This window comes from Cnephaeus nilssonii, assembly GCF_951640355.1.
Source record: "Cnephaeus nilssonii genome assembly, chromosome: 6".
Taxonomy (NCBI): Eukaryota; Metazoa; Chordata; class Mammalia; order Chiroptera; family Vespertilionidae; genus Cnephaeus; species Cnephaeus nilssonii.
In genome coordinates this window covers 6,322,362-6,459,587 of record NC_137077.1, presented here as the reverse complement: position 1 = coordinate 6,459,587, position 137,226 = coordinate 6,322,362, and the positions used below count along the sequence as shown (strand labels likewise).

Here is a 137,226-nt window from a genome sequence, read left to right as displayed (position 1 = left end):
CATGGCCAGACGCCCATTTGAAGCTGGCGTTGTGGGTGTATCCCTGCGGTCTCAAGGCTCCCTCTGCCCCCTCCAAGTGAACATGGGTGATCCTGTGGGGTTTTAGGATTCTCCACGCTCGGAGGGGCCTCCCCATGATAAGGTTACCTTATCCTTTGATGGACATCACTGTATAATGAAGAAGGGAGAGGCGTGATGACCGGCCTGAAATCTGGAGCCAGAGGGACTAGGGTTCAAACCCAGCCTCCACCCGTCGCCAGGGCTGGGACTGGGCCAGCGTGTAATTTTCCTGTGCTTCCATTTTCTCGTTTTTAAAACGGGGATAACAATACTATCTCGTAGGAATGTCACCAAGATGGAAACCCCTGCCCCCCCTCCCCCGCCCCCAACCCCAAGGAATAGTAAGTACTTCGCACAGTGCCTGGGACAAAAGGCAGACGTAGTAATTGCCTTCTCTCAGCCATTCCAACTGCAGGCCGATGCCCAACGTTTTCCAGGCCGGTGGGCTCCATGTCGGCATAATAATGTCTCGGCTGTAACAGCACCGGGGAAAGCGCTTCCTTTCCAGGGGGAAGAGGTGTACTGATTTTGACAGGCCTGGGTGTGCTCACGCGTCCGGGCGCTTGGGTGCGAACAGGATGTGTGATATACCCGTGTGCTGCCAGGCTGGGCATTGTCTGGCCGCCTGAGCAGGTGGCAAGTTGGGAAGTCAGAGTTTGAATGCCTCCTGTTTGGGGCTCGAACCTGGAGGGGAAGTCCTGGCTTTGGCAGGTGCAGTGGGAAGAGCTACTCCTGACTCTGCCAAGTTCTTGCTGTGTGACCTCGGGGACGTCAGCCACCCTCTCTGGGCTCGCTCAGTCCTTCATCTGTGAGGGAGTTGGCCTCTGAGACCTCTAGGGGTTCTTTATTTTTATTTATTTATATTTATCATTGAAAGTATTACAGATGTCTCTCCCCCCCCCCCCCCCCCCGCCATTGACCTCCTCAGCCCCACTCCTGACCTCTCCCCAGATGGGGTTCTTTGTTTTTGAATTTTATTTTTCAGTTATAGTTGACATTCAATATGATTTTGTATTTGTTTCAGGTGTACAGCATAGTAGTTAGACAATCATATGCTTTACAGAGTGACCCCCCCCCCCCATAGTTCCAGTACTGAGTACTCACCTGGCACCATGCACAGTTAGTACAATATCATTGGCTGTGTTCCCTAGTCTGGACCTTACCCTGTGACTGTTTTGTAACTACCAATTTGTACTTCTTAATCCTTCGCCCTTTGCACCCAGCCCCTGCAGGGGTCTTTACTCTCGGGGCTTAGGGGGTGTAGGAAAGGCCCACATCTGGCTTTGTCTCAGAGGCAGCTCCTCAGTGCTGGACGTGGGAGCACACAGCAGGTGCCTCGTAAGTGCTTGTTGAACCCCACTGACCAGGGGGAGAACCCACTGAAAGCCCTGCCCACGTCCCTCCGCAGAGAGCCTGTCCCTGGCCTGGACCGGCTCTTCGGGGTCAGGACCTGCATGTTCACTCCCCGCAGTCGGCCCTCACCATTTGTTCTAGGGGCACAGAGGCGCAGACACGCGCACGTGGGGAAGGAAACTTCCCATCACAGGTGATCCAGTGCAAGCTTCCTTCTCACGGCTGTCCCCAGCCCTCAGAGGGCTTGGCGTGGCCGGCCCGCTCCCCGGGACTCCAGCCAGTGTCCGCCTTCCAGCTCCTTCCACCCAGGCAGCGCCTTCCGGCCTCCGAGCCTCCACAATGCTCCCACCCCTGCTCTCCTCCAACATCGGCTCCTTGGCTCCTCTTCTGGGCTCAGCCTAAAGGTCACGGATGCAGACACCTCCCAGGCCTCCAGAATTAGTTATTCTCAGAAGCACCCTGGCCTGTGCTTCACTGCCATTTATGATTACAGATTTATTGTCAGATTATTCATTATACTATACTGTGCTGTATTATACGAGAAACACACATTATATATTACAGTTATACATTTACATATAGTTATGCTATAGTATACAATTATGCATTATGTAATATACCATATATAATACATGTTACATGTTTTATATACACGGTGTATTACATATACATACAGTATATCACTGTGAAATTCATTGTCTTCCCACAAGGATGTCACATCCATGAGTCTTGGGTGACTGAGTGCCTGGCACAGCAGAGCTGGCCGAGGAATGAATGCGTGAGTAAGGGCCGCAGGTGGGAGGCTGGGTGGGAGGGCAGTGGGTGGAGAGGGATGAGAGCCGGCAGGGAGGCTGCCCTGAGAGAGGGCACTTGTCCAGGTCTCATGCGATGGAGGCAGCATCTTGACTCCCGTGCTCTTCCTTCCTTTGGAACTGGGGGCCCTGGGGGGACAGGCTGGTTTAGCAGGACACCAGGCACCTGAGGACCTGGGCGGGGGAGGAGGGGTTGGGGGCTCTGAGCCAGCTCCACCTCTTCCTCCAGCAGGCAGGAAGGACGGGCAGATCTGTCAGCTTCAGATACCACTGCACCCCTCCCCCCACCCCCCGGGGGGGGGGGCCCAGCCCTGAGCCCCAGGAGGCTGCAGGGAAAGGGCAGGGTGGGATGGAGGGGGGGCGGACAGGAAGCGCCCGGGTCTTCCCCTCCTCCCTCCGGCCCCACCCTCCACCCCCATCTCTGGCTAGAGCTTGCAGCCCCAGGCCTTGGCACTAGGGGGACGGGGGCGGGGACCGGGGACAGAAATCCCATCCTGGCTCCATGCCTTCTTCTCCCTGGTTTGATTTGTTGGCCTCGGGATGGCGATGGCCTGGCAGCCCCTGAGAGCTGGCCCGAGGCTGAGGATGGAGAGAGAGGGCGAGGGTGCCGCCACCGAGGCCCTTCCTGTGTGCCTGGCACTGGGCTGCCGACTGCCCCGGGCTGGGCCTGGAGGCCTCACTGGGAGCCCAGCTCTGCAGGGATTGTCCTGTGACCTCAGGTGGCCGCCCGCGTGCTCCTCACATGCCAGTGTGACCCCCACCCGGTGTGGCTGCTGCTCGCTGTAAACACTGACCCCCAGTCCCTTTCCTCGGCTTCCATTCGGGTGGGAATCTGTTTTTAAAAGCTCGCTGCGATGATGATGATGCAGCTGGCCCAGGAACTATTGAAATAGATAGAGGGTCTCTAGGCCCTCTCCCCAAATCAAACCCCACCTCTGGGGCGGGCATCCCTCTGTGCCCCTCTGTGCCCCGTGGCGGGCATCCCTCCGTGCCCCATGGTGCCCTCCTTACGGCTGTGTCCTGAGCAGGGAGCTGTGTGGGGAGCGGGGAGCTGTGAGCTGTGTGGGGGCCGCAGGAACTGCCAGCACCCAGAGGAGCTCGGAGGGGCCCTGAGAGTGCGGCCACGGCTGCCCCTTCCTCCCCCTCCTCCTCCTCCTCCTCCTCCTCCTTCTCCTCCTCCTCCTCCTCCCCCTCTTCCTCCCCCCTCCTCCTCCTCCTCCTCCCCCTCCTCTTCCTCCTCCCCCCCTCCTCCCCCCTCCTCCTCCTCCTCCTCCTCCTCCTCCCCCTCCTCCTCCTCCTCTTTCTCCTCCTCCTCCTCCCCCTCCCCCTCCTCCTCCTCTCCCTTTGGCCTCTGCTTTCTCCCTTTTCCACGTCTGTCGATGCCTCCTGCCCTGGGCCTCGTTTCACGCTCTGCTTTGATTGCCTCTCTCACCATGGCTTCCCCTCCTCTCCTTCTGTCCTCAGCCCCCTCTCCCCGGAGGCTTCGCGGTTTTCACCCCACAGTTGGTTGTCCTTCCCTTTCTGGCCCTCTCTCCCTCCTGCTCTCCCTTCTTCTCTAGCCCCTGACCCTGCGCTCCCACCCTGCATTTCTGTGTCTCTGTGCCCCCCACCCCTCATCTGCCCTGTCCCTGTCAACCTGGAAATGTGGGCGGGCTGCGGGGCGGGGGCGGGCATCCTGGGACCATGAGAGTGATGGGGATGGGGAGAGGCGACAATGTGGGCTCCCAGGGCGGAGGGCGCTGGGCCTCCCGCCCACTGGCTCCAGCCCAGGCTCCAGCTTGCTTCTCCCCAGGCCACCTGGTCTGGGCCCCAGCCAGGCCCGGTCACCCTGCTGCTGTCTCGGGCCTGTGCCCTGCACCCCATCCTATCCCCAGCTTAACTGCCCCTGCTTCTCAGGCCCCTTTCCCTGGGTTCCATGGCTCTGGGTCGGGTGGGGCCCGCAGTGGGGACGGGGCGAAGGAGGCCAGCAGACCAGCGCCTCCTCTGTCCTCCGGGATCAGAGAATCACCTCTTGTCTTTCCTCGGTGACCAGCCAGGACAGGTGGTGTGGGGCCTTCAGTCCTATTAACCCTTTAGGGCCAGGGCGGGGTCAGGGGCTCCCCTTGGAAGGAGCCTCCCTGGGGTCCAGAGATGTCATGCCGGCCCCGGGCCTCCCGCTCTCAGGCGGACAGGCCTCTGGCCACAGGGCCCGGCGAGAGCCTCAGGTGAGGAGCCGGCCCGGCTCCCCAGGGAGGTCAGGTGGTCCTGCTCGCCCACCGGGGGGCGTTATCCAGGAAGCTCCGGGCGGGAAGAGCCTGTTTCTTCCAGGCCCCTCTCTGCGCCCCACGCACTGCGGCCCGGGGGCCCTGGCGTGGGACATGCAGGGAGCCGCCAGGAGAAGGGTTAAGTCAGGAACTCTTGGGATGGCTTTGGCCACGGCTATCCCTCCGGGAGAGGAGAACAAGGGCCCCATTCTGTGTGTGGGAATTAATAGCAAAGAGTCATCTGGGGTGTCATTCAAGCCCTGATCAGCTCCCAGAGGAATGCAGGAGAGAGGGAGAGAGAGGGAGCGTGGGGGGGGGGGGGGCAGGGAGAGGCCTGGGGCAGAGATGTCAAAGGAAGGGCACGGGGTCCTGCGGGTAACAGGAGCCTGCCCGGCGGGTGGGCCCATGGCCCGGGGACGGGAGTCCTGCTTTTCATCACCAGTGTGTCCCTGTCCCCACTCAGGACGGAGACCCCGCTCCGGTCACTCCCTCACCAAGGTCTCCTCCCTGTCTTCCCTCTTCCCCAGGATGTCTGCGACTGCCACCCCGTGGACCTGTCTCCCCTGAGGCCTGGAGCCCGGCCCAGGCTGTGGACCTGTCAGGGCGGGCCCCTGGGCCTGCTCTCCCGGGCACCCCCCGTCTGCCCCATCTTTGCCTGGGGTCCTTAGTGTTCCCTGTGGGAACGGCCCCGAGGCTGGCGGTACCCTCTGTCCCCGGTCCAGTGGCCTGGTTCCAGGTGAGCGGAGACATTCCTGCCAGAGGACACAGGCCCTGTGGTGCCTGCACGCGGCGGGCGCTGGGGCACTCAGCCGCCGCGAGCTCAGCCAGGCCGCGGTGTGGGCACGGGGTCCCGCGGCTTCTGGAGACGTCGTGAACGTCACAGCCTCAGGAAGGGCCTCGGAGAAACTCGAGGTCACATTCCTGGTTTTCGGGACGTGCAGGCTGAGGTCCCAGAGGGACCCACCTCCCCATCAGCCATGTGCCTCTCAGCCCACTGCCAGGACTCTGCCCGCTGGGGGCCTCCCAGGCGTCGGCTTGGCCTCTCAGCTAAAATGGAAGGTTCTGGACCGTGCGGGGGGAGAGCCCTGGATGCAGAGGGTGGAGGCTCCACGGCCTGTGTGGCCAGGGCAGGGCTCCCGGTGTCTCTGAGCCCCTGGGGCCTTGTCTGTAAGATCCAGCCCCCCTGCAGCTGGTTGTGAGGTAACAGGTGTAAGTCCCGACACACTAGCTAACCTCCGGGGCTGTTGTTATTTTCATTGTGATTATTAGTGTGATTGGAGGTCTGGGTGGCTTCCAGGCCTTTGACTGTCGGATGGCGTCTGTGCCTGGCAGCTCGCCCTCCGGCGTCGGAGGAATCCCGTCACTGCTCCTCCTGGGCCGGCTTGGTTTCGGCGGGGGTGTGTCCTGGCCCCAGACCTCCCTGGTGCCGGCTTCACCTCCATGCCTGGCGACTCCTCCTGCTGGCCCTGTCGCGGGGACAGAGGGTGGCCGCTGGGGCGCTCTGCAAAGCTCCGGCCTCAGTTTCCTCGGTGGCCCAGCCAGCCCTCCTCACCAGGGTCGTCGTGGGCGTGCTGAAGCCCGACGGGACCTTTTGGCCCAGACAGGGAGCTGAGGCTTCGAAAGGGGCTCATCTGAGGCCGTGAGAGGCGGACCGAGCCTGCAGGCCCCTCTGCGTGGCTGGAGTCTGGACTCCTGGGTGCTGGCCCGGGTCCTGGCCCCAACTCCACCTCCAGGAGCAGAGTGGACAGGGGAATTCCTTGTCCTGAGCGGGGATGGGGAGGATCTACTGAAAGAAAGGAGATGGAGCCTTTTGCAAACCATAGAGTTGCTCTACAAATATGGGGGTTTAGTAGGCGGGTCACCTTGGGACCTCACCTCCCATGAGCGTGTTGACCCTCTGACCTTGAGACCCTGGGAGGAGGAAGGCAGGTGGGACAGGCCTGTCCCATGCTCTTCTCCAAACCCCGTGTAGGGGTCTGGGTGGCTGGTGCCCTGAGCTCAGAGGGACAGACTCACTGTGGGTAAGAGGAAGGGCAGCCCAGGGTGTCCCTGCCGGGCTTGGGAGGGGTGGTGGGTGTGTGCATGTGACATTCTCCAACATCTCCAAAGTGAAGGGTGAGTGGCGAGCTCTCACTGTCTCTCTACTCTGAGCTGGGTCTCTGATCTTGAGGAGCTCATAGCCTGGCAACCTTGGCATTCATTATCTCAGCTCTGGTTCTTAGCCTAGTGCTCCTGCCTTCCTCCTCCCAGGGTCTCAAGGTCAGAGGGTCAACACGCTCATGGGAGGTGAGATCCCAAGGTGACCTGCCTACTAAACCCCCATATTTGTAGAGCAACTCTATGGTTTGCAAAAGGCTCCATCTCCTTTCTTTCAGCACATAGTAGGTGCTCTGGAAACATGTCTGGGACTGAATGGGGTGATGGTGTTGAGACCATCCCGCTGTTGATGGATGAACTGTGTGGGTGGAGGTGAGGTCTGTGTCTTGCCTGGAAGCAGAGGAGTGGACAAGCAGAGGGAGGCTGACAGGGGCCTCTGGCCAGCGGGGAGGGCTGCGAGGGAGGCCGGAGGACTGGGAGTCGGACAGTTCTGAGTTCACCCCTCCCTTTGCAACCTCTTATTTGCCAGCTAGTTCCCTGCTCTGAGCCTCAGTTGCCTTCTCTGTCCACGGGGACAATAGGATCCATGTCATGGAGTCGTCATGAGGCTCAGGACAAGTAACACATGAGCGCATAGTGGGCTTTCAACGGCACACACGCCGGCCACTCCAACGATGAGGCATGACACAGAGCTCTTTGTAGAGAACAGATATAAATTACAGAAATGTTTTCTAGAGACACGGCGACACACACAGAAGTAAGTACGCGTCGTGTTGCCTTTGAATCATAGAGGCGAAAGATAGATTTTAGCGGAATTTATGAATGTATTCGTTCCATGGTCGGCGCCCGCGTGTCTACTCCATGCTGGCGTCTGCTGACCACCAGAGACATAGAGAGGACCAGGCGCTTCCCCTTGACCTTGAGGTCCATGGTCCTGAGGAGGAGACAGGTAGATAAACGCCTAGTTCTCTGCACCCAGCGTGGTCAGCGCTGGGGCAACAGCACCAGGCGGGTCTTCTTAACCTCTGGCAGGGGAGCCTCAGGGCCTAGAGGCTTTTTATTGGCCACAAAGTAATTTGAGAACTAAAGAAAAAAGCACCAGTTTCAGAGTATGTGAAGAAAACAGCAGAATAGAAATTAATCAAAATCTCCAAATGAAAAATCACAAAAACCCTTTAAAATTTGTTTTTAGCCAAATGAGTATATTTAGTATGTGACGAGCGTGCATTGTCATATGCTCAGTATGAAGGGGGGCCTGTCTGAGACCTACAGGGTCTTCTGAAATGATTCTGTGAGCCGGCGGCTGAGGGTGCTCAGTAACGGGAGCTGTGCCTGGGGCAATCAAGGAAGGCTTCCCAGTGGAGGTGACGTTTGGGCCAAACCTTAAAGAGAAAGAAGGGTTTGAACAGAGAGAAAAGCAGCCTAATGGTAATTAAAGTAAAAGGAGACGCATGAGCGAAGGCACAGAGAAAGGACAGCATAGGGAGGATTTGGGAGACGTGCACAATATTTTGGACTTGGGGTCCGTAGAACAGGGGAGGGAGGGTGGCAGGGGATTTTATCCTGAGGACAATGGGGAGCCTTGGAGACATTTTAAGAAGGAGAGTGGGGTGGTGACATGGACAGACTTTTTTAAAATTAAAAAGTATTGGGGTGACATTGGTTAATAGGACCATATAGGTTTCAGGTGTAGATTCTGTGTTACAAGATCTGTATATGGCACTGTGTGCCCACCCCCCAAAGTCAAATCATCTTCTTTTTTTAAAGTTCACTCTCAAAGCATCAGGGGAGAGGAATTCTTGGGGGGCAGGGAGGCGCTGGAAGAGACAGGCTGGGAGGCGGGTTAGGAGGCCAGGCCGAGGTGTTAATCCTGGGGCAAGAGGAGGGGGACCTGTGCTGGGCCAGGGCCAGGAGGGGAGCGAAGAGGGGGAGAGATCTGGGAACTAATCGGGCAGTGGCTGGAGTGAGAGATGCCGGAAGCGGGTGGCAATGCCAACACCTACGTGCCCAGGGCTCCCGGGCGCCTGGAGCTGTCTGTGATGTGTCTTCTCACCGTGTCCTCCCAACTTCCCCCTGGAGAGAGGCGGGAGGCAGGGCTCACTGGGATCTGTGTCACATATGCCTTCAGCTAACCAGAGCCCTCCGTGCCCTGCACTTACAAAACAATTCAAAAAAAGACCAAAAAAATATATACGTGAGACACTTTCAGTTTCGTAGACAAGTTAGAAAATACAGAGAAACAAAAGGGAGAAAGTAAAACTCCCAACCGAATTGTCCAGAAAGCGGTAATGGTTTGGTGTCATCATCTTCACACTTTGACCCCTAAATGTGTGCGGCTGGCTCCCTGTGCACCTGGACGTCTGTGTGTACATCTGCAGTGCCATGCGCAGCGGGTGAGCTCGTCTCTAGATGGAGGAGGGCAGATGTTTGGGGGCCATCTGAGCACGTGCATACGTGAGTACTGGGGTTTACACCCAATCAGCAAACTTCTCGGTTCTCACTGTGCTCACTGTAGCTCGTTATGACAGAGAAGCAGGCTGGTTTCCGATGTGCTCCGGGTTCTCCTCGGGCCTCCTGTGGGGTCTGCTTTAAGGGACTTGGTGCTGTTATTCGGGGCATAAGTAGTTATATTTTTATACTTTTGTTATGTTTAACTTTTAGCTTTACAATTCCACGTCGTCGCCACCTTTACTGCTTTTGTTAGAGACTTCACCTTGTCAGGTCACGATCGCCTGCTTGGTAGGCCGTCGCCATCAGCAAGCAAGTGATCCGCTCCAGAGGCCGGCAGACCTGACCGGAACCCCGGTTCTGACGCTCACTGGATGCGTGACCTTGGGCGAGTCCCTTCATGTTTTAAATCTCCATGTTTGACAGATGAGGCTGACAGCGGCTTCACAGGTGGTTGTGGTGAAGGGAGAGAAGTCTTGCATTAAAAATAAAAGGTCTCACCCTAACCGGTTTGGCTCAGTGGCTAGAGCGTCGGCCTGCGGACTCAAGGGTCCCAGGTTCGATTCCAGTCAAGGGCATGTACCTTGGTTGCAGGCACATCCCCAGTAGGAGGTGTGCAGGAGGCAGCTGATCAATGTTTCTCTCTCATCGATGTTTCTAACTCTCTCTCCCCCTCTCCCTTCCTCTCTGTAAAAATCAATAAAATAGATTTAAAAATATATTTTAAAAATAAATAAATAAAAGGTCTCTAGGAGCGAGAACCGCTGTCCGCAGGACAGAATGGAAGGGTTTCTGAGCCGCTTGCTGTGAGAGTCCGTCCATTCATATGCGGAGCTGATGGCAGGGCCGACAGGACACCTGCTTCTGCTCGTGGTTGGCAGAGGGGAGCCCAGCGGAGGGGGTCCCATCCAGGAGACACTGGGATGGAATGGGTGACCGCTTGGTCGGTGTAGGTGGCAGGTGAGGGTTGTCCGGCAAAGTGGGGATGGGCGGTGTCTGCAGAGGGGTGCCTTCCCTGAAGGAACGCGTACAGGCGAGAGCCACGTGCAGAGCTTAGAAACTGGGTAACAGTTCGGCATCGCTGCAGTTTCCCTGAGCGTGGCCAGCTTTTAGGAATTAGTTTTTACTGTATTTACAACAGTATTGGTCCCCAAAGGGTGGGCTTTCAGGAAAGTGCCTCCTGCCCTGACACCAGCGGGCTGAGAAGTGCTGGTCTAGATCAGGGGTCCTCAAACTTTTTATTTTATTTATTTATTTTTTTAAAAATATATTTTATTTATTTTTTTAAAAATATATTTTATTTATTTTTTAAAAAATATATTTTATTGATTTTTTACAGAGAGGAAGAGAGAGGGATAGAGAGTTAGAAACATCGATGATAGAGAGACATCGATCAGCTGCCTCCTGCGCACCTCCCACTGGGGATGTGCCTGCAACCAAGGTACATGCCCTTGACCGGAATCGAACCTGGGACCCTTGAGTCCGCAGGCCGACGCTCTATCCACTGAGCCAAACCGGTTTCGGCAAGTCCTCAAACTTTTTAAACAGGGGGCCAGTTCACTGTCCCTCAGACCGTTGGAGGGCCGGACTATAGTTTAAAAAAAACTATGAACAAATTCCTATGCACACTGCACATATCTTATTTTGAAGTAAAAAAACAAAACGGCAAAAACACCTGCATGTGGCCCGCGGGCCGTAGTTTGAGGACGCCTGGTCTAGATGGACAGCTGCTGGGAGAGAAGGCGGGGGCTGGGCGCCATGCACCCACCCAGGGGACCTGGGGTCACAGGGTCAGAGTGACAACGGGACGCTGACCAGAGCCACCCTCCCCCCGCCGTTCTCTCAGCACCGAGTATGCAGCACAGGGTCTGGACGGGCACCCCAGCCCGTGTGAGGCTGCAGACGACAGCGAGGCAGGGATGGCCTTGTCCCCCCAGAGCAGATACCCTCTCACTCCAGGCCAAATTTGGGGGGTCAGCTAGGCTCTGGGGAGGGCCGGGGGAGGGGGGCGAGGAGCAGCTTCTCCATCCTGCGGGCCCATTGCCCGCCGCACCCAGAGCCCAGAAAGGGCCTGGCTCAGGGCAGGGGTGAGGCAGGCAGGGACGGAGCCCAGGAGGGTGTGGTGTGGTCCCAGCGCTGTCACGTCCCTTCATGCCGTGGTCCCCGGGAGGCCCTCGCCTCCCTGACCTCCAGCGCCCTCTTCTGCGTGAGGGGGCTCCTGGGGCCTCTGTCCGCCCTGGCACCACCGAAGGGGAAGGAGACACCGATTATAAAGCGCTCTGGAGAGGGCAGCGGGCCCACTTGGGGTCCCTGTCCCAGTTCCCGGGGCGCGCCCTGCTCCTTCTCCAGTTGTTCTGGGGAACCACAGCTGGCGACCTTGGGCAGGAATTGGATTTTACCGGTTACAAGAGCTCCGTGTCTCCAGTGAACAGAGCCGAGAGGCCCAGAGAGGGCCAGGATGTGCCCAAGGTCACGGGGGGAGCCACAGAGTGAGAACGTGCGCCTGACTCCAGCCTTGAGGTCCAACGCACGGACACAGCACTGGGCACTGGCCCCGGGCACCTGCCGGGAGCATGCGAGCACCTGGGCGGCAGGGACGTCTCTGCACCCCCCCCCTTCCTCACTGGGTCTCCTGACAGCACCGCCCAGGATGCACCTGGGGGCACCTCCTGGAGGGCAGCAGGCAGAGGGCGAGCGGGCTGGTGGCAGTGCCGCCCCCAGGGCTGGAAGGGAGTAGTGGGGTGGCTGGTGGGCGGGAGGGGGCACCAGCTGCAGGGGAGAGTCCTGACTTGTGAGGATGAGCAGAGAGAGGAAGGCCCTGCTCATAGGAGGTGGGGGCCGTGGAGCCACGGCAGCCGGCAGCTCTGGAGCACAGAAGGGAGGGGGGCCCAAGGGGAGCAGCCCCATGCCACCCCAAGACCCCTGCCCCTTCCAGGTCTGCAAGACGGGGGCGGGGAGGGGGGCAGGAAGTCCCTCCCGGTGGTCCTAATGGAGGACGAATGGCAGAGCCAGCGCCAGGGGCATCTGGTCTCAGGAAGGCCAAGGCGCCCGTTCCCTACCAGCCTGGCATGGGGGCGCATGCAGCAGGCGCCCCGTAAGTGCTTGCTGAATAATGAATGAATGAATGCCTGAGTGACAGAGAGGGGATGTCTCTCCTGAGGACATGGTGGATTACAGGCGCCCTCGGGCTGCCCGCGGCCTGTCAGCGGGATGTGAGGGCCACACGGTCCCCTTTAGAGTCCTGTGCACAGCGCCCCCTGACTCCCCACCCCCTGTTTAAGGAAGCCATTTGCATTTCACCAGCTCTTCTACTCCCCTCACATCCCTTTTAGACCAAGGCAGAGGGGGCACCGGAGGAAACCCGGAGGGTCGTCATTGCTGTTGTTATAAGATACGGTTCAGTAGGCAAGTACCTGGAAGTGGAATAGCTGGATTGTATGGTGGGTGGACATGCATTTAACTTTCGAAAAAACTGTCAGACTGATTTCCGAAGTGGGTGCACCACGTGCCCCCCGCACCAGCAGTGTCTGCGAGTTCCACTTCCCCCACAAACTGGGCAGCTCCGGACGGTCAGTCTTGAACTTGAGCTAGGACAGCGGTGGCCAACCTTCCGGACCTCAGGGACCACCAGGAGGCGCAGGGCCTCAGGTGCAGTGGTTTCAGTCTGCATCTCCCGGATGACGAGTCCCCCTGAGCATCTCTGCGTGTGCGTATTGCCATCTGTGTGCCTTCTTTGGTGACTGGTCTCTTCCAATCTTATGCCCATTTAGGAAGTTGGGTTGTTTGTTTTCTGATTGACTTCTGAGAACTCTTCACATATTCTGATTACAGCCCTTTACTTAGATACGCAATTTTTTAGTATTTTTCTCTCAGTCTTTGGCTTGCTTTTTGGTTTTTTTTTTCATTCTCTTTAATGATGTTTTTTGAAGAGCAAAATTGGAAAAATTTGATGAAGTCCAATTTATCATTTTTTTTATTTTATAGGTTGTGCATTTAGTGTTATAGCTAGGAAATCTTTACCCCAATGTCCCAAAGATTTTATCCTATATTTTCTTCTAAAAGTTTTATATTGTACATTCAGGTCTTTGATCTGCTTTGGAGCTTTTTTGTTGTTGTTTGTATATTGTGTGAGATAAGGGTCAACGGTTTTTGCATGTGATTATTCAATTGTTTGAGTACCATTTGTTGAAAAGACTCTTCTTTCTCTGTTGACATGTCTTTTGCACCTTTGTTGAAAATCAGTTGACCATATGTGTGGGTCTATCCTTGGCCTCTCTATATTTCCATTGATCAATATGTCTTTCTTTATGCTAACACCATACTGTCTTTTTTTTATTTTTGGTTAAGCCTCACCTGAGGATATTTTTCCATTGATTTTTAGAGAGAGTGGAAGGGAGACAGGAGAGAGAGAGAGAGAGAGAGAGAGAGAGAGAGAGAGAGAGAGAGAGAAACATCGATGTGAGAGAAATTCATTGATTGGTTGCCTTCGAACACACCCTGACCAAGACCTGGAATCGAGCCTGCAACCGAGGTACATGCCTTTGACTGGAATTGAACCTGGGACCCTTCAGTCTGCAGACCAACACTCTATCCACTGATCCAAACTGACTAGGGCTACACCATGCTGTCTTGGTTATTGTATCCTGATAGTAAGTCTTGAGATCAGGCAATATCATCCCTCCAGCTTTGTTCCTTTTTAAAATTGTTGTGACTGTTTGAGATCCTTTGCATTTCCACATACGTTTTAGAATCAGCTTGTCAGTTTCTCCAAAAGAGCTTTCTGTGATTTTTATTGGGGTTGGATTAAATCCATAGAACAATTTGGGGAGAACTGATATCTTAATAATATTGAGTCTTTCAATCCATGAACGTGGTATGTCTCTCCATGTATTTATATTGTTACTTTCTCTCAGTAATGTTTTATCTTTTGTCCAATTTATTCCAAAGTATTTGCTATATTAATTGATAGGCTTTCTTTTTTACTTTTTTGTTTGAAATAACTTTGGACCTACAGAAGAGTTGTAAAGACAGTACAAAGAGTCCCTGTATATCCTTCACCCGGCTTCCTTTGCTTTTTCCAGGATCCAAGCCAGATACCACATTGCATTTAGTTGTCCTGTCTCCGTCTCCTCTCCGCTGTGACAGTTCCTCAGGTAATCTTTCCTGGTGTTTCATGACCTTGACATTTTTGAAGAGTACTTGTCAGGCATTTTGTAGAATGTCCCTCAATGTGGGTTTTTCTCAGTATTAGACTGAAGGTATGGGTTTTGGGGGGGGGTGTCCTACTCTTTGCATCATGTTAGGGGATACATAATAGTGATATTGGTGATGTCAGTGGGTTATTGGTGATGTCAAGAGTGATCAATGGTGATGTCAGCCTTGATCACTGGGTTAAGGTGGTGTTGGCCACATCCTCCACCGTCAAGATTCTGTTTTCCTTTTTCCTTCTCTGTCAGAAGTGAGTCACTAAGTCTAGCAAATTAAGCTCCTCCTCCAGCACCACAGGGTTTATGCTAGACGTCCCCCATTGCATATTGGTAATTTCTTTCTCTGACAGTGAGAAGCCTGGCTCTTGTTATCAATAGTATATTTACCTATTTGTTCAAACTGAGCGTACATGTAAAATAGTCTCGAAATTGCTAAGCCATGCCTTGTGAGAAACCAGCTTACCACCAGCACACAGTATTTGTGCGGTTATTTTTGTCTTTAGCATGATAGTATCTGGTAAAAACACCATGTGCAAAGTTATTTGGGTCAGGTCATTTCTTCTCTACCCATTTTAGTGTCTTTAAAACTTTTTTTAAAAAAACTGATTTTAGGGAGAAAAAGGGAGAGAGAGAGAGAAAAAAAAACACAACACATCAATTGGCTGCCTCCTGCATGCATCCCAACTGGGGATCAAATCTAAAACCTGGGTATGTACCCTACTGGGAATCGAACCCACTTTTTGGTGTACGGGCCAATGCTCCAACCAACTGAGCCACACTGGGCAGGGATTTAGTGTCTTTATGTCATACATTTGTTATTTACATTTACCCTATTTTATATTTTATTTTAAATGATATGTAAAATTAAAAATTTTTTCTGGTTGTTTTTGATAGCATATAGAAATATACTTACAACCTTCTAAACTCACTTATTTTTTTTAGTAGATTTTTTAGGATTTTCTATATAGATGATTATGTTGCCTATGAATAAAGATAGTGTGTTTTTCTTCCTTTCCAATTTGTATACCTTTTATTTTATTTTCTTGCCTTATTACAATGTTGAATAGAAGTGAGATTGCACATTCTGGATGTCTTTTGAAGATAAAGCTAATAGGATTTCCTAAAGAATTGGAGTTTAGTGATGATTATTATGTCTCTCTGTTGGAGAAATAGTTGTTGCCCACAGAAGGGACCTCACCCCAGTGGGGTTGGTGGGATGGGTTACAGGAATCAGGAGTGGTAGGGTGCTGTCAAGAGGTCCCTGCTCAGCAGAGGTGAGAGCGAGGTGAACTGGAGACTTTCTATGCGTTTTTCTCCTGCTAGTCTGGGCTTAACCGTGAAAGGACTAAAGACGATTCCGTGCGATTTATTGATTTTTGGATTAGGCCATTTAGCACTCCTCTGCCCCTCCATCCCAGATTGCTTATTTTGGGTGTCCATCCCAAAGCAATTGAGGAGGCAGGAAATATTCCTGGATTTGGGGTACGGAGCCCTGGGTGGGCATCCTGGCTGTGTGACCCGGGGGAGACCCAGCCCAGCCGCCCTCTGTGGAGGCTGTGGTCTCCCACCTCAGGGTGGTTGTGAGCATCCACAACAACAACAATAATGATGGGCACAGGCTCTGTACTAAGTACCTTATTTGTATCATTTAATCTTCCCAAGTCCCCTGCGAGACAGGAACTTTTATTTATTTTATTATTGTTATTTTTTAAAATATTTTTATTGATTTCAGAGAGGAAGGGAGAGGGAGAGAGAGATAGAAACATCAATGTTGAGAGAGAATCATCGATGGGCTGCCTCCTGCACGCCCCCTACTGGGGATCGAGCCCACCACCCGGGCATGTGCCTGAGTGAGTCGAACCTGGGACCCTTCAGTCCGCAGGCCGATGCTCTCTCCACTGAGCCAAACCGGGGAGGGCGAGGGGAGACAGGTACTTTATTATCTCATTTTACTGCAGGAGAAGCTGCAGGGAAGTGGGGAGGCGTCTGCTTTCGGACCTCTGCTGGGAACTGTCCTGCTTTTGCTGGTGCTGCTTCCTCAGCCCAAGTATCACCTCCTCCCAGAACCTCCCTGGGCAGCCCCCCCTCTACCTGCCCAGCACCAGCAGTGTCAGGCCCACTTCCGGGGCTCCCACACACCCGTCGCCTGTGCTCCCCCAAATTCAGGACCATGTCTCGCGCATCCTCACACCCAGCACCCAGCCAGGGACTCAGCACCCCCCAGGGCACCAGCGCATCCCTTTGGCCGGAATGCACAGCTTGGGAGCAGCCTGCGTCGACCCAACCGTGGGCTCCGGCCACACCTGTGGGAGTCTTTAAGGAGGTGCCACCTGCAAGGGGGCCACCGATCCAGAGGCAGCCCCTGGCCTGAGGCATCTGGGAGAGCCCACTCCTCCCTCTGCGCCCCCATCAGCGACCCCAGGATGCTCCAGGAAGTGCCGTGCAGGACACCCGCCCCCACCCGCCAGAGAAGGGACCATTGTGTCCGAAGGGTTAAGGAGGGATGCAAGGAAGGGGCCCTTAAGCCATGATGCCCTCTGACCTTTCATAAATCAGAGGGGCTGGGGGCGAGGGGGCTGCTTGGCAGGACTTGGTGGGGTGGGGGCTTAGAAGCAGCTGCGCGCGACGTTGACATTGTTCCCACCATTCTAAGTGCAACAAATCCCTCTATTGTGTTCCTGGTTTATCTGGTTCCTCTTGTTTATTAGCACGGCTCCTTTGGCAGCGGTTCCAGCCCTGGGCGGGTGGAAAGAGTGCTGGCACGCACCGCGGGGGGAGGGGGCCGGGAGGGGGCTGCCATCAATGCCCGCATTGTCCCCGCGCTTTTTGTTTCTACTGTAATGACATGTTGGAAGAGAGAGAGGAGAAAAGAAAAAAAAAAAGACTCGAGTTGGGGAGGGAAGAGGAGGGCAGAAAAGAAAGAGGGAGCAAGGGCCCTGGTGTGGATTGATGTCTGGGCCTGGGCGGATGTGCCGGCAGCTGGGCAGTCCGGTGGATGGAGCCAGGCTGGGGAGCCTCGGGGGGGGGGGGCGGTGGTGCAAGGGGCCATCCAGTCTCCCACCCCAGCCTCTGCCGCCTGGCACCAGGTCCCCCCACCATCCTCCAGCCCTCCTGGGGCAGATGTGGGGCTGTGCCAGAGCGGGGCAGGTGCCAGGGCCTGGGGTCTGCATCTTGATGCGCCCCAGCCTGGCTGTGCCACCCAAGGCAGGCGTCTTAGCCTCTCTGGGTCTTGGTGCCCAAGGTCTGAAAAAAGGGGGTGCTGGGGGAGGAAGGCATTTGGGAAATGGTGGTGAGTCCTCCCCCTGGGACAGCGAGCCCAGCACCGCCCCAGAGAGACAGCTGAATGCCAGCTTGGCAAGGTGGCTTCCTCTCCCATCTGGGCCTGGTCCCCACAGTGCGGAACGGGGAGAGGAGCGCGGGCATGTGGGTGGAGCTCTGGCCCCACCTGGCTGGGCTGGGCGCAGGTCTGGCTGCTGGGCTGGGGGAAGAGCTCAGGGCACCTGAATGAGGCACAAAGGCCCTGGGCATCTGGGGGCTGGCCGGCCCACTAAGGCCCGGGGCCCTCCCGCCACTTCCTGTGGGCCTCTCTGCAGCACCGGGCAAGCGCCCGCCTCTGCCGGCTCACCTCCAGCCACACGAGCGCCTACTCTGCACCAGGCCTGTTCCGTCCTTGCCCAGCCCTGCTTGGGGGAAATTTTCCCGAAAACTGTCTCCCTATGGCTTCTGCTTTTTTGGTTCAGTTCTGTTTATTGCAACCACGGGAAACGAGTTACGCCTCCCTGAGAATCGGTTTCCTCACCTGTGAAATGGGCACGCTAGTCCCTGCTCTTCTGCCACGTGGCAGAGGCTGTCCTGTGGATCCAGCTCTTCCTAGGGCCAGCTGGGGCCTGTCCGTGGGTGAGGACCAGTCCTTTGAATAAAGGCACCGTTTTCTGAGAGGGTTGGCTTCGGGTCAGGGCCGTGACTGGGGTCGAGATCAGGCCTCAAGCTTGGGCCAGGATCAGGGTTCCGTCTGGGGTCAGGGTCAAGGCTGTCTAGGATCTGGGGTAGGGCTCAGCGTATAGACAGGGTCAGAGATGGTTTATTCTGGGGTTAGGATGATGGCTTAGTCTGGGGTCAGGATTTAGGCTGTGACCCGGGGAAGCGTTCATTTTTTGGAGTCAGGATCAGTGTCCAATGTGTGGCCAAGATCAAGGCTTATAAGTATTCATTTGGGTTCAGGGCTAGCCCCAGGCTGGGGTCAGGGTCAGGGCCAGGCCTTAGGGCCAAGTTGGGGTCAGCGCCAGGCCTTAGGTCCAGGCTGGGGTCAGGGCCAGGGCCAGGCCTTAGGTCCAGGCTGGGGTCAGGGTCAGGGCCAGGCCTTAGGTCCAGGCTGGGGTCAGGGTCAGGCCATCACCCAGGTTGATGGACAATGTCTCAGTGGAGTCAAGCCTCCATCTGTGGCTGGGCTGCCGTCAGGGCTCAGAGTGACGTGGGTCAGGACTGGGTTTGAGGTCCTGTCTGATTATTAGGGGGCTTAGGTTGGGGCTGAACTGAATGTGTTTTTTTGTTTTTTTGTTGTTTTTGCGTCTCGCTCCCTAATGGCCCAGCTCACCAGGGTTCTCCATGGCAAACCCCAGTCCCCAGAAGTGGTCCCCACAGCCAGCAGCAGGAGGGTGTGTGGGGAGATGAAGCAGGAGGAGGGGAAGCAGGAGGGTGGCCTGGGGAGGAGGCCGGGTGTAAGATGATGAGACGGGAGGTGGGAGTCAGACACGGGGGAGGGTTAGCATGTGGAGGGCCAGCAGGGCCTGGGCAGGGAGTCCTGCCTCTCTAGGGCGTGAGAACAGATTCTTGGGGTGGTTGGGGTACAGGGGCAGGGCAGGATGAGGCTAAGATGACACCATCCTCCACCCTCTCCCTCCTTTCATCCCCAGGCAGCTGGTGCCTCTTCTCCAGCCCCGAGGTCCTGCCATCCCCACATGACTGGCATCTGAACCCTGGATGACCCATCAGCTGAGAGCTCGTGACCCACTGCCTGGCAGAGGAGACACCCAGGAGCACCCTCTCGGGAGCGGCCCGTGGTCTCGCCGAGGGTGCCCTCAGGAGGCAGGGGGGACGCCAGACTCTCAGGTTAGGGGTCATGGTCACAACCCCCAAGCTACACACACCTTTCCTCGCAGATTGCCCAGGCGCAGCCTAAACATGGCAGCTTCCACCGAACCTGCCTGCGGAGGTACACGGGCCCAAGCGAAGACCCTGGTCCCAGGGGGGGCGATGGAGGGTGCAGATGGCACAGCGGAGGTCAGGCCATGGTCGGGGGGAAGGTGCCATCCTTTTCAAACATGGGGGTGCGGCACTGCAGCCCAGGTCTTCTGTGGCCTTTAAAAATATAGATATTTTTATTGATTTCAGAGAGGAAGGGAGAGGGAGAGAGATAGAAACCTCAGCAATGAGAATCATTGATCGGCTGCCTCCTGCACGCCCCCACCGGGGATCGAGCCTGCAACTCCAGGCATGTACCCTGACCGGGAATCGAACCTTGACCTCCTGGTTCCTAGGTGGACACTCAACCACTGAGCCACAGGTGGGCCATGTGGGATCTGAAGGTCGCCTCCCCCAGCCCCATTGCCTCTGTTTTCTCGGTTCTTTCCTGCGGTCACCATCCAGGGCTCGGGGCGTGGAAGACGCCCCTTGTCCTCTGTGTTTTCCTGTCTCCTTTCTCAGTTCCCTCCCCTCCCTCCAGACCTGTGGTTTCTTTGCGGTCTGAGGGTCGGTGCGCGTTCACTTACCTTGGGGTCAGGGTCATTGCAGGGTGTCAGCGCCAGAAGGGACCCAAGTCCCACACCTGGAGGTGAGGCTGAGTGTGAGGGTCCTCTGTGCCTGTCACTCTGCCCCTCACTCCCAACCACCCCCTGAGCGCTGCAGCGCCAGGCCCGGCGGCACCCAGGCCCAGAGGAGGGTCGTCAGGGGCCCTGCTGCAGGAAGGGAAGGACGGCCAGGCCAGCGGGGAAGGACAGACCAGGGGCACCGGCTGGGGAAGGCGACCTGGGCCTGAGTTGTTGCATGAGGAGGAGCTGGCCAGCCGGTGTGCATGGACGTGTGCTGGGGGAGAGGCCCAGGACTGGCTGATCAGGAGGGAACCCGGCCCCTGGACTGCCTTGGCCAGACTCTTTCTCTTGGTTTGGCAAGAGGAAGTCCGGGTAGAAACGGTGCCATTGCGGGGTTAGGCCCAGGAGGGTTGAGGCTCGGCTCTGAGGCTTTCTAGCCCTGGAACCTCGGAGAAGCGAATGAGCCGCTCTGAGCCTCAGTTACATCATCTATAAAAGTGGGGGTGGATTCTGTCTCCAGGGGGAACGTGAACACGACAGTCTCACTTCTCCCATCTCTTCAGTGGGAAGAACGTCCCCCTCAAATGGTCTCTGCAGCTGCCTCTGACTTTTTTGATCGGGCACCCTTCTCAGTAAAACGGGGGGTAGGGCTCAGCGTAAACACAGTGTCAGAGGTGCTAGGATGATGGCTTAGTCTGGGTCAGGATTTAGGCTGTGGCCTGGGAAAGTGTTCATTTTTAGAGTCAGGATCAGTGTCCGGTCTGTGGCCAAGGTCAAGGACATGCGCAGAGTCCCAGCGTGTGTACAGCTGTTCCTCACTCTCAGAACGGTTTGGCTCTCGAGTTTGCACGGCAAGAATCAGATGCCAGGGTCTCTCCCTGAGGCCATTAGTAAAATGTGCCTGGTGCCTGCGCTGGGCGAAGGGAAAGATATAAAAAAGAATTCCCCAGATCTAGTCCGTCCCCAAGTCAGATCTCCAGGCATATGTCTGTTTATGAATTTACAAATGCTGTACGTGTACTGCTGTGTTAAACACACACAACGCAGACGTTTCAGAATAACGAGAGTGAAAATAAAAGTGGAAAGAAAGCTAACATTTTTTTCTGCACCCCACTGGGTCATTTTTGTTTCCCTTGGGGTGCCCTGCCCCCCTCAGAAGATTCCTGGGCTGAGGTGGGGGAGCTGAGGGGAAGGGGTACCAGAGGTCACCCTGAGGACTGAGGGATCCTAGTCCTAGAAGCCACTGTCACCCGGGTACTTCACTGTGCATCTGTTCCCCCCACCACCACCCCCATGCAGGGCCTGGGGCTCCCAGGAGGAGGAGACAGGGTGTCGCCCCGAGGGAGGGAGTCAGTGCCCTGTCCTGCCTTTTTTATTGTCACAACAGGTTGCACAGAAAGAAAACTGTTCCTTCCCATCTAACAAGAACTTCCTTGAAAAACTGTGTTTGGTGCCCCCCCCCCCTGCCCCGCCCTAGTGGTAAGCTATACATAACATAAAATTTACCATTCTAACCATCCTTCATGTACAGTTTAGTGCCATTACGGCCATTCACATTTTTGCAACCATCACCACCATCCATCTCCAGAACTTTTCCATCTTCCCAAATGGGAACTCTGTCCCCATTCACCACTAACTCCCCAGTCCCCCCCTCTTTCCCTGGCCCCCACTGTCCTACTCTCTGTCTCTGTGATTTGACTCCTCCAGGGACCTCACGTAGGTGGAGCCAGACACTGTTTTTCCTTCTGTTCTGGCTTCGTTCACTCAGCATAATGTCTCCCGGGATCACCCATGTAGCGTGTCAGGATGCTCTCCCTCTTAAGGCAGACTCATGTTTCAGTGCATGTATGCACCACATTTTGGTCATCTGTCGACGGACGCCGGGCTGCTTCCACCTCTGGGCTGTTGTGAATCGTGCTGCTGTGAGCACTGGTGTGCCGACGCCCGTCTGAGTCCCTGCTCTCCATTCCTGGTGGCTTTTATGGAGAGAATTCTTTGACAGGTTTTCCCATCGCCTCGGGTCTAGTGATCACAGTTTTGTAAATGACAGCACCGCGTAAGGACTGTCATAGATGAATGTGGGAGCACAAGCCGTTATGGGGATGCAGGAAAGCAGGGGAAGGGACACATGGGGGAGACCAGCTCCCCGTGGCTGCCCCGGTGGGAAGGCACAGGCGGAGGGTGGTGGGAGGTGGGGTGTCTGAGAGGGTGGTTGGAGGTGGCTGGCGAGTAGGGTGCGGAGGAGACCGGCAGGGAGAGGAGCAGGGAGAGCGGGCAGACACCAGACCATGGAGAGTGTGGCTCACCCTGCGGAGTAACCTGCAGAGAGGAAGCCATGCGGAGTCCTGGGTAATGTGGGCGGGGCCTCCGTCCCGTGCTCCTCGCAGGGTCTGGCTCAGCTGCTGGTGCCACCTTGACCCAGAGGAGGCTGGGTGAGGAGGCTTCCCGCCGAAGCAGGTGTCTCCCTCTTTCTCGGGGCCTCCAGGGGCCTGGTCCCCTTCCTGGTCCCTCTGGCCACCTTGAGGGGCCACCCTCCCGGCCGCCTGGCCCCTTCGTATGTTTGACCTTTCAAGGCTTAGCTCAGTCATCTCTCCCGAGAAGCAGGCCACAGGTGACCCCGTCACCGCAGACACACGGGCTCGCACACTCACGTGCTCACACATTCACTTAGTTATTCACAGTCACACACACACACTCATATGCATCACACACGTGTGCACAGCCACAACACATACTCATACACGTGCACAACTCAACCCACTCATGCATGCCAGCACACACATCTAGTCTGTCACATACACATGTACGTGCATACAATCACACTCACTCTCTTTCTCACACACAGTCTCCCCGCCCCCACCTTCTCCCATGTCTCTCATTTCCAGACTTCACCAGGAGACCAGAACTAACATTTCCTAAGAACCTATGTGCTGACAGCCAATGGGTTTGGCTCTTTCCATGTCTTCTCCTGACCGTCTTCCTGGGTAGATATCATCAGCCCATTGTACAGATGCACGCACTGAGCCTGGGGAGCTGATGGTCTCACAAGAGCTGGTGGGGCCAGGACTAACGCAGGGTGCCAGGGCCCTAACCCTGCGCCGTCCTTTGGGCACAGTTTGCGGCCAGTTCAGTGTTGTTTCTGTCATAAACTCGCTTCGTCAAGTTGCCAAGACCCCCCAGGTCAGGACCAGGCTTGCTCCTTCTCTTCTGTCTCGGGCCTGGGCCGGAATCCGGAGATGCTCAGTAGATTCTCGATGCTGAAGAGGTGGTCTCAGACACCTCGGTGGTGCCCTCTGCCTGGAATGTCCCCCGTCCGCTCTGAGACTCCCCCTTCAGGGCCCGGCCCTGGGCTGTGGTCAGGAACCCCCGGAGGACCCTGACCTCTCCGTGGGAACTTCCATGGGCATTGCTTGTGTACTCATCTGCCTTCCTGTGGGACCGGGCCCTCCTCGGGGCCTGGGCTGCCTCTGGTTCACCTTCGGGAGCCCAGAGGTGCTCCCGGGCCCGCACAGCGGGCTCCTGGGAAGTGCGAAAGGAAGCGGCATGGGGCACCCCGACTCCCCTCCACATGTGCACTTGGCTCCACTCTCCAGGAGGTGCTGCCCGGCCTGCTCCCCGCCTCTCCCTGTCCCCCGCAGGCTGGCCTTCGGCTGCCCAGGTCAGGGAGCAGGGGAGGCCCGGTGGGTGCTCTTGTCCATCCTCCTGGGCTCAGACCCCTGCGTGGGCACTGTGACTCCTGTCACCGTCATGTCTAGGGCAGCTGGCTCGGCGGGCCTTGGGGACTCAGGGTCCCTCCCCCCCAGCAGGGACAAGGCAGTGGGCACGGAGGAGAGTCCAGAACACAGGAACCAGCCGTTTCTCTGCTGCCAGCCAGCACCCATCCTGCCGTGGTCACACCCCCTCTCTGGGCCTCAGTTTCCCCCTCTGTAACACCGAGTCGTCGGTCTCCCTGACCCGAGGGCCCTCCCCAGCTGTGCCCTCCTGTGACTGCGAGTCGCCGAGAGCAGAGGCGGGAAGGCGAGATGGCCCCTCTTCCCCCGCTGCCTCTCCCTGTCCCCCAGGGTCACCCCAAAGCCGCCCCCTCCCCGGCTCCTTGGAACTTCCCTGCAGCTGCAGGCCTGGTGAGACAATTGGGTGTTTTAGAGAAATACATTTTTGGGCTAATTTGCCATGCATAAGTGTTTCTCTTACCCTTTAAAGGCAGAGAACAAAGAGGCCTTTCTGCACCCAGGCGGGCTGCTGGGGAGGGGCCCGCAGCTGTACCGCCCGACGACCCTCCTCCCTCTCTCATCCCTGCTATCGCCCCCGACACACACGGCCCCCCACCCCCCGGGAGAGACAGCCTGGACTTTCCCAGCCTCCCCCAGCCCCTGCCCGCTGCTGCCTCTGAGGCCCCTCTGGCCTTGCCCCACCCCAGCCCCCACCCTCCCACCAGCTGCCCCAGGCAGAGGGAAAGTGTGCGTGGGTGGGAGGTGGAAGGGGAGGGGGCGGGCAGGGAGGGAGAGCAGCCTTCCACGTGGTGGTGGCCCGGCCGGGTGTGTGTCAGAGTTCCTGCGGGCTGCACAGTGTGGTCACGGGTACGGATGGTGTCAGTCATCAGGTGAATCACCAGTGTCCGGGGGCGGGGGGCCGGGGGCAGAGGGCGGGAATGAGGCAGTCACTCCATTCATTCATTCACTCATTCATTCATTCCACTAGTCTCTACTGAGTTCCCACCATGTGCAGGTCTCAGGCACTTATCCCGGTGGGACAGGGCCGTGATCCTAGTAAAGCACGCTGCGTTCATGTCCTTGGAGTTGGTGAGCCCATGGCCACCTGTGGGCGGGGCTGCGTGAGCAAAGGTGCGGAGGCAGGAGAAGCAGGGGAGTGGCCCTCAGCCTGTGTGGTGGTGGGGGGGGGGACCTTGAGCATAGAGGGGGCGGGGCTGAGAGCAGCTTCCCTCCCTGGCTGCTGGGGTGATGGTGTCCTCTGCAGGGGCGCTCCCTGGCCTCGGTTCGCCACCCGCACCTTCGCTGACCTGCTCCTTCCTTCGGCCTGGGACGCTCTCCTCTGTTCTGAGGCCATACCTCCCTCTTTGGGGGGCCTCTCCAGGCTCCCCATCTTCCCTCATCAGGCTTGGTCCCTCACTGTCCCTCGCCTGTCTCCCCCGGCAACCCAGAGACAGACGCACGTGGGCACTGCGGGCTGCGAGCTGCTCTGCCCCTTCGCACCCTCCCCGCCTTCAGGAGGGCGTGGAGGGCAGGGACCTGGGGTTCTTTCCAGCACCGAGGATGGGGTGAATACACAGACTCCGAGCTCAGGCAAGGAGGCAGGAGGGCTGGACTCCCTCCTCTGTACTCACAACAGCATCGCTAACGGTTGCTGAGCACTGCCCGCTGGCCAGACGCCGTGGGGACCCCGGGAACTCCCTCAGGCGGCACAGCTCACTAAGGTGGGCGCTATTGCCTGCCGCTGTTCTGCAGGGGAACTGAGACGAGAGGTTAGGTTTTGCTGAAGATCATCCAGCTTCCAGGGGAGGAGGCACCGAGCCTGGGCTCGAAGCCATTCCGTCTGCATCGCCCAGAGCCCCTGCGCCCCGGAGCCTCCTGGGACGGCAGGCCCACACTGGCTTCTTGCGCCCTCAATTTGCTCTGTCCCTCCCGCCCCTGGGCCCTGGCTCTGCCCCGTGTGCGTGTGAGATGCTGAGGTTGAGGTGCAGGAGGTCAGGGCCCTCTAACAATCCCGCACGGCCCCCCTGCGGTCAGCGTACCCGCTGGCATGACACTCCCGGTGCTCCCAATGTCAGCGCAGGGGGACTGAGGTGGGGTGTCAGCGTCCTCCGTGCACGTGTGTGTGCGCTCCTGCATCCGTGTGCGGGTGCTGCGTGTGGCGTCCTGTGCACGTGTGCTTGGGAGAAGGAAGAGGAGGCAGAGGTTGAGGGCGGACGTGGCCCCACAGCCCCTGCCTCCTCTGTGTGTAACGGGCAGCGTCTACCCTGCTCTCTGCACAGACACAGCCTCCCTCTGAGGGCTGGGATAAGCAGGCCGAGCCTGGATGCGGCTGTTTGCCCTGGGGCCCAAGGGGGAGCCCCACCGTGATGGGCAGGCAGCTCGGGCCTGTCTGAACAGGGACTCCCCCGGGCCCTGCAAGCCCCGTGGCCCCCTCACAGCCCCTGGATGGGCATTAATGGGGGTGACTGTGTGCCCGGCTTGTGGGCAGGGCCAGGGGTGCATGGGCCAGGCCTCTGCCCTTTCAGAGGAACCGACAGTCTGGGAGGAAAGTGCACCCAGAGAAAGGGAGTTTGGGGGTCCGGGGCATGGCCGTGAGGTTGGCTGTGTGTGTGTGGGGGGGGAGGAGGAGGGGGGTAAAGGCAGCTGAGGAAGGGGTGTGGCTCGGGGGGGGGCTGGGAGATTAGGGAAGGAGGCTTGAAGGTTAGAGACTGCGGGGGGAGAGGGAGGGGTGCATATTCACAGAATCCTAGAATGTGAGAGGTAGAAGGGAAACTGAGGCCTAGGGAGAGGGGATGATATGCCCACAACAGTGATGGCGTCCATTCAGGTCAATGCAACCAGCAGTGCCTCAGCCTTAAACAAGCGGCTGCCCTGCCTCGCGGGCCGTGGTCTGTGCGGCAATGGGCACACAGACAGATACGCCCTACCCAGGGCCACGGGTATGGCCATCACAGCATGCACCAGGCAGAGGGGCAGGGCATGATCTGGGCAAGGCCTCTTGTCAGACGTAGCATCTGGGTTGGGCTTTGAAGGATGAAGAGGAGTTCAAAAGGCTGAACCGGGAATGAAGGGATTTGTTTCCCAGGCCCCGGGTGGTTTGAGTTGGTTCCTGTTGTTGCCATCCCTGGGGGCAGCCCCCAGCCTGTCCTCCACGAAGGCCCGTTCCTCGGAGACGTCAGCAGGCTGGGATGGCAGGACGGTTTGGTGTCTTTCTGTCCTGAGTCAGGGGGATGGATTCAGGTTTTCTCGGGCCCCCAGCCTTGACCAAGACCCCAGTTTAGTCCTGGCTGCAGGGCCTCGACTCAACCCCCTTCCATCAGTCAAAGAACATTTACTGGGCACGAATTATGGATAAACCTTACAGGTGGGGAGGGCTGCAAGACGTGGGGCTGAGGGAAGGGCATTGGGGAGGAGGGAACAGCATGAGCGAAGGTGTGACTGCGGGACAGCAGGCCTGCGCACAGGCATCATCTATTGTCCTGCGCTGGCGGCGGGCATGGGGGCAGCAGTTCGAGGTGCAGGGGGGGCTGACTGGGGCTGGGGCTGGACAGCCCAGAGGGAAGGGCTGGCTTTAATCTGTGGCGAGCAGGAGAGATGCTAATGGATTTTGAGCAAGAGCAACTCCCCCGAGAACCCAAGACTTGAACCCAGAAGCCTCCAGGGGAGCCAGGAGAGGGGACGGAGGTGTGCTCTGTGCTGGAGGGAGGGGAGGGTTGGGGGTTGGGGGGGAGGGGGCGCAGGTGGGTGGCGGGCAATGTTCACAGTGTAAAAACTCCTACCAGGGCCAGTCTCACGCTTCCAAGGTGACATCAACAAGCTTGGAAAATTCCAGAGAATTGAACAATGGGCTCTGAGAGCTGGTCTGAGCTGACTCCAGACTGTGGGTTCCAAACGGAATGTCGTCCCCAGCGCTCCACCCTCCTTCCCTCCTGGTTCGCTCCCGAGGTGACCCGAACTCGGGGCCCAGGGATGGAGAAGGATGTGGAAGGCCCACTCTGGGGTTGTCCGAGCTCGGCTCTGCCTGTCTGAGACCCCCGGCCCCGTGGGTGTGAGCCTTGGCCCAGCTGCGCATGGGCTGGGGCGTGCAGGCCAACCCCTCACTCCTCTGGGCTCACTCCGCTTTCAGGCCCACTGCTGGCGTGGGAGGATGACACAGTGGGGAAGACAGGGGTGGGGACAGGATTGGCTGGGAAGGCCTGGGGGTAGGGGACAGACCTCACTCCACCACACCCAGCTCATTTGTCTGAAAACCCATCAGGTCACCAGTAGGGGGTGGCGCAGGCAGGGTCCTGGGAAGTAAGGGGTCTGGGGACAGGGTAGGGGGCAGGGAATGCCACATGGGAGGCCTGGGCAGCAGATCGCCCATGCCTCAGCCCGGCCGACGGTGGATTTCTGGGCCTTGACACCTGTGGGTCCCTCTGCCTGGTGCCACCTCCCTGTCACTTGGAAAACTCCGAGTCACCTCTCCCACGATGCAGGGGGTAGGAGCACGAGTTTGGGCATCATCAGGCCTGTGAGGCCCCCCACAATCCACTCAGTCTTTCTCACCCCCATCTGTAAAATGGGCACAGTGGTTGCCAGGATCCCATGAAATGCACTTGGCACAGAGGGCCCGCTCCTGAGAACTTGGATGTCATTATTCCTCGGTCACTCCTCCCGTCTCCCCAAGGTCGGCTTGGCCCTCCGAGTGCCCGCCATGCCTGTGGGAACCCCTCCATCAGGTTGCAGTTATGGCCGATGTCTGTCTCCCGCAGGTCAGTGAGCCCCTGAGGGTGGGGGCTGGGCCTGATTTGCCTCTGGGACCCCAGCGCCGACCCAGCCCAAGCCTCGCGGCCAGCTTTAGGAGCGGGACTGGCCCTGGCCAGGACTCCAGTCCCAGCCCTGACTCTGGCCCCCGTGGCATCCCGGCCACGTGGCTGCTCCTCGTGGCGCCCTGTTTCTTCATGTGTGACCCAGATGAGCTCTGGGGTCACTTGTAGCCGAAAACGCTGTGAGTCTGTGCCCCAAACCCGCGTCGCCGTCCTGCCCGCCGAGCAGCCCCACCGGCGTCTCTGCCCCGTCAATGGCCCCACTGTTCCCCCTCGACCCAGGCGCGAAGCCTCGGAGTCATTTTTGAGTCATCCGCCCCTTAACCCCCCACGGCTCATCATCGGCAGCGACAGTTTGTCCTTTAAAACGTTGCTCACATCCGCTGCCCCTCCCTGGGGTTCTAGGCCCCTCTGCCTGGAGTCGGGTCCCCTCCCCTCCATCCCGGCCATCTCCCAGCAGCCACTGAAATGCACCGTCATGTTCCTCCTAGGCACGCCCCGCTGCTGCCTGGCACTCGCTGCCCTTGAACCTGTGAGCAAGGAGCCAGGTGCCCCATCAGGCTGAGGGGGCCCAGGAGAGAGGGGGTCCTGGGCTTGGGGAGGAAGGGACCCTGAGAGGAGTATGGGGGGGCACCACCATAAACTTTGACTCTGCCCACGTTGCTGCGGGCGTCTCCTAGGCCAGCTCCTCCAGTGCTCACACTCATGCTCACACTCATGCTCACACTGGCTCATTCATACATGTTCACGGAAGTTCCCACACCTCCGCTCAAGTGCACGGATCGAGCTCTGCCCGTGACATGGCAGGGACTCCGGGAGGATTCAGACAGGCCTGCCTGCGCGGAGCTCGCACACTCCCCGGGGACACGGGGACACGCGCTGGGTGCTGCTCCTCCTCCCGAATCGGGGCGAGGCCGTGGAGCTGGGCCTTGAAGGTTGAGGAGAGTTCTGTTGGGCACGTTTCGGGAGGGGAAGCAGCCTGTGTGTGGACGTGGCCAAGGGGCTGGGAAGGCTGGGGACGGGCCCCCCGCTGGCCAGAGGTGAGCAATCTTAGGGACCCCTTATTGCTGGCTGTAATTCCTGTCCCCTGAAGGGAGCTGGCTGCCCCAACCCGGAGGCTTCCTCTGTAAACGCACAGTGACCTGTGGGCCCAGCACCTCCGGCTGACTGGTGCTGCCCTCCCGTCCTTGTCTCTGCCGGCCCGGCGGGCGGGGGAGGGGGGGGAATAGAGTCCCATTTTACAGGTGCAGAAGCTGAGCCCACAGAGGGGGAAAGTGGGCGGCTGCTCTTGGGCGGAGCCTGGAATTTCCCTGGCCTGGACCCCAGAGTCTAGAGGTTGCAGGGGGAGGGCGGGAGGGAGGGGCTCCAGCTCTGGCACCCCGCGTCTTCTTGGGGAGGGGCTGGCCCTGTGGGACCGGATGGGGTGACAGGCCCAGCTGCCGGGAGCCCGGGACCTACGATCATGCCCACGGGGCCTGGCCAAGGCCCACCCTGCTGGGCTGGCGCCTCTGTGGCTGAGCCCTCTCCAGGGTGCGCTGGGTGGGGGCTCTGGCCTGAGGGAGCGGGGTGGGGGTGGGGTGGGGGGAGGACCGGGTGGCGGATTTGTGTTTCCACTTGGTTTCCTCAGTTGTTTTCCAAGAGCAGAGCAGGATCCCGCGGGGCGGGGCGGGGTGGGACCGGAAGGCGCTGCGGCCTGGCCGCCCGCCCTCCATGTGATCCCCTGCCTGACGACAGCGTCCCGTGGAAGGGCCTCGAGGCTTCCGTCCTACGCTCACCCGAGTGTGTGACGGGGGCCCGGGCACAGGGCCACGCTGGTGACTTCCCGCGTGACCCGCGCTGTGCCCAGGCCTTCCATCCGGCCCAACACCTGTGACCGCTGCCTGACCCCCACTTTCCACACAGTCCTAGGGGCAGCACCTGGGTGGCCTGAAACCCAGGGACCCCAGTTCTCCCAGTTCCCTGCCTGCCTCTCCAACTGCCCCCTCCCCCAGCTCCACGGCCTGTTCCCCTTGCTCCTCCTCCTCCCGCCACCATTTCGGGGTGCTGCCTCGCCACCCGCAGGCCATTCATCCCTGACCTCCCAGGCCTGCCATGCTGGGCTCCCGCCCCCACTGTTACGTCTCCTGCCTTCTAGGTCCCCGGCCTCAGTCCTGGCCTCTGTCCTTGGTGCCTTCTCAGACCAGCACGAGTGGGTGGGCCACTCCCGGCTTCAGAATCTGCCGGCCCCTCCTGGCTGTGTGGTGGCAGGTGACCCCGGCCTCCTCTGGGCTACAGCTTCCTCCTCCGTGAAGTGGGGGTGACAGTAATGGAATCAGCCACCTCCCAGCGCCGGGTCTAAGGAGACGGAGGCGGCTGGCACAGAGTGAGTGGGTGGTGGGGGGGGCGCTAAGGGAAGAGCTCCAACAAGCCAGGCCTCTCTCGGAGCCTCAGCTACGGCACCAGCTGTGCATACTGACATTGCTCTGAGCCTCGGTTTCTCCTCTGTAAAATGGGCACAATAACAGTGCCTCCTCTTGGGACAGAATGAACCACTCCGGGGAGGACTCCCAACCAGTCTGGGGTTCAGAGAGGGCTCCTGGAGGGGGTGAGGGGCACAGCTCAGACGGAATCAGCCAGCACAGACACTGGGAGGCTGCTGGAGGGTGTGTGTGTGTGGGGGGCGGCGCAGGGCTGGCAGAGGCTGGAGGTGGGAACTAGGAATTTACGCCTGAGGCTGGGGCGTGGAGGTGGGACTGGGGGCTCTGGCCTAGGAGGAGCCGGGGCTTTCCCGGCTCCCACTCCAGTCTCCCCACCGCCCCAGCCAGGGGCTGACGTCACCTTTCCTCCTCGCCACCTGGTTCCCTCCACTGTGCCTTTCCTTGTGCTGGGCCTGCCTACAAGCCCTCCTGCACCTGTGGCCCCTGCACACCCTGCCCATCCCCTAGCCCCGTGGTCGGCAAACCGCGGCTCGCGAGCCACATGCGGCTCTTTGGCCCCTTGAGTGTGGCTCTTCCACAAAATACCACGGCCTGGGCGAGTCTATTTTGCAGAAGTGGCGTTTGAAGAAGTTTAAAAAATTTGGCTCTCGCCCTGGCTGGTTTGGCTCAGTGGATAGAGCGTTGGCCTGCGGACTGAAGGGTCCCGGGTTCGAGTCCGGTCAAGGGCATGTACCTTGGTTGCGGGCACATCCCCAGTGGGGGGTGTGCAGGAGGCAGCTGATCGATGTTTCTCTCTCATTGATGTTTCTAACTCTCTATCCCTCTCCCTTCCTCTCTGTAAAAAAATTAATAAAATATAAAAAAATAAAAATAAATAAAAAATTTGGCTCTCAAAAGAAATTTCGATCGTTGTACTGTTGATATTTGGCTCTGCTGACTAATGAGTTTGCCGACCACGGCCCTAGTGCATGCACTAAAACCGCCGCCTCCAGGAAGCCCTCCCTGCCCAGCATGGCCAGCTCTCCCCACTTCCCTCCTCATCTCCCTTTCCTCTCCTGCTCTCATTTCCTCCTCTTTGCAGCGCTGTCTGCTGCCCGAATCCGCTCCATTGGATCACGGTGTACACAGATCACGGTGTACACGGTGTACAGGCCTGGAACCCAGCAGGAGCCCCATGACCACACATCACCACTGCCAAGAACAGCCCCTGCAGGCTTCCCACCCACCCGGGGCCGCACCCCTTTCCCCTCCCTGGGGCTCACACCACCCTGTGGAGCCAGAAGGGATGGGGCCCTGTGACAGATGAGCATGCAGAGGCCCGAGAGGCCAGGGGCGGCCCGAGGGCCCACAGCAAGTCAGTGGGGGGCAGACAGGCACACAGGGGTCTCTCTCACCTGCCCAGGTGCCTGGCCCAGGTCTGGGGCCAGCCAGGGGCGCGTTTCCTTTCTGTTCAGTTGGAACCCCTGAGTCTGACTTGCTTGTATCCCTTGGGCCACGTGGCCTCCCTCTCCTCCCCCCTGGCCCGTAGGCCACCTGAGGCTCCCTGGTACCATCCCTGCCTTGCTCTCCTTAGGAACCTGCCTGTGCTAAGGGAACGGGGCCCCATTCTTAGCACACAGCAGGGGGTGCAGTCAACTGTATTCCAGGGAGGATTGGACTGTAGGGCTAGAGGCTGGGCATCCGGTGGGCAGTGGCTATGAGGGATGGGGCATGCCGTGTTCGGAGGTCCTGGTAGGTCTCCAGCTTTCACCTTTGACCTCCTACCGTTCATTCCCCCACGACAGCCAGAGTCCTTATTGAAATGGGGCTCAGACCTCACCCTCCCCTGCTCCAGGCTCCCGCGGCCCCTCACCCCAGGCTCCTCCAGCATTCCCACGAGGCCTGAGCCCCTTCCCCTTCGCTCCCCTCCCTCTCTCTGCTGCGGCCTCTCTGGCCCCCTCCCGGCACGTCCCTCTCAGGGCCTTGGCCTGAGCTGCCCCCACTGTCTGGAACATTCTTGCCCCGGGCAGTCTTCCTCTTCATCCACCTTTGTCAGATGCCGTGCCCTCCCCGATCTCCTGTACACCCTCCCTCACCCTCTCCCTGTACCCCGCACCCTCCCGCCACCCTCTCCCTGTACCCCACACCCTCCCTCACCCTCTCCCTGTACCCCGCCTTGCTGCCACCACGGAGCGTGGCCGCCTGCCATTCGTTTGTATATTTATGTGTCTGTGTCCCAGACAAGAACATCCGCTCCCTGAGGGCAGGAGTGGCCAGTGCTCAACACACATTTGTGCAAGGAAGGAAGGAAGGAAGGAAGGAGGGAGGGAGGGAAGGGAGGAGGGAGGGAGGGAAGGAAGGAGGGAGAGAGGGAGGGAGGAAGGAGGGAGAGAAGGAAGGAAGGAAGGGAAGGGAGGAAGGAAGGAAAGAAGGAGGGAGGGAAGGAAGGAAGGAGGGAGGGAGGGAGGGAGGGAAGGAAGGAGGGAGGGAGGGAAGGAAGGAGGGAGGGAGGGAAGGAAGGAGGGAGGGAGGGAAAGAAGGAAGAAAGGAAGGGAGGGGAGGGGAGGGGAGGGGCCTCTTCTGCTGCCCGGAGCAACCTGCCCTTTCATTTTCATTCCTGGAGAGGCTCCCCTGTGGCCCTGGGGGAGGTGGTTTTGGGACCAGCGGTGGGACAGGGGACAGGCGTGCACGTGGCCGGGCCCAGCAGGGAGGCGGGGGGACTGCCCGGTCACTGGCTGGTGACCACCTGTGCCTCCGGGGCGGACAGGGCTGCTGGCAGGGGCGGGGCGGGAGAAAGCAGGTGGGGAGGGAAGGGATTTAGCTAAATGTCAGGAAAGGCTTTGTAACAAAGGAAACTACAGGCCGGAAGGGGTTCCTCTGGAGGAAAGACCGTCAGCAGAGGAGGCCCCGGAGGGGTGGCCCTGGGACCCACTGAGGCCGGAGGCGGAAGGAGGGAGGGGCCGGAGGCTGGTGCCGCCCAGAGCCTGGAGCCCCGGCTCGCCCTCCGGCCAGGCCTGGGGGGGGGGGAGGCCACGCTCCATCCCGTCCACGGGCTGCCGGACCCGGCCACGGCCACGGCCACGGCCACGGCCACGCTGGGGCTCGGTCTGCCCGCGGGTCCGCCGGGAGCCACCGCTCCGGGCCCAGCCCCGCGCCCACCGCGGCCGCCCGCGCCCATGGGGTTAAGTCCCCTCCGCGCTCCACGCTGTTTTCCAAGCGCAGAGAATGGCTCTCTTGTTACCAACATGGCTCCCGGGCATTGGGTAACCTCCCCTTCCCCGGCCGCCACAAAGGGGCCTTTTGTTCCCCTCCCTGCCCCTCTCCGTCTTCCCAGCCCCCGCCCCCCACTCCCGCCTCCCCCCCCCCCCCCCCCGCTGCGCCCCGGGCTGCGGGAGTGACCGTGGCCGGGCCGTGGCGCCCTCACCCCGCAGGCCCCGGGCGCGGATGGGCCTTGTGGCCACGGCCATGTTGAGAGCGGCCACGCCCGAGTCCCCAGCTTCTGTGGGGACACATGGGGTGGCTGGGCTCAGCGTGACGCCCTGTCCCCTGGGAGAGGGCGCCCTCCCTGCCCCCAGCCCCCACCAGGCACCTCCCTGTCCTGGGACCAGCAGGTGCCTTCCCACCACCCTCTCCCTCTGTCCGCCGAGGTGGGAGGGACCCCATTTCCCTGAGGCTCAGGGGTAAGTGTCTGTCTGTCCCCGTGGCTCAGGGAGCCAAGCCGGGCTGCAGCTGGGCCGAGCCCTGTGCTTCTCCCCCAAACCCCTCCCAAAAATGAGCCCTCGGACTATGCCCAGGCCCGTGGGAAACGCCCAAATGGGCCTGAGTCTCCAGCGAAAGTCCCAAACCCAATTTACTGGAAGTTTTTTGTTTTTTTCAATATATTTCTTTTATTGATTTCAGAGCAGAAGGGAGAGGGAGAGAGAGAGAGAAACATCAATGATGAGAGAGAATCATTGGTTGGCTGCCTCCTGCAGGACCCCCACTGGGGATGGAGCCTGCAACCTGGGCATGTGCCCTTGGCCGGAATCGAACCTGGGACCCTTCAGTCTGCAGGCCGACGCTCTATCCACTGAGCCAAACCGAGTAGGGCTCCTGGAAGTTTTTGAAAACCAAAGCCTGGCGTGGGGGCAGGTGAGGAGCCCCAGCCGCTGGAGATGGTGTCAAATAATAATGACAGTGGGCATCACATTGCATTTAGTCTGTGCCAGACACCCTCCTACGCCCTGTGTGACCTTATCCTAACCCTCCAAGCAACCCCCTCGAGGCCACCGCATGGGCATCCCCATGTTATGGGTGAGGAAACTCGGGCGAGAGAAGTTGAGTCTGGAGTTCCAGGACAGGCCCATCGGTAGAGACAGGAAGTAGATGAGTGGTTGCCTAGGGGATGTTGGGGGTGGAGGGTAGAGGGGATGGCTAAAGCGCAGGGTTTCTTTCTGGGGTGATAACAATGTTCTAAAATGATCGGGGTGATGGTTGTACAGCTCTGTGAACATACTAAAGGACATTGCACTGTGGACTGTGCATGTGTGAATGTGTGGTAAGTGAATTCCATCTCAAGGAAGCTGTTGCTAGAGGGAGGGCAGGGCTTGGCCTCCAGGACTCTGGCTTGCTGGGGGGTGGGGGGAGGCAGGCAGGGGTGCAGGAAGCCTGGGCACGGGGAGTGTGCTGTCTGGGGAGACCTGGGCGTTCCTTGGGGTTTGTAGGTCCAGGGAAACAGTTGTTAAAACTTAAAAATTTGTGCCCAGCCGGCCTGGCTCAGTGGTTGAGTGTTGACCTATGAACCAGAAGGTCACGGTTTGATTCCCGGTCAGGGCACATGCCCAGGTTTCGGGCTCAATCCCCAGTGTGGGGCATGCAGGAGGCGGCTGATGGATGGTTCTCTCTCATCATTGATGTTCTCTCTCATCATTGATGTTTCTCTCTCTCTCTCCCTCTCCCTTCCTCTCTGAAATCAATACAAATATGTTTTTTAAAAAACTTAAACATTTGTAAGAGGTCATTCTTATGTTAAGTATTCTTATCACAAGACAAACACAAACCGAGTTGCTAGTGGTCTTGTTGCCGATGTTGCTGACAGCCTGCTTCACGGGAGGACACAGAGCCAGCACGTGACCACAGGACACCGCCGGGCGCCGCGGGGGCCGCTGAGCAAAGGGCCCGGACGCTCTCCTGGCTCAGCTGCTGCTGCAGTGACTCGGTACGGAGGGAGGCCACACTTGTCCGACTCTGTCACAGCACACCAGGTGCGCATACATGGTTGCGCGCAGACAGGTCTATTGCAACACGTCCAATAGTGAACAGCGGGCCACCTTACAGGGAATTGGACAAATGAATCATAGCACGTTCCTAGGGCAGAATACGGCATGGTGCTTATGAAGCTTCTTAATGACATAGGAAATGTGTTTGGTCTATTTATGCTTAAGTAAAATCCCCGACATAAGTGATATATGCATACATGCAACTTTAATAAAAGCTACATGCTGTGAGTTCCAGGTTATCTAAAAACTATAGGGGAAAAAACACACAAAGGAAACACAAAAATGCCAACCTTAGCTATATATTTAGGTGGTGGGACATTGAGTGATTTTAAAAAATTTTAGTACTTTGTATTTTATGGTATTTCCATATTTCTACAGTAAATGCATCTCAAAGCGATTTGAAACGAGGCATGGAGTGCGCCGTGTGTTTAAGAGAGTCCCATCCTCTGGAAAACCTCCAGCGGACCTTCCAGACCTTGGCGGCCATTGTGTTTGCTCAGCCTGAGACCAGGAGCTTGAATAGGAATGCATTTGGCTGCAAATAACAGGAAATCCAGCTGGGGGGCCGGCGATGCTTCCTCCCTGCAACAGGAAGTCCCCGTTAGGCCACTCCGGCCGATGGGCTCAGCCACGCTGTTGAAGACACTGCTGCTGCTGAAAGTGGCCTGTGATTCACCCTGGAAGCATCTCTTCAAGCCCCTGCCTCCCCTGTCAGTGTCAACATTGTGGGGCCCAGAACAGCCTCTCACACACCCCTGCCCGCCAGGTGACGGGGAGCGGCAGAGAGCCCGGTGGAGGTGTGTCTGCTCGTCCAGCCCGTCCTCCAGGTTCCACCGGGGGCTGGGACCGGGCAGCCCAGTGCAGGGCCTGCTTGCGAGGAAGGGACCTGCCGGAGGACCACGGAGGGATGAACGCATGGGTGGACGGAGGCAGGATTAGGACCTGGCTCTCGGCTCTCTTCCTCCCCGAGAGAGAAACTGCCTCGTCCACACATGGAACTTGGTGGCCTGTGAGCCCTGGGAGACCTGGCCCTGCCGGCCCCTGGGCCTCCTTTCCTGCCACGGACCTGCCGTGGCTCCCACAGGCTGCGCCGCTGTTACTCTGCGCCTTTGCTGGTGCTGTTCTCTCTTCCAGGAACGCCTTTCCTTGCTGCCCCACCTGCTTCGGTCTCACTTCCACTCACTTGTTTAGAAGGAGCCCCAGTGTCACCTCCCTCTGGAAGCCCCCCGGGCCTGCTGGCTGGTCTAGGGGATCCCCTTCTGACACCCTTTGCACTCGGTGCCTATGGCGCTTGGTCAGACTGTCCTGCTCACAGCCCGTGAGCCCCTCGAGGGAGGGCTGCATGCGATTCGCCTCAGCGTGGAGCTGGCCCCAGTGGGGACACTCGTGAGCAGGAAGTCCCGGGACCCGGCTGGCCCTGCTCCTGAGGAGAGCCGTGACCGAGTCATACCCTGTTTCCCGGCCGCAATGCGGGCGAGCTGGGCTCCGTCAGGCCATCTCTGAGGACCTAGTCGCCCAGGAGGCGGGCAGGGCTGGCATGGGGCGGCCAAGCCAGCCTGAGGCCCCTGTGGGAGGGAAGGGGGGGGGATGTGGAGCAGCGGGAGTGGGGGCTGCATCTGGGCCACAGCAGACCAGACCCCACCGAAGAGGCTGGCCTGGCGTCCCCACAGCAGGGAGGGCCCCCAGCCATCATCAAAGGCCAGGGGGCCCCTGCCGCAGACCATGACTGGGAGGGATGACTGGGAGGGGGAGGGGCGGGCCCTGGGGCAGCGAAAGCTCTGTGGTTGCCAGACAGGCAGGCCATCCGTCAGCCCCAGCACAATGGGGTCATTAACCCCTGACCCTGCCCCCTTTGAGCCACTTCCTTTGGAGGGCTACCCCCACTCCACCCCCACCCCCAAGGAGAAGGGGGGAAGATTTCTGTTAAGTCTCCCTCTTCAATGAGGGCCCAGCAGAGATGTCACAGCTCTGGGTCCCTTCCGAAGCTCAGGGTCCCTGTTCCCTGGCTCCCTCCTCTGAAGCTGCCTGGGGGCCCGTGGTGCCTGCCAGCCTCCGCCCCCACAGGAGCACCCCTCCAGCCAAAGCAGTGTGTACGGGAGCGGGAGGGCGACCCCGGGAGACAGAGACAGAGGCACTTCAGGTCAGAGATGGCGCCCTTTCCATTGTCACGGTGAATTCACATGGGCCGGTCCCACTTGTGAACCTCGATGCAAGAACCCCAAATAAAACATTAACAAAACAAGCCCAGCAATGAATAAAACGGATATAGACATCAGGGCAGAATTGGGTTTATCCTAGAAATGTATTTTTATACATTTGGAAGTCTATTAACGCTATTTATCATGTTCATAGGTTAAAGGAGAGAAGTCATATGATCATCTTGGCACTGGCCATTCATTTCAACACCTACTTATGATAAAAATGTCTGAGCAAACTTGGAATAGAAAGAAACTTCCTTGAACGGATCAAGATCATCTACAAAAAACCAGTACCAACATGGTTCTTAAAGGGGCAGCGGACACATTCCTTAAAATCAGGGACAAGGCGAGTTTGCCCTCATCCATGCATCTTTTTGGTATTGTCCTGGGATCCAGGCTGGCTGGGGCAGGAAGACGTGAAAAACAACAACAAGGTGTAAGGATTGGAACGGAAGAAGCAAACCGGGCATTATTTGCAGATGATACGATTGTCTACATAGAAAACCCCAAATAACGCACAGGCCAATTATTGGAGCAGTGAAAAAATTCAGCAGAGATAGAGATATAGGATAGTCCCATACCAAATCAACATAAAAAACGAAATGCAGCTACAACATATGCATGAACCTTGGGAATATTATGCTAAAGAAGTCAGACACAAAAGGCCACGTGTTATGCAACTCGGTTTATAGGAAAAGCCTAGAATAGGCAAATCCCCAGAGACAGAAAGCGAGCTAACAGTGGCCAGGCGCCACGGACGGGGACGGGGACTGACTGCTGATGGGAAAGGTTTCTTTTCAGCCGGATGAGAACGTTCTGGAATTAGGTTGTGGCGATGGTTGTATGGCCTTGTCACTGTGCTAAAACCTACTGAACTGTACTCTTAACCATGACGAGTTCTATGGTGTGTAAATTATATCTCAATAAAAATTGCATCTATATGCTCTGGCCAGGTGGCTCCGTTGGTTGGAGCGTCCTTCTGTACATCAAAAAGGTTGGGGGTTTGATTCCAAGTCAGGGCACACACCCAGGTTTCAAGTTCTATCCCACATCAGATCAACAAAGTATCATTTTAAAAAATCCTCCTTTACAAAAACAAAAGTTAAATCTAATGAAATAGTTACAGAGAAAAACATAAAATGTTACTGAGATACAGCCTCTCCGGAAGATAGTTTGACAGTTTCTTAGAAAAGGAAACATCTGCCCTGGCCAGTGTGGCTCAGTGGATAGAGTATCATCAGCCTACGGACCAAAGGGTACCAGGTTTGATTCCAGTCAAGGGCACGTACCTCGGTTGCAGGCTCCTCCCCGGCCCAGGCCCGGGTCAGGGCTCATGCAGGAGGCAACCAATCAATGTGTTTCTCTCACATCGATGTTTCTCTCCATCTTTCCCTCTCTCATCCACCCTCTCTAGAAAAAGCTATGGAAAAATATCCTCAAAAAATATCCTCGGGTGAGGATTTAAAAAAGCAAAGGAAACATCCACTTGCCACATGACCCAGCCACCACACTTCTGGGCATTTATTACAGAGAAACAACACTTCGTATTCGCATGGAAACGTGCACGATTGTGCACAGTCGCTTTATTTGTAATAGTCAAAAACTGGAAACCGCCTAGATGCCCTTCAAAGCATGACTAGTTAAAAACTTAGCACACCCAGGCCACCGAGAACCCCTTGACAATGACAAGGAACTAAGTTGCAGCGGGAAGAAGGAAAGGAGCCGGGTGTCACGGTCAGTGAGTAGCTGACAGTCAGGGGTCGTGGTGGGGGCAGGTCTGTGTCTTGATTGTGGGGAATCCACACAGCGGATGAAACTGCACGGAACACACACACACACACACACACACACACACACACACACACACACACGAATGCATGTAACACTCGTGCAGCCTGAACCAGGTCTGCAGAAGGTGCCAATGCCAACTTCCTGGTTTGGGGAAAGCACTGTGGTGCTGTGAGGCGTCACCACGGGAGGGCCTATTGTTGCAACTTCCTGTCAATCTATAATCATTTGGAAACAAAAAGTAAGACGAGAAACATGATTGGACGATATTGAAGAAGATCCCAAAGATTTGCTTGGAAGTAATGAGCGCCGGGACCCGAGGAGGGGCGGGGCTACGGCTGACCGTGGAGCAGCCACGGGTCAGTGGCGAGGCTGGGTGTTGGGTAGAAACCTCTTCTCTCTAATATTGTACACTCGAAAAGCTCCCTCATAAAACGCAAAGAGACAATAATGCAGAGGGTCAGCCATGAGCTTGCCTAGGGAGACTCAGTATCATAAAGAACTCAGTTCTTAATTAATGTCTAGATTCCATTCCGTCTTGATCCACTCTCACTCTGCCCCCCGCCACCCCCCCCCGTAGGTTTTTGGTGAAGTTTGTCAAGATGCTTCTAGAAGCAGTGAGGCAGGGCAGAGCACTAAGAGCAGTTGGAGCTCCTGAGGAAGAAGGGAGGGCATTGCCCCCCAATAGCAGGGCTTATCATCAAGCTCTGTGTGGTGGTTACGGTCCAAGGTGGACAGCCAGATGGGGGGCAAAACAGAGAACCCGACGCGGATGGATGTAGAGGGCGGGGCCGGGGCAGATCAGAGGCCAAGGAGGGAGAAGACGGTCCCATTTGCATCACGTGGCAGTTCCGGGGGGGGGGGGGGCTGGCTTGGCTCAGCATCCCAAGACCATCCCACAGCTGGGGGAGGCTCTGGGCCTGGCTCTTCCCGGCCCCGTGTCTGGCTCCTGCTCTCCGGTGCCCTGGCCTCTGCACGGTCACTGAGGTCCCACCTGAGGTGGAGAACTCCGGACCGACAAAGAGAAAGAGGGAGGATGACGGAGAGTGAGAGTAAGAGCAGAAAAGGGAGAGAAAGGACTGGAGAGCAGAGAGCCGGTTACTCTGCAGACAGCAGGCTGCTAGGACCGAACAATCGGGCCCTGTCCCTCTCCTCCACCCCCGCCCCCCTCCCCCCGCCCCAGGCTCCCACAGCTTTCATCACTGACCTCACCCAGGGGCAGAGAGCTAGGCGAGGGGGAGAGGAGGTCAAGGGTCAGCCCATTACATGCCAAGCAAAGCCAGGAATAGAGCTGCTTTGGGGGTGGTTAGCGGGGGGGGGACTCAGGGCCCCATGGATGCCCACATCCCACCTCTGGCCAGAGGCAGCCCGGAGGCGGTTGAGAAGAGCGGGAGAGCTGCCCGGTACCCCAAGGGCAGTGGGTCCATGGCTCCATCAAAGCTGGGAGGGGGCTTCTGGGAGTTTGCAGCTGCCTCTGAGCAATGCCCTTCCCCTCCTCAGCCCCTGCCGCCCAGTGAGTGGGAGAAGCGTCCCTGCCCCCAGGGAATCTGGCCCCACAGACTCATCATCCAGGGCTGGCCCTCCCAGCCAGGGCTCCCTTCCGCCCCCCAGTCCAGCTTCCCAGTCACTCAGCTCCTGTCCCTGCTCCCGACCCTGCTTCAGACTCAGGGAGGAGGAGATGAGGCCACCACCGCGCCTGCCCGTGGCTTCAGCCAGCACACGGGGCACACGGGTCCAACTGCTCCCGCCTCTGCTGGCGCCATAGTAATAGTGATAATGATGGGAAATGAGTAGAGAGTGTTACACTGTTATGGCAATAGAAAACAAAGAGTGTTATAGGAAATTAGAACAATTATTTTTTGTGAAATACTTGTGTATGGCCAAGCCCTAGCTGCACCATGTAGATAAGACCGTAGCTGAATGCTGCCCTGAGGTGAGGAATGATGTGTGTGAACCTGATAGACACCTTCTGAGCGACACTGTGGCTGATAACCAGTTTGTACTCTGGTTAGCACTTGTATGATGACGTATGCTACTGATAGCCACCTGGACTGCCCTGGGCCAGAACAGGCTTAAAAACGGTCCCCGGCTTCAGACATCAATCATCCTCCCGATCCACGCTCCACGTGGCCTTGCTCCACGCCGGTCGGCAGAAGAACGGCCGAACCTCTGATGGTGAGACTTCGGTCGCCCTCCTCCCGCTGACTTGCCCGAACCAGACGGCCAGCCACCCAAAGACGGATCTGCCGCTGCCCGCAGAGGACGCCACTCTCCCCGGGGACCCCGTTAAGCCTGAGCCCACGGCACCAGGAGGCTTGTGAGTAATAAAGTGCTGTGTGATTTGCAGCTGCATATTCATGTGTGGCTTAGCTCCTCCAGCAGTCTTAACTATGTTAATGTAGGTCAGGTGATGATGCCTACCCTCGGCCCTGATCGCTTAGAGTAGCCTCTTCCCTGGCAACTACTTAATGTCCGAACACCTGCCCAGTTAAGCTTATCTCAAGGGACGTCTTGGATAACGCCCCATATACTCTACTCGGACAAGCTCCCACGAGTCCACAATCCTGCCCTTTCCCACTGGGCTCCCGTTAGAATTGGGGCCTCTCCTGATGCTCTGAAGTGGGAGGTTGTTACCTGGGTTCACCTGCCGCTCCCACTCGCTCAGGGCCAGACCTTGTTTTCCTGTTCTCTGATTGGCACTATTTGCTGAATGAACGAATGCAGGCAGGGCCAGCCCCACCTCCAGGGGCTCTGGTGAGCTTTCCAGGAGACAATGAATGGAAGCCTCCGCTCCAGGCTTGGTGCATAGGGAAGGCCCAGGAAGTGCTGGCGGCTAGCAGTACTGTCATCATCTGTTTGATTTAAAAACCCGTGCTCTAGCTCTCTATGCTGATGATTAATTGAGCCAAATTCCACCCACCAACCCCTGATTTCTTGACCTTTAAAGGGGCTGCGAAGCCAGGGGTGAGTCAGGCCTGGGGCTACAGCCGCGCTAAAGGGCAGGCACGTCAGACACAGCACGGCACATGGATACCCAGCCTCATCCGTCGCCTACCGACTACGAAGACTCGTGGTCTCTCCCTGAGCTGGGCAGGGTGGTGGCAATGACAGGGGTGGGAAGGTGGGGGTGGTGTACAGCTCATGCAGCTCCAGTCCTCAGGGGTGTTTCTCTGAATGGCCACTTGGTGGCAGCACGTCCCCAGGAATATGGGGTTGAGGGGCCATCTTTTGCCATTGAATCTGAGGCTCAGGAACTGAGGGAGGAAGGATGGAGGGAACCCAGGCCCAGAGAGAGGTTGGGACTGGCCCAGGGTCACACAGCTTTCAGTGGCAGGCCGGGGCCAGGTGAGAGGTCACTGCCTGCCTGGAGCAGAGCCGGGGAGGAGGAGGAGGAGCAAGCTTGGAGAGTGAGGGCGTCCTGGAAGTGGGTGGATGTTCTCACCCCAATTTCAACCCCTGGAATCCTACCCATCCGGAAGAAGGTGCTCAAACCTCCCCTCTGAGACCCCTGTTGACCCCTCTCACCTGTGACTCTGGCAAAGGTGGCAGCTCTCCCCATGCACTTGGATGGTGACCTCATCCCCCTGTCACTGTGCCCTGTCACTGTCTGTCTTCACCCCCTCCCCTGCCACCGTGACCTCCTGAGAAAGGACTGTACCGTGCACCCCCTACTGCCTGCACCACTGTGCCCTCTGCCTGCCCCTCTGCCTGTCACCCTGCCCCTCTTTGTGGCCTGGGTACCACCAGCACCTCCTTCAGGACTCAGCTGAGATGTCACTTCCTCCAGGAAGCCTTCCCAGCCTTTGGCTCCTGCTGATGGGGAGGCCTCTGGGGCAGGGTTGTTGGTGGACCTGAACGGCCCCCCGAGTGTACACAGACACTGTGCACCCTGAGCCTCTGACAATGCTCCATCGCAGTTGGCCCTGAAGCCGCCCGTGGGGCTTTGTGAAAATGCAGCCTTCTAGTTCCCCAGAGACTCCGCCCAGGACGGTGACAGAGCCCAGGACTCTGCACAGGGACACCTCCCTGAGGAGCCTGAGGCAGGGCCCGGCCATCTGGAGGCCCTTTCAGTGTGCCATCGGCCCTGCCCTCTGGAGTAGCTGGGCAAAATGATTATAATGAGGGGACAATAAAGCCTGACACCTGTGCCAGGTGAGTCACTAACAAAACACACTCACACCCATTTCTCCCTTTAATCTCCATCCTTAGAACTGCTATCTCGGGAGGGATCACCATCCCCAGTTTACAGATACCCAAGGCACAGAGGCAATGGGCAATTTGCCCCAAATCCCCCAGCTACAAACTAGCAGACCTGGAGTTTGGTCTGTGATGTGCTGAGGAGGCAGAGTGCAAGCTGTGTTAAAGCTCCTAGGTTGGGAAGTTGCTGTTTGCTGAAGATCACAATTCCAAAACTCAGGACATATATACTCGGTCTTATGTCCCAGGGGTCTGGTGATCCCTGTGGAGGAAGCTCAAGCTGCTGACTGCCCCTGTCCCGGTTCAGGCCCTCGTCATCTCGTTCCCTCTCTGTCCATCCACGTCCTCTCCTCCCGGGCCCGGAGAACGTCCCATTTCATATAAGGTCACAGCTATTTTGATGCACTTCATCCTCAGCCAGATATTGTTCCAGGTTCTGTGGGAGATCAAAGGGCAAGACCTGCCGCCAGAGGCTCCCTGTCCAGCTGGGGAGACAAGAATGCTTACTTTGGTGATGGGACAAGGCACCCCAACTCTCTTTCCTCTCAAATAAATTCATGGCCCCAACCTCACCCTTTAATTGGCTGGAACATGTTCCAGGCTGTGTGGGCTGACCCTGGAGACCCCTCCACTGACAGCATAAAGTGGGTCAATATTTTCATTCTAACAGGCATTACAAAGCAACCTGATTTTCTTTTTTGTCACGGTGACCCCTGTTGATGGAGACCTAGCATCCCATGGAAGGGTATAAAGTCGGTGCCTAAGAGGAAGAGAGACAGGGTCATGGTGAACTTTAAAATCCTGTGGAGGTGACCTGGACTGCAGAGCAGTGGGTCCATGGGAAGGTTGTTGCTATTGTGGCATCTGCACATCTGATGAGGCTCAGATTAGCTCCCTAAGAGAGTGGGGTGGGGCTCCCATCAGGCTTTGGGATACTAGGATAATCATCTTTCTGCACCTCTCCTTCTCCCTACACCCCTGGCAGCTAGGGAAGGAAGCTGGGCAGGCCTGGGCCCATGCTTCTGGGGTGAGGTGGATGCCAGGGCTGTGGCTCTGGGAGCACCAGCCCCCTGGGGGGAACCCGCTATACACAACAGCAGTGGCAGCAGAGGCTGGCGGGGAGATGAGATTCGGACTCCTTGGCTGGGAAGCGCTGATGGCATTTCCTGGCCCTCAGTGGGACTCCAGGGGGCTGTTCCTCAGGGCTAACACAGGAGATGGGGTGTGAGGAACCGCTCACCAAATACCATAGCAAGCAGCTGCCTCGGCGCTTAGCTTGCATGTGGGGCAAAGAGGCCTATAAAGAGGAGGGAAGGTAACTTGTCCAGTCTGTCCATAGCAGATCTACTGAACACAGGTGTGCACGTGTTAAAAGGGCGCTGGAGGAGGCGGCAGTCTCAAACTCAAGATCTGAATCTTAGACCAGATCTTGGATGGGTGGCTCTGGATCAAATCCCTTCCCCTCTTCTTGCATTTAGGTTCCTGGTGTGCAAAACTGGGGGTAGGCTGCCTCGGACACTGTCATTGTAGTAGAGGAGTCACAGCATGATAGGGTTGGTAGGTCATCGGACTTCACCAAAAGTCTCCCCAGCCAAGGATGCTTCCGTTGCCACGGCAACCGCCCCGCCGGCGTGGTCCCTGGCGTCCCGCTGAGGACGCTGGGACGAGCCCTGCCCTTACCAAGATGGCGGCGGCCTCTGGGCAAGGGGCGGGGTCGAGCGCTGCCGGCCTGTCCAGACCTTCCCTCTGTTTCCGCTTTCTCAGGCTAACGGCGAACTTCCGTTCATACCGGTTCTCTTTCCTGGTTCCGGGAGCCCCGGGAGCCTGGGAGGGGAGGGTTGCCTGCAGGGATCGGGGCAAATACCCAGAGAGGGAAGGCATGACTTCCGCGTCCCTCCGGAAGTGACGCGACAGTCGCGGCCGCCGACAGGTGGAACGGCAGGTGGGTTCAGGTGCCAGCCTGGCCCGGACCGACTGTGGGGCCGGCGCTTCCGGTGAGCCACAGAGGCTGCTTCCAAGGGCCTGGAGACTCGGGGGCGGGCTCTGGGACCTGCGTCTATCGCCCTGGCCTGGAGTCCCCCCCTGTTCTTAGTAAGAATCACCTACCCACCCGCCGGGACTCCCCCCAGCCGGGACTCCCCCCGCCCCGCCGGCCCGAGGGGAGCGGGGCCAGGGTTGCCCGGGCTGGGGGAGGCATCTAGGCACTTCGGTTCCCTAAGCCCTACGCTCTTTTCTCTCCCGGATCCAGTTCTCTGTGCCCCTGCCGAGCTGGGCAGTTAGCCCGCCCACCTCAGCTCTCGGAACCATGTTTGCAGACTTGGATTATGAAATCGAAGAGGATAAACTGTGAGTACTTTGTTCCCCCAAGTCCCCAAAGTGCAGGCGCCCCAGGCCCCCCAGATCCCCTTACTTCCCAGGCCCACCCAACCGTGCTTCCCAGCGGACAAGGTCTTGTCCTGGAGCTGAATGGCCCCTTCCCTTCCAGGAGCTCACCGTCCCTGGGGGCGTGGACTCACTGACAGGCCATTACAGTTCGGGCCACGAGGGCCCTGCCGGAGAAAGGCCTGGCTGCACGGGGAGGAGAGCAGATGGAGCAGGGGGTCAGGGAGGCTTCGCAGAGGGGAGGGCAGTTGAGCCAGGTTTGAAGGACGAGTAGGAATATCAAGCATATTGCCTTCCCCAGTGTAGACAGTTAGTGGGACAGGTTTTCCAAAGTTCTGCTTGCCTCCTGGGGAGACGAATCCTCCCTCAGAGCAAGGACTGGGTCAGGTGCCTTTTTGTGCCCTCAGCACTTTGTAAGGTGCCCGGCGTCTGTAGTTGTTAGCAAACATTTGTTGAATGAATGAGTGAGTAAATGAGAATACTTACTGCAAAGCATAAGTAAGTGCTCACTTCTAGTGAACACTGAGCGGTAACGAGCAAAGCAGTTGAGAGATGGGTGCTGGGTAGTTAGAGGACGAGACCATCATGTCCCATTTGTCCCCGAGGAGGTGACAAGTCTGACTCAAACCTCAGGGGTGAATGAAGCACAGGGAAGGGGGGCCTGTTTTTAGGGAGTGCTTGCTATGGGCAGCGTTGGTGTTAAATGTCTTTTGGGCACTTTCTTACGGGAACTCTGCTAAAGTAGCCATTTAGTCCATGTTATTGTACGGATGCGGAAACTGAGACGCAGAGAGGGTAACTGACCCAGTCCCAAGCTGATCCATGGCACAGCTGGGATGTCACCCCGCATCTGTGTGACTCCAGGAGCTGTGCACGTCCCAGCACAGATGCTGTCCCTGTGGCCAAGGGTGAAAGCAAAGGCAGCGCAGCAGGTGGAGCCTCTGGGGGCTTTCGCAGGCCTGTCCCCTTCCCCGTCCCTCCAGTCCCCCTTCCTCCGGGAGACTCAGCCTCAGATGCTTGTCTTTCTAGCGGAATCCCTACTGTGCCTGGGAAGGTGACCCTGCAGAAGGATGCTCAGAACCTGATTGGGATCAGCATCGGAGGAGGGGCTCAGTACTGCCCCTGCCTCTATATCGTCCAGGTATTGGGTGCTCCGGGGGTGGGGGTGGGGTGAGGTCCTGGAGGGGGCGGGCCACCTCCTACTTGGGCATGACCAAGGCAGGTTCCTTTCTCTACTCTGCAGAGCTGGCTCCTTCTCATTCTGGAGGTCTGCCCTCCTAAGGGAGGCCTTCCTGGCCACCCCCTCTCCACAGGTCTGCCCTTGTCTTTCTCTGTGATTTCAGTCTCTCCTTTTCCTTCTTGGCACTTACCTCCATCTGTCACTGGGGGTTTGCTCTTTGGTGGTTCCGTATCTGGTTGCTTTTTCAGACTCTTTGCATTGTGAGGGCAGGGCCCAGGTTGCTTTTCACAGCAGTCAGCTCCTGGTGTAACACCTGACAAAGAGTGGACCCTCAATGCAATATCGTTAATGAATCAACACAGCTGTCAGCCTTTGGTGCTCGCACAAGTGAAGTGTAGTGGAAAGACTACAAGACTATGACATAACATTGGCCTGAGTTCAAATGCAAGCTTCTCTGCTTATTAGCAAGTTAATGAACCTCCTTGGGCCTCAGTTTCTTCACCTGGAAAGTGGGTATATAAAATATGTAAAGATGAGCATCTTCAGATTGCTGGGAAGATTAAATAAAATGACATAATGCAACGTCTGGCACGCAATAAGTAGTCATTAAATAGTAGCTACTGCTATTTTTACTTAAAAAAAACAGCAACATGTTTTGATTTTAGAAAGGAAGGGATAGGGAGAGGGAGGGGGGAGGGAGAGAGAGGAGAGAGAGGAGAGAGAGAGAGAGAGAGAGAGAGAGAGAGAGAGAGAGAGAAACATTGATGTCTGAGAGAAGTATCGATTGGGGACCAAACCTACAACCTGGGCATGTGCCCTGACTGGGAATCGAACCTGCCACCTTTTGGTGCACAGGACAATGCAGCCAAGTGAGCCACACTAGCCAGAGCACAGATGCTATATTTTTATGGCATTAGTTCACTCTCCAGCTGATCTGCCAGCGGTAATGAACAATTCTGTGGTCCCTGGTAGAGGAAGCTGCCTGGTGATACTCAGTCAGCTGTGACTCGGGAGTGGGGACAGGCAATGATCTCTCTCTAGCCCTGGAGGGAAGCTTGCCACCTTGGACATAAACTTGACCTGGATTCTAACCTGTTCTGACAGCTAAGTGGCCATTGGTGGCAGATGGGGAAGTACAGTCTCTGAGGACCTTGCAAAGGGTCACTTCTAGGTCTTGAAGACGGAGATTCCGGGGACCTGGTCTTGCCGGCTTAGGGTGTTGCCTTCACGAGAGATTTGGCCTCTCCTGGCCCAGGAGGTATTAGGGAGGCTCCCTGGGGCCTGGCCTCCTTGCCATGTGCCTGCTTAGCCTCTCTCTTCCAAAACCACTCGGCTGCCTCTCACCCTATCTCCACAGCATAGTTATTTTGTAATTTTGGCTAAATCAGTATCAGCTTGGAAGAGCATTGTTAGAGGAACCTTTTAAATAAATGACTGGAGGAGCAAACACTCAGAGGGCTGTGTCAGGTTGAGTGCTTTTGGCATTAGAAAAGGCAAGTCTCATCAGTTCGCATCTACCTTCCGTCCTCCTCCCCCTCCAAGAATGTGGGGTCCTGCGCTTCTGTCTGTTCAGGCATCTCTACCCTGCCCTTCTCCAGTACCTGAGAGACAGGAAGATGCCTGGCCGGCGTGGCTCAGCGGTTGAGCGTTGACTCATGAACCAGGAGGTCACTGTTTGATTCCCAGTCAGGGCACGTGCTTGGGTTTTGGCTCGATCCCAGTAAGAGGGTGTGCAGGAGGCAGCCGATCAGTGATTCTCTCTCATCACTGATGTTTCTCTCTCTCCCTCTCCCTCTCTCTGAAGTCAATTAAAACATATCTTTAAAAGAGAGAGAGAGAGAGAGAGACGGGAGGATAGAGGCCAGGACGGAGCCAGGCACTAGTTGGGGTGAAGGGAATGACTGTCTCCCGCTGGGTGTCTTCTTAGCACTCCCCTTCCCCCTTCTGCACCCCCAGGTATTTGACAACACGCCGGCAGCCCTGGACGGCACCGTGGCAGCTGGCGATGAGATCACCGGTGTCAACGGCAGGTCAATCAAAGGAAAGACTAAGGTGGAGGTAGCAAAGATGATTCAGGAAGTGAAGGTAAGGGCTGCCGGGAGCGGGGCCCTGTGCCAGGAAAGGCACTTCGGAGGCCCGGCAGGCCTGGCGCGGAGACCGGCCTATCGCTGCCCCCTCCTCAGAGCATCAGGGTCTGGGTCACCCCCTCGCTTTCTCCTCACTCGCTCAGTTGGCACTAATAGCGCTGCAGGACCTGGGCTGGGCCTTGGCACGAGGGGCACCAAGAACCGAAGGTGCCTGTCCTGGAGCTTCCAGGGCGCCAGCAGACTCAGGGCCCGGGGTTTCCCCAGTCAGAGCCGAAGCTAGAAGTCCACGGTGAACTCACCTGGGTTACAGACACCCCGGCATCCGATGCCGGCTAAGCCGTGGTGGGCCTGGGAGGGAGACAGGAGCCCCCTTGCCCGTCCCTGATGGAACTTTCATTCCAGTGGATCCTTCTGGGCTCGCAGACCCCCAGGGACCCCTCTTGGCTCTGGGGCAGCTGCTGGTCTTCTGTTCCTCGACCACAGTCCCACGCTGCCTGCTCCCTGCTCTCCCTCCACCCCCACCCCCACCCCTGCCCGCCAGCTGCTCCGGCCTCGGCCCCTCCTGAATGGCAGGCGGCCTCCCGCCCCTCGGAAGCAGGCGTGTAGCCCTTTGCCGCTTCCCAGAGACTGGCTGCTGGTAACTGGGAAACGAATACCGTGAAGAAATCGCAAAGCGGGGATGGTTTAGAAGTCAGAGTCAAGGGTTCCCTGTAAATGGGGCTTGGCTGAGTTCTAGCTCCCTCGGCCCCATCCAGACCTTCCCTCCCCTCCCTCCACGTCTTCAGGACCGGGCACCGCATCCCTTCCAGTCCCTCTTTCCCGCCTTAGCCAGTGCCTCCTCCCTTTGTCCTGTTCTACCTCGCCTCTCACTCCTCCCGCCTTCAGGGCAAGAGTCCAGTCCTTTCTCCCGCTCCAGCCCTTTAGCCCGGGCACAGGAGGGGTGGGCTCAGGCTCCAGCCCTTTAGCCCGGGCACAGGAGGGGTGGGCTCAGGCTCCAGCCCTTTAGCCCGGGCACAGGAGGGGTCGGGCTCAGGCTGCAGCCCTTTAGCCCGGGCACAGGAGGGGTCGGGCTCAGGCTCCAGCCCTTTAGCCCGGGCACAGGAGGGGTGGGCTCAGGCTCCAGCCCTTTAGCCCGGGCACAGGAGGGGTCGGGCTCAGGCTGCAGCCCTTTAGCCCGGGCACAGGAGGGGTCGGGCTCGGGCTCCAGCCCTTTAGCCCGGGCACAGGAGGGGTCGGGCTCGGGCTCCAGCCCTTTAGCCCGGGCACAGGAGGGGTCGGGCTCAGGCTCCGTTGTACAGAAGGGAGTGACAAGGTTCGTTGGAGCCCACGCGCTCCCCCTGGTCTGGGTTTCGTGGCCCGGCATTACCTGTGGGGCCGAGGTGCTCATTCTGGTTCAGGACTGGTGTGTGCGCCCTCGGGGTCCTCTCCTCACCCCTCACCACCGCTCCTCACCAGGACCTCCTGGTCCTGCCTCGCGCCAGCCCCTCAGTTTCCGTGGGGCTTGTGTGCGTGTGCAGCTCTGAGTCAGCGCCGGGATTTCCCAGCTCTGGTGGGTGCCCAGCCCAGGAAGAGATTTGCCTGCGGCCACTAGGCTGGCCCAGCACCCAGGGCTGGGTGCTCCCTCCCTTGCCCCCAGCACAGGCGCTGCACCCTGAGGGGGTCTGGCGCATCCACCCCGACACTGCCCACAGCCGGTCAGTGTGGTTTCCATTCCGGACGCGGTTTTGAAATCCCGTCTTATATTTGAACGGATTCAGCCCCAAGTTGCAGGGTCTTAAGAGTGCAAGGACGAGAGCGATGCGGCGGCCTCAGGTGGTCAGGGAGGGCTTCTTGGGAGAAGTTGGCACCTCTCTTCAGTCGCTAGGACTGTGTAACCCCGTGTTTGCACCGGCCCCGGGCGGGCCCCTGTGCGGCTCCTTGCCATTCCAGCACTGGCACAGAGAGGTGCTCAGACGCGCTGGTTGAGGATGGAGGGGCGGGAGGTGGGGACGATGTAGGGTGCAGGGGAAGACGTGCTGTGCAGGGCAGTTCTGCAGCAAAGGGTTGGAGTGTGGCGTGGGGGAGGGCAGGGCACCTGATCTGGCTGGAGCTCAGGGCGTCAGACTGCCAGGCTGTGGGCTCTGACAGCAGGGACCATGTCTGCCCCATCCCTGCTGATTCCCCAGGGCCTGGCACAGCCCTGGGCCTGGCAGGGCTGCCTTCAGGGTTCTCTCACGACCACAGGTTCCCGGGAGACAGGCCTCCCTGGGGAAGGGGCTTGGGGCCCAGGGGACTCCTTCTCAGCTCGGCCTGCCTTGCTTTTGCAGGGGGAGGTGACCATCCACTACAACAAGCTGCAGGCGGACCCCAAGCAGGGCATGTCCCTGGACATCGGTGAGCGGCCCCAGCCCCGGGTCTCCTCCTCATGGCGGTGCGCCGGCAGCTGCCTGGTCGTGCTCGATAGCTTTCTGACCAAGCCGCCCCCCAGGGCTGGCAGGCCACCTCCCCGGGGACCTTTGTAAGCCAACCCCTCAGCTTACCGCAGCCCAGGTACCCTGCCTTCCAACAGGGAGGGCGCCCAGCCCTGGCCTGCACCCCCCACTTCCCCTCGGCCTCCTCTCCCACCCAGCTTCTCCCAGGGGAGCTCACGGTCTGAACTGGGCCGCAGGCCGCTCCTCTGCCCAGCATGCCCAGGACCAGGTGCCCAGCATGCCCAGGACCAGGTGCCCAGCTGTGGGGCTGGGTCTGTGGAAAAGTCAAGACTCAAAGGTCCGGGCAGAGTGGAGGTCCTCTGGGCCAGCCACCTCATCAGACAGACCGGAGACCCCTCGAGGCTCCGTGCCCCCTGGGTGAACACCGCCCCCCCTCCCAGATCTCCAGGCTCCAGCACCCCTCCCCTGTACCCTAGGGCCAGAGTTGCCTCCTGGGTTTTAAGGGGAGAGGCCAAGGGCAGATTGAGCCTGTCCTGGGGTCCTTCCGCTGAAACCCTTTGTCCCCACCCTGATCCCCTTCCAAGGACCAAGTGTGCAACCGTGTTCCACCACGAGTCAGTAACAGTCTGGGGCCAAGGGCAGCTGGCGCCTCTGCTCCCCGGGACCCCCAGGTCAGGTGTGGAAGAGAGGAGCAGAGCCGCTCGGGGTCCAGCCTGTGGCACCAGGGCTCTCGGTGAAGGCCGGCAGCCACTCGGAGTGCCAGGCCTGGGGCTGAGCGCTTTACATAGTTCCTTCCTTCCAGGTGGCCTCACTCCTGAAGTGGAGAGTGAATAGGGCAGGGCCCAGTACCCCCTGGTACCTCCCCACTTCATAGTCACCCCACCCCCACCCCACTTCCGTCCTGGTGTAGTCCCCGCGAGTCGTGATGCGGGGGGCAGGGGTGGCCTGGGGCCAGCTGCAAACGCCACCTCCCTGAGCCCTCTTCTCGCTGTCCAGTGTTGAAGAAGGTGAAGCATCGGCTGGTGGAGAACATGAGTTCGGGGACCGCGGATGCGCTGGGCCTGAGCCGGGCCATCCTGTGCAATGGTGAGTCCCTCCCTCACACCAGCTCTAGCTCGGGTCTCGGGCCCAGGCTCCCAGGGGGAGGGCATCGTGGCTGCCCACCAAGCCATTGTGGGTCCCTCTGGCCTGGCCTCTACCCCTGGGGCTGATGGTCGCCTCTCTGTATCCCTGGAGGCCCTCCAGCTCCCAAAGAGGGACGCCGGGATTTCCCAGCTCTCGTGGGGGTGCCCAGGAAGAGATTTGCCTGTGGTCACTAGGCGTTGACTTTGCTGGGGTCTCTGGTGTGTCTGTAAAGAGCAGGGCTGGCCTTGGGGGGGCTCCAGAGCGGTGGTCAGGCGGGGAGACACAGGCGCAGCTCCCACCGGGAGACAGCACAGCAGGGAGGTGCCTCTTCCGGCTCCCGGGCTGGTACCTCCGCCACTGCCCAGCTGCTCTCCAGAACCAGGGCTCAGTGCCCCTTGTGCCTCCCTCACCCCCTTTCTAGCACGCCCACTGCTCCCGCACTGCCCTCCCGCCCCGCCTTCTCCAGGAGGTGGCGCTGCTGCCCTGTCTCAGCCGCCCTGCTGGCCCTGCCCGGGCTGGAGGCGGCTGCCTGGAGGGAGAACGCCGTGTACGCGCACATTCACACCCACACGCGTGTGCACACGCTCCCCCAGGGTGGCCAGCGAGGCACTTGGACCTGTTCCTCCCGTCATCCGCCTGAGTGTATAAACAGCAGCGGCTCTGCTGGCCGTGGGGGATATAAATACCTCCAGGCATGGTGGGCTCAGCTGGGCACACCGGCCTTCATTGGCTGGGCGTGGGGGTGGCGTCTGAGCCTGTTCCAAGTGGTGTTCAGAAGTGGAGGCTGCTATTTTCGGCCTCGGTGTCTAAAATCCCTGTTACTGTAGTTACCATGCGTCGGGATGGAATTAGAACTGATTGTTGTGTTTTTCCCTGAACCTGGCAATTTCCCGGCCTGAAATAGGGTTTCTAAAATTGAAGCTGTCATGATGTCCATGACCCAGCGAAAAGCAACAGCAGCGCTACGTGCTCCTTTCCCGCCAGGCTGGCCTGGCGCCAAGGCTCTGGGGAGCCAGGCCTGGAGGCCGCCAGGGGCCAACGCCTCGTGAAGACCTCCAGGTGCCCCCTCCTCCCCCTGAGCCAAGCCTTCCTCCCGACAGCCCGTCCCACAGCCGCCTTCCCTGCCCAGAGAAAGGCCCGGGCGGCCCCTGCTGCTCCCTTCCCTGCCCTCCAGGCCAGCAGGGGACGGGCAGAGCACACCAGCTGGGACAGCCCGCCGTGTGCCTTTGACCAGGTGGCTTCATCTCTCTGTCCCCCGTTGTTTTTCCTGATAAAACGAGAGGCCCAGTGCACGAATTCCTGCACGGGTAGGGTCTGGCCAGCCCACCCTGATTGGGGCCGATTGGACCAGGCCTGCCAAGGGGAGTGGCCATGGCTGGTTGGCTGGCCGGCCCGCTCCCTGGTCCAACTCCCGGTTGAACTCCCGGTCGAGGGGACAATTTGCATATTAGCCTTTTATTATATAGGATGAGGGAAGTAGTCCAGACCCTGCCTGGGCGGGGGCAGGGGGAAGTGGGGAGCAGCAAACTACCAACAGGGCCCTTGGGCTGCAGTTGCTGCTGGGGGCGCGGGGTGTGCAGGCCTCATCCTGTCGGAGTGGAGAGGTGGCACCCACTGCTAGAGGAAGCCCCACACGGTACCGCTCCTCACTGCCCTGCCCTGAGCTTGTCTGGGAGCTCCCTGCCCCGCCCCTCTCTAATCTGAAAGGCCTGCCTCAGCCCTGGCAATCCACGGGCCCTGCTCCAGCCCCTGAGGTGAGGCAGCTGCCCCCTCCCCTCCCCTCGCAGCCTGTCACTGCCAGGCAGCGGCTGGCCATTGTCTGGCTCCTCCTAGACTGGGAGCCTCGAGGGCGGGCACGACTCAGATCTCATGCACCCGGGCATTCCTGGAGCCTAGCCTGGTGTCTGCACACAGTAAGGTGGCCCTCAGGGCCCCATCTAACGCGAGCTCTCCCTCACAGCCTAGCCCTTCCAGAGTTCCGCCCGCTCCCCCCATCACCCCCCTCTGCGCCGGCCCTTTGCTCGGTGCTGGGAGCCACATGGAGCCTGTTACGCTGACCGCTGATCCACCGGTCTCTCCCATGTCCCTGACGGCCTTCCTCCTCGGCTGTGGGCAGCGCAGCCCGTGTTAGCGGGATGGGGGCCGGGGCTGCTAGGCTGGCCTTGGGGGGCTCCGACGGTCTTCACACATGCCTTTTGGAAGTACTGGTGTTATCACCCATCTGCCCCTTCCATGTGCCCTGGCCTTCTGGGTGGGGGCTCGTCTTAGGAGTGTTTGGGGGGCCAGCCCTCCTCTCATCTGGGTGTTCTGAGCTGTTTACAAAACACCTCTGAACCCAGCTGACCCTGAGGTGCCAAATCCCCCCGAAGGACTCCGTTCTGTGCCGATCCTGCTTGTCCTCGGGTTGCCTCTGCCCTCTCCCCGATTGCTTGCTGAGACCCTGACCCCCACCCCCTTCTCTCTGATCCCCACAGATGGGCTTGTCAAGAGACTGGAGGAGCTGGAGCGGACGGCTGAGCTCTATAAAGGTGGGCAGCGCCTGGCCGGAGTCCCAGAGGCCTGCTCCAAAGACGGTGGCGGGGTGGGGGTAGGAATGCCAGACGAAAAGTTCTAGGACCGTGGCCATTAAGAATTCTTTTTAAAAAGTCTTAAGACACTTTCTGGTTGTAAAAGTAATACGTACCCATAAGCATTCAAGTAAAAGTGCGTGTAAACGTAGCGAAGGCCCCAGAACGGCCCGCTCTCCAGAGAGAGAGCCCACAGGAGGTGCGTCCACTCCTGCCCTGCGGAGTCCCGTCTCCCGTCCCAGGGGCGCCTCCTGCTTGGTCTAGGGGGGCTGTGGGAAAAGTGGGTGCACTCAGGAGCAGTGCAGGCCTTGGTGGGGTGGACTGGAGGCCATGTCCTGGGCCAGGGTCGCCCCCGTCACATGCCCACCCCTCGGTGGCCTCTCCACAGGGATGACAGAGCACACCAAGAACCTCCTGCGGGCCTTCTATGAGCTGTCGCAGACGCACCGGGGTAAGGGCGCCCCAAACTTGCTGCATGACCGCAGGCAAACCCCTGCCCCTCTCCGGGCTCAGTGTCCCCCGTAAGTGAAGGTGTGGCTGCTGTCCCTGGTCCTCATGCCGTGCTCAGGTAGACATCACAGCACCGGCCAGGGCCAGCTCTAGCTGGCACGTAGCTGGCACGTCCAGGTGCTGGAAGGTAGCAGCGCGGAGGGCACCTTGACCAGCTGCTGGTCTCTGTGGGCCCAGTCTCTTGTCCGAGCCCCATCCAGTCCGTCTGTGCTGCCATGTAGCGTACGAGGCCCTTCCTCCTGCGTGGTCTCATTTGGGGAAGAGAAGCTCAGGCAGAGGAGATGGCCCCACAGCTCCTGGGGCAGAGCTGGCCTGAGGACCCAGGTGTCCGGATCCAGACATCGCCACCTCCAAGCCTGGCCCAGCCCTCTCCGTGGCCTGGTCACGTGGGGGACGAGGGCAAGCTCCCTTAGGGCACGGACCAAGCTCCCTCAGCAGGTTGGAGTCTCAGCTCCCTCCAGGTGTAGACCAGCTTCCTTGGGGCGGATGCCCAGCTCCCTCAGATCCCCGAGGGCAGGGCTGGGGAGCCTTTTTTCTGCCCAGGGCTATTGGAATATTTATAGCATCATTCGGGGCCATACAACATTATCCACTTAAAAGTTAGCTGCTCTGTTTGGTCAGATATGTAATTAACTCACCCCTAATGCTTTGGCAGGGCCAGACCGGGTGGTTTCATGGGCCTTATACGGCCCGCAGGCTGGACATTCCCCATCCCTACTTGAGGCGTATAGACCAGCTCCCTTGGGGTGTAGACACACCTTTCTTGGGGTGTAGGCCCCGTGCACACCTTGGCCCCAGCCTGCCATCGCCTCCTGGCCTCTCCCCACAAATCCCTGGCTTCTCCTTAAGGGCCAGGTCGGGGCCGCCTTCAGGGCAAACTTGTCGTGCAGCCTTTGGGGACGTGTTCTCTGTGATCGGAGTGCGGGAGCCCCAGCCGGCGGCCAGCGAGGCTTTTGTGAAGTTTGCGGACGCCCACCGCAGCATTGAGAAGTTTGGCATCCGGCTGCTGAAAACCATCAAGCCGGTAGGTCACGGGGCGCCTGTGTGGCCGTGCGTGAGGGCAGAGAAGGGGCGACGTGTCATGCAGTTGGAGTCGAGCACCTTGGCCTCGGCCAAGGGTGACCTCCAGGTGGTTTGTGTCCCTTGCTCCCCCACGGAGTCTCAGCTTGCCCTGGCCTGTCTTCTCATCCTTGAAATGGACAAGACCATCTAGCAGCGCCCGGTGGCTCTGACATTCTGAGTCCACTGTTCTCTGTCGCCCTGGCCCCTCTGACCCCTGCCTGTGGGGGCCTAAGCATCGGCCCACTCTCCCCTTCCTTGCAGATGCTGACGGATCTGAACACGTACCTCAACAAAGCCATCCCAGACACCCGCCTCACCATCAAGAAGTACCTGGACGTGAAGTTCGAGTACCTGGTCAGTGGTCTGCGGCCTCCGGGGATGGGGGGCTGGAACCTGTCGAGTCTGATGCAGGAGGTGGACCAGGGCCTGGGGAGGGGCTGGGGCATTGGCAGGGCCCTCACTCTGGACCTCTGACTCCTTGGTCACTTTGAGTAATGGGTTAGACTAGGGCCGTGGTTATGAAGTGCTGACCAAGGGGTGTTAATGAGTTTTATGTTTAAATGGTAATTCTGTGGTCCAGCGGAGTCGAGGGAAAAGGCGGCATTAAGCGAGCTGGGGTTCCTCGCGGCGGGAGCCTCTGGCAGGCCGTGTGCAGCGTGAGTCTGCGGGTCTTCCCAGCTGCGTAGCCACGGAACCTTCCCCAGAGCATCCTGTGGGACTGGAGTTTGGCAAATGGTGGGCTGCCTCTCAGGCCCTCCCCACCCTCCCACATGAGTGCCCTCCCCTGTGCTGCCACCAGGGACCACCCAGCAAGGGTCAGCCTGCGTGGGGGCTGCACCCCTGTGCTTCCCGGGCGCCCAGCCTGTCCCAGCCGGAGCCTGCAGGGAGGCTGCTCCCCTGGGCGGCCTAGGGGCCGTGTGGCATGTGGCACTGGGGACATGGGGTGGGCATCCGGGAGGTGCAGCTACTTTGACAGCCTGGCTTCACTTGTCCTACGCAGTCATATTGCCTGAAGGTGAAGGAGATGGACGATGAGGAATACAGCTGCATTGTGAGTGTCACGGGTGGGGGTGGGGGCGTCACAGCCCTGGGATCAGAAAGGCTGGGGGGGCACCTTCCCTGCCTGCCTCACAGAGCCCCAAGAATGTCCTGGGTCTCTCAGGATGCCAGGTGGGTCAGGCCAACCTGGGAGAGGCCTGGGGGCTTGGCCGGGCTCTTACTCCTGGAGACTTGGGGCTGTCTCCCCGCCTCACCCCCCACCTCCCGTTCCTCCCGCCCCAACTGTGTGAGGTTCTTGCAAGGAAAAAGGGACTTTCTTCACTCCTGAGAGGCCTTTTTTATTTTTAAAATCTGTAATATATTTTTTAAAATATATTTTTATTGATTTCAGAGAGGAAGGGAGAGGGAGAGAGATAGAAACATCAATGATGAGAGAGAGTCATTGATTGACTGCCTTCCGCACACCCCCGACTGGGGACTGAGCCCACAACCTGGGCATGTGCCCTGACTGGAATTGAATCTGGGACCCTTCAGTCCTAGGCTGACTCTATCCACTGAGCCAAACCAGCTAGGGCTAAATCTGTAATATTTTTGATACTGGGATCCATCTTATGACTCAGTGTCCCTTTATTTAACGAGGCAAGGGTTTGTTTTATTTTCTCATGAAACTGTAACTAAGTGCTTCTCAAAATCCCTGGCACCTCAGGAGTGAGGAGCCCTGGGAGCTTCGAAAGGTGCCATGTGGTGCCCCCTGCCCGTCTGCCCCAGAGCAGATCCCGCCCCACCCAGGTCCCTGATGTGCTCCTCCCCCCCAGGCCCTCGGGGAGCCCCTGTACCGGGTCAGCACAGGCAACTACGAGTACCGCCTGATCCTGCGCTGCCGCCAGGAGGCCCGCGCCCGCTTCTCCCAGATGCGCAAGGACGTGCTGGAGAAGATGGAGCTGCTGGACCAGAAGCATGGTGAGGGCCTGGTGGGGATCGGGGCCCAAGGGTCATGCCCTCCCTCAGCCAGTCCATACACCATCCTCGTTGTGGTGAGTGGATACCATCTTCTCCCCATTTCAGAGCTGGGAAAACTGAGGCCCAGAAGGGAACGTTTTAACCTGACGTCCCAGAGCCAGGCCCTGCCATGCAGTGCTTTGTCAGACCCAAGCTGGAGAGCTGGCAGGAGCACACCCACCTCCCCAGAGCCTGGACTGGGTGGGACTGGACTCCCTGGGGTGCAGTCCACACCCACCCGCCCTGGCAGGGCTCCTCTGTCCCCCCAGGGGGAGCTAGAGGCCTGGGTACTGTGCAGGCGTGGGCAGCTCGAGGGCCAGGCGGTGCACGATGGGAAGCCCAGGGCAGGAAGCGGGCCCAGGCTGGCGGGGAGGGCCCACGCCACAGGCAGGCAGCCGGCCCACTGGTGCCTCCCCACCCACTCTCCTGCCCAGTCCAGGACATCGTGTTCCAGCTGCAGCGCTTCGTGTCCACCATGTCCAAGTACTACAACGACTGCTACGCCGTGCTGCGCGACGCCGACGTCTTCCCCATCGAGGTGGACCTGGCCCACACCACGCTGGCCTACGGGCCTGGCCAGGACGAGTTCACTGACGGGGAGGACGAAGATGAAGACGACGAGGACACGGCAGCCAGGGAGCCGTCCAGGGATGCGCGAGGGGCTGCCGGGCCCCTGGACAAGGGTGGAAGCTGGTGTGACTCCTGAGTGCGCCCGCTGTGGGGTGCGGATTTGGGGGGTAGGGTGAGTGGGAGGACGAGAGCGTGGGAGCGGGGGCTGGGCCGCCGCGCAACAGGGTGGCGCATAAAGGCCTGCTGGCTTGGGGCGCCTGCCTCCCTGCTCCTCTGTCCTAGCTCAGCGAACCCGGGCCCCTCCCAGGCAAGGCCACAGGGCTGCGACCTCGGGCCTGGACCCTGGCCCTCCACCCTCCTCCCCACCGCCCCAGCCAGGAGAGCTCGGTCTCTGGACCCGACCCAGGAAGGCGAGAGGGCAGAGGGAAGAGGGCTGGCAGGGGCAGGAGGTTCAGGGCCCATTCCTTGTGGGCGCCTCCGTTGGAGTGGGGCTGGGGGTGGACAGCCGAGGCCGGGCCAGTGTCTCGAGTGCACCCTCGCCTCCCCCAGGCTGGCCCACCCCGTCCACACTCACACCTCGGCGGCCTTTATTTATTTTATTCCCAGCTCAGCCACTTCCCGGGGGAGGGCTGGGCTGGGCCTGTACTGAATAAACAAACCCAGATGGAGCCGGGCTCTGCAGCGGCCTCAGACCCGCCTCTCCTTTCAGCTCCCCTCGTCTCCTGATCGCGAGGCGGGTGGGCAGCGAGGGTCACGGCCCTTCACGTGCCACACGTGCCTCGTCCTCACAGCAGTTCTGCCCGTAGCACCGCGGCCCGGTCACAGAGGGGACGCCCGCTGAGGCCACACTGGACAGACAGTGGGGTCGACGCAGATCTGTCCTGTCCAAAAGGCGACCCCCTGCCTCCCCGCTTGCTGTTGTGTGGCGCCCACCACACCCGCCCTCACCTTGATCCTTCAGGCTCTGGCCTCGAACTCAACCTTTGGGGATGGGCAGGGCAGACACTAGGTCAGGAGGCCCTGAGGCCCCAATAGGAGAATGTTAAGGTGCCCCGGCCACTCCAGGTGCCCCTTCTGCAGGGCCCTGGGAGGAGCCCAGAGGAGATGCCACAGAAGACCCTGTGTCTGCGGGGGGTAGAAACGGGGTGGCCCTGTGTCCTGCCTCACCTGTACAGCCAGCGCCCCCTGCGGTCCCAGTGCGGTTACTGATAGTGGTCCTGTCCCTTTCAGAGCACCCCAGCAGGACTGCGCCCTACGCAGGCGGAGACTGGCAGGGCTGGGCTGTCACCAGGCCCACGTGGGTCCCTAGAGCGGTCGGACTGCACCCCCTTTGAAGGGCAGCCAGCGAGGCCAAGGGCACAGGCGGCCTCTGACCCTGCCTGCTCCCTGACTTCCCCGGGCTTCGGCTTCCCTCTGGGCTTCGGCTTCCCTCTGTGATTCGGCCGGTGGCGGCCCGGCCTTGTTGGGCTGTCAGAGGGTTAGCCGAGTTACCAGGTAAGGGCTTGGGACAGGCCTGCCACAGTCCGCTCTCTGTCTGTTAAAATGAGAGGGAGCCATTGTTCCAGGGGCTGGGGTGGGGGTGGGGGAACCGCAGTGCAGGTAAGCCAGCCAGGCGCCTGCAGGGCTCCCACACCTTCCTGGGGCTCGGCTGGAAGATAAGGGCGGCCACAGGGAGGGGTCCCCAGTGGGATGAGCCCTGCTGAGAGCATGGCTGGACGGAGAGGGTCTGGTGGGAAGGCTGCCCCCTCCACTGGCCTGGTCACCACACTCAGGAGTTAGCGGGAGGGGAGCAAAGAAGGGGGCGCCAGGTCTGCGGGAAGAGGGACCAGGTACCTAAACCTCCCGGCAGGGAGCTCCCTGCACTAGATCAACGTGCACGAGAGGAGCCGGCCGGACTCCCCGTGCGGCAAGCAGGCGCCAGGGGCAGCTCTCAGCCACGTCGGTGCCCACAGGACACCGAGTTTGCATCCTAGAGAGGTTCTCAGCTCGGCGGGGCAGGGCCCTCAAAGGGGAGGGGATGGACACCTTGCCGAAGGCGGCAGGGCAGTGCTGGCCCCGCGCCCCAGGCGACCACAGGGTGGGGTCACTGCCGGCCTCAGCGCCGAGCGGAGGCTCGGGGCCAGGGCTCACCCCGTCCTGACGCTGCTCTTTCTCAGGGTTCTGGGTCCCTCTGCAAGCGGCCCCCATGCTCCAGTGGCAGGTGCTGCCAGTGGGCAGGGCCGGGGCTGGTGGGAGGGCCAGGCCCACCCAGTCCTCAGTCTGGGAACACCTTCCCCACCCTTCCCCCATCTCTGCCCCTCCCCCCCCCCCCAGCACCTGCCAGGCTGGAGGGCCTGGAGAGCCTCTCAGACTCCCTCCCCGCCCCTCCCCAGGTCGAAGCCAGAGCCACGGCCACAGTGGAGGTGCAGGAACAACCTCTTTCAGCTGAGTTTTATGAACGAGTTTCACAGCCCTCAGACCCGTTTCGGGCTCAGCAGCTTCACTGAGCGGGGGCAGGGCCGGCCAGGGCTCGCTGGGCGTACAGGGAGGAAGCTCCCACCTGGCCCCCAGGGGTGACCCCCTGAGCAGCCTCCCTCGGCCAGGGCAGCAGGGCTCTGGGAGGGGGAGCCCTGTGTCTGGAGTCCGTGCTCTCCACCCCACGCCTCTGTGCTACACAGACTCCGGGTCCGGCTCTGGCTCTGGCTCTGCCCCCACCTCTGGGTCGGAGGGCCCAGCCCCAGGGCTAAGCAACTCCAGAGCCTCAAGGCCGCTGGGCTCCTGGGTGGGCAGGGGCTCGGAGTCCCCTTCGGCCTCAGCGTCCTCCGAGTCGCTGGCCCCGCCCTCGGAGCCCGGGCTGGGCGGGGCGGCCCGGGAGCGCAGGCAGCAGTTGGCCACAGCCATGAAGAGCCCGGCCAGGACCACCTCGGAGCCCGCCAGGTAGAAGATGACCTCGTAGCTCTTCAGCGCGTCCACCAGGTGGCCTGGGGTGGGGAAGGGGGGTTAAGGACAAGCGGGGGACCCCACCCTGAACCCTCAGATAAAGGGCGGTGCCTCGATTTGGTGGGTAAGACACACACATGCCCCAGTCTTAATTCCCGTTTTACAGATTCAAAACCCCACACAAGTTCTGCCATTTGAGACCTTAAAAATGTCACTTTACTTCCCTGGACCTCAGTTTCTTCAGTGACACGGCGAGGCAGCACTTTTTAGGGTACAAGGCACCCCCTCCACCCTCAGATTCAAACCCCACATGTGCCTGCGAGGTATGCAGCTGGGGCGATTCCGGGCAGGAGTGGGGAAGGAAGGGGCTCTGGGCTCAGCCCCTCTCCTGGGGGCCCCCAGCTCGTGCTCTTTCCACAACCTTCAGGGGCCAGTCTCAGCTCTCCCACTGAGAACTGAGCGGGGTGGGGGGGCTGTTTTTGTGGCCTTTGGTAGTGAGCTGGGGGCCTCCCTGCAGGGGTCCAAAGGCTTTGCGGGTCCCACTGGTCAGGTGAGATGGCCAGTCTTACTGGCACTCCGCTAGCCCAGCCCTGGAAGGAGGGCAGCTCACCCCACCTCCGTGTGCACTGGGCTCCGGCAAAGGGACCTCTCCCTCCAGGGCCCCTGCCTGCAGCCGGCGCAGCTCCCTCCGGCTCACGGCAGGCTTCCTGCTCTTTCAGGATCACCCAGCCCAGGAAGACACGAAGGCCCCCTCACACCTTCCCGGCCCCAGCTCCTGCCTTCCTCGTGTAGGAATGCTGTCCCCTGTGGGTCTACCCTGTGCCCTCTGTGGGGTCTGCCCTGCCTTGAGGGGCTGCCTTCATGCCAGCGCCTGCAGGAAGCCCTCCTGGACCACCCTCATCAGGACGATTCCCTAAAAGGTGATGCGTGTCGAGTGCCCAGCAGGCAGTGTGCACAGGGGAAGAACCCAGCGCCCCTCCTTCTCCACCTGAGCACCCCCCCTCTGCTCCTGGCCCCAGGGCTGGTTCTCCAAAGCACTGTCCCTGTTCCAGTCACTCAGGGGCTGGGCCACTAAAGCACTCCGAGGAAGTGTTTCAAAGGTGAGGCATTTAGTGCCGGGCAGGGCTCCACTCTAATTCTGGGACTGACACTTGTACTAGGCCTCTGGGCCTCAGTTTCCCCATCTACAAAAGGAGAATGCGCATTTGTGCTCTGTGCCAGCTGCTGGAGATGACCCGGTGCTTCCTGGCACTTTTCCGTCCCCACCCAGAGCTGGTGCCACGGGCCTGGAGGAGGGCGAATAAGCCACGTGAAGGGGAGCCCGCCCACCGGGCTGTCTCCTCTGACGGGTCATGCCTGTAAGTTCCATTTTACAGGAAGGGGGCTCCCCTCGGGCTCAGGGGCACTAGGCTGCGCCACCCCCCCCCCCCTCCCGAAGGGCGCACCCGCAGAAGGCGGTCCGATGAGCACAGCCACGGCCTCGATGAGCAGCACCAGGCCCAGCGCGCTGGGGAAGCGGGGAGCGCCCACGGCCGCCATGAGCACCTCGAACTGCAGCGCCCCCACCATGCCGTAGGAGAGGCCGAACGCCACGCAGAAGGCGACCAGGGCGCCGTAGGAGCGCGCGCGCGCGCTGCTCAGGTCGGTGAGCCCGTTGGCCAGCAGCGCCAGGCTGAACAGGTCGGCCACGTGCGGCCGCAGGCGCGCCAGGCCGGCCAGGGCCCCGCACGCCGGCCGCGCCACGATGTCCACGAAGCCCACGATGGAGAGCAGGAAGGCGGCGTCCGCGTCCGGCACGCCCGCGTCCTTGGCGTAGTTCACCAGCAGGATGGCGGGCACGAAGAGCCCCAGCGCCATCAGGAACTTGGTGACGGCGTACGCGGCGAAGGCGCGGTCGGCGCACACGGCCACGTCCAGCAGGCGGCGGCGGGCCCGGCCGGCGGGCGCCGCGCTCAGGCTCCGCCCGGGGCTGGCGGCCTCCGCCTCCGCCTCCTCGTCCGCCTCCCGGGCGGCGCCGCCCGCGCTGCCCCCGCGCCGAGGGCCGGGCCCCGGCGGCCGCATGAGGGCGCCGCACGCGCAGCAGTGCAGCAGGAGGCCGCCCAGCAGCAGGAAGCCGCCGCGCCAGCCGAAGCGCTCCAGCAGCTGCTGGCCCAGCGGCGACAGCGCCGACAGGAACACGGGGCTGCCCGCCGCCGCCAGCCCGTTGGCCAGCGGCCGCCGCCGGTCGAAGTACAGCCCCAGCATGATGAGCGACGGCTGGAAGTTGAGGGCCAGGCCCAGGCCTGCGGGCGGGCGGGCGGGCGAGGCGGCGCTGGCCAGGCTCCCCGGGGCCCCAGCCCCTCGCGGCAAACCCACCCCGGGAAGGGAGCAGAGGGACTTGGAGGACAGCTCCTCACGGGGAAACGGAGGACAGGAGTTCTTGCAGCAAAGACTCCCCGTCCCCACCCACGGCCCGCAGGGGAGGCAGCGCGCCCTCACCTGTCAGCACCCCCGCCGTCAGGTAGAGCTCCAGGAGGCGCCTGGCGAAGGACGCCAGGACCATGCCCGCGGAGGCCAGCAGCCCGCCCACCAGCATCACGGGGCGACAGCCAAAACGGGCCACGAGGATGCTGGACACCGGGCCTGTGGGCGGGGTGGGGTCACCGCTCGGCTGGTCCACTCTCCTCTCCGGTGGACACGCTCCAGGCTCTGCACCCCCAGCCCCGGAAGACGGCTGAGGGATGAGGTCACCGTGGTGCAGGGACCCGCCGAGGCACACGGCTCGGCCAGGACAAGCCCAGGAGACAGCGCCCCGCGGGGACTCGGAGGGAGGGACCTGTCCTGGCCCAGGGCCCCCTCCCCACCCTCCGGAGAACATGGAACCCAAAGCGGGAAGGCAGCCCCCACCCCCTTCTTATCTCCACAGCCTGGAGGCGAGCCTGCCTCACCCCCGGCCCCTGCCCCTTTCCCGTCCTCGCCTCCCCTCTCCGGTGTCCCCGAGCCGTCCGAGGGGCCCCGTGGGTGCCCCGGGGATCAGGCATCTGCGGGCCCCGAACCCCACCCCCGCCTGGGCGGGCGCTGACCGGTGCCGTAGAGCATGGCGAGCATGATGGAGGACACCCAGGCCGCGTCGCTGTAGCCCGCGCCGAAGTCGCGCATGAGCGCGCGGAAGAAGACGCTCACGGCCTTGGGGAAGCCGTAGGCGAAGCCGGTGACCACGAAGCAGGCGCCCAGCACCGCCCAGCCCCAGCCGCCGTCCGGGGGGCCCTCGCCCCGCAGGGGGCCGCCGGTGCCCATGGCCGCTGCCTCTGCTGGGGAAGAGGAGACAAGAGGGAGCAGCAAGGGTGTGACCCAGACAAGGGGGCCTGGGGACCCAGCCTGGGGAAACTGAGGCACGGGCCTCCACCGGAGCCTGCGCAGGGAATGAAGCCAGATTCCCGCCCCCAAGGGGCACGTGAGGGAGGAGGGCGGGTAACCGAGCCGGTCCCACCTGAGTCCTGACTTCCGGAAGGCTCTCTCCGAGGGGCACCCCTTCTCTTCAGGACCTGGTGGCAGCAGGAGAGGGGGTGCTGGTGAGCGGGGTGCTGGCAGCCAGTGTGTGACCGGAAGTGTGGGTGTCCCCAGCGAGCATGTCTGATGTCGGACAGAGAACAAGCATGGGGGGCGGGGGGGGGGGGGGAGGAGGGGGAGAGACAGGCACCAGCAGCGAAAGGGCCGAGATTCCCCCCTTGGCCTGCGGTATGTCCTAATTCCTCGGTGACCAGGCGTGCCTGTTGTCATTGGAATATTATTGGGGGGAGGGGGACAAGAGCGCCTGTATGACAGCATTAGCCTCCTCTCAGAAGCCAAGGGAGCCGAGTTCCAGCTCATCCAGCTTAGCCATGGGTCTGCTGGGGGGCTTGGACAGGCCCCGCCCCTGGGAGCCTCCGTTTCCCCACCTGTAAGATGCCCTCACTCCAGGCAGCAGGGAATCTTGGGGTGGGGTTGGAGCTCCGGCTCTCACTGGACAGGTGGGGACCTTTGAGGCGGCACCAGGAGAGAGAGAGAGCCCGTCTGCCCCCTGAACCCCAAGCAGCCTCCCCACCCTGCACATGCGGAAGCAGCTCAGAAGCCTGTCATACTCCTGGGCTCAGCCCAGGGGTTCACGCGGCAGCCCCCTGCGTCCCCCGTCCCCCGGGATGGACCAGCCTCCAGCTGGGCAGCAGCCTCCCTCCCTCCTGCAGCCCCTCCTCACCTGGGCCTCCCTCCTGGCATCGGGCGGTGCCCAGGGAGCTGTGGGTGTCGGGGACCCTGCCCCTTCCCCGCCAGGACAGGCCTGGCCTTTCCTGCCTCCAGTCCTCTCCTCAGGAGAAGAGGGTGGTCCCTGGCAGCCTCGCCCCACACTCACCGGAGCCGACCTGTGGGTCTGGGCGTCCAGCCGCACATCTGAGGCCTGCTGGGAGGGGCTCCCCCATGTACCCCAGCCTGGTGAGGGGGTGGGGTGCAGCCAGACTCCCAGGCTTGCCTGCAGATCAGCCACTGGCCTGGCTCTCACCCCAGGTCTGGGGCTTAGAGCATTCCCACCCCCACCCCTCTAAGAGGCTTTTCCTGGGAGGGGTGAAGGGACAGGGGGACCCAGGCCTGCTGGGGAGATTTGGGCAGATGAGGCTCCATGTTCTGGGGCCCCAGGAGGACACACAGAGCCCTGTCCTGTGAGGGGGTCCTGCTGGTGCTGGGAACTCAGTCCTGTCCTAGAGAGACCCCACCCCCCCCGCCCCGCAGGCTCCCATTACCTCAATGCCTCACCTGCCCCCCACCCCCGGCCACATGCCTCCCCTGGATAAGGCTAATCCAGGAGCCGGGACTGGGGCAGGGAGGGCGGAACAAAGGGTGCTGTGTCCCAGGCCACTGAGGGTCCCTGACCTCGGCCACTGCCGCCCGCTGCCTCTGGAGAGGCAGCTATTTCCTGAGGCTGGAGATGGAGGAGGGGGAGGGCTTCGGGCGGGGGGAGGGGGGACCTAAAGGCTTGTGAAAACGAGGGCTGTGAGGGGACAGGAGTGGGTGACCCCGTTCTCCAGTGGGAGGTCTCCATCCCACCTGCCCAGCCCCCAGACCAGAGACCACCAGTCCTGCTGCCTGTCCACTTGCTTTATTTCTGGTTGTTTACAAAAGTTCAAAGGGGACAAGTGGGGGCGGGGGAGGGTGTGTGTAAGGGGCTCCTCCCCACTGGGGTGGAGAAGGGGAAGGAGGATGGGGGCATGAGGTAGGCCCCCAGGGAGAGTCCTGGGGCCCCTGCAGGGGAAGAAGTGGGTCTGTCCCCGTCCCGCCTGCTTTCGTCTGAAGGTCCCAGACCCGTGCCAGGGCCTTGGAGCTGCTCAGGCTGGGGGCCTGGTCAGGGGAAGGGCACCCCCCGCCAGGATCAGGGCCCCGGCGTCTCGGATCCACTGCTGCTGCTGCTGCTGCCGCCAGCTCCGGGCAGGTGGCGGGGTGACCTCAGACCCCTGATGGAGGGAGGCCCTCAGCGGATGAGGGGTGCCGAGCGGTCGTTGGTGACAGTGGGACGCAGCTTTACGGTGGCAAAGGGGTTAGTGCCCCTGTGGGGGGAGAGTCAAAGAGAGGTCTCCAGCTGGCTGTGGGTCCAGGGAAGGCAGCCGGACATCTGAACCAGGTGTCCACCCTGCCTCCGTCCCCATCGTCACCCGCACTCACCCCCACCATCTCCCTCTACCGAGTGCAGTCCCCGCGGGCCCAGTCCTGGCCCAGACTCACCGAGGGAAGAGCTCTGGGGGCTGCTGCTCCCAGGACATGAGCTTCTGCAGGGGATGGAGGAAGGGCCGAGTCGAGGGGAAGGGGCAAGCCAGCTCCTGCCCTCCCTCTCCCCGTCTAGGAGGCGGAGGCCCCGCGGAGCCGGGCTCTGGGCGTGCAGCCTGGCGTCCTGAGGCCCAGGGTTCCGTGGGTTTCAGACCTGAGAAGCCTCCGGGCCAGAGGACCATCTCCAGGGCCAACCACCGCCCCAGGACACGACTGCGGTGACCTCGTGGGGAGGCGTTCCCTGTGTCGCTACCGCCCCCCCCCCCCCCCCGCCCGGGCTCTGACCCAGGACCCTGGTTTGACCTCCAGGGAGGCAGGGAGGACAGGCCTTTCCCAGTGCTCCCAGCAGGGCACCTGGGGCTCGAGTCCCTGAGATGAATACACCCCCCCACCCCCACCCCCTGCACAGAAGGGCAGACTGAGGCCAGGTGGAGGGGCCCCTCAGACACAGTGGCAAAGCAGAGAGGGTTCCCTGTCTGCAGTCTCCCTGCCCACTGGTGACCCAGGGTTGAGGACAGCTTGGGGGAGAGGGCTCACCTTGACATCAGTGGCCACCCCCATGCTGCCCATGCTACTTCGGCGGCTGCCAGGCAAGGGTGTAGGTGCAGGGCTGGGGGCGCGGCTCGGGACCCGGCTCGGAGTTCGAGAGCGGGGCTGGCCGTCCCAGTACTCGGAGGGCGCCGTGGGGTTGCCCGGCCGGTCCAGGAGGTCATCTAGGCTGTGGCTGCCCCGGAGCGGGTAGGACCTGAGCCCAGAAAGGAGGGGAAGGGAGGGGGTCAGGGGTCAGGCCCCATCTGCTGGGCCCCTGAGCTTCCTACAGCCTCCTCCCCGGCGCCTGGGGGAGAGGAGGCTATTGGCTTGCAGGCAGACCTGAGAGGAGGCAGAGGGATGGACACAATGACCTTCACAGTTAGAGATGGGGTGCCCCCTTCTCCAGAGGCTAAAGGGGGCTGGGCCCACTCAGGACTGCAACTCACAGATACCCCCCCGATGGGTGGGGTCACCCCCCACTGGAGTCCCCACCCCTGCCCCAACTCTGACCACCCAGGTACCTGGAAGGTAGCTCATTCATGGGGCTCATGGGGTTCATGGAGGTCACTGGGTTCAAGGGGTTCATGGGGTTCATGGAGGTCATGGGGTTCAAGGCGTTCATGGGGTTCATGGAGGTCACGGGGTTCAAGGCATTCATGGGGTTCACGGGCACCTCCTCCAATGGCTTCACATAGGCCTCGGGGAACCAGCCGCTCCTGCTGGGGAAGCAGAGGGTCCCCTAAGCAAAAGGCCCAACAACGGTGATCCAACCCCACTTCCCAGGGGAGCGCTGAGCCCTGGCACTGCTGGTGCGGCTGCTCCAGGGCTCGGCCGAGAGCAGCGCACTTCACCCCTCGAAGGAGGTCTTGCTCGGCATTCAAGGCCACCAGCCCAGCCTCGTGTCCCAGCACAGGCTCGGCTCCTTAGGAGGAGGAACTGGAGATCCAGAAGGAAAGCAACGTGTCCGAGGCCCTAGGGTCCCCCCTTCAATCCCTGCTCCCCGAGCACCCACCCGTGAGGGCCCGAGAGGAGGCACAGTCCTCCTCCCCAGGGGCTCCCTGCCTGGCTGGGGGCGGGCCACAAACATGATCACAGGGTGACAGCCAAGGGCAGGGCCACAGGCAACTGCAGGCTCCAGAGGAAGGCGCCCACGCCCAGGTGCCTGACTCCCAAAGCCCGTGCCCTCTCCTTCTCGGCCCAGCTGCTGCCCTCTGGGCCTGGGCCTGGCAGCCTGCCTGGAGCCTTTGCCAGTGCAGGTCCTTTAAGGATTTCCCTGCGAGTGACCGTAAGGAGGGGAGCGGCCACCTGCAAGGTCCCAGCACTGCCTCTGGCCTCAGAGGGGAAGCTGTCCCCTCCCCCGGTGTCCGGTGCACAGCAGGTGCTCATAATGAGGTTTCTGTCATGTTCCGCTGGTGAGTCTTCCTTCTCCCACCTGGCAAGCGCCTGCACCCTGACCTTGGTAAGGGGCTCTTCCTCCCTCATGGAGTGGATGGGGAACCTCCACCAGGGAAGTCTCAGCTGGAGGTCAGGCCACCGGGGTCCCCCCGCGCCCCCCACCCCCCCGCCCTCCCGCCCCCCGGCCTCCAGCCCACTCACGTGGAGGAGCCCTCCAGCTTGCCGTAGAGCCAGCCGTTCTGGGCCTCCGCCACCAGCACCTCCACGACGTCTCCGGCCGAGAAGCGCAGCAGCGTGTGGTTGGCGCCCTCCGAGTGGGAGACGAGGGCGCGGACTCTGCGGGCGCCCCCGCCGCCGCCGCCCCCGCCGCCCGGGCGCTCCCCGAACGAGTTGGAGCGCGAGCGCTGGGCGCCGCCGGCGTAGAGCGAGGCTGCGGGGAGGGCGCGGCACGTGGGTGGGAAGTTCTCCCGCGTCCGCCCGCCTGCCCTCCGGCTGCAGCGCCGCGCCGCCCCCTCCCGGACCCGCGCCCCGCGCCCCGCGCCCCGGCCGCCCCCGCTCGGCGCGGGCACTCACAGGCAGACGGCGTCCGGGGCAGGGAGCGGCGGTCGGGCTCCAGCTGGGCCGCGGGCCGCGCCTCGGTGGGCTCGGGGCCGTAGGAGCCGGAGCCGGGCCCGCTGCGGGGGGAGCCGAACTCTCCCAGAGGCCTCGGGGGCTGCGAGGGGAGAGGGCAGGGGAGGGTGGGGCGGGGAGGGGCGGGGCCGCGCGCCCTAGTCCAGCCCCCACCCCCAGTCCCAGTAGTCGGCGTAGGGGTTCAGGGGCCGGTGGCCCAGCCACCAGGGGGGCGCCGAGGCCGCGCCGGGGCGGAACGGCCAGGTCGGGGGCGCTGCGTAGAGCGGGACCCTGGGCGGGAGGAGGCTCCGCGCGGAGGGCCACAGGCCCCAGGGCCCCACGGAGGGCGCCGGGGACAGCGGCGGGGGCATCAGTGGCGGCGCGAAGAGCGGCGGGGGCACGAGTGGAGGCGCGAATAGCGGCGGGGGCACGAGTGGCGGAGGGAAGAGCGGCGGGGGCGCCCAGGGCCTCACCATGTCCAGGCGGGTGGGCGTCAGGCGGCCCGAGGGGTAGGGCGGCCCCAGCACCGGGCCCAGCAGGCCCGGGGAGTGGGCCCGCGACGGGTTGCGGCTGGCCTCCGACTGCTCCTTCCACAGCAGCACGCGGTTCTGGAGCGTCCCCCGGGCCTGGGGTGGGGGGTGAGAACACGCGGTCACCCAGGTCCAAGGCCCCCCAGGATCCTGGAGACGCTCAGGGGCACGCGGAGGAAGGCAGAGCCTCTGTAGCTGTCAGGAGCTAAAGGTCATGGGGGCGTCACTTTGGATCCGCCCACGGCCCACGCACCCCCACTTTTGTCAAAGGCCCCTCAGGCCCCCTGTGTGTGCTCTGGGCGGAGTCCTCCCACTGCCCTGCGGCGGGAGGGTAGCCTCATCCTCCCGGCTGCAGGGACGGACTCAGGGATGGCACTTACCCCAAAACCGTGGCCATTCAACCCCCGTGCTCACCCCGGAACAATCGGGAGAAATCTATCCTTTTACCTCGTGGGGTTTGCTAATAGGCAGAGTGAAGCCAACACAGAAAGCTACAGCTAAGCGACAGACAAAGGCAAACTTCTGATGGCATCGGCTGTGCCCCGGGGCCCACCTACACCCGAACCCTGAACTTCCCAGTCAGGAAGGGAGCGCCTTCCGGTTGAAGCCCGTTGGAGCAGTGCTCTCAAGAGGCCTTTCAAACACCGCGTTCCCAGTGCATCCTGCAGTCACATGGCACCCCTTTTCCGGGGTCCCCAGGACAAGGGCATCGAACTCTGAACACTTTCAAGGACACACACTCAGCAGCTTGGGGTAGGAGGGCTTTAAATGTCAGGCCTGCGGTGTATATGAATCATGTTTTAAATGTTCTGTATTTTATGATTCTTTGAGGCTGCCCCTCCCGTGGAGTGGAGAATCCCTAGGAATCCTGAACAGCTTGCCCCTGGACACGCCTTTCCTATGCAAACCAGCCAATCCAAAGCGACTGGTGTATCCCCAGCCACTTCCTTTAACTCACCCATCAAGCCAGTATTTCCCCTAAATCAGCCCAGAGCCAGGTCCCAGACACACAGACACCACCCCTGTGCCACAGAGCCCACTGAAGCGGCTCAATCCTGCACTGGCTTCCATTTACCTCTCCTGGTTGGCCCCTGCCTTCCATGGAAACCATAATAAATTCCTGGGCCATGATTTCCTCTCGCTCCCTCTGCCTCTTGACCAACCCCTGGTGCTTCCCACGTGGCCCTGGGTGGCATGGCGTGACCCCTGCTTTTGGGAGCTGCGATATGTGATAAACTGTTTTCAGTGGTATTAATCTGTGTGGTCACACAGTCACCTCTGTAAATTAAACCCATCAGAACCCTGTTCTCCAATTTTAAATTTAATTTTTTCACGTTCTTTTTTAAATATGTTTTTATTGCCCTAGCTGGTTTGGCTCAGTGGATAGAGCATTGGCCTGCGGACTGAAGGGTCCCAGGTTCAATTCCAGTCAAGAGCACATGCCTGGGTTGCGGGCTTGATCCCCAGTAGGGGGCATGCAGGAGGCAACAGATCAATGATTCTCTCTCATCATTGATGTTTCTATCTCTCCCTCTCCCTTCCTCTCTGAAATCAATAAAAATATATTTAAAAAAAATATGTTTTTATTGATTTCAGAGAGAGAGGAAGAGATAGATAGAAACATCAGTGATGAGAGAGAATCATTGATCAGCTGCCTCCTGCACTCCCCACAGTGGGGACTGAGCCCACAACCGGGACCTGTGCCCTGACCCGGAATCAAACTGTGACCTCCTGGGTCATGGATCTATGCTCAACCCCTGAGCCCCGCCCGACGAACTCCTCTTTTTATTCAAGCATTCCGTCCGCGAGGGATCGGCCAAGCTCCAGCCCGTCAGCTTAGGAGTAACGAAAGCTCCCTCTTGTTGAGTGTGCACTCTGCCAGGCCTAGCATTAAAGGCTCCGCCTGCATTGTTCTTCCTGGATTCTCACAACGGCTCTGGGAGTGTGTGCGAGTCTAGCTCCGTTCTATAGAAAAAGATGCCGAGGGTCAGAGCAGTCAGCCACCGGCCCCAGGCCTGGCCTCCGGCAGCAGGGAGGTGGCCGGCACCGGCCTGGGGGGGCTTCCTGTGACTGCCCTTCGATGCCACTCCCGTCTCCCAGGCCCTTCGGCTGGGAACCCCAGCGTGCTCTCCGGCAGCAAAAAGGCTCAGGGTCTCACATCACAGGAGCAGCTGGGCAGCTGGCCACGAGGGGCAGTCTCTCTGTTGCCCTGCATAGTAATTAGCAAACCCCACACAACAAAGGTCTCTGTGAGCCTGGTTCAGAGGCGGTGAGCACAGCGAGACCGTGAGGTCCTGCACAGCATATTTTTTACAGGTTTTTTTGGTCTAGTTTGACACTATTCAGTGGAGAGCGCCTGCCAGGGCAGCAGGGGGTTCCTGGAGTGATGGCCACCACGCGTGGCTCACGCTGTTGTCCAGGAGGCAGGGACTCTCACACGTTGTTGGTAGAAGTGTGACTTGGTATACCCAATGCCTACATCCTGGGACTCCCAAACTCCATTCCTGGGAATTTACCCTGGAGATGGGCTTGCATAGTGGGACCTGACCCACTGGGAGGCGCTACGGGCAGTGGGAGGCGTGCTATTCGAGGAGACCCCGACTAAGCAAGGACTGATCGCTTCGGACAGCGAGAAGGACGCCTTCCGGTGCCAGGAGTCACAGTCCTCTGCATCTTGTTCTGAACCTCGTGTGTCCGCTATAGCAGCAGGTAAACATTTATGGCTAACTAGCTTAGGAGTTAGGTCTTGTATGTCCTCAAGCCCAGCTGGGCCAGACAACAGGCTACCCACTCCTCATACCCCGGGAAGCCAGGCTCATCCAGCCCAGGCCCCTCCTGGGAGACCACCCAGCAGGAGGCAGCCAGGGAGGGGTCCGCTGGAGGTTAACTGTTAGGACACAGGCAGAAAGGAGTTTCCTTCCAAAGAAGATATACGAGTGGCCAATAAGCACACGAAGAGATGTTCAGCATCGTAGTCACCAGGGAAATGCAAATCAAAACCACAACGCACTCACTAGGGCAACTACAAGCAAAAAGGGTGAGCCCTGGCCCGTGGGCTCATTTGGTTGAACATTGACCCATGAACCAGGAAGTCAAGGTTGAATTCCCAGTCAGGGCACATGCCTGGGGTGCAGGGAGAGAGAGAGAGAGAGAGAGAGAGAGAGAGAGAGAGAGAGAGAGAGAGAGAGAATGTGAATCCTGCCTGGTGTGGCTCGGTTGGTTGGAGCATTGTCCTGTACACTGAAGGGGGGTGGGTTCAATTCCCAGTCGGGGCACATGCCCTGGTTGCAGGCTCGATCCCCAGTGCAGGAGGCAGCCAGTCAACGATTCTCTCTCATCATTGATGTTTCTATCTCTCCCTCCCTCCCTCCCTCTCCCTTCTACTCTGAAATCAATAAAAATATATTTTTTTAAAAAGATGAAGATAAATATATGTGATTATGAGGGTCACAAAGTGAGGTCATCATGGGTAGAGATGAGGACAGTAGAATTTCCAAATTAATAAAGGGGAAGGGAAACGTATAGTAACTCAACCACGTGACACAAACAAGAATGGGAGGAAAAGAAGAAATGACAAAGTAAATACAGTTACATGAACTTATCCAAAAGCAATAAGACAGGTACATCAGTTGTTAGGCAAGAGGAGGAGACCGAATTCCTCTGTGAGAAGACAGATGTCAGATGGGTCAAGCATAAAAACTGAGCTACTAGTATATGTTAGTAACAGAAAACACACTTAAAACGAACAGATGAACCCAGCCAGCGTGGCTCAGTGGCTGAGCGTCGACCTATGAACCAGGAGGTCAGGGTTCAATTCCCGGTCAGAGCACATGCCCAGGTTGTGAGCTCAATCCCCCTGTGTGGGGCATGCAGGAGGCAGCTGATCAATGATTCTCTCTCATCATTGATGTTTCTATCTCTCTCTCCCTCTCCCTTCCTCTCTGAAATCAATAAAAATATATATTTTTAAAAAACGGAGGAGAGAAGAGAAAGTAGGAAGGGCAATATTAATTTCAGACAAAGTGGAATTAAAAGCATTAGACTGGATTATGGGAGACAGAGCCTAAATGGCAGCACTAACCCAGAAGGTATAACACTCATGAACCCACAGCACTAAACAACAAGGCAGCGAAATACAGAAAGCTGGACCCATTAGAAATACAATGAGAAATGAAAAAAATCTGATTGGTCTTAGCAAATAGAAAAGCGTAGAGGATTTAAAGTACGGGATAAAATTAACAGACAATAACTGAATTTGTGAATGGGAAGTATATGCAAGCAGGAATGAGAAAGTAACTGGTTCATACACGAATGAATAAGTGCATGAATTAGTGAATGATGTGAGCATAAACAAAACCATGAGTGAATAAATGCACGAATATCTGATGGTACAAATAAACACAGAAATGAGTAAAAAAGGAGTAGATGGAGAGAGAAAATAAATAAAATATCTACAGAGGAAGAGAGAAGGCAAAGGAGGGAGGGAGGGCGGTTCCTGTGTGCGGCCCCGAAGAGCACAGCCCCCGGGCCCCAGTGCTGTCCCGGCCCGGCTCACCCCGGGCCCCGGCGCTGTCCCGGCCCGGCTCACCCCGGGCCCCGGCGCTGTCCCGGCCCAGCTCACCCGACCGAAAAACTGCAGGAACGTATTGGAAAGCAGCAGGTGCTTCTCAGCCAGGAACCGGTAGCGCCGCTTCTCCTCCAGCTCAGCCGCCCGCTGGCTCTCAGACACGAAGGTCTGCATCTGTGCGTGCAGCCGGTTCACACTCTCCTGGGGGGAGGGGGTCTTGGCTGGAGGCAGGGGGTGGGTGCCTCCTCCCACCCACCTGGAGCGCCAGCTCTCTGAGCCTCCCTGACCTCCCTGACCCAGCCGCCTCCTCCGGGGGGCCTCCCCTGAACACCCAGCCCGTCCTAGCTCCCGGGCCTGCCCTGTCACAGGCAGCTGCATCCTCCTGAGCCTGGGCTCTGTGTCCCCCCAGACGTCCCTCTGTCCCCAGCACCCAGCTCGGGGCCCAGCACAGAGGTGGTGCCCAGGGAGACTGGTTTAATGAAAGGGCAGAGGAGCTGATTAATAACCCTCTGCTTGGGAGGGAAGATTCTGAAAAGATGAGTTTATTAGAGGAGCCAGAAGAGGAGATGGAAGGAGACGAAGGTCTTGGAGAGAGGCCAGGGCTGGGAGGAGGGGCCCTCGGGAGGTGGGGCCCGGGGGAGGCTGGCCTTAGCCAGGGGAGGAGAGCCGGCCTGGGCAGGCGGGCGGGGAAGGAGGCTGGGTTACACCCTTGCTACTGGGTTCAGGAGCTCATGACCAGTGGTCTCCGGTTTGCTCAGTGAAGTGGGGGAAGCAAGGGAGGTGCTAGGGTTTTGGCGGGGCCTGGGGCGCCCGGGGAGGGCCAGGAAGTGATGGGGCAAGGAGCAGCACTAAGGGTGTCCCTGACCAGTAATTCCCACCCCCTCCAGGGGCTGGCTGACCTCACCAGGGGCTCTGGCAAGCCACACTCCTGGGCCTGGCCTGGTGCTGGCGGGGGGAGCTCAGGAGGGTATCAGAGGCCCCCAGAGACCAGTCCTGTCGCCAGCCCTCGCACCTTCATCTCCCGCACATTCTTGTCCCTCTTGCGCTCCATGCGCCACAGCTCGGACATGCACTTCTCCAGGTTGGCCGCTCGGTGGCGGTACTCGATCTCGTAGTGCTGGCGGCTGTCCTGGGGTGGGGCGGGGTGGGGGACGGAGGCCCACGTCAAGAGCTCTGGACGCCTGGCCCATGGGTCAGAGCGCAGGACGGGCAGGCAGCTCTGTGCCCTGGGGCCGGGCACTGCCCAGCGCGGGCCTCAGGGTGCCACCTGTCCGGCGGGAGGAGGGTCCCGCCCCGAGGGGCAGGGCCGAGGCGGGGCCAGACTCACTTTGATGAACTGCATGTCCAGCTTGGTGTTCTTCTCCATGTGCTGCAGCAGGTCTCCGTGGAACGTCTGCACCTGCGCGGAGGGCAGGGTGGTCAGGCCCCTCCCCTCTCAGGCCCCAGCCTCCCTCCACTGCCCACGCAGACCCATCGCCCACCCAGGGCTCGCACACCAGGGCCCAGTCGTTAGAGAAATGGGCGGAGCAAGGGCCCTGGCTGGAGGAAGGATTAAATGTTAATCGTGAGAAACATTAGTGTGGCGCTGCGTTCCAAACACCCTCGATAAATGTGCCAGCGGCCCCTGGTTCTACTCCTGGTCTCCGCCTGTGCTTTGGCGACGCCATTCCCCGTGCCCGGATTCCCCACCAATCTTCAAACGCCTGCCCCCTGACCGCCCGGCAGGGTGGCCGCTCAGTCATTTAGTTCCTGAAAGGCGTGTGCATCTGTCCCGTCACTGCCCACGCCTCCAGCCACCGGACAGGATCTCTTGCTGGGTCCTCTCCAGCCCTTTTGTATGAGCAGCGAGCACTGTGGGTAGGCGCCAAGCCTGACCCATCTCTGCATCCTTGGCACCGTGGGCAGGGCGGGGCCCAGCAGAAAGGTGCTCCGGACTGTTGATGCCTTAGCTGCGGGGTGGTAGGCTCCCGTGACAGGTGAGAGGAAGGCGGCTGACCACTGCGTGAGCCTCAGGAGAGCTACTAGTAGGTCCTAGTTCGGGTTGTGTCTCCAATTTGCTTTGTGATTTTGGACAAGTTGCTGCCCCTCTCCGGGCCTCAGTTTCCCCACCTGTAACAGTAAAGGTGTGGCAAGGTGCTGCTAAGGCCCGGCCCTCTAAACCCGATGAGCTTTGTTTTGGGGCCTCAACGGTCGCCTGGCACAGTCCGCTTGTGCCCCCCTGGTGTTCCCTGGGTCCCTCTGCATCGCTGGGGCATCGGATCTTCAACCCTCCCCGCGGCCCTCTTTGCCCTGGAGTTCGGGCTGCACAGGGAGCGGGAGGAGCATCTCCCACCCGCTGCCCCGCCGCCTCTGGGACGTCCACCTCCGCTGGCATCTACCTCCTGCCACGGGGTTCTCCCTGCTGTGCTGCAGGGGCTCTGTCCCCCGGGCTAGGGCATCGCCCAGAAAAGGAATGCTGGGAATTTCCTTCCCGGATGCAGGAAAACCAGTAAATATAAAAGTTCTGAATTGTAACTTTTTCTCCCACAATTGTTTCTGAAACCTTGGTAATTTACAGTCTATAAGGGGCTGGCCATGCCCTAAACCCCTGAGCTGTGGCTAGCAGTGTGTGTGTGAGTGTGTGTGTGAGTGAGTGAGTGTGTGTATGTGTGTGTGTATGTGAGAGTGTGTGAGTGTGTGTGAGTATGTGTGTGTATGTGAGTGTGTGAGTGTGTGTGTATGTGAGTGTGTGTGAGTGTATGTGTGAATGTGTGTGTGTGAGAGTGTGTGTATGTGTGAGTGTATGTGTGTGTGAGTGTGTGTGTATGTGAGTGTGTGTGAGTGTATGTGTGAATGTGTGTGTGTGAGAGTGTGTGTATGTGTGAGTGTATGTGTGAGTGTGTGTGTGAGTGTGTGTGTGAGGGTGTGTGTGAATGAGGGTGTGAGTGTGTGTGTGTGAATGAGGGTGCGAGTGTGTGTGTGTGTGAATGAGGGTGTGAGTGTGTGTGTGTGTGAATGAGGGTGTGAGTGTGTGTGTGTGTGAATGAGGGTGTGTGTGTGTGGGGGGTGGGGCGTGTGTGTATGTGTGAGTGTGTGAGTGAGTGTGTATGTGAATGAGGGTGTGTATATAAGTGTGTGCGTATGTGTATGTGTGTATGTGTGTGTGAGAGTGTGTGTGTGTGAGTGTGTGTGTGTGAGTGTGTGTGTGAATGAGGGTGTGAGTGTGTGTGTGTGTGAATGAGGGTGCGAGTGTGTGTGTGTGTGAATGAGGGTGTGAGTGTGTGTGTGTGAATGAGGGTGTGAGTGTGTGTGTGTGTGAATGAGGGTGTGTGTGTGGGGGGGTGGGGCGTGTGTGTATGTGTGAGTGTGTGAGTGAGTGTGTATGTGAATGAGGGTGTGTATATAAGTGTGTGCGTATGTGTATGTGTGTATGTGTGTGTGAGAGTGTGTGTGTGTGAGTGTGTGTGTGTGAGTGTGTGTGTGTGTGAGAGAAGTGTGTGTATGTGTGAGGGTGTGTGTGTGAGGGTGTGTGTGTGTGAGTGTGTGTGTGTGAGTGTGTGTGTGTGTGAGAGAGAGTGTGTGTATGTGTGAGGGTGTGTGTGTGAGGGTGTGTGTGTGTGAGGGTGTGTGTGAATGAGGGTGTGAGTGTGTGTGTGTGTGTGTGAATGAGGGTGTGTGTGTGTGGCGTGTGTGTATGTGTGAGTGTGTGAGTGAGTGTGTATGTGAATGAGGGTGTGTATATAAGTGTGTGAGAGTGTGTGTATGAGTGTGTGTTATGAGCTGCGCTGAGTACACGCTTCTGGCCTGTGTGGGCCCTTTAGCTGGATCCACGGGAAGTGCGGCTTCCCAACCTGCGAGACCTCCCAGGCGGGAGGCGCCCACCGTCCTCCTGGCCCTGCCTCCCACGAAGACAGGTCAGGATTCCTCCTGAACACAGAGCTCGGGCTCTGAACATCCCCACATCCTGCTAAACTGCCCAACAGAAACCACAGGCTTAGGGGAGGTGGGGCTGGGGCCGACTTTGAAACCCAGACAAGCGTGCAACCAGCTCTAGGAAAGAGGGCCTGGCACCTGGGAGGCGGACCTGAACTGCACTGAAGGCCACAGGGAATACCAGAGGCACCAACCAACAGAACGGACATGCTGGCGCGCCTTAGCTCCTGCAGAGCCGGCCGGCTGAGGAGGCCGAGGAGGAAGTGGGGCTGTCATGCGGGGGGGCCGGCAGGCAGGGGACACCGGCCCCCGCTGAGAGCCGGGGAGGCCGGGGTGCAGGAGATTGTTTCAAATGTCCTTGTAACACTGACAGCAGACAAGTTGGGAGCTTTGTGCCTCCTCTTACTTCTGTTTTCCTCTTCCCTCTCCTCTTGCCTGGAAACACTGCCGGTGCACAAGCCACCTTCCATCATATGACGTCACTCCTGCTTCCGAGCCCACGAGGCTGAGCCACCCGCGGCGATGGGTGGACAGAGGGGTGGTAAGGCGTCCCATTGCCGCGGCCTGACTGTGGCCGCAGACGGGGAGGAGGCCCAGCCGAGGCTGCCCGATCGGGGGGGCCCGGCACACGGCTGGCTCGATGGGAAGCCTCGAGCTCCCGGAGAAACGGTCTGTGAGAGGATGGTACTCAACGCGGACTTTGCGCTCCCGCAGTGGAGGGAGCGGACGGCTGTCAATATGGGCAGGTGGCTTTGGAACAAGGAAGTCCCCACCCAGGGGCTGAGGAGTCTAGCAGGTCAGGACAGAGACTTCTCCCCTGCCCCCACGTTTCAGCTCGTCCTGGGAGCTCCGTGCAGCGGCGGAGGGCAGCCCGCTGCTGGGCACATGCCTGCCAGCTCTGTGCTCGCCCAGGAACTCACTCTCTCAGACTCTGCCATCTCCACGGGAGACCCCCTAGAAGGAACTGCCTGTGGGCCGAACCCCATTTGTCCTTGAATCCCCCGCAGTCAGGCTATGCCCTGCCACGCCAACAAAATGCTTTTGTCGAGGTCACGGAGACTCCGTGTTGCTAAGTCAGTTCTCCGGCCTCACCCACCTCAGCCAGCCATCACCATGGGGCGCGATCGGCCACTCCTTCCTCCTGAAACACCTCTTCCCCCGGCCTCCAGGCAGCACCCTCTCCTGTTCTCTCACCCCCACCCCTCGCCGCTCCGTCCTTTGCTGCGTCCCCCCATCTCCCTGATCCTTTAACGCTGGGTGGACCCAGAGCTCAGGCCTTGGGCCCTTCCCTTCCTCACTACGCCCACCCCTCGAGCTCCCGCCGTCCCTATGCTCAGACGGTCATCCCAGCCCCCACCTCGCCCCCAAACGACAGCTTCCTCTGTGCGGCTGATGCTGCCACCCTCCCATTGTCTCCCGATCACCACCTCACACTCTTCATGTCTAAACTGAGCCGACCTCTCCTCTCCATCCAAACAGCTCCACATTCAGTTTTCCCACCTCAGCTAATGGCAACTCCACCTGTCCAGTTGGTCAGGTTAAAACCTTGGGGTTACCTGGACTTTCTCCTTTCTTTTGCAACACACATCCAACCCAGCAGGAAACCTCATTGGTTCTGTTTTCAATCTGATGTCTTCTCAACACCACCGCTGCTGTAACCCTTTCCCCAGCCACACCTCCCTCTTCTAGGTTACTGCAATCACCTCCTAACTGGTCTGCTGCTTCTGCTTTTGCCCTCCACAGCTATTTTATTCTTTGAAAATTATTTTTAAATTGATTTCAGAGAGAAAGGGAGAGGGGGAGAGAGATAGAAACATCAATGATGAGAGAGAATCACTGATTGGCTGCCTCCTGCACACCCCCTACTGGGGATTGAGTGCACAACCCAGTCATGTTCCCAGACCAGGAATTGAACTGTGACCTCCTGGTTCAAAGGTTATGCTCAACCACTGAGCCATACCAGCTGGGCACTATTTTTAGTATAGGAGCCAGAGTGATCCTACTAAACTATAAGCCAAACAATGAACAAGTGGAAAATGATATTTTAAAATGCCATTTACAAATGACTTCAAAAGACATCAAATACCTAGAAATAAAACTATCAAAAGATGTGCAAGACCGTTACACTGAAAATGACAAAACATTGCTATGAGAAATAAATAGAGAGGCATACCATGTTCATGGATCAAAGGACTAGATATTATTAAGATGACCATTGTTTACAGATTAATGAAATCCCTATCAAAATCCCAGCAGGCTTTCTTAGCGAAATTGACAAGCTGATTCTCTAATTTATAGGGAAATGCAAAGGATCTTTAATGGACTAGACAATTTTGAAAAAAAAGAAAAAAATTCTTAGACTACTTGATTTTAAGACTTACTATAAAGTGACAATAATTTATACAGTGTGGTATTGGTATGAGGATAGACAAAGATACTGATGGTCAGAGTAGAGCAGCGATTTTCAGTCTTTATCTCATGGCACACATAAACTAATTACTAAAATTCTGCAGCACATCAAAAAACATATTTTTTTTTTCTGATCTAACTAAAAAAGGTATAATTTTGATCATTCACACAGAATAGCTATTGTTGTGTTGGCTGTTGTCATTTTATGTATTTGACAATCTAAGGGGGAAAAGGTCAGTGCCCCTGACTAAATAGCCAGGCACTGCACGTTTTAAAAATTATTGTGGCACACCGGTTGAAAATCAATGGAGAGTTCAGAAATGGACCTAAACATATAGGACAAATCCATTTTTGACCAAGACACCAAGTCAATTGAATAGGGAAAGGGAAGTTTTTTTTAAAAAAAATGGTCTGGAACAACCAAATATCTGTCCAGGGCAAAAGGAACCCTGACTCCCTCTCACTTCATACACAAAAATACATTTGAGATGGATCACAGACATAAGTGTAAAGCCCAGAACATAGAACTTCTACCAGAAAACTAGGAGACTACCTTTGCGATGGGGGTAGGCGAAGATTTCTTGGGTAGGACACAAGCACAGACCGTTTTTTAAAATTGCCAAGTTGGGCCCTGACCGGTTTGGCTCAGTGGCTAGAGCATTGGCCTATGGACTGAAGGGTCCCAGGTTTGATTCCAGTCAAGGGCATGTAACTTGGTTGTGGGCACATCCCCAGTATGTGCAGGAGGCAGCTGATTGATGTTTCTCTCTCATCGATGTTTCTAACTCTCTATCCCTCTTCCTTCCTCTCTGTAAAAAATCAATAAAATATATATTTTTTAAAATTGCCAAGTTGGGCTTCATAAAAATTTTAAATTTCTGGTCATCAAAGACACCATTAAGAAAATGAGTGGACGAGCTACAGACTGGGAAAAAACATTCACTGTACAGACATCTGACCAAGGACCCATGTCTTGACTATATTGAAGAACACGGAAAGTCAGCGATAACAGTAACCCAATAAAAAGCGGCCAAAAGACTAAATAAACACCTGCAAGAAGATATGCAAATGTCCAGCAAGCCCATTAAAATCACCAGTCCACCAGGATATGCAAAATGTAACCACAGTGAGGTACACCATTCCCTAGCCATGAGGACCTGGGCTGTGACTGGGCAGGATCAGAAAGACTGACAGCAGGGACGTGGGCAAGGACAGAGCGCCCGCAGCCTCAGACCCGCTGGCGGGAGAGCAGATAGTCCAGGGACTTCCGAGAGCGCTCCGGCAGTTTCAAGTACAGCTAAGTATATATCAGCCCTAGGGCCTGTCATCCACTCCTAGGTGCTTACCCAAGAGAAATGGAAATACATACTCACAAAAAGACTTGTACACGAATGTTCACTGCGGCCCTAATTTTCCTTCCTTTTCTTTTTTTAAATCCTCACCCGAGGGTATTTTTTCCATTGATTTTTAGAGAGAGTGGAAGAGGGAGGGAAAGACAGAGAGAAACATTGATGGATCGATTGGTTGCCTCCTGTACGCGCCCCACCAGGGCCCAGACTGGGGAGGAGCCTGCAACTGAGGTGCGTGCCCTTGACCCGAATCAAATCGGGGACCCTTCCTTCAGTCCGCAGGCCGATGCTCTATGCACTGAGCCAACCCAGCGAGGGCCCAGCAGCCCTATTTCTAATAGCCCCAAATGGAAAGCAACCTCAATGACTGTCAACAGAAGAAGAGGTAAACAAATCGTGGAATATGCGTACAATGGAAGACCAGCAATGAAACAAAACAAGCATCCATGCCTGCAACAGCAGGAGTTAAACGTACAGACGCTATGCTGAGCGAGTGAAGCCGGACACAAAGGAAGGCCGAGGGCACAGTTCACACGGACCCACCCCTCCCGGCTCCGGCTGGGTCTGGCTCCGCTCTTGGGGACGGCGGAGCTGTTGTCTGCGGGACCCCCAGTGCCTACGGCAGCGCCTGGCACAAGGCAGCGAGGAGCTGTCCAATGAATGAGCCGGAGAGGAAGACGGCCTCGGTGTGTTCTGCCCAGGGTGGTTCTGGCCGCGGGCCCTGCCTGTTGTCACAGCCAAGACACGGGTGCCGAGATGGCAGCTCTTTTTACAGAGGGGCCTGGGTGACACTGTCCCCGTCCGGCCCAGGGTGCCACAGGGACCGGGGAGCCGTCAAACACAAGGACTGGCGGCCCCGGGCTGCCCGCGAGGGCCGGGCTCCACGACTCCCGCCCAAGCCCAGGAGGCGGTGCGGGCTCAGAGCTGCATCCACCTCAGAGCGCCGGGAGGGCCCGGGGGGCGGGGGGGGTTGTGCGGGTGGACACACAGTTTCCGCTGGTAAAACTGTTTCCCCTTTCAACCTGGTAACCAAACTGAGTATTTAATGGTGTCCCTGAGTTTTAGGGTCCCCCCCCCCCACATGTTTGAGAACCACGGACCGTCACGATCTGTTGAAATTCCTTCAGAACCTTCTAAGGCCCCTCACCACCGCCCCACCGCCCCGTGGCCCAGCCCCGGTCTTTGGCTCCGTCCCCCATGGATGCCGCGCTCATGCCCACGCTTGGCCACTGCGCCCTTTCGGAATGCCCGCTCTCCCCCCCTCTGGCCACGCCCCCCGCCCCTTCCCAGCTCACTCTTCCCTCTGAGTCCTGAGCTCTGCTCAGTGCCAGGCCCCGTGCCAGGCGCCGAGCTGCAGAGAGACCACATCCCAGCAGAGCTGAGTCTCGGCAGGACAGAGGCAGGGAAGTAAAATTTCCTTCTAATCATCACAGCTCAGGGCCTCGAAGGCCCGGGTGCCAGGCCAAGGGTGTGTACGTATCCATTCCACGGAATCCTCACAAGAGCCGCCAGGCAGGTATTGTGATTGTCTCCATTTCACAGACAGATAAACTGAGGCACAGAGAGGTTATGCCAGGACAGCTCACCCACGGTCACAGAGCCAGGAACTGGTGAGGCTGGGCTTTGACCCCAGGTGCTCCTAAATGCCAGGTGCTAAGAATAGAGGGGAGCACCTGTTGGAGTCAGAGGGAGGACGGACCGAACCTGCCCAGGAGTCAGGGGGGCTTCACGGAGGAGGGGGCTGCTGTGCTGGATGGAGGGGGGGGGCTTCTGTCTGAAAGGACAGCAGAGTAGCAGCCGGGGGAGGCCTAGCCTGTGACTGGGGTGCAGCATTTCGGGGTGGCTGGGCTGTGACTGGGGTGCAGTATTTCGGGGTGGCTGGGCTGTGACTGGGGTGCAGCTCTTCGGGGTGACTGGGCTGTGACTGGGGTGCAGCACTTCGGGGTGGCTGGGCTGTGACTGGGGTGCAGTATTTCGGGGTGGCTGGGCTGTGACTGGGGTGCAGCTCTTCGGGGTGACTGGGCTGTGACTGGGGTGCAGCACTTGGGGTGGCTGGGCTGTGACTGGGGTGCAGTATTTCGGGGTGGCTGGGCTGTGACTGGGTGCAGCAGGGCCCGCACGTCCCCCCTGAGAAGCTGGGCCAGTTCCCGGGTGGCAGGGTGTGGAGGGCTTTTCCAGGGGCGGGACAGAGAGGAAAGGGAGGGCGGGAGGGGGGCACGGGGCCACCGCCCTGGCTCCTCTCAGCTGGAACCTGGGAGAGTGGCTGCCTCTGAGACTCAGTTTCCTCCTCTGCCAAGTGGAGACAGACCAGGTCCCTGCCTCCCCGGTGGCTGCGGCCAGAACAGACGCTGCAGACCCACCGCCTGGCAGTGCGGCGGCCCGGGTCCGAGGAAGGCCTCCCTCAGGCGGGATGTGGACGGTGACCCCGGTCAATACTCACCACCACCTCCAGGTCAGAGTTCAGGTGGCGCTGGGTGTCTGACATCTGCACCAAGATCTCACCTAGGAGCCCCAAAACAGTGGCTCAGTGAGGGCTCCGCCCGCCCACTCCGCCCATCAGAGGCTCCAGAGGGCCTGCCTGAGGCTGCACTTCGGGCCAAAGTCCTGGGTCTCCCCAGGCTCTGGCCTCCCAGCGCCGGTCCCAGCCCTGAGGGAGGGAGGGAGGAGCCTGGGCCCAGGAGAGGCGGGGCTCTGCCCTGGCTGCGGGGCCTGTGTCTGGGGGGGCTTCCTGGAAAGGCGAGTCTGGAAAAGGAATCCCCTCCTGGCCGAGAACGAGGGGCTAGTGGGCAGGGGCTGTGAGGAGGCCCCGGGAGGCAGGCAGTGCCTGGAGCCTGGACAGCGGAGGAGGCCTGGGGAGGAGAGGGGCTGGGGAGCCCCGAGGCCCCCAAACGTGTGGGGAGCAAGTGCGAGGGGAGCCCCTTACCCAGGATCTGCGAGGTGGAGCTCTGCAGGGCCTGCTCCCCGATCTTCTGAATGGCGCTGAAGTACACCTCGGCCGCCTCGGACAGTGCTGCGGAGAAAGAGGGGTCCAGCCCTAGTCCCTCCTCCAGCCGCCCCACCCTTCCGGGGACCCCTCCTCCCACCAGAGAGAGTGTGCAGGGGGCACGGTGGGGAATGGGTGGGTGCAGTGAGAGGGAGGTGGGGTTTGGTGAAGTGGCACAGGCCGGGATAAGGGGGCAGCGTGGGATGGGTTCTCCCTACGGGGCAGGGCCTGGCGCTGTTCGGGACTTTGGTGTGGTCTCTCCTGGGTGGGGGTGCAGGCATCTGTGTGTGCCCATAAGGAGGGTGGATGCAGGTGTGGGGTGGGGTGGGGCAGGTGAGGGGTGGGTGCAGGTGTAAGGGCGGGGTGGGATGGGTGAGGGGTGGGCGCAGGTGTAGGGGCGGGGTGGGATGGGTGAGGGGTGGGTGCAGGTGTAGGAGCGGGGTGGGGTGGGTGAGGGGTGGGCGCAGGTGTAGGGGCGGGGTGGGATGGGTTAGGGGTGGGTGCAGGTGTAGGAGTGGGGTGGGGTGGGTGAGGGGTGGGCGCAGGTGTAGGGGCGGGGTGGGGTGGGTGAGGGGTGGGTGCAGGTGTAGGGGCGGGGTGGGGTGGGTGAGGGGTGGGTGCAGGTGTAGGGGCAGGGTGGGATGGGTGAGGGGCGGTGCAGGTGTAGGGGATGGGTGGGGTGGGTGAGGGGTGGGTGCAGGTGTAGGGGCGAGGTGGGGTGGGTAAGGGGCGGGTGCAGGTGTGGGGTGGGGTGGGTGAGGGGCGGTGCAGGTGTAGGAGTGGGGTGGGGTGGGTGAGGGGTGGGTGCAGGTGTAGGGGCGGGGTGGGTGAGGGGCGGTGCAGGTGTAGGAGTGGGGTGGGATGGGTGAGGGGTGGGTGCAGGTGGAGGGGAGGGGTGGGTGGGTGAGGGGTGGGTGCAGGTGTAGGGGCGAGGTGGGGTGGGTGCAGGTGTGGGGTGGGGTGGGGCAGGCTCAGGGTGTGGTGTGGGGGACAGACTTTGACTCTGAAGAACAGAAAAGCAGGGTGGGGCTGGGTGTACCCCCGGCCTGTCCATCCTATAGGTGGCTCGTGACCCTCCTGGCGGAGAGGGTGCCGCTGAGAAATGGTGAATGGCTGCCTGTGTGGGGGGCGGAGGACCTGGGTGGGGTGGGGTCTGTGGCGGGCACTCACCGTGGAAGGCCCGCAGGTAGTTGTTCCCCAGGTACACCAGGTTCTCCAGGGCGGGGTTAAACTGCTCCAGGATGCTCTGGGCCCAGGCGAGGGCGCGAGGGTGAGAAGAAGCAGGAATGATGGGCAGAGGCAAGTCACTGGGCCTCAGGAGCAGGGCACCCCTAGCCCCATGGGAAGCCTCCAAAATCTGGGGGAGCCAGCCTAGAAACCTGGGGTCACCCAGAATCCTGCACGGGCCTCAGTGGCCATCTCTGTTCAAGACCAGGCCCCCTGGCCAGCTCCTGCTCACACGCCTAACCTGAGGGTCCTGAGCCCCGCTGGGTGAAGCCTGCCGGTCTGCCGCAGTCCCCAGCTGGGCAAGCAAACCCGGGCCCGAGGCCAGGCCTCGCTGGCCTGCACACACGGGCTGCCCACGGTCACCTCAGAGGCAGGGGCGGATCTTGCCCCCCTCAGAGAAGAGCCTTCTGGGAGCAAGGCCACCCCAAGCACGGCCCGTGCTGGGCACTCCGTGGTGGAGGTGATCTGGACTGGGACTTGGGTCTTGTTTCAAATCCCTGCAGCCCCTCTGCCTCCCTTGGTGACCTTGAACAAGCTGTTAACCTCTCCGGCCTCAGAGTTCTCTCTACCAAATGGGGGATCGGTTTGACCCCACAGGTAGGTGTTGTGAGGCCTGTGAAAGGGGCCTGCACAGGTGCTCCATAAACGTCTGGAACCTGCAGCAGCCCCTCTGCAGTGCAGCAGGGAGTCTGAGAGAGCGGCTCAGCCACGAGTGAGACAGAGAGACAGGAGACAGACAGAGAGGCAGAGACACAGAGAGACAGAGAGACGCCCCACTCCCAGGCGGCGGCTCTTGGGGCCCTGCTCCCAGCTGCAGCCGGGCCCTGTCCTGCCTCACCCAGCGTCTGGGAGGCGGAGGCTCCTGCTGAGAGCGGCTCAGCAGGCCCGTCACTCACTGGGTGACTGTGGACAAACCCCTGCCCGGGAGCCTCAGGTTGGGGCTGGGGTGACTGACTGCCCCCAGAGACTCCCCCAGCCCCATGCCCGCAGCTGAGCCCGGCCCGGCCCCACGCCTTCCCTGCCGCAGCCACGCCCGGCCTGTCCTCCGGAGCTGGCCCAGCCTTTGGGCCCTGGGCCGTGCCGGGCCTGGGCCGCAGTGTGCTCACCTTGTAGATGGCCATGGTGGACCTGTAGAACTGGTCCATCTCGGGGGCCATGGAGCGGCTGCACCCGGGGCTGAGCAGCAGGCTGGTGCGTGCAGGGCTGGGAGCACCAGATCGGGACCGTCTGTCTGTCTGTCCGGTGCCTGCTGCTCAGCGGTAGTGGAGGAGGCCACAGAGTGGGACCTAGAGATGGAGGGCCGGCCAGGAGGAGGCGGCAGCTTAATTATTCACCAGCCGGGATGTCAGCATGCGATCTGGGGCGTAACCAGACCCGGGGAAGGCATCCTGTGACGCGGGCGGGCTCGTGTGACCTGCCCTTCAATTATTTACCCCCCGGAGCGGCGGCTGGGGGCATGTGTGATGAGCCTCTCTGAGGTCACCGCCACCTCAAGGACCAGGCCCGCCGGCCAGCCGGACGGAGCCCCTGGCTCTGGGAGGAACCCTGCCCACCGAGGGGCTAGGACTGCTGGTCGCCCTCCCCCAGGACCCTCCCTGACAACCCCCTGGAGGCTGAACACCCAGTGGGGGTCACTGTTGTCAGCTTCCGGCTCTCCCCTGAGCCCCTCAGACCTGCACCTCGAGCGCCCAGCCCACGTCTGCTGCGGCCGTCCAGCCATGTGTGCTGGAGGGGGGACAGCACCCCCTCCAATGTGGCACAGACCCGGGCAAGCCTTGGCCCTGCTCGCTCACTGCGGGACACCGAGCCCCGCCCCCTCTGGACCTCATCCGCTCCCGGAAAATGGGTCTCTCTCTTGCCTGCCTCCACTGGGGCAGGTGGGCCTGGGGCCACCTCAGAACACCCTCCCCAGCCACACGTGGGGAGGCCTGGAGGAAAGGAGGTCCCCCCGCCCCAGGGAGCCGGGAAACAGAGCAGCCAGGGGAGTGGGCACAGGAAGACGAGGGTCAGGCAGAAGGTCAAGGCTGCGGGGAGCTGGTGGGGGGGGGACTCACACCACAGTGCACGCAACACAGGGCAACCGGAATCAAACCGTTTATTTCACAGTTTGGGGCGCCCCGCCCCATCATAAATCACTGTCTGTCGGGAGAATCACAAGTCCAGGAGCGACCGTTGGGAGCTGAGGCAGCTCACAGGTGGGGCAGCGAGGGTGCAGGTGGCTGGGTGGGTACGAGGTACAAAGTTGAATGGGGCACCCCACTCCCGAGTGTGGGCTCCCCTGCTGATGGGGTGGCCGGTGGCCGGTTTCAGTAGCTTCTCTAGCCCCACCCCCAGGGAAGAGGGCAGAGGCAGATGGGCGGCTGCACCCCAGAGGACCCGAGGAGCCCAGGGCTGGGCAAAGGAGGGCGCCCTTAGTGTCGGAGTGCGAGGCGGCGGGGCGGGGCCTAGGGGGACAGCAGCAGCTGGATGAGCTTCTGGAACTGCTCCTGGTGCTCGTGAATGTAGACCTCGGTCTCCCAGAGCGCGTTGACCAGCACGGTGTCGCTCACCTCGTCCAGCATGATGTCTGCCCCCAGCTGGGGGTTCAATCTGCCCAAGTCAAGGAGGAGGGGTCACCCCAGGACTCTTGGCCTGGGTGGGGGAAAGCAATGTCCCTGCCAAGGGCTGGGGTGCGGAAGGCCACCACGTCTGGCCAGGCCAGGGAGTGGGGCTGGGGCTGGGGCTGAGGGCCGGCCCTCACCTGAAGTACTGGATGCCGACCATCTCGCACCAGGCCCGGGCCCGGTCCACGGCCCGCCCGTCTGGATCCGTGCACTGGGGAGAAGCAGCCTCCGTGAGCACCCAGCCCCCCCACAGCCCCGCCCGGACCCCTTGTCTGGCTCAGCCACCCCCTGGTGTGGGCAGGGTCTGGGGCTCACAGGTGGCTCAGCAGCATCACTGAGGGTCAGGGAGTGTGATGGGGTGGGCGGGGCTGAGTGGACAGCCTCCACGCCCCCCCCTGAAGCCTTTGCCATCAGACGTCCTGCAGCCGCTGAAGGGAGGCACTGCAGCTAAAGATGCTGGAACCCCTGCCCAGGTGGTCACAGGGTCCCCTCTGGCACTGAGACGGAACCGGGGCCCCTCCCTGCGCTGGCTAACGAGGATCCACAGAGCCCCTGACACGCGGGTGGCACAGAAGAGGGGAGGGCACCGTCCTGGGGCTGAGACCTGGAAGGTGGGCCTGGGGAGGGGCCCATACTCACACAGTCCACCACCATTTTGCCCAGTTCCTTGGCCCCAAAAACAGTTTTCGCCAGTTCCCAGGGGTTGCTGGGACGGAAGACGTCCACACAGGTCACGGGCACCTGCGGGGACTTCCCTGTCCCCAGGGAGACGACGATGGAGAGTTTCTTCACCTTGTGGCCCTGACCCTGGTGGGGACAGGACGGGGTAGGCAGAGGAGACCTTCCCCCGGCGGGCCTTTCGCGGGGAGTGAGGCCCGGAGGGGGCCCTGGGGGCACAGGCGGGAGGCGGACCTTTTGCGGGGAGTGAGGCCCGGAGGGGGCCCTGGGGCGCAGAGGCGGCTGCGGACCTTCCTCGGGGAGTGAGGCCCGGAGGGGGCCCTGGGGGGGCAGAGGCGGGGAGTGAGGCCCAGAGGGGGCCCTGGGGGGGCAGAGGCGGGGAGTGAGGCCCGGAGGGGGCCCTGGGGGGGCAGAGGTGGCTGCGGACCTTCCGAGGGGAGTGAGGCCTGGAGGGGACCCTGGGGGGCAGAGGCAGAGCGGCGCCTGTGGAGGGGCGGCGCCTGTGGAGGGGCACCGCCTGGGCTGCCTCCTTTGCTCGGGGAGTCACTCCACACAGAGCGGCTTAGAGGATGTCACAGGACCTTCCTCACCCCACAGCCTCCTCCCTCCAGGAAGCCTGCCCTGCCAGGCCTGGCCCCTAGAGGGCGCTCACCCTCTGAAGGCAGAGCCCTGGCTCGCCACCCAGGGTGCGTGAGAGCTTAGCGCTGACCAGAGCGGTGACCACAGCCAGCAGGCCATGCGCACTCGGGTCAGGCGCTGCCCTGAACGCTTTACAGGGCGGAGCACAGGGCGCCTCCTGACCACCCCCAGGCCCCGACGACCAGCCACCCACTCAGTGGCTGAAGGCGAGGGCGGGCAGAGCCAGGACCCAAGCCCAGAGGCCGCTGCCCCACGGGTCCCGACCGGGCTCGGAACCGCTCTGGGCACAGTGCTTCGGGCAGACACACCGGCCACGCAGGCACATGTGAGACAAAGCTGCCGCTGAGAGCGCAGGCAGTGACCGCACAGGTAACCCCAGATCTGCTGAGCAGGGTGGGGGCAGGGCAGCTTGTTAACCTGAGGTGGCTCTCACCTTGCGGATCATGTCCTGGTTGTACTCGTGGATCTCGGTCATGGCGTCCAGCGTGGGGTTGTTGGCCAGCAGCCCGCCATCCAGGTAGCGCCCGCTCGGCCGGAAGTAGGTGGGGGCTGCCCCGCTGCTCCGGGCTGCCCGCCACACCAGCTGCTCTGAGGGTGGGGAGGAGGGTGGCCCAGCTCTTCAGACCTCAGTATGCGTGTGTGTGTGCATGTGTGTGTGCATGTGTGTGCGTGCGCCTGTGTATATGTGTGCACGTGTATATGCATGTGTCTGTGTATATGTGTGCATGTCTGCATGTGTGTGTGTGGCATGCTGTCTGCCCCTCCTCCCCCGTGGAAGGCGGGGTGCAGCTGAGGACCTCCGGGGCCTCCTCTAGCTGCCCGAGGCCTGACAGCACCCCACTTTGTCCGTCCTCAGCCAATAAAGACTCAGGGCAGCAGATGGGAGGGGGTGGGCTAGGGTGCCCAGTGACAAGCCTACGGCTCCACCCGCACCCCACGGCCTCGCAGGTCAGTCGCCTCCCACAGATGCGGACAACGTGGTTCTAACCTGAGGGCTGAGTTGGAGGCTTGAGGTTAATGTTCTGGCTGCAGCGGGGCTCCCGTGCACACTCCGGGGCCTCGTAATTGCGGAAGAGGTGGAGCTCAGCCGGCTGCCGGTCCGACAGCGTCCCTGTCAGCATCACCCTGGAGAGGAGCAGGAACAGGAACAGGACGGCTGTAGTCGCTGACTGCCCCCCACCACCCTCACCCCCTGCCGCCGGCAACCCACTCCTGGGAGCGCGTCCTCTCTCTCGCACGCGTGGAGGTGGGCGCCCGGGGCTGCTCACGGCAGCAGCATTTGTCCAAGCACCAGACTGGCAACAACGGAACTGCCCACGTGCTGGCCGGCACTGCCGCGGTCCCCACCCAGTGGGGCCCGTGTCGCTGCAGAAGGACCAAGCAGCTCTCGGAGCTGATGGGCACCGAGCACCGAGATTTGTGGCCAAGTAGAAGAACCAGGCTCGGGACAGTGTGTGTTATGCCACCACTTATTTAACGACAAATCCCCCCAAAACCCATGTACCTATTTGCTTGGTGGGAGGGTAACTCTGAAGGGCCATGAGCGGCACTGGGGACAGGGGGCCGCAGCTCAGGAGACCTCCCCGTGTCCCCTGTGGCCCCCCTTCCATGTCCTATCTGCCATGAGAGTCTGCTGAAGAAGATTCCTACTTGTCTGAGAGACCAGGCACCCTTACATACGTGGGGAGTGCAGACCGGCACAGCCCCCGGCAAACTAACATGCAGGAGACTCTCGTCAGTGCCCTGGCGCTCTGGCCTGGAAGCCACGTAGGAAATCTGCCCTAAAGGAATCCTCCAGTCACAGCGCCGGCTTCCGGGCACGGCTGTCGTCTCGGGGCAACGCATGTTGTGAAAAGTGAGCCCCTTGAAGCAGCAACAGCGGGAGAGAGCGAAGTGCTGTTCCGGCCACTCAGAGTTACCCTTGGAGGGGGTCAGAGTCACACAGAAACGCATTTGTCATACTGTAAAGCCAGGTATAAAGGGAGGGAACAAAAACTCTGCCTAGGAAAAAATGCTAGTCTTCCATTTCTGGGAATACTGTGGAAAGGCAATTTGAACAATCTTTCCACTGGAAAAGAAATTAAAAGCTGGGAAAGATATATTTTTTAAAAATCTACTTAAAAGCACAGACCTGACAAGACAGAAAGGGAATGCCAGGGTAAGTCCCGAGGAAAAGCAAGACCCCAGAGCGGTCAGCGAGCGCAGGCCCAGCTTCGACCTGGCGGCCGATACCAAACTCCGTCCACTTACACTTCAGGGCCGAGGGCCTCCTGGGCCAGAGGGACAGAGTCCAAGTCCAGGGCCCACCAAAGGTTAGGGGTCTAAGGAGAGACCCTCCCTGTATTAGGCTGGGACCCCAAAGGGCTATACTCTTGGATAAGGTAAACCAGAAATAAGCCTGCCCCTTCCGCCATCCCTGCAGGCCAGGCGGAGGTGCGCGGTGCTGGACAGAGGAGGGAGAAAAGATCCCGGAAAGGAGTAAGCAGAAGCCAGCCCTCCTCCAGATCTGTGACCGCGCCTCGCCTGGGGAGGCCTCAAGTCCTCACGTCAAGAATTCAGTTAGAGTGGCCCTAGATCGGGGGGGAGGGGGGGGCCTTTTCCTGCCAAGGACCATTTAGATATTCACAACATCAGATACAGCAGGAGTTTTTAAGTTGCTCTGGGGTGGGGAGAATACGAAGTAGTGGTGCTGCAGGCTCCTCTGGAACCTCCTACACATGGCTGCTGTTTTCTCAGCTCACCTATCTCCCAACCAGGTGAGCCTTCCTACCTAGTAGGTGCATCCATTACCTCTCCGAACCCCCCCCCCCCCACTCCCACTCCCCTCCTCCCCACAGCAAAGAAGTCCTGGCTGTGTGCGGGAGGAGAACCGAGCCCTCTGAGCCTAGGACATGCAGGAGCCCCTCATTTCCATGGGATGAAGCTGCCCGTCCCCCCAACCCCCACCCCCGAATCAGACCAGGGCAGGGAGCCTCTGGCCCAGCACAGCCGGCCACAGCCCAGGCCCGCTGCGCAAGCTCACTTGGGCTTCTTGATGTCTGTCATCTTGGTGTGCTCGCCAAACTCCCGCTTCAGGAACTCCTCCAGGGGCCCCGACTCGTAGGGCCGTGAGCCCCGGAATACCTCGTCCTTCATGCGGAAGTACACGCCACGCATGTAGACCATGGACTTGCCTAGGAACACACGGGTCGGAGGGGGAGGCACGCCTGAGCGCAGGCGCTGGGGAAGCCAGCGGTGCGGCAGCCACAGGTGAGGGCAGCTCCGCCCAGGCCCGACCAAGCCGGGCTCCGGCCTCCTCTGCACCCCCCTCCCAGGCAGATGTCCCCTTGAGCAGCCCAAGCTCTGCACTTGACTTCCTGTTCACAATTTCGCATTATTTCCCCGGAAGAAGGGCCCTGGAAGTGTATGAGCTTTTAAATCTGGATCTACTCTGCGTGTCGCGGGAAATAAGAACCAGCCCTGCCGAAACCGGTCTGGCTCAGTGGATAGAGCGTCGGCCTGTGGACGGAAAGGTCCCAGGTTCGATTCTGGTCAAGGGCATGTACCTTGGTTGCGGGCACATCCCCAGTAGGGGTTGTGCAGGAGGCAGCTGATCGATGTCTCTCTATCATCGATGTTTCTGGCTCTCTATCCCTCTCTCTTCCTCTCTGTGAAAAATCAATAAAATAAATTAAAAAAAAAAAAAAAAGAACCAGCCCTGTCCTCAGAGCCTCCAACGACAGGGTCAAAGGGCAGGCTGCACCTCACAGGAGGTGAGGTGAGGTGTCCACATGCCTCACCGGCCGGGGTGGGCAAGCAGGGGCTGTGGAGGGGGTTCTGCCCGTGACCCCTTCCGCAGCCCCCAGGAGTCTGAAGACCCTGGACAGGGGCCCGTGTCCTCTGAAGGGGGCAGAGCCCCTGCCTGGGGGAGAGGCTAGGCTTTCTCCCTCCCCACCCGATGTCCCCGGTGGAGGCAGGCCCTGAGATGGCTGCTCTCGGGTGGAAGGCAGGGACTGAAGAGCAGAGAGGGACGTGGGACCTGGAGCCAGGAGCCAGCGGGCGGGGCGCACAGATGGAGGCCCGGCCTGACCCTCTCTGGTCCTCAGTTGTAACCTCAGTTTCCCCAGTTGGAACCTCACATGGCTACGGTGACCATCACAAACACGATGTGAAGTCCCAGGCAGTAAACTGTTGGGATGCCAAAACCTGGCAACGTGCCAGCTGATGACCCTCCTCTCCCAGAGCCCGGGGGCACTGCTCCCGGCCACCTCCTGGCCCAGGTCCCTCACACCGTGGCTGCCGGGCCGTGGCCTCCTTCCTCGGTGAACACCCATCAGACTGGGGCTCCCCGGTGGGGCGTGTGTCTGACTCGGGCCCATGTCCCCAGCACCTCGCACAGGCCTGGCCTGATGCCCAGTGCAGAAGGGTCCTCTCCTGGTGCTCAGATCTGGAGAGTGCGGACTCCGACTGGACCGGGCAGGGGGCACAGTCAGGGAGGCCGAGGCCGAGGGCACTGCCTGCCTGGAGGGGGGACGCTGCTCTGAGAGGCTCCCCACAGGCAGCAGGACCCCACAGCCCGGACAGCCCCGTGAAGGAGATACCAGTCCAGACGGGGCCGGCCAGTTTGCAGGTCCAGACCCCAGCCGCCCGGCCCGCCCTGCAGGGAGCGCTCACTGTGCAGAATGGCCAGGGCCAGGATGCCTCCGGTGCTGGTCCCAGCCACCCAGTCAAAGAGGTCCTTGGTGGCGACGCCCGAGGCCTTCTCGATGGCGATGAGGAGCTGGATGATGACCAGGCCTTTCACGCCCCCTCCGTCCAGGCAGAGCAGGTTGTCGTGGCTGCGGCGGGGACGGCAGTGGGAGAGAAGAGGGCTCATCACCGCCAGCACTTTACCTCCCGCACTCAAGCCGTGAGCCAGGGCACCGATGGCCACAGGATGGGCACGTGAGACCAAGTCGGGCCACGCTCGGGGCTTCTGAAGCTTTCGGGGGTGGGGGGGGGTGTCAAAAAAGGAATAAATATGTGTTTCAGGAGGTGAAAAGTACAACAGAGAAAACAGAGGGTAAGGGGCAGCTGGGGCAGCTGGGGCACCTGGTCTGTCCCCACCCCGGACAGGAGCTCCGTGAGGACAGCCGCTTGGTTTTGTCAGGCCTGGGCTCCCCCTCCCCCCTGCCTGAGTCAAGCCTGTGACTTAAACGAGGCCGGGGAGGGCTGGGCAGGAACGGGGGGCAGAGGAGGGTCAGGGCGCTCCGCCCAGGTGGGAGCAGCAGGGGAGGAGCGGGAGAAAGGGCTGTGTGTGCCAGGACCTGGGAGGGGCTTTGCCAGCACGAGCTCACATAAATGCCCCATCCCTTTCCAGGCGGGCACTCCCTGTGGCCTGTGCGGGACTGAAGGAATGAAGGAATGGAGCTCAGGCACACGCACGGGTGGTCACAGATGCTGGCTCCATCTGGACCAGGTCTGCTGACTCCGAGTGGCCGCTCTCCGCACGCCCTAACATGTCTCCCCAGTCCTGCGTGCCGGGCCCGGCCCCGGGGGGAGGCCTCCTCCCTCCTGCCTCCTCATCTCCCAGCTCCGGCTACATGTCACTGCGGAGAGGGGCCTGCGCTGCCGTCAGGGCCCGGCCCAGCCTGCCTGTGCCGCCACGTCCTTGTGCTGAGCACTTCGCCCCCATCGGCACCACGTCTTGTTCATTGCTGACCGTCTTTCTCCCCCTGGACTGGAGGCTTCTGAGGGCAGGGCGGGCTCCAGTGCGCACAGCAGGTGTCCACAATAGACAGCTGGTGAGCGAAGGCGGCCTGTGCGCCTGCCTGTGTGGCCCCGCGGCCTTTCCTGGGCCAGCGGCCAGCCCCGAAGCAAGCCCAGTGGGTGGCAGGGGAGGCCGCTGTCGCCAGGGAGCCTCCAGGGCCTGACCAAAGGGACAAGCATGCAAGAGACCCTCCTGAGGATGCGGGGCCGAGTGTGGCTCCCAGACCCGCCTGAAAAGGTGCCCACAGGGGGTCCTGACTGCACCTGATGCCCGGGTGCAGAAGGGTCCTCTCCTGGGGCCTTCAGATCTGGAGAGTATGGGCTCCGACTGGACCAGGCAGGGGGTCACAGTCAGGGAGGCCGAGGGCATTGCCTGCCTGGGCGGAGGCGGGGGAGGGTAGGGGGGGTAACGCTGCTCTGGGGGGCTCCCTACAGGCAGGCAGTACCCCACAGCCCGGACAGCTCCATGAAGGAGATACCAGTCAAGACGAGGCCGGCCAGAGTTAGCAGGTCCAGACCCCAGCCCCATCTCCAGGAAAGCTGCAGGGGGCACAGCAGGAGGGAAGGACCAGAACTCTGATAGGCAGACACACCCCCAGGCCACGAATTACAAGGTGGCCAAAGGAACCAGCAGGACAGCCAAGGGGAAGGCACCCTCAGGCGCGGAGCAGCACACCACACGGTGCGGCCGCCTGGCCCTGGGAGTGGGCTGTGTGTGCTCACGGGCTTTCCCTGGCCCTGCCGGGGCTGGCACTGGGCACGGCCAGGAGGGAGCCTGCAGCGGAAGGAAGCACACGGACTAGGAAGACCTGGCCTGTCTCCGCTCTGACACTCGCTCCATGTGACCTTGACAAAGTCACTTAACCTCTCAGAGACTCAGGTTCTGCAGTTACTAACACGTCCCTAGGAGGCTGCTGGGCCCTAGGAGGCTGCTAATCCCTAGAAGGGTGCTGGTCCCTAGGAGGGTGCTGGTCCCTAGGAGGGTGCTAATCCCTAGGAGGATGCTGGTCCCTAGGAGGCTGCTAATCCCTAGGAGGGTGCTGGTCCCTAGGAGGATGCTAATCCCTAGGAGGCTGCTGGTCCCTAGGAGGCTGCTAATCCCTAGGAGGATGCTGGTCCCTAGGAGGGTGCTGGTCCCTAGGAGACTGCTGGTCCCTAGGAGGGTGCTGGTCCCTAGGAGGCTGCTGGTCCCTAGGAGGCTGCTAATCCCTAGGAGGGTGCTAATCCCTAGGAGGCTGCTGGTCCCTAGGAGGGTGCTGGTCCCTAGGAGGGTGCTGGTCCCTAGGAGGCTGCTAATCCCTAGGAGGATGCTGGTCCCTAGGAGGCTGCTAATCCCTAGGAGGATGCTGGTCCCTAGGAGGGTGCTGGTCCCTAGGAGGATGCTGGTCCCTAGGAGGATGCTAATCCCTAGGAGGGTGCTGGTCCCTAGGAGGCTGCTAATCCCTAGGAGGCTGCTGGTCCCTAGGAGGCTGCTAATCCCTAGGAGGCTGCTGGTCCCTAGGAGGGTGCTAATCCCTAGGAGAATGCTGGTCCCTAGGAGGGTGCTGGTCCCTAGGAGGATGCTGGTCCCTAGGAGGATGCTAATCCCTAGGAGGATGCTGGTCCCTAGGAGGCTGCTAATCCCTAGGAGGCTGCTGGTCCCTAGGAGGGTGCTGGTCCCTAGGAAGGTGCTGGTCCCTAGGAGGCTGCTGGTCCCTAGGAGGGTGCTGGTCCCTAGGAGACTGCTGGTCCCTAGGAGGGTGCTGGTCCCTAGGAGGCTGCTGGTCCCTAGGAGGCTGCTAATCCCTAGGAGGGTGCTAATCCCTAGGAGGCTGCTGGTCCCTAGGAGGCTGCTGGTCCCTAGGAGGCTGCTAATCCCTAGGAGGGTGCTGGTCCCTAGGAGGCTGCTGGTCCCTAGGAGGCTGCTGGTCCCTAGGAGGCTGCTGGTCCCTAGGAGGCTGCTAATCCCTAGGAGGGTGCTGGTCCCTAGGAGGCTGCTGGTCCCTAGGAGGGTGCTGGTCCCTAGGAGGCTGCTGGTCCCTAGGAGGGTGCTGGTCCCTAGGAGGGTGCTGGTCCCTAGGAGGATTATGGTCCCTAGGAGGCTGCTAATCCCTCGAGGGTGCTAATCCCTAGGAGACTGCTGGTCCCAAGGAAGGCTGCTAGAACAGGAACATTGACAGTAATCTATAATAATAAAAGGATAATGTGAAAATTGACAGAATGGCCAAACAGTGGAATGACCATCTGGACTACCACGCTATGACACCCACTGGCGCCAGCCAGGCCAGCCAAGGCGGGTGGGATGCAATTGGTCGGGGCCCAGCCTTCACCCATGATCGCCCTTCAGAGGCAGGCCCAGGCCACCGACCAGCGGGCTGCAGCAGGTAGCCTGGGCCTCCCTCTGCAGGGGCGATCCATCACAGAGTCCTGGCTGGGTGGGCCGGGCTACCTCTTTGGGGTGATCCATCGTGGAGCCCCGGCTGGGTGGGTAGGGCGTACCTCTTGGGGGCGATCCATCACAGAGCCCCGTGATGGATCGCTCCACAGAGGGAGGCCCAGGCTCCCTAGCCGGTGGTGCTGTGGTGGGTGGGTGCGGCCTCCCTCTGCGGGGCAATCGATCACGGGCTCCCAGACTGTGAGAGGGCACAGGCCGGGCTGAGGGACCCCCACCCCCAGAGCACGAATTTCCTGCACTGGGCCTCTGGTAGAGAATAAGCCAGCTCTATTACTAAGGGAGGGTGGAGAGAGCAGCCGCTGGGAACCATGTCATCCTGCTGACCTGATGTGCTGCTGGGCACTGATTCTGGGCCCTAGGGACTGTCATCCAGGGCATGGCAGGGCTTCTTCTCTTGGTGCCCATCACCCAGGCCCGCCTCCTGCAATGGGCCTGGGTGCACAGCAGGTGCTCAGGAGGCAGGGTAAGGAGTGGGTGCAATCTGAGGGAAGCAGGCCCTGGTCTCTGCAGAGAGGACCTGCACCTGCCCCCACACCCGTGACAGGTCTCAAGGAAGGGACAGGACTGCAGCCCCTCGATCATGTGACCCAGAGCCTGCACGGCCACTGGCGAAGGAGCAGACCCAGGCTCTCTAAACACTCGGCCTCCTCGCTGTGAACTAGAGAGGACCGAGCTGCCTCACAGGACCGTGGGCAGACTAGACACAAGCCCCAAGCGCACATGTGCCCCCCCTTTCCCTCCTCACTCACGTCCGCTTCTCGTCCCGCATGGAGCTCAGGATGAAGGTGGGCTTCCGGGCCCGGGAGATGTGCACCAGGTCCTGCAGCTCTGCAGGGCAGAGGGCTGGGTGGGCAGAGGCCGGGCAGGTGCCAGCCCTCCCCCCAATGGGTCCAGGAGCAAAGCTGTACCCTCACCCCACCATCCCCAGCAGGAGCATCTGCCTGCTGCCCTGGGAAGGGCTCTGTGTCCCAGAAAACAGCTCAGCCAAAGCCCGCAGGCCCCTGGGAGCCCCCAACCTGCCGGCCGGTGCCTGGATGCTGCTCGATGTCCTCCCCGCAGGGCTGCGAGGCACAGGCGCCCCGGGTGTGTCCTGTGCTTCGCAGTCCAGAGCGTGCTTCCTCACACACCCGGCTGGGCTGCTGACTCCCACCATCACCAGAACCGTTGTCCCAACTCGCAGACCAGGCTCCCAGGCTACGTGACCCGTCCACGGTCAGAGCCAAAAGGACGTTCCCTGGATTTAACTCCATGCATGGCGGGAGAGACCCGAACCACTCTTCAGACGGATCCCTCTGAAAACTTCCTCAGCGGCCTCTCAACTTGGATGTGCCCGTCCACTCAGTCCTTGTGTCCCCCGTGCCCACCCCGTGCCTGAGCTGCCCTCCTGACCAGCAGCTGGGCCCCAGGTGCCTGGCCCCGCAGTGTCAGGCCATCCGGGCCCTCCACACCGCTGAGCATGGAGTCTAGAAGCAGCAAAGCAGGAAGCAGCCAGCAGGCGGCGGCCCCCTGCAGCAGGGCAGGTGGCCAGAGTGGGCAGGATGAGCGGGAGACTGTCCAGGAGAGCGGGGGACAGAGGGCCAGGCAGGGAGGGCAGCAGGGTGCACGTGTCAGCATGCAGCTGAGAAGAAGAGGGAACTCGGCTACAGCTAACTCGGGACATGGCGCGCTCGGCCCCTCTAGGCCAGGGCATTACCCATCTGCCGCTGCGCCCAGGCCCACCATCCAGCCTGGCTTGGGTGACTGCCTGCCTGTGAATTGAGAGATGGAGGTGGGAGCAGGTTCTGGAGGGGGGTGTGCAGGGGGAGGGGAGAGTGGACCAGAGGACTGACTGAGCTCCAGGCTTGGCTGGGCTCTCCTGGCTGGAGTTGCTGGTCTGCTTCCCCAACAGCAAAAAAAAAGGCCGGCTCACCAAGGATGGTTTCTGACGGCCCTGTTCAGGGGACCCCCTTCCCAAACCATCTAGGGCCCTGGGGGCTACTCTCAGAAGACCCAGAGGCTCCTGGGGGCCTCTCCACAGGCACCAGGGAGGCCGGGGGCAGATGCTGGTTGCTTTTCATGATCGAAGCCTGTGGGTCACTGAAAGGGCCAGCGGGGGGCATCCAGGCCTCAGGCCCCACAGCCACTCCCTGCGCAGCCCGAGGGTCAGGGGCTCTGGACCCCAAACAGAACTCCTCACTCCGCCCTGAGCTCCCAGGGGACGCAGAGGCCATGAAAGCACCCACCTCATGGGTGCCAGGCATGCCCAGACCTGAGACTCGTGTCCAGGGCATCCCTGCAGGAAGAATGGACTGTGAGACGTTAGCCAGGGACCCGTGGCCTCTGGGCTCTGTGAGCTGCTGGCTTCTATGCTGGGGCCCTTCTCTCAGGAGCTCTGATCTGAGAGCCTGGGAACCCGCTGGAGAGGAGGGAGCATAGTGGGGGGAAGGGGGAGGGGGAGGGGCCTACCTAGGTTGTTTAAGCTGATCGGTGGGGGCTGAGATCTCTCCGGGCAGAAGGAATGCTGTGCTGCTGAGGAGCCCAGCTCCGTGGGGGCCCCTGGGAAGTGGTGGTCGGCCCCTATGATTCTCAGCAGAGTTAAGACTGCCTTCCTGGTGCCAGCTGGGGACAGTGTGGGGAGGGGGAATCGCACAGGATCAGAAATGATGTCATCATGCAGGTGAGAGCCCTCCCTTCCACGCACGCCCCCCCCCCTCCCGCCTACCAGGCCTGGGTACGTGGGGGACGACCCCACCCCGACAAGGCATGTGGACTCTAGCCTGTTACATCCCAAGCAGCTTCCGGAGGCCGGGAAGGTGCAGGGTGGACTGTGGAAAATGGAAGGAGCAGGTCGGTGTGGCCCTGCCTGAGTATTTGGGGGACTCCCCCTTTTCCCTTCGACTCCAGTCAAGAGAGTAGAACTCCCACCTCCATATTCAGCAATTCTCAAAACTGCTGAGTGGAGAGTCCTTCAGAGCTCGAAAGGGACTGGCCAGCCAGCCAGCGGCATCTACGCCCATCTAATGCATGGGATGACTAGAAAGGATGCCACAAGAGGCAGTGCACACATGCATACACGCATGCACACACACTGGTGGGTACACACCCACGGCAACCTCCACAGCCCCTGGACACCTCCAGAGGGGGCTCCAGGCTGCTGGTGAGGAGCACCTGCTCTTTCCAGCCCTGAAGCCAAGGCTCACCAAGCGAGCGTGCGGTGCAAGCAGCGTGCTTGAGCACGGGACATGCACACACTTGTGTAGTGTAATGCGTGCAGGGTGCCTGAGCACAGGACATGCACACATTTGCGTAGTGTAATGCGTGCAGGGTGCCTGAGCACAGGACACGCATGCACATGTGTAGTGGTTCCATCAGAGAATTCTCGAAGACTGAGGAAGAGGACTGCTGCTGCCTGTCCCACCCCCTGAACCCTGGCACCCTGAGGTGGGATGGGGCTGCACAGGAGGGGACACTGGCTTGGCAAGCCCCTTGTGGGCTCCATCTACTGGTCGGGGCCCCATCTCAGCCTCCCAGGTCCTCCTAGAAACCCTGCACAGGGAGCAACGGGGGTGCTGGGCCCTAGTTGGACCTCCCTCCTCCCCAGTCCCGCACCCCACCCCTGCCCAAAGCTGGACCGGGTGATGAGCACATACCTTTGCTGATCTTGGAGGCTATGTGGGTAGGAGTCTCCCCACAGTCATTTGGGGTGTCCACCTCTGCCCCAAACACAATGAGGGCCTTGATCATCTCCACGTTGCCTCTCTGTTGGGGATGGAGCGGGGGTTGGAGGAAAGAGCCAACAGCTCAAGGAAACAAAAGAAAAAGGAGCCCAGCCTCCCACGCTGCTCAATTCGGGAGCCCCTCCTCGGCACGGGAGAGACACTGGGCCCTTTTTCTTTAAATCCTCACCCAAGGATATTTTTCCATTGACTTTTAGAGAGAGAGAGAGAAAAAATCAATTGGAGAGAGTCACATTGATAGGTTGCCTCCCATACATGCCCTGACTCGGGCCGGGAATCAAGCCTGCAACCGAGGTATGTACCCTTGACCAGGAATCAAACCCGTGTCCCTCTGGTCTTCGGGTTGACGCTCTAACCACTGAGCAACTGGCCAGGGCAACACTGGGACCTTTGACCTCCTGCCCCATTGACCTGGAATTCCAAAGTCTACAATCTGAAGGCTGGTGCCCTGACAGCAGGCTTAGCATCCCCAGGCTACGGCTTCAAAACCCAGGCAGAAGCTGGAAGTGCCTCACTGGCCTCCAGCCCCACCGCTCCTTCTCACAGGAAGCAATGCCTCTATGACCCCCAACCCAGGAGCCATGGGGACACTGAAGGGTTAGCTACTGAGTGCTTTCAGGAGGAGCAGGAGAGGGTGAGCAAGGAAAGGGAAGGCTGTCTTGCTGGTCCGGGCCAGGATGCCAGTGCCGAGGGGCACCCAAGCACGTGTCCTCCCTGATGGCAGCCTTCAGTGCCGCCTGCTGCACACGGCGCTGTGCAGTGGCCATCTGGAGGCTGGGCGGGTGGGGCATGGCTTGGTTTCCCAGGGCAGCCGAAGGCTGGCTGCCAGGCCAAAGCTCTGGTCTTATTACCGCCCTCGTCTTGGAGCCTGATTTCCTGGTCTAGAGAGTGAAGAGGTGTGTCTAGAATGCAGTTGTCCCAACAGCTGCTCACGTGCCATTAGGATTTGGGGGGCACAGGTAAATATGTGTGCTTTAAACACGAGTTACGGAGTTCTCTTCTGGTTACCTTTCACTTGTGGCACTGGCTTAACCACTGATGGCAGTGATACAACATTTCCTTCCAAATAGCTTCCAGGGACTGGAAAAGCAAACCAAGTCGAAGAAGTGATCAAGTCCATCACTGTAAAGTGGTCCATGAACGGGCCCCAAACGTGAAGATGGTGCTGCCGGAACTGCAGCCCGGGAAGCCATGAAGCCGTGCTCAGAGTAAGGTTTGTGGGCCCGGGCATGCGGGAGGCCCTTTAGGGGGTTTGGGAGGTGGAGGTTAAGACTGTTCTCATGAAAATACCAAGATGTCTGCCTTTGCACCGATGGTGTAAAGCAATGGCAGGTGAAGTGCTGGTGCCCTGGCACTAAGCCAGGCAGTGGCATCAGACCAAGAGTCATCGAGGCTCTCCTCCCTGCCACGCGCTCCCGGTAAGAATAAGCTCGGCAACAGGCCTGGTGTGTGAAGTGCGGGGAGGCGGCTGCGGAGGGCCCCCCGCGGCCGGCCTGTCGGAAGCTGCCCCTGGGGCGCCGTGTCGGGAGCATCCACGGTTCTCTGTGAGGATGACTGCCTGTCCTTCCCAGCCACACGCCTCTGCGAGGCCAGGCTCTCTTCGCATTCTTCAGCGTGTCCCACCACACACCGCCACAGGGCGAACGTGGCAGAGGATACGAGAATCGTGTCTCCTCTGAAGCCAGGCAGTAAAAAGATTCAAAAAATGTAAGACAGCGCCATCTCCTCTCAGTCAATTATATTTTGTGGGTTTTTCCTCCCATAAAAATATCATTTATGTTAGTATGTGATGGTAAATTATGGTTATTTTTAATGAATTAATGAGTATTTTGAAAATTTCTTATTTTTAATTTCTAAGATGGTAACCATAGACAGATAAAATTCATATGAGAACATCTTTGGGCCCTAGCTGGTTTGGCTCAGTGAAGGGAGCATTGGCCTTCGGACTGAAGGGTCCCGTGTTCGATTCCGATCAAGGGCAGGTACCTCAATTGCAAGCTCCCAGCTCTGGTCAGGGGCATGCGGGAGGCAACCAACCCATGTGTCTCTCTCACATCAGTGTTTCTCTCTGTCTCTCACTCTCCTTTCCACTCTCTCTAAAAATCAATGGAAAAAAATATCCTCGGGCGAGGATTAAAAAACCCCACATCTTTGGGATCCTCGATTATTTTTAAGAGTATGAAAGGACCAAATAGACCAAGATGTTCAAGGACTGCTGAACCGGATCATCCTAAGGGCCCACTCAGGACTAAAAATGCCCAGGGTTTTATTTATAACCTCAGCCTCTTGAGCAACGCTGCTCTATAATCATGACCTTTGGTATAAAACAGGATGTCTTTGAATTTGTCCTAAATCGACTTTTTTAGAGCCTCCCAGTCTCTCACTCTGAGACTTAGAAACAGACTTCTGTGCATGTGGTGTTGCTACAGTTACACACACACCACATACACAGATGTGTCTACAACACAGTAACATTCCCTGCCCTCATGCAATATGCTCATCCGTAGCCGTCTAACCAGACTGCGCGGCCTTTAAGGGCAGGAACTATGCTCTATAAGAAACCAACAAGCGTGACCAACACCAACCGCCTGCCGCCCAGGAGCTTAGAGTCCACCCGGGATGTAAGAACAATACACAGCCGGCCGGCGCGGCTCAGCGGTTGGGCATCGACCTATCAACCAGGAGGTCAGGGTTCGATTCCCAGTCAGAGCACATGCTGGGGTTGCAGGCTCGATCCCCAGTGTGAGGCATGCAGGAGGCAGCCGATGAGTGGTTCTCTCATCATTGATATTTCTCTCTCTCTCACTCTCCGCTCCGCTCTGAAGTCAATACAAATTTTAAAAGAGAACCATACGCAGACAGATGTGGCTCCCTAGTAACGGAGGACTGACTCCTGAGGACTCACTCCGCGCCAGGTCCCGGGTGTCATTCAGACAGTCAGTCCTCAGAGCCACCAAGTGCTCCCATTCACCCCTCTCGACAGCTCTGAGGTGGGGCTGCACCTACAGTTCCCAGGCGAGCACACGGGGCTGACAGAGGCCCCAGTCAGCAGCCAGAGCGGCACCCTCCCCGCAGAGCCAGGCGTCAGGTTGGGAGCGCGGGAGCGAGGGTGCCCGGGCGCAGGCTCACCGCCATGGCCAGGTGCAGCGGCGTGTTGCCGTGCTCCCCGCGGGCGTTGGCGTTGGCCCCGTACGTCAGCAGCACCATGGCGCAGTCGAAGCGGTTGCGCATCACTGACACGTGCAGAGCCGTGTTGCCCGCGGAGCTGGTGTTGTTCACATCGCAGCCTCGTTTCAGCAGCATGCGGGCCATCTGCGGAGACAGGGTCCGGGCCCGCGTCAGCAGCCGTGGCCGGCGGCACCTGGCACTGCCACTCCCGCCCTCAGAGGCCTGCAGGTGCGGGGCCTCTGGAAAGCTGCACAACAGACGGGCCCAGCTGGCCGGCCTCAGTTCCGGGGGTGGCTCTAGACCGTGGCTCCATCAGCACCCCAAGAACGAGGGGTCAAAAAGCCGAAGATGTGCCAACTGTTCTACTAGGCGTTCGAGTCCTTCCCTGGAGCTCACAGGGCCTGTGCCCCCTGCAGAAGTTCTGGGCCCTGCCCCAGAACAGCCCCACTCTGTCACCCTCCCTGGACCCTGCAAAGGTGGGCTCCCTCCTCGGGACGTGGCCACACACACCATTGCTCACCCCGCAGCCCCGAGGAGCCTGGGCCGTGGGGAGGAGCCTGGACTTCGAAGCCCAATAGGCTTGAGCAGCCCCGCTCACCCCAGTTATCTGAGCTTGGGTGGTCACTGCACCCCTCTGCACCTCAGCTTTCTCTTGTTGTAAGACGCAAGTCCCTACCTCACAGAGCGTGGTAACGACCAATGACAAACGTACACGGAAGCCCCTGGCTTGGTGGCTAGCTCCTGGCATGAAGACAGGACCCTGAAAGTGTGGACCTCCTCCCTCCCGGCCCGTCGCAGCCAGGAGCGGCCATGGCCTCGGGCCACCCAGTGCCCTGCCGAGCGGTGCTTCCCGGAGATGAGACCAGAGACCCCCTCCTCCCAGGGGGACAGAGTGTGGCCTAGGGAGAGGCCTCAGAGGAGAGGCCGCGGGAGCCAGCGGCAGCCACGCCAACAACCTCGACCTTCTGTTTATGAGGCACTTGACAATTTATAAGGATTTTTCTCCCGCGATACCTTGCTGACGTCACACCTCCAGAGGCAGGACATGGGGCCTCCAGTGCAGACAGGAGAAAGCCGCAGAGGGACAGTCACCGTGCCAGTGAGCACTGGAGCAACGCCAGGATGTCATCTCCTTGGTCCTCTCTGCCTGGGCGCCCACCGCGAGATCAACCTCCCAAGTGCCATCCTCAGGGTCCCCGCAGGAACCAGGCTCAGGGAACTGGCCCTGCCCACCTCTCCCCCAGAGCAACCTACCTCTGCTTTCTTGGCCCAGTGGAGGGGGCTGGCTCCATAGCGTGGGTCTTTGCTATGGACCTGGCTGCTGTCCATGCTGATGATCATTTCAGCACACCTGGGGAGAGAGGAGCCTGAGACAGTGAGGAAGGCCGGGGGAAGCCTGGTGCCAGAAGAGGTCACGGGGGCTTCATCTGCTGGTTAGGGAGAGTTTCTGCAAGTAAAGTTGCAACAAAACCAACCAGCGTGAATACCATGGAATATCTAGGGTATCATGAGCCCTTCCAGGCACAGCTCAAGCCCCTTCCTCCAGGAAGCCTTCCCTGATAACTCCAATCAGCCATGATCACTCTCACTGGTGTTGGCTTTAGGGTCAGTCAGGCTTGAGGACAAGCCCCAGCTTCCCCACTGGTGACCTCTGGAAGGAGACTGAGTCCACCGGCCACATGGAAACCGTTCTTACAGGACTGGGCAGGAGTGAGAGGAGACAGGATATCTCAGCACCTGGTTCTGTGCCTGGCACACAGCACTGCTCCCCCATCCCTGACCCCCCACTGTTAGTCTCCTGCAGTGACTGCACCCTGCAGGAAGCAGCAGGCAGGGTGGGTAAGAGCCCAGCGGCTCTCCACCCCTAGGTTTATAGCTAAAGGAACTGAACTCAGGGGCTCGAACAGTATGTTTACTGCGGCCCTATTCACAGCAGCCAAAAGGTGGAAGCAACGCAGGTGTCCACCGACAGATGAATGGAAAGCAAGTGTGTCTGTCCGACGGAGCACTATCCTGCCTGAAAGTGGAAGGAGATTCGGGTCCTGACCCTTGAAGATGTTCTCTAAGTGAAACCAGGGCCCGGGAAGGCCAGCACACACCAGAGGGGCTCCTGGGTGGGAGCTGGGATGAACCACCCTCAGGAACGCCACCGCCTGTGGTTCTCAGGGCGCAGCTGCGCGGCCACCACGCGGCAGCGGAGGGTGTCCCCACGGGGCCCGAGGAGCATGGCTGTGGGCACACCCAGGGCACGAGACGACGGGCGTCATCCTGCAGGCAATGGTCCTCTTTGATCTGAGCGGCCCACAGGGAGGCCTGGGTGTGGCCGAGAGGGAACGCGGCTGAAGGTTATCTGAGGAGGCAGCCACCTGGACACCAGGGTTCTGAAGGGACATGGACGGAGCAGGTGACCGGAGCCTGCAGGAGCAGGGCCACCGTGCCAGCCCTCAGGTGCAGGCGAGCCCGACCATCGCTGGATCCATTCGGGTCGCAACCTGACTCCTGGGGGTGAGAGCGCTGGTACTGCCTCCAGCCCCTTGGTCAAGTCTTTCTTCAAGTTCTAGCTCGTGGCTGTGCTCAGGAGAATAAGGGAAAGGAGGGTTTGTCCGAGTGTGGGCCAGACCTTCAAGGGGAGGGCAATGCCCAGGGGGCCAGCCAGGTGCCCAGAGGAAGGGGAACCCTGAGGAAGGCCTAGAGTGCCTGTCCCCCAGCCTGAGCGTGGCCCGTCATGCGCCCTTTTCCCGCTGCCTGCCTGGCACTCAGCACTGGGAGGTCCTGGGTGACTTCTGTCTCCTGTCCCGGGGCTGTTCTCTTATCCATCTTTGTAGGGCACAGTCCTGCTTGGGGCCTGGGTCTGAGGGACTGACCGACTCATTCATTCATTCATTCATCCATTCATTCATTCATTCATTCTAGATATTGTACCTGCTAGGGAATATTTTGAGATAGTCATCTCTTTTATCCATGCCCCGCCTCACCCCCTCCACACACACACACACACACACACACACACACACACACAACCCCCACGTGAGAAGAATTTCCTGAGACCAGGGCTCCCAGGTCGGGGAGAAGGGAAGAAATGAGAATGTTCTAGAGCTCCCTGAGACACGGGCTGGGACCTGTGACGCCACCGTGCCATCCACCCGGAGGGACGGATGCTTCTAGGCAGATGGGCCCTGGGCCACCCTGACAACCATGCCTGGGCCTTGAGTCGGCCCCAGAAGCCGTGAGCACTGCAGCAAGGGGGGTTCAGATGAGGCTGGTCAGCTTGGGGGGAAGAGGACCCAGGCCGTGGGCCCCTCCGAGTCTTGGGGCTGCATGAGATTCTAGCACTGGACCACCCCTGGGGAAGCTGGAAAGGGGACCCCCAGAAAAGATCAGAGGTGTATCTCTAGTTTGGCAAAGGGAGGTTCACGGTCAGACATTAAGGTGCATTAGAGGGCAATGTTATGTTTCATTCTTTGCACAGTGGGGTTTGTGGGCTGAGATTCACCACTACACATTGGTTCGTGCCAGGCCAGCCCTGGGCGCCAGAATCTGATGCGCATCTCAGGAGGGAGGTGAGGCCCAGCACCACGAGGCGGGGGTGGGGAGGGGGTGGGGGGAAGGGAGGGCTTACCCCTTCTGGGAGAACTTCATGGCCGTGTGGATGGGGTAGCCGCGGGGCCCCATGACGTTGCAGCGAGCGTTGCACAGCAGCAGCACGTGGACCATCTCCGGCTTCCCCATCTGGCAGGCCAGGTGCAGCGGGGTCAGGCCCTGGTTGTTCGCCTGGTTCAGGCCGGCCGACGCGCTCTTCCCTAGGAGCTGCCAGCACAACAGCGGCGTGGGCTGCAGCCCGACACGGAGGAGCCCCTGCGCGTCCCTCCCCGCGCACCCGCTGCGTCTCCCTGGGGACGAGGGTGAGGGAAGCTGGACTTCAGGAGAACATGTCGAAGAACTGAGAGAGAAGCAGCAGAGAAGGGGGCCTTGGAGGGGAACGGGAGCTGACTGAACCTGGGGTGTGGGTCTGGCATGCCTGTGGCATGGATGCCAATTTCCGAATAAAAAAACTGAAAATGTGGTCATATCTAGGGATGGGCACTGGGTCTGAGAGGGAGGGGCAGTGTTTCTAGCTTTTCTGTCCTGCTTGCATTTTTTTTTTGCTGTGTGCGGATATTTTTCAATTTAAAAAAAATCAGTATTGCCCGGCCGGTGTGGCTCACTGGTTGAGCGTTGACCTATGAACCAGGAGGTCACAGTTCCATTCCCGGTCGGGGCACAAGCCCGAGCGATCCCCAGTGTGGGGTGTGCAGGAAGCAGCCCATCAATGATTCTCTCTCATCAATGATGTTTCTGTCTCTCTCTCCCCCTCTCCCTTCTCTCTGAAATCAATAAAAACATATTCTAAAAATATCAGGTCCGAGCAGGTTTGGCTCAGTGGATAAAGCGTCGGCCTGCGAACTGAAAGGTCCCAGTTCGATTCTGGTCAAGGGCATATGCCCGGGTTGTGGGCTCGATCCCCAGTGGGGGGCCTGCAGGAGGCAACTGATCCATGATTCTCTCTCATCATGGATGTTTCTATCTCTCTCTCCCTCTCCCTTCCTCTCTGAAATCAACAAAAATATATTTAAACAAATATCAGTATTAAAAGGCACTCCGGGAGGCTTTTATTTCCTCCTTGGGCTGAATGCTGTCCCTCTGAGGTTAATTATGATCCTGTGTGCCCGGATGACCAGCTGGGCATATCAGCAGCCTGGGGACTCGGCAGGATGGCCCGCCTAGAGGGCCAGCCCTGCCACTCACAGCCCAGTGGCCCTCCCTGGGCAAACTTGAAAGTCACCAACCCTGTTTCTTTAGCAAGGAGTGGGGGCATGACCCTTCCGCACTGAGGGTATTCTGAGAATTCGCTAGAACACACACAACACCCAGCACAGGGCAGGCAGCAGATGAGCACGTGATAAAGGACAGGTACAGCTGCGCGTGACCGCTGGTAAGAGTACCCTGCCCCTGCCCCGAGGCAGGACATGTGTGGCCCCGTGCTGGGCACACAGCAGTTCTTGGTGAGGGTGGATGCCACAGTGGTGTGCAATTCCCTCCCCGAGAGCACTAATCATTAGGGATGGATCCACATTTTCTGGAATAATGTAGTTCCATTCTGATGCCAAGGCAGAGACAAGGATATAATCTTCAGAAGAATCTCCTAATCCTAGGCAATAAAATACTGCCCACTAGTCTGTCTTCTCTGCCTTATATCTGAAGTAGCCTCTCAATTACGTCACTGGATCTACTCGCTCAGAATTTTTATTTTTATCTCTCTGCGCAGCTCATGGAAAATTCAACGGGAATGCCTCTGGCGCAAATGCCTGGAGGAGCCCGATGGAATTTAGTTGTGTTTGTTTTGAATTCCTGTAAAAAGTTAAGCTCGGGCCCTGGCGGGCGTGCCCAGTGGTCAGAGAGGCAGCCCGTCAGGGCAGGGTCTCGGGTTCGGTTCCCTGTCAAGGGCACGTACCTGGGTTGCAGGCTCAATCCCCAGCCTCCCTAGGGGCACACGCAGGAGGCAACCAATCGATGTTTCTCTCTCACATCGATATTTCTCTCCCCCTTCCTCCCTTCCACTCTCTTTAAAAATCAATGGAAAAAATATCCTCGGGTGAGGATTAACATCAACAACAAAGTTTGGGTCCCCCAGGACCACGAGTGCCTCCGCGTAGGGGTCCGGCTCTCCGGAGGCGCTCGGGAGCTGCTGAACTAAACCCACCGGCTGGACTGCCAGTGGAGTCTGCCTGCTGGGTTGGAGGGCTTCCCCAGATTGTCAGAGCAAGGAGGCGAAGGCCGGGTCTCCTTGACAAGCGAAGGAGGGAAGAGTGGATGGAGCTCGGGCCTTAAGGACCACAGAGGGACCGGGAGAGGTCCAGCGTGACATCTGAGTGCAAGGACCCAAAGACAGCTGAGGGCACAGCGCCTGGTCACCCTGTCCCCGCCGCTGCTCACCTGCAGCACCTGGGAATTGTTACCCTGGACGGCGTAGTGGAAGGCGGTCTCCCCGTTGTTGTCGGTGACGTCCACCTGGGCATGGCAGTACTGCACCAGCTCCACCAGGATCTCCGCATCCCCCTTGCGGCAGGCCAGGTGCAGCGGTGTGCAGCCCTCCTTACTCTCCGTGCTGTTGGCACAGCTGTGGGGGGGGGGGGGGTGGGCAGGCAGGTGAGTGGACGTGGCACGAGGTGGGCAGGGCACTGAGAAACCCAGTGCAGAAGAGGGAAGCGGGCTAGGCGCTCAGGAGCACTCAGGCCACGCTCCAGCTGGCCGGTTCAAACGCAGGCTCAGTCACGACTTACTTGTATCTCATGGGACTTGTATCGTTTTTAGTGCAGTTGCACACCTGTGTAGGAGATGTGCCCAGGCCACACCAGCCTGCAGTGGGCAGTGGGGTGGCACAGAAAGGGCTGCAGGCCTGGGCCAGGTGGCTCAGTCGGTTGCAATGTCGTCCTGTACATAAAATGCCCCAGTCGGGGTGGGTATAGGAGGCAACAGATAGATGCCCTCCCCCCTCCAATAAACATATCCTCTGGTGAAGATTTTTTTTAAAAGGGACGCTTACCCGGGGTACTTATATGCATATATGGACACAGACAATAGAGTGATGAAGGCCTGGGAGGGGTGGGCGCGGGGTGGAGGGGGTCAATGGGAAAGAGCCAAACATACAAAGGGGACAGCTGTAATACTTCCAACAATAAAGGAAGAAAACATTAAAAAAAATTTTAAATTAAATAAATAAATAAAAAGGGCCGCAGAAGACAGAAATCTCACTAACGATGGGCAATTCCCTTAACCTCCTGGGCTTCAATAGCTTTATTTACAAAAAGTAACATCAGTCCCTGCCGTGCCTGCCCTAGGAAACGGCCCGGCTTGCGAGATTGAACACCATGATGGTCAAGAACAGGCCTGTCACCTGGCCAGGGCAGCCAGGAGCTGTGAGCTGAGCCAAGGCGGTGTGGCCACCTCAGGACAGGACTGTGACCGTGACACACATCTGGCTGAGTGGGTGTGGGTCAGCGGTCCAGCTCCGGGAGGGGCAGCCACCAGACCCGTGGAAGGAGCCACCAGGACCTGAAGCCCCCGCAGCGCCTCCAGCTGAGCGACCTGCACAGGCCACATAACCTCCCACTGGATGACAACGCCTCCTGGGGGGTTGGGGAAGTTCAAGTTCATGGCGGGTATAAAACAGCCACCATGGGTCTGCACCCGGTAGATGCTCCAGAAATGTCACGTTTCCCCTCTGACTGTAGCCAGCACCTCTAGGCTCTAACCCAGAGGCAACGCTGCCCTTTTAAGTCAAAGGTTCTGGGCAACCTTTGAGTTTACGGAGAACGGAGGCAGGATGGAGATTCCCTGAGGCCCCATCTGCCACACATCCCAAGGGTCCAGCCCTGCTGCCCGCCCGGCAAGGCCCCGCCCACCTGATGATGCGGCTGTGATGGAAGCACTCTCGGATGCCCAGCTCCACCGCCAGGTGGGCCACCGACCAGCTGGGGTGGCTGCGGATGAGGTCGGTCAGCTGCTGCAGGACCTCCACCTGCAGGATGTGGGCGGAGCTCTCATAGAAGGGCGGCAGCAGGGAGGAATACTGCTGGAAGGTCACCAGGGCCTCGGCCTCCGTCTCCAGCTGGAAGAGTCTGCGGAGCCAGGACCGAGGAGGGAGACAGAAATGAGCCGGAGGATGCCCGGCCCACCCGCCTCGGGAATCAGGAGCTGTGGGTCCTCACCATCAGGACACTGGCTGCCTCCCGGTGCACACTGACCCGCTGCAGCCGGACTCTGCCGACCCCACACACCCCTAAATGGAGTTGGGACTTTATTTTATTTGAAAATATTTCCTTCTCTCTCTTTTTTTAAGTACCATCATGTGGTGCTTTTTAGATTTTATTTTACCCGCTTTCTAATTTGACTGTCACGTCTGACAGCCCCAGCCTCCACGCCCAGCCCCTCCCACACCGTGGGAAGTCAACATGTTGTTTAACCCAAATGTCCAGCAATAGAATGTTATATAAATCGTGTGCATCTATGTGGTGGAACGTTACGCAGCCGAGAAAGTCAGATATTTAAAGAACAGGGAAAAGTCACTTTATAATGTTAAATTTAAAAGCAGGATACAAATTTTGTATGATACGTGATATAAACTGTATTTAAAAGACTGAAAGGAAATGTCAGAATGTGTGTGATAGCATAACAACTTAAACGTTCTTCTTTATCCATTTCTGTACAATGAGTTGAAATTATTTTTACAATCAGGAAAAATGTTTTGTTCATTAAAAAGAATATACACTGAGTGGCCAGATTATTATGATCTCTGAACGCATAATAATCTGGCCACTCAGTGTATATCCTATATAATAAAAGGCTAATATGCAAATTGTCCCCTCGACCAGGAGTTCGACCAGCAGGCAGGCCGGCCAACCGCCCATGTCCCCTCCCCCTGGCCAGGCTGGCTGGACCATGCACGAATTCATGCACCGGGCCTCTAATACACACACACACACACACACACACACACACATACACTCACACACACATACACACTGAGTGGGAAGATTATTATGCGTTCAGAGATCATAATAATCTGGCCACTCAGTGTGTGTATATATATGTCACCTGAGGACATGCTTAGAGAGAGGAAGGCGGGCGGGGCCGGGGGGCGGAGAGAAACATGGATCAGTTCTTTTCCCTGGGCTCCTGTCTGGGGATCAAACCCACAACCCAGGCATGTGCCCTGACCTGGAATTGATTGAACCAGTGACCTTTTGGAATGCAGGGCGACCGAGGCTAAAGCAACTGAGCCACTCCAGCTGGGGAAAATTTTGTTCATTTTTAAAGAGTAGAGTTTGAATCCCAGGTCTGCTGTTATCCTAAAATAAGTCCGTTCCTCTCTGAGCCCTCTCAGAAACGAGACTAATTGCACCTGCCCCACCTACCTCACCGAGGTGCTGTGAGGATCAGCCGAGACAGTAACGTAAAAACACTTTAACAGCTGAAGTAATTACCGTCCATGACGGTGGCTTGAAGTTCTGACCAGGGCTGTCAGCACACCAGGTGTTTCCCACACACCTGCACAAGCCCCGCAGCCAGCCAGGGCCCAGCCGGGGTGGAGCCAGAGAGGGGGCTCGGCAGCGCCAGCTCTTCTTTCCCAGGGAGAGCGATCGCTTAGCAAATACCTACTGACAGCTGACCTGTGCTCGACCCTGTCCTAAATGGAGGGTAAATGAGGGAACAAAACAGACAACAGCCCTGCCCTGCCAGAGCCCCCATTCTCATGGGGGAGGTCAACAGAATGAGCAAGGTGAAATCAAAATAAGGAAGTATGAGAAACAGACTGTGTGGTAAAAAGTGCCATAGGCCGGTGTGGTTCAGTGGTTGAGTGCTGACCTATGAACCAAGAGGTCACGGGTTCGATTCCCAGTCAGGGCACATGCCTGGGTTGTGTGCTCCATCCCCAGTGTGGGGTGTGCAGGAGGCAGCCAATCAATGATTCTCTCATCATTGATGTTTCTATCCCTCTCTCCCTCTCCCTTCCTATATATTCTCTGAAAGCAATATATATATATATGTATATGTATTTATGTGTGTGTGTGTGTGTGTGTGTGTGTGTGTGTGTATTTTTTTTAAGTGCTATAGAAAAACAAAGTAGGAAAGGGGGGTATGGAAAGGCCACTCCTCATTCTCCGTGGCTGGTTTTCGCTTCATCTCACCAACCTCTCAATGTTGGAGTGCTCCACGTCAAATTCTGCTGTGGTGTCAGGTATAATGACAACTGGGATTGGTCACTGGGTTTGGCATTACTGAGGCACGAGTGACCTTGACAAGAGTGTGGGAACCAAAGCCTCACTAGCATGGGTTTAAGAACGAATGGGATGTGAGGAGCTGGAGACAGACAATGTGGCGTTTTCCACAGATGGTGCAACTAAAGGCTCCTAACGGGCAAATGTAATCGGCTCTTCAATGCTGGCAGAGATGGCCCAAAAGAAAATGGGGTCTCTCTGAGGACTTCCACTTCCGTTAGTAGCAGAGGTAATGTGAACCAGGTCACCGGCTGGGGACAACCAGAAACGCCAGACAAAACATACAAAGCATCTGCGTGAGGCGCTGGATACCTAGTCAGACAGTGAAGAACTGCTGGGCGGGCAGGGATTATGGAAACCCAGGACGTGAGCCTGCTGATTAGGCTGCTGCTACTTGAGAGGCTGGAGGGACACGCGGCAGCATCAACAACCTCACAGGCTCCGGGGACAGGGACTGGAGGCCAGGGTCTGCAGGCAGAGCCCTGGTGACCACCTCTTTAATCTGGGTCCTGAAAGCTTTCACCCTAGGAAAGCCTTCACAAGGGCAGGCTGGCTCAGCCTCAAATAACTCGTTCCAGAAACTGGACTGAGGCGGTCCCCAGTGAGCGTGCTGCCAGGTACCTGGGAGATACACACATAAAGGAAACATCAAACTAGGCTTCAGATTACTCCTACACGCATTGTTGCGCATCCAAAGTCCGGCACAATCAGAACTCGCCAGGCCCCCGAGGAGATACGACAATAGAAAAGAAAACCAACAGAAACAGATCTATACGCGAAAGGCTGCAAATATTAAAGTTATCTTATACAGACTTTAAAACAACTGGGACAATATTCAAGAGGATAAAATAGAAGACTTACAATTTTGGCCAAGAACTTTAAACTATATAAAAAAAAAAAAAAACCAAGTGGAAATTACAAAATTTTTTAAATGCAATTGTCAAAATGAAGAAAATGGCTAGTTATAATAGCAAATTAGACAATGCTGAGATAAAATTAGTGAATAGGAACTAGAAAAGATTGAACAGAATAAAGCATGGAGAAGACAGAAGATGGGAAAATATAGGAAAGTAGATAAAAGATATAGAATATATAGTAAGAAGATCTAACATACATTATAAGTAGAGCCACAAAAACAGAAGAGAGAGAGAATTGGACAGAAGCCATATGTGAAGAGTTAACAACTGTGAACTTTCCAAAATTGATGAAAAACACTGATTTAAAATACCTTCTGAGCCCCCCTCCACCAAAAAGAAGCAGAAGAAGGGGAAGGGGAAGAAGGAGAAAGAGAAGAAGAAGAAGTCTACACTTAAGGACTTTGCAGAGGTTTAGAACATGGATCAAAATTCTTCGACACTCCTCCCACTGGGAGGGAATTTGTCTCTTTACGCTTTAATCTGGCTCTGTAACTGCTTTACTACTAGAATATGGCGGAAGTGGTACTGTCCTAGTTTCTGGACCAAGCCTTAAGGGACTGGAAGCTTCTACCTCTTTTCTCTTGGGATCCAGCCATCATGCCCTAGGGAAGCTGAGCACCCATGGAGGTGACTGTAGGTCCTGGACCCTCGGCCCTGGATGAGCTCCCAGCCAACAGCCAGTACCAACTTGGCCAACTGTGAGTGAGCCATTTTAACCGTGGATCTTGCAGTCAAGCCACCCCAGCTGGTGCTGTGTAGACTAGAACTGAGCCTTTCCCACTGAGCTCCACTCAAATTACAGATTTGTGAGCTAAATAATTGAGACTGTTTTCAACCACTACATTTTGGAGTAGTTTGTTACATAGCAATACCGGAGAATGACATATATTGGTGAACATACTGTAACATAGCAATAACTGACACATGTACCCTACTACAACTGCTGAAAACAAAATGCGAAGAGGAAATATTAAAAATAGCAGAGAAGAAGGTCATCTTCAAAGGACAACCAGTACACTGAGAGCTGGCTTCTCAACAATGGAAGCCAGAGACAATGGAACGACATCCTGAAAGAGCTGTAAGAAAATAAACACCGAAGAGAATTCTATGGCCAGAAAGCAGACGAACACAGAACCTACAAGTATGAAGTTGAAATTAAAACATTTCACTAGTCAGCCTGGCCGGCTTGGCTCAGGGGTTGAGCGTTGACCTATGAACCAGGAGGTCACGGTTCAATTCCCTGTCAGGGCACATGCCCGGATAGCAGGCTCAATCCCCAGTGTGAGGTGTGCAGGAGGCAGCCAATCAGTGATCCTCATCATTGTTTCTATCTCTTTCCCACTCTCCCTTCCTCTCTGAAATCAATAAAAATATTTTTAAAAACGCCAAAAAACAAAAACATTTCACTAGTCAGAGAGAGAGACACTGTCATTAGCAGACCTAAACAAAAGGAAATATAAAATTATTTTCATGAAGTAGAAGGAACCTTATCCCAGGTGAATGATCAACAATAAAGATGCTGAAAAAAAAATGAAATGGTATATTTATAGGCAAATCTAAATGAATATTGACAATATAATGTCTTATTGTGCTTAAAATAAAAGTATTAATAAGAAAAAAAAAGTACATGGCATAGAAGCCTGGAGGGGGATAAATGCAGTTAAAGGGTTCCAAGGCCCATTTATTGTTCTGGAAGATTCTAGAGTACCAATTATACTTCAGTAAGCCCAAGGATGTGTGTTACAATCTCTAGGGCTCTATCAAGAACTGTGGAAGGTTTCAGATTTTGCCCTAGTTGCAAACTAACAAGTTAGCCTGACACAGTTTCATGGATGCTGGCAGGAGACACAAGATTCCTGGATCAAAGACAAAGGGCAATTTATTACTCACAGCAACAGCAGTAGCCAGAGTATCAGCATTTGTGCCAATTCCCTGGGATCCAGTTCCCACAGGGTGACATGAAGAGGGTCAGGTGACACCTGCTCATGTTGCATCAGAGGAGAGAAACCCTGAGTGCAGGGAACTTGAATCTTCTGTAATTGTCAATAAGCAAATCTGTTTAAGCTTTGCTCTGGAGGAAGATACTGTCTTTATTACACAGGAGAGCAGGCAAGCCGGCCCTCTGCTCTGGAGAGAGACCCTCTCTCTGCCTTCCAAGGCTGTTCCCTGCAGACATCCTTGTACAGATAGCCCGAGCAAAGGTAACCAGGTCTCTGTTCACAAGATGTGCAGAAACACAAGACACCCATAGAGAAGTGTCTCTTAACAGTTATCACGAAAAGATAATAGAGTGTATAACTTCCAAGCTAACTGAGAGGGGGAATGGAATAATTAGAAAACAAGCATGAATTGCAAAAGCATTATGGTAAGTGGGGGGGAAAGTCAGACTCCTACAACTACGCGCTGCATGATTAAAAGGTAAAACTAGCCCAGCCAGTGTGGCTCAGTGGTTGAGCATCAGCCTAAAACCAGGAGGTCATGGTTCGATTCCTGGTCAGGGCACATGCCCAGGTTGCAGCCTCAATCCCCAGTTTGGCACGTGCAGGAGTCAGCCAATCAGTAGTTCTCTCTCATCAATGATATTCCTATTTCTCTTTCCTTCTCCCTTCTTCTCTGAAATCAATAAAAAAAAATATTTTTTTAAAAAAGCAACAAACCTGTAACAAATCTGAACAAGAAATAGAGAAAATACAAAGTACCATCTCTTCAGAGCCTTCAGATATTAAAAAGAAACAGGATATTATGAACAACTTTATGCCAATGAATTTGACAACTTAAAGTGGACAAATTTCTTGAAAACACAGCATAGCAAAACTGACACAAGAAGAAAGAGAAAATCTGGTAAAGAGAAAGGGAAAATCTATATCTGTTAAAGAAATTGAATACAGTCCTAGCCGTTTTGACTTAAGTGGATAGAGTGTCAGCCTGAGGACGGAAGGGTCCCAGGTTCGATTCCAGTCAAGGGCCCAGATTGTGGGCTCAATCCCAGCAGGGGATGTGCAGGAGGCAGCCAATGGATGATTCTCTCTCATCACTGATGTTTCAATCTCTCTCTCCCTCTCCCTTCCTCTCTGAAATCAATAAAAATATACAAAAGAAATTGAATACATACTATATTTTTAAAACTTCCCACAAAAACTCCAAGCTCAGATGGCTTCACTCATGAATTCTTCTAGACATTTAAAAAAAGAAATATCAGTCTTAAACAATTTTCAGAAAATGGGAGGATTACTTATCAACTCTTTGTATAAGTCTAGCATAAAGCTGACACCAAAAACTGATTAGAGTATTTCTTAAAAGGAAAATTATGGGACAGTATGTCTCATAAATATGTACAGGAAGTGCCTGTGGGGAAAGTAGAGTCGAGAAAGAGGTTCTTTAAAGCGCATTTGTATGGCAATGGAAAATACCCAGGAAAGAGGGGGAACTGTGTAGGAGAGGAAAGATGATGGGGGTGGCTTCAATGAGACCCATGAGTGATGCATGTCCAGCCAGAACAAACAAGGAAGGCCCAGCACAGGGGTGCAGACTGGGTAGACGCGGTATAGGGAGCTTATGTCACTTCTCTTCTGGGTGCTTATTTCCTCAGTGAGACAGATGCCAGGCCATCCGGGAGGTGAGCATGAGGAGGGGCTGGAGGTAGAGGAGAGGACAGGCATGCCGTCCAGGAGAGCCGGACAGGGATGACCCCGAGAAATGCAGGGCTGCCAACAGGATGGCAGGGCACTTGGAGCTAATGTCATGACTTGAGGTGGGACCAGTGGGTGTGGAAGGGGTGTTCCTTCAGCCATGGTGGAGAGAACGGGAATGAACGCCTGTCGGGGTTGTGCCCAGCAAGCATAATGGAGAGAGAGAGCAACAGGAAAGCGGAGAGCACGTGCAAGGTGTGATTGTGAGGATGGCCATGGCGTCGAAGCAGTAAGAAGTAGAGTCCACGGAAGGGACGGGAGGAGGTTTCTGACAGGCAGCTGCACAGCCAAGTCCAGGCGCAGAAGTGCAGCGGGCCCGAGGGTCAGCCCCCTCCTGCGAAGCGGAGGTCACGTGTCGCACACGCCTTGAAGTGAGAGGCCTGATTCTGCTGGGATGCCGGTGAGGGCGGGCAGGTCTCAGCAAATAGCATATGCCACAGTCAATGTCAGCAGTCAATGATTAATTCGTACCAGGAACACAAGTGTGGACGTTATCACAACGTACACAGCAATGCGACCAGTGACCGCCCGGGGCTCACAGCAGAAGAGCCAGGGCCCTGGACCATATGTCAGGCCGGGGCCCAGGATGGGCCCAGGTGAGCTGAGCCCCGCCCAGTTCGCCACCCTGCCAGGTGGCTCTGGTGAAAGGAAAGGAGGAAGTGGGCTCTGGAGGCAGAGTGCCTGGGTCTGAATCCCATTTTGCTGCTGACCAGCTAGGTGACCTTGGGCAGGTTACTTAACTTCTCTGAGCTGCGTTCCCTCCTCTGTAAGACAGCGTCATAACCCCCACCGCTGGGACTGCTGTGAGGATGGAGGGGGTTAACACTGAGCCGAGTCCTCTCACATGGGACGCGCTAATAAACCACAGACACCATTATTGCAGCTGCTGCCACCTGCAGCAGCCAGGGTCCAATCTCTCCAGCCAGCAGGGGGGTTGTGGGACTCACAAGCCTTAGGCAACAAAACCTGGGGACTCCCAAGACCCTAATTCCCTTCATCATCCTAAAGCTATGTCTGCCAGCTACTAGCAGCTACAGGACTGCAGGAACACCTCCACCTGGGCCAGGCTGGAAGCAGGACTCTGACATCTCTCTCTCACACCTTCCTGCAGTTCAAAGCCCCGCCCCCCCCCCCCCCCCCCGCCCCCCGGCAAGTAAAGGAGGAGACCTGTGAAGAACAGAGGCTCATCCAGCAGGGTGTGGCTCAGTGATCGAGCATCAGCCCAGGAACCAAAGTAAGGTTTGATTCTGGTTGCGGGCTCTATGCCCAGTAGGGGGTGTGCAGGAGGCAGACGATTGATGATTCTCATCATTGATGTTTCTATCTCCTCCTCCCTTCCTCTCAGAAACCAATTTTTTTAAAAAGTTTAAAAAATAAAATAAATTTTACAAAGGACCGAGTCTCAGCCCCTGAAAAGGGTGTCTGCTGTACTGAGCCTTCTCTCTACACACCGCAGGGTGTCAGAGCAGGGGGGAGGCCCTCACTCCCAGGCACACCCCAGGCCCGGCACTGACATGTCAGCAACTCTTCATAAGAACCTCCGCTCCAGCACCCCACTCTCCGACCATCCACTCACGCTTCCCAGCTCACCCCCTCCAGCCCTGACAAAGGACCTGGCACACAGTGGCCCGTGATGAATACTGTTAAAGCTGGATGAATATTTCACACTCATCTCACAAACCTGACATGTGTTAGGGAGTCAGGCCAGGATGAATACGATAGATCCAGCCTCTACCCACTCAGGGTCTGTGGTCCCCAGGCAGGCAGTCCACTGGGCGCAGGGATGGATTCCAGTGGGACACAGCAGCAGCACCTACTCTAGCCTGAAAGCCAGGGAAGGGCAAGGAGGAGTGCGGGCAGCAAAGACGGGCGAGTGTTCTAGGCAGAGGTAAGAGTCTGGGCAAAGGCCAGGAGCACAGGGAAGCCAGAGATGGGACCAGAGGGAGAGGCAAGGCCCTAGGAGGGGCCCTTTCACACCATGCTCATCAGCTGATATGCTAAGGACATGGCAGCCCTTGAAGAGTCAATCAGGGGTGTGGGTAATCAGATTTGCCCTCTAAGATGATTCTGAGAGGAGAGCAAGACTGCAGACAGAGCGCCCGGCCAGCACAGCTCAGTGGTTAAGCATCAATCAATGAACCAGGAGGTCACAGTTCGATTCCCGGTCAGGGCACGTGCTCAGGTTGTGGGCTTGAACCCCAGTGGGGGGCAGCCAATTCTCATCACTGATGTTTCTATCTCTGTCTCCCTTCTCTTCCTCTCTGAAATCAATAAAAAAAATATATTTTTTTAAAAAGACGCAGACAGAGCAACATCCCAGGAGGCAGGGAGCAAGGAGTCCAGGTACACAACCCCCATGGCCTGAAAAGAGACCAGCAGCAAAATGGAGAGTAACAGGACCCTGATTCTGGATTAGAATGTGACTGGAATGCAGCCTCCTTGTGACTAATTCCTGGCCAAAGGCATTTAGGTGGAAGGCATGTGTGCAACTTTCCAAGAAGCGTTCCTAAAGAGAGTGCCCTTCCGCCTTCCTGCTGGCTGCAAAGGCGGCTGTGACAGCTGATCTAACGTGGCCATCTGGGCCATGCGGTGATCTAGAGCAGGCGTCCTCAAACTACGGCCCGCGGGCCACATGCGGGTGTTTTTGCCGTTTTGTTTTTTTACTTCAAAATAAGATATGTGCAGTGTGCATAGGAATTTGTTCATAGTTTTTTTTAAAACTATAGTCCGGCCCTCCAACGGTCTGAGGGACAGTGAACTGGCCCCCTGTTTAAAAAGTTTGAGGACCCCTGATCTAGAGAATGGAAGCCACACGTGGTGGAGCAACAAGACAGCAGGAGCCTGGGCCGCTGAGGACTTTGAGGGGCAGGGCTGCCACACCAGCCCTTTCTGCCATGGCTGTCACTGAGGAGAAAACGGAAATTCTATCCTGTTTCCCCACTACCATGTTGGGCTTCCTGTCACTCAAGCCCGACCTAAGTGTAACTGACAGAGAAGCAGACTCAGGATATACGTGGGAGGAAAGCCAACAGAATTTGTTAAGGACCCAGACCTGGGGCTGTGGGAGGCGGAGGAATCAGGATCACCCCTGGGTGTCTGGATTGCGCAACCATGTCGATGGATGGTGATGCCCTTTGCTGACACGGAAATGCTGGGATGGGAGCAGGTTAAGAGAGGAGAACAAAAACAGCCGCCAGAGCCAAGTGAGGAATGTCAGGAATTCCAAGAAGAGATATGAGCTTAGCTTGAAACCCCACCCACTACTGCTCTTTGTGCTGCCTGAACACATGGGAACAGCCGCACACGAAGAGAAATGGATTCGGAACTGGATGACACAAAGATTCGGCTTCTTCGCTGCTTCCTGTGCCACCTGGAGCATCCCTGCTCATTCCTGAGCCTCGGTGTTCTCACCCACACAAGGAGACGCTGCTTCCTCGTTTCCCTCCACAGGTCGCTGGAGGAGGCGCTAATGCACCGTATGTGCAAGTATGTTGGCGAGAAGGTGCACCAGTACAGGTGTAGTTAATAAACTGCTGGTAAAGGGTTTAACCTGCGAGATGGAAGTCTGCCCAGAGCGGGGCTCAAGCTTCCCCAGGCAAAGCTGGAATCCTGTCAATGGAAACTTACAACTCACAGGACGCAGTGATGATTTGCACGTGGAGAGTGTGGAGCCCCCGGGGCAGGGCACCTCAAAAGCAAGGATGGCCCTGGCCCGGTGGCTCAGTTGGTTGGAGTGTCATCCCATCACCAAAAGGTTGCGAGTTCGACTCCTGATCGGGGCGTGTATGGGAGGCAACAGATCAGTGTTTCTCTCACATTGTCGTCTCTCCCTCTCTCTCTAAAATCAATAAAAACATATCCTCAGGTGAGGATAAAAAAAAAAAAAAAGTAAGGATGAGTGGCCCTCCAAGGAGTGGACACAATGCCCTGGTCAGCTGTGCTTCCCGGAACAGCAGCCCTCAGCTGCAGGCCTGGGGAAGGGCAGCCAGAGCTCCGACTAGTCCTGCTTTGTTTAAACTATGTCTGAACTGGCCACTGAGCTGTATTCTTGCCCACCCGCCCACTAGGGTGCCTCTGCCTCAGTTTCCCCGTGGAGCCAGGCCCTGAATTCTCACCTCATTGACTGGGGCCGATACCTTGCCTTGCTCTTCTCCTGGCGGCTGGACCTTGACCCCCAGCTGCCACTTCCTGAGACTCTTGCTGCCACGCCTGCTTACTCAGAATGACCCCGAGGTTCCCTTCTCACCAAGGCGCTGGGTGCACCTAGGATCCGGCCAGAGCCTTCTGCCTGCAGGTCCCCCCTCCGTGCCTCCCACGTCTGGAACAACCTTTTCCATTCTGTTCTGCCTGACACACTCCTACTCATTCTCCCACACAGAGGAGCCCACCAGGAAGTGGTGCCTCCTTGTGTCCCCCTGTTCTGTGGGCCCCTCACGTAGTATTGCCTGGTCTGCAGGTGGCCTCCCCCAAGGATTGCGCGTTCCTTGGAAGCACAGAGCGCGTTTTGTCACCTCCAGAGACACGAGGTGCTCGGAGCACGGTGACTGGATGGATGGAGGACGGGGTGGCGAGAGGAATAAATAAACAGAAAGGGGGCTGTTGGTACGAGCCAACTCAGTGCCAGCCTGCAGGAACCCACGCTCCTCTGGACCGTGCATTTTAGGCCATTGGCCACTCCTCTCCCCTTTTCCTAATAGCCCTGCAGCTGGCTTCTGACCCCTCCCTTCTAGTGGCCGACCCAGTGTGCCCTGAGAAGTGACAGCTATCTACCTCTTACAAGCTCTCCTGAACAAAACTAGGCCAGCCCCTGGAGACTGTCATGCCTTTGAAGACCCAGGGCTGCAGGTGACCCCTGGGCCTTACCCGACCTAGCCTCTCTGTCTGCATGGGTCAAGCCCCACGGCAGGGAACAGCCCAGTCTTCTGCCCCCCATGCCCCTGCTCCAGGGACCCTGATGGAGTCTAGGAAGCCCCTCCCTCCGCTGAAGAGCAGCTCCCTCTCCCAGCCCTCTCCTGACCCCTCAGATGTAGACCCAAAGCCAGGGTCCTGGGAGAGTCAAAGGAAAGATGTGTGTGCCACAGCAGAGCTCACCCACCGGAAGGCGCTCTGTGAGTTCCTGGGGTTGACCAGGACGCAGTCCCACGTGCGACTGGGAACGTGGTGGAACAGAATCAGCTGCCCTTCCTCCCGAATCCGGCCACTCGAGGAGTAGTCGGCCAGAGACACCTCCTTCACCCGGAACGGGTTAGAGAACAAGCTGGTGACGCTGCTGAGGGTGTTAACCAGGCGGCCGAAGAACTGCATCTTCTGCGGGGCCGGTGGGGGGACCCTGCTGCCTTCCCCCTCCGTCTGGAAGAAAACGGGGTCTCTGGTTAGCGGGGCTCAGTCTCCCAGGCCCACCTCACCAAGGACAGCAGTTTCCTGCCCAGGTGGCTCCCCACCAGTGTGGTCCCCCTGATTCTGGGCCTGGAGGGAGCTGACAAGGAAGGGAGAGAGAATGGCACTGGGTGGGAGGGAAGAGGCCTTGTGGGAGTAACAGAGCTGCCACCGGCACAGGCGACCGGACCCAGTGTCCCACAGAGACTCAGTTTGCTCATCTGTGATATGGAGCCGTGCGGATCCAAGGAATGCACACACGGGCGGCCCTGCCCTGGGCCAATGGAGCGGCTCTCCTTACGTGGGGGAGGGGGAGAGTCAACTTTTTGGTACTCGAAGAGCTTGGCAGGGTCCTTTCAATTCCACAAACAAACCAGTGTCCCCGCTCTACCAGAAACCACAGGACCAGGGGGACTCACACTCCCAGGGGAGGGAACGGTAAGTCCGTGTCTGACACCTTTAACACCTGCCGCCCTGGTTTCCCAAGGAGCTCGGAGGGACCACAAAACCGAGCTCCCGAAAATGAAGAGGAATGAACAGACTCGGAAAAAGTGACCACCTATTTGGATGGACGTTTTACGTTTCATGTTCATGGGGTCACAGTTTCTGCTATTAAATTATCCTGTTTGGATGATAGAATGATTGTATTTTTTAAAATATATTTTTATCAATTTCAGAGAAGAAGGGAGAGGGGGAGAGAGATAGGAACATCAATGATGAGAGAGAATCATTGATCGGCTGCCTCCTGCACGCCCCCCACAGGGGATCGAGCCCACAACCCGGGCATGTGCCCTGACTGGGAATTGAACCCTGACCTCCTGGTTCATAGACTGACGCTCAATCACTGAGCCATGCTGGCCGGGCATGGATGACTGAATTAGATGTCTTGCTATTTCCTGGGTCCCCAGAAAGCACACTGCCTTCCTGAGTGAGTGTCACCAAAGTCAGGTGACAATGAGCCAGAGACCACCCTGTCTCTGTGCGGCACACACCTGCCAAAAGGGTGTGTCAGACCCGAGGACAGAGGGTGGAGGTGTGGGCAGGCGAGTGGACACTAGTCACACCCTGGCTGTGTGCTGAGGAGAAAATCAACTTTAGGGACAACAGGAACAACAAAAGGCCTCATTTAATTATCTAAACTGAGAATACGAGTCAATAATAATTACATCAGAGGCGTTTACTGAGCACTTACTAGGGAGTAGGCCCGAAGCTAAAGACGTCACGTCAGTCTCACGTCATTCTCACAAAACCACAGGAGGCAGGTGCACTGAGCACACAGCTCAGCTCTGGAGCAAAACTGCGTTCAGATCCCAGCCTCGCCACCAACGCGGGACAAGCACGTGGCCTTCTGTGACAGGCTCAGCGGCATCGAGTCCATGACGCACCCGTGCTGTTCATGGGCCACAAGCACAGCCTGCAGAGCCCCTCCCCACCCCTGCCTCCCACCCGCTGCAGCCTCTCCCCTGGAGTCCCACCATCAGCTCCAAACCACGCACAATTCCAGAAAGCAATGCTGTTTCACACCTCCTTTCCTGTCTATCTGAAATGTCCTTCCTCGCCTTTGATCCTCCTGCACAATTCCTTCTACGACTCACACCAGACACTCATGGGCCTCGCCGCGGGCCTGTGCCAAGAGCTTACACCTATTAGCCAGCGCGTGGGCACCCCCACCTACACAATTGTTACCACTGTAGTCCTCATTTCACACTTGAGGAGATCAAAGAACAGAGAGGTAAAGTGACACGCCCAAGGTCACACGGCTAGAAGGGCGGGCTCTGGAGTCGGAGCTCCTTAAAGGCAGGTGCTCCCCTCTGTACACTCACCCCTAGCGCTAAGCTTGGCCCACAGGACATTTGTTAAAACATAATTTACGTAATTTAATGGAGTAAAAATTATGCACAGCAAAAAAAGAGAGAAATAGACTGATAGAAAACATACCAAAATACTAAGGGTAGAGAAGAGTATAGGTTTTATGGGCAATTTTTTTCTTTTCCCTATTTTCCAAATGGTATGGGAAATTATTCCATTTTTTAAAGAAAAGTACCGTAGGTGTGGTGGTAGCCGGAGGGAAACGGGGATGGGAGTAGGTAGAGGTTGCAAAGGGGGGACAGATGGGGATGGAAGAGACTTTGCTTTGGGCGATGGGCGCACGACGCGGTGTGTTTTGTTGAGCTGTACAATAGACACCTCTGTGGTTTTGTGAACCAATGTCGCCCCAATAAATTCCATTTTGAAAAAGCAAGTGGGAGTATAGGGGAGATGGGGCCCGTGGGGGCCAGGCGTGGCTTAGGGAGGTGGCAGGAGGCTTCCAGGGGGCGGGCTGGCTGCCCTGGGAATGGTGCTCACAGGAATGGGGAAGCCAGGAGCATCAGCAGGGAGCCCTCGCAGGTTAAGGGGTCCAGCCAGATGAAGGAAGGTACCCCGCCCAAGAGGAGACACGCCCTCCGGGTCCTGCCGTGAGGGGTGCCTCCCACAGACAGCAGCCTGACCGCTGAAAGGACACACCTGCCCTCCTCCCGCCTCCGGCTGGGCAAGAGGATGGAATGACACAATGTGGGGACAGTGGCCAGGACACGCCGGGCACACACAGTGGCCGTTGTTATCACGAGGTGGAAGAGAGGAAATGAAAACCACCGCGCCACATCCTGGAACAATCATAACAGGCCAGCAGGGAAAGTGGCGAGTGTGGCATGGACAGCGCAGGCCTGCGTCCCGGCTCAGCACGCTCCTGTCACCCCCTCCCGCCTCCCTCCGCCCCCACCGCCTCTGACCTCAGACTCAGGGGTTTTTCCAGCGCAGCTGCAGGAGGACGACGCTGGGCCGGGGAGCCGGCTGCCGTTCCCAACCTGTAAGGTCCCTCCCAGCCACCGCTCCCCTGCACAGCCTTGTCACCCCTCTCTTCCTCTCGCTCTCACAGCTGCTTGCCCTTTGACCTCCCCATGGTGTCAGCATTTGCTTTCACTTGCTGACAACTGTTCTCATCCTCACCTGGGCTTGCTCTCTGCACCTGGGTGGGGCCAGGTCACCTGACAGGGCCGTACCCTGCTGGGCACCGGAAGCTGCTGCAAGCAGCCCCCAAACGCCACGAGGGTACGACACGAACAAGAGCTTCGTGGTGACAGTGATGGCAACAGTTCTGATTCCACTCCAGGCAGCCGCCAGGCGGGGGTTTTGCGTCCCCTGGAGTGTGGCTGGCTGTTTTGGCCTGTTCTCAGTGTTGCTCCCCTGCCCCCTGGCACAGGCCCAGCTTGCCTGCTCAGGTCCTTCAGGGAAGAACGACAGTGGCTGCTGGGGTGAGGCGTCCCTGGAGGAATTGTAAGGCAGGAAGGACAAGCAATATTATCCCCATTTCTGAGATAAAGAAACTGAGGCCCCGAGAGGCCTTAAATTGTGGGTGTTCAAAGAGCAATTTAAGAAGCACGTGTTGATGTCCACCAGAAAAACAAACAAAAAGCCCTCACTGGGATCAGAGGCGACTGGAACCAACAGGTAGAATCTTGGGTGAACTTCCTGGAAGGGGTTCACAAAGTGAGTAGTCACAGGGGTCCCCATGCCCAGTCCCTGTCTAAACAAGTACACAGTCCCTTGCGGGGACAGTGTCGGGAAGAACGGCTAGAGGAGGTGGCTCTTGAGCTGTACCCTGAAGTTGGGGACGGGGTAGAGGTCCTCCCAGCAGACGGAGCCCAGAGAACGTGTGGGAAAGCCTGGGGACTGGAGCCCATCTGGAAGGAGCATCGTCACTAGTCCAGGAGGCACAGAGGAGGGGCTCCTGCTGCTGTCAGCGTGGATACTGGTCACCACGGCACCGTTTGTCCAGCACCGGCCATGCCAGCCTTGACCACCGCCACCCTGCGAAGTGGGCTCCATCGGTGTGGCAGAGGATGGGGAGCTCGTGGTGAAACAGCTCTCCCAGAGTGAAGGGACACCTCCCGGCCTGTCCCTCCTGGAATGCCCCTCCCCCCCACCCCACCCCCAATTCCTGCCAGAGCCTCTGCTCCTCCTTCAAGGCCCAGCTGCACCCTGGGAACCCTCAGGGCCCTGGATCTGCCCCTCCTGCCACACTCCCTCCCAGCTTCCCCACAGCCCTTTCTGTACATACGCACCCTGAGGGCCTGGTCCACCCACCAGCTTACACCCCTCTGTGCAAATCAGACCCCTGTGAGGGGCTCCCCATCACCCTCCAGAGAAAGGATGTGAGCATCGGCATGGGCTGGCCCGGCCCGCCCTCCAGCCCGCTGCTTGCACTGCAGCTCCAGCCACGCTGCCCACCGCAGCCTCCCGGAGCATGTCACTCGGGCCTGTGTCGCTGCACCCTCCCTCCCCCACCCCCCGCCCCACACCTATCTTCCGTCTCAGAGGGTGCTCTCAAAAAGGACTGTTAGACAAATGAATAATCCCTCTTATCCCTCTTGTCCTTCAAGGCGGGGCTCATGTGCCACCTCTTCTAAGAACCATGCCCTGTGTCTCCCCTGCTCTCAGCCCCCGGTGCCCCTGCTCCTGCCTCTGTACCCCACCGCCCAGCGCACACACACTGCCGTCCTTACCCTGCAATTATGGGGGTGTATCTGTGGGTTTGTGCTGCCACCTGCCCCCTTATTATTTGTTTATCAAAGCACCTAGCAAGTAGTGATTTAGCCAAGCACCTAACGTGTCTGGTGAATGAACGAGGGAGAACTAGTGAATGAGCCAGCTGGAGGCCCACAGGCCGCACCTCTGAGGCGCTCCATCCAACTCCCGCAGGTGGTAACGGAACACACACCCTACTCCCCACCCACTCGGAGCTGCAGCATCTCCAAGAAAGGCTCAGGGGCGCTCGACCCTGACCCTGCACCAGGGAAACCTTGACGGGGCTCCTGCTGGGCCCCAGGAGTGATCACTCAGTGCGCTTGGGTCTGGAAAGCTCAGCTTTACAGACACCAGCTGAGCTCTCACTCCAAGGGGGAAACTCTCACAGCCTCTGCCTCCTTCTTGGAGAAGCCTGGCCAGAGGGCAGGATGGCCGCTGGGAGGTGCGTAACAGGATCCTCAGGCAGCCAGGCCAGGAAGCTGACCTCACGGGACTGGCCACGTGGGGACCCTGGGAACACACGCAGAACTGCTCCCGCTGGAAATCAGGCCTCCTGAGCCACTGCTTACGACAGGATGTCCCATGATCGGAGCAATGGCCACGGGACAGCGACACCCTCCTGTGCAGCCGATGGCTCCCCCAGTCCACCTTGGCAGGACGGGCTGAGAACACGGGGTCTGATCCGAGCACCGGCCCCCTGGCCACTGTGGACTCCCTTCGTGCACCTCGGCACGTGAGCGCATGTCCCCACAGCCACCATGCTTTCCGGCTGGCAGGGAATTCTTTCTGCTGGCTGCCTTGAAGCTCACAAATGCCCGTTCAAGCGGGGAAGTGCAATTGGGGGAATACGGGAAACCGATGCCCAGGGAGAGGAGATGGGAGGTGCTGCCTGCAGCTGGACTCATGCCTTCTTCCTTAGACTCCTGAACAGCACTAGGCGGAGGGCCTGCACACAGTAGGCGCTCAACTGGTGCGTGAGGAAAGACTAGATGAGAGTGGGGGTCAAGTCAAATGCCATCTCCACCTCCCATCTGAGCCTCTGGACCTCCAAGGCTGCCTCCAAGACAAAACGTCCCTCCAAACGTTCACCCTGACCCCAGCTCGTCCCTCTTGCCTAAGCGAGTGACGAATGCGGAAGAGCTCGCACCTATCACCTACACCCCAACACCACTGCCACGTTCACCCAGCACCCCTGAGTACCAGATGCCTCACCACATCTTGTAGGTAATTATCATATTTCATCCTCAAGACACTCATAAAAGAAGGCACACGCTGCCATATTACACCCAGGAAACGGCGGCACAGGAGGGTATGTAACTTGCCAGATCTGAACCGAAACCATTGGAACCCAGAGCCCCGGCTCGTACTCCTCAGACTCGCTCGGGAGCAAGCCTGACTGGGCGATGGCTGAGTCAGGCCTGACTTTCAGACTCTTGTACTCCCAAAGCTGAGGCCCCCGTCTTACAAACGCACTGCCATTCATATGAGTCAGAGCAAAAGGCTCTTTCCACAAAGGAAAAGGTGTCTCTCCCATTCACTCGGCTCAGCTGGACCAGACCAGTGCTGCTGGAGCTGGGCCGGAGACACCAGTCACTCAGAGATCTTTGGGCTGATGGCATGGCCTCTTTATGACTCACTCTACAGAGATTTATTGAAGACCTATTACAAGGCAGGCATAGTTCTAACTGCTGGGAATACATGAACGAACAAAACAAAATCCCTGCCCTGCTAGAACTTATATGTTAGAGGGCTATAAACCAGAAAGAAGATAAACAGGCAAAACACATACGAAGGTTTAAATGCTGATTAGGTGCTCCTTCACTAGAGCAATGTGTGAGCGCACACACACGCACACACACACACACACACACACACACACACACGATTTCAACTCCTCCTCCCGCTCCTGCTAAGGTCATTCTGCTGAGTGAGCAGGAAATCCCCTTTTGAGGATCCTGTCATCTAAGAAGAAAGTGACCCATGGGAGGAGTAAAAGTGCCCTGGGCACCGGGACAGCAGCAGGGACCCTCACACCGCAGGGCACTCTCACGGGCTCTGGTGTCACCAAGTACTGTATTCAGATTCCAGTTCCAACTGACGTCAATTGGTGTGATCTCGGGCAACTCGCCTGCCCGCTTTCCTTATGTTAAAAGGGAATAACATGGGCTACACCAAGGGTAGCCTAGAACACAGTAAACAGTCCATTAATATCTGTTAAGTAAATGAGGAATGAATGAGCGGTAAGGTTAACATAGAAGAGAGCCTGACTCATAGCGCATGATCAATAAATACCGCCAAATACTCTGTAAAAGACAGTGTTACCTTCTACTTGTCTTTCCCTCCTCGTCTATGACAAAAGAGCAAAAGCATGCATTTGTACAGGACCACACTGATCTCAGAGCTTTGCTTTTCTACATTATCTCACACTTTGAACCTCACAGCAGCCTTCTGAGGGCAGGAAATACAATCCTCCCCGTCACCGATGAGGAAACTGAGACTCGGATGAAAAACAGCCTCCAAACTCCAGTAACATTCTGAGGCACAGACAGTAACAAAAACACTGCCTTCAGCCCAAGGGTGGAGCAGATGTGTTGCCAAACCAAACCTGCCTAACATCCTGTTGGGCGGGTAAGAGGCAGGTGAGGGAAAGATCCAGAAGCGTAGGGGAAGGGAAGGTATTTGTTTGATAGTCTATTTAAAAAAAAAAAAATTCCCTGAGCCCCATGCCCTCCTCCCTCTCCCACGCCCACGGCTTGCCTGTCCCAGTCACACGGTCACATGGGTCACATGCACCCTGTCACCAGCTTCCAGGTCATCTGTGGGAGCAGGAGGTGGACAGAAGCTTAGGGGGTTGGGAGACTCTGGGGTGAGGAGGCTATGGGGAAGGAGGGAGCCTGGGCGGGGGAGCAGGCAGGGAAACAAATGGGGGTGAAGTGGGGAGGAAATGGGAATACACAAAGGCAGAAAACTCGGGTGCGCTTAGGAAAAAGCGGGGGATAATCAGTGGGGCCAGAGTGAAAGCGGGGGGCCCCTGAGAGATGGGGAAGGGAGGAGGGGTTGACTCAGGAAGTTAGGGACAGAGGGAAGACACATGGGCAGGCTGAGGTCCTGATGGGGACCCACGGTCAAAGCTGGGGGTTCCTGGGAGACAAGAGAGGTCACGGGATGGGAGTTGAGGACGCTGGGGTCAAAGGGAGGAATCTGGGGGGGTACTCGGGTGTCCCACAGGGGTTAATGGAGAACATGCCTCAGGGAACGCGGGGAAGGTGCGAGGGGAGGACCACGAAGTCTGGGGCGCTGAGGAGGTTTGGGGGGGGCGCCCCCAGGCCCCGCCTCCCCTGCCCCGTCACTCACCTCGGCTTACTCAGCACTTCCACTTCCTTTTACTTCCGCAAACAAGCCCCCGGCCACAGCCGCCGCTCTCCGCCAATCAGCGAAGGCCTGGCCGCCCCGGCCGCGCTGCGGCCCCGCCCCCGCGCCGGGAGCGCGGCGCGCGAGGGAGGCGGGACGGCGCCGCCATCTTTTATCACCGCCCAATGGCCGAGGCTCCCGGCGCCGGGGGGGCCGGGCTGTGCGCTGCAGCCAATCCTCGCCGGCGGCGCGCGGCCATGTCTGTGCTGGGCGGAAGGTCCCTGTGACGGCGCGTTGGCAGACATGTTGGTGAGGGGCAGGACCTCCCCCTCCTCCACCCTCCGCTTCCTGACTAGGTCGGAGGCCTGAAGTCTGAGCCCACTGGCTCCTAAAGAGAAAACTAAACCCAGTAAAGACACAGGGCAGAACAGGGAGGAAACCGGTTTTTATGTTGCCGGGTACCCCCACGCTATGGTTGCCAGATTTAGCAAATAAAAACACGGGATGCCCAGTTAAATTCTGCTCGGTTAAACTTGAATTTCAGCTAACCAACCAATAATTTTAACTATAGTTATGCAAAAAATAAAATAAAAAATCTGGTAATCGGGCAGCCCTACCCTAAGCCAATCTCAGGAATTATTTTAGCATCTTTAATACAAACTTGAGCTAATTACTTGATTGCTGTGAGCATAGAAACACCTTATAGAGTTGTGAGGACTAGGGATACATTAGTGCCTGGGCCAGCAGCTGGTGGGATTTCAATAAATGGGGGTTGTTATGATCAATAATGTTGAGAATGGGGTGTGCTGGGAGGAAACAAGGAGACTGGGTTTTAGCTACAGCTCTGCTTCTGAGCAGCTCATGTCCCCCCTCCCGCCCACCAGGCTCCAATGGACAACTTCTACTCCCCTAATGACCCCCCAGCCCTAGGTCACATGAATTCTCCAAACTGCCCTCTGTCCCCGTGGGAAATGGAGTTACTGTTGTCATTCCTGGGAAAAGAAGGGAGTTTGGTCCGCAGCCTGTCCAGAGATATTAATGCCCAGACTGAGGGCGGCCAATACAACAGGGGCACGGTTTAGTTAAGGATCTGGACAGTTACAAACTAACCATAGTGACTAATACTGGTACCGAGCTTTACCAGTTACAAAGGAACCAGACTTCACATCCATCATTGCTAGGGTGAGTTACTCTTGTTGGCCCTATTACAGATGTCAATGTAAGAAACGTCCAACCCCGTAGATAAACTGTATGAGTTTATTTGAGCCAAACTGAGGACATATGCTGGGGAGCAGGATCTCACATGCTCTGGAGAATAACAGCTTTGCAGTTTCTTTTATGCATTTGAAATTAAGGAAGATTAGAGAAAGCAAGGTGGGGGTTGGATTACAGGATCCTTAACAAGATTCTGTCTCTCTTAAGGGTTAATATCCCCTTTGAGGGGTATTACTTCTGGCATTTCAGAGATGTGTTAACCTAGATGCCCAAGGGCAATGGACAGGGCTGGCTTAAAACTTTTCACTAAAGACGGTATAGGCCTGGAGCAAGACTACCCACCATGACCTTTCCAGTTAGGAATTTATGACCTTATCACCCTGTGGGGTTATCTTCCATTCAACTCCTTTTTTCTTTTTTTTTTCTATCCACACAGATGAGGAAATGTTCCCTTAAACTAATTGAAGTTTTGCTCAAGAGTTTCAGCTTGGAGTGGAGAGAATGCGATGAAGACTCAGAATTCTCAATGAAAACATTTTGTCCTACACACCCATAGCAAGTGAAGTTAGGGAGATGGTTATCCGGGAGATTGCAAAAGACCAGGCGTTCCACCCACTATTGAGCAATGAGAACCCCCAAAAAATGTGTAGTTTCAACAGAATGAGTCCCATTCTTCAGCAAACATCCAACTTTGTGTTCAAGGTGAGTCTGCAAGGCGAATTTGTCAATATGGACACACAGTGTAATCTGAAATGCAGACAAGGCCAAGGGAGACTGGATCGCTCTTTAGACACACTTGAAGATCCGTGGAAGACATCAATCAAATAGGATCTCAGGATTTAATGAGCGGAGTGC

General features: G+C 58.6%; 4 protein-coding genes across 13 annotated transcripts; 1 reads left to right on the top strand and 3 right to left on the bottom strand.

The window, feature by feature from the left end:
• The first annotated feature begins 46,157 nt into the window (after positions 1 to 46,157).
• On the top strand, positions 46,158 to 62,525 carry PICK1 (protein interacting with PRKCA 1). 4 transcript variants are annotated; one of them, XM_079774435.1, is made up of 13 exons: positions 46,158 to 46,324; positions 46,631 to 46,728; positions 47,794 to 47,905; positions 49,901 to 50,029; positions 52,338 to 52,404; positions 53,439 to 53,528; positions 56,042 to 56,095; positions 56,523 to 56,585; positions 57,535 to 57,668; positions 57,968 to 58,060; positions 58,707 to 58,757; positions 59,521 to 59,665; positions 60,139 to 62,525. In XM_079774435.1, the coding sequence occupies exons 2-13, from the start codon at positions 46,688 to 46,690 to the stop codon at positions 60,408 to 60,410; spliced, it is 1,251 nt and encodes a 416-aa protein (XP_079630561.1). In that variant the 5' UTR covers positions 46,158 to 46,324; positions 46,631 to 46,687; the 3' UTR covers positions 60,411 to 62,525. The 4 variants fall into 4 exon arrangements, with proteins under 4 accessions (XP_079630561.1, XP_079630560.1, XP_079630559.1 ...); XM_079774434.1 differs by having other exon boundaries at positions 46,158 to 46,376; XM_079774433.1 differs by having other exon boundaries at positions 46,158 to 46,473.
• Positions 62,526 to 62,674: 149 nt separating this feature from the next.
• SLC16A8 (solute carrier family 16 member 8) lies at positions 62,675 to 68,004 on the bottom strand. The gene is made up of 4 exons (XM_079774437.1): positions 66,256 to 68,004; positions 65,672 to 65,815; positions 64,639 to 65,475; positions 62,675 to 63,234 (listed from the first exon to the last, which is right to left on the bottom strand). Exons 1-4 carry the CDS (start codon positions 67,040 to 67,042, stop codon positions 62,924 to 62,926), a joined length of 2,079 nt encoding a protein of 692 aa, XP_079630563.1. The 5' UTR covers positions 67,043 to 68,004; the 3' UTR covers positions 62,675 to 62,923.
• A 298-nt stretch (positions 68,005 to 68,302) lies between these two features.
• BAIAP2L2 (BAR/IMD domain containing adaptor protein 2 like 2) lies at positions 68,303 to 89,824 on the bottom strand. Of its 4 annotated transcripts, none has more exons than XM_079774429.1 (14): positions 89,581 to 89,824; positions 88,418 to 88,493; positions 87,188 to 87,274; positions 86,705 to 86,766; positions 77,922 to 77,993; positions 77,607 to 77,723; positions 76,616 to 76,795; positions 71,971 to 72,123; positions 71,462 to 71,600; positions 71,090 to 71,318; positions 70,015 to 70,212; positions 69,500 to 69,707; positions 68,921 to 68,964; positions 68,303 to 68,745 (listed from the first exon to the last, which is right to left on the bottom strand). In XM_079774429.1, the coding sequence occupies exons 1-14, from the start codon at positions 89,629 to 89,631 to the stop codon at positions 68,670 to 68,672; spliced, it is 1,692 nt and encodes a 563-aa protein (XP_079630555.1). In that variant the 5' UTR covers positions 89,632 to 89,824; the 3' UTR covers positions 68,303 to 68,669. The 4 variants fall into 4 exon arrangements, with proteins under 4 accessions (XP_079630555.1, XP_079630557.1, XP_079630556.1 ...); XM_079774431.1 differs by having other exon boundaries at positions 68,304 to 68,745; positions 76,649 to 76,795; positions 89,581 to 89,823; XM_079774430.1 differs by having other exon boundaries at positions 68,305 to 68,745; positions 70,015 to 70,209; positions 89,581 to 89,822.
• A 962-nt stretch (positions 89,825 to 90,786) lies between these two features.
• PLA2G6 (phospholipase A2 group VI) lies at positions 90,787 to 135,286 on the bottom strand. 4 transcript variants are annotated; one of them, XM_079773862.1, is made up of 19 exons: positions 134,563 to 134,837; positions 126,959 to 127,212; positions 114,882 to 115,097; positions 113,413 to 113,596; positions 111,059 to 111,246; positions 108,694 to 108,790; positions 107,401 to 107,583; positions 104,185 to 104,293; positions 103,001 to 103,153; positions 102,778 to 102,827; positions 102,249 to 102,303; positions 101,305 to 101,383; positions 97,048 to 97,211; positions 95,417 to 95,567; positions 93,383 to 93,519; positions 92,828 to 92,982; positions 91,717 to 91,884; positions 91,215 to 91,288; positions 90,787 to 91,063 (listed from the first exon to the last, which is right to left on the bottom strand). In XM_079773862.1, exons 2-19 carry the CDS (start codon positions 127,165 to 127,167, stop codon positions 90,919 to 90,921), a joined length of 2,517 nt encoding a protein of 838 aa, XP_079629988.1. In that variant the 5' UTR covers positions 127,168 to 127,212; positions 134,563 to 134,837; the 3' UTR covers positions 90,787 to 90,918. The 4 variants fall into 4 exon arrangements, with proteins under 4 accessions (XP_079629988.1, XP_079629989.1, XP_079629991.1 ...); XM_079773863.1 differs by lacking the exons at positions 102,249 to 102,303; positions 102,778 to 102,827; positions 134,563 to 134,837 and adding an exon at positions 135,160 to 135,286; XM_079773865.1 differs by lacking the exons at positions 102,249 to 102,303; positions 102,778 to 102,827; positions 134,563 to 134,837 and adding an exon at positions 130,011 to 130,119.
• Between the last annotated feature and the right edge of the window lie 1,940 nt (positions 135,287 to 137,226).

What these genes read in the sequence shown, in the direction of transcription:
- BAIAP2L2 (XM_079774429.1), bottom strand. Translation starts at nt 89,631, where the DNA reads ATGGCCCCCGAGATGGACCAGTTCTACAGGTCCACCATGGCCATCTAC. An exon ending in CCACCATGGCCATCTACAAG is followed by an intron (nt 88,494 to 89,580) that starts GTGAGCACACTG and finishes GCCTGGGCCCAG; the next exon opens with AGCATCCTGGAGCAGTTTAA. An exon ending in GCCCCGGACGCCGTCTGCCT is followed by an intron (nt 71,319 to 71,461) that starts GTGAGTGCCCGC and finishes CCCTCCCCGCAG; the next exon opens with CCTCGCTCTACGCCGGCGGC.
- SLC16A8 (XM_079774437.1), bottom strand. Translation starts at nt 67,042, where the DNA reads ATGAGCTGGAACTCGGCTCCCTTGGCTTCTGAGAGGAGGCTAATGCTG. An exon ending in GACGGCGGGGGTGCTGACAG is followed by an intron (nt 65,476 to 65,671) that starts GTGAGGGCGCGC and finishes GCCCGCCCGCAG; the next exon opens with GCCTGGGCCTGGCCCTCAAC. An exon ending in CATCGGACCGCCTTCTGCGG is followed by an intron (nt 63,235 to 64,638) that starts GTGCGCCCTTCG and finishes TCCCCACCCCAG; the next exon opens with GCCACCTGGTGGACGCGCTG.
- PLA2G6 (XM_079773862.1), bottom strand. Translation starts at nt 127,167, where the DNA reads ATGCAGTTCTTCGGCCGCCTGGTTAACACCCTCAGCAGCGTCACCAGC. An exon ending in GATCAGCTTAAACAACCTAG is followed by an intron (nt 102,828 to 103,000) that starts GTAGGCCCCTCC and finishes TTCTTCCTGCAG; the next exon opens with GGATGCCCTGGACACGAGTC. An exon ending in GTCGGCATCCAGTACTTCAG is followed by an intron (nt 91,064 to 91,214) that starts GTGAGGGCCGGC and finishes TGACTTGGGCAG; the next exon opens with ATTGAACCCCCAGCTGGGGG.
- PICK1 (XM_079774435.1), top strand. Translation starts at nt 46,688, where the DNA reads ATGTTTGCAGACTTGGATTATGAAATCGAAGAGGATAAACT. An exon ending in AGATGATTCAGGAAGTGAAG is followed by an intron (nt 50,030 to 52,337) that starts GTAAGGGCTGCC and finishes TTGCTTTTGCAG; the next exon opens with GGGGAGGTGACCATCCACTA. An exon ending in GCTGCTGGACCAGAAGCATG is followed by an intron (nt 59,666 to 60,138) that starts GTGAGGGCCTGG and finishes TCTCCTGCCCAG; the next exon opens with TCCAGGACATCGTGTTCCAG.